At 45.9% G+C, this 133,057-nt stretch overlaps 1 protein-coding gene and 2 pseudogenes across 1 annotated transcript; 1 reads left to right on the top strand and 2 right to left on the bottom strand.

Moving 5' to 3' along the window:
- Positions 1–21,032: 21,032 nt before the first annotated feature.
- Positions 21,033–117,732, bottom strand: FRK (fyn related Src family tyrosine kinase). The gene is made up of 8 exons (XM_025444769.3): positions 117,362–117,732; positions 67,307–67,428; positions 38,608–38,771; positions 36,866–37,034; positions 31,085–31,243; positions 24,633–24,814; positions 23,209–23,374; positions 21,033–22,817 (listed from the first exon to the last, which is right to left on the bottom strand). The coding sequence occupies exons 1-8, from the start codon at positions 117,715–117,717 to the stop codon at positions 22,618–22,620; spliced, it is 1,518 nt and encodes a 505-aa protein (XP_025300554.3). The 5' UTR covers positions 117,718–117,732; the 3' UTR covers positions 21,033–22,617.
- Positions 115,409–115,949, bottom strand: LOC125752283 (ATP synthase subunit d, mitochondrial-like; annotated as a pseudogene).
- An 11,878-nt stretch (positions 117,733–129,610) lies between the features above and the next one.
- Positions 129,611–130,294, top strand: LOC112658480 (spliceosome-associated protein CWC15 homolog; annotated as a pseudogene).
- Positions 130,295–133,057: the final 2,763 nt, after the last annotated feature.

Raw genomic sequence — 133,057 nt, forward strand, 5'->3', positions numbered from 1 at the left:
CCTCCTCTACAGTCCTTTGCTCCTCTTCTCCTTCTGGTCTCATTTTTTTTAAAAAAGCATTTCATTTATTTATTCATGAGAGACACAGAGAGGCAGAGACACAGGCAGAGGGAGAAGCAGGCTCCATGCCGGGAGCCCGATGGGGGACTCGATCCCGGGACCCTGGGGTCACGGCCTGGGCCCAAGGCGGACGCTCCACCGCTGAGCCATGCAGGGGTCCCTTCTGCCTCTTGTTTTAAATACCCGCACACCAAGCAGCTGTAAACAGAGGAAAGTCCGCGCTGGTGCTCCCAGTAACTGAGATAAACGCCCCCCTCGGAAAGCAGGAGGCCACCGCGACGGGAGCTCCAGACAAATAAAATCAGGGGCCAGCTTCCATCCACCACCTGCCAACCTGCAAGGCGCTCAACTTCTCTGAGCAAGGATTACAGCCAGAAAATGAGACTAATTATTTTAATGAGCAAATAACTTATGTCTTAAAGCTCTTTTAAAACTATGTAATGCGATAGCAATTTGACGATTTTTTTTTAAAAAAGAAAGAAATGTCGAGTCAAACAGTGGCTTCCAGATGCACTGCATTTAATCCCTTCGCAGTTGTAGAAGGTTTTTGAGGCTAGCAACGTGAGAAGAGAGAAAACTGAATGTCATCATAATTGCAATCTCAGAAAAAAAAAAAAAAAACTTAGAAGTTCTGGAGAAGTCATATTTTTGAGGCTTGATTTGTAGAAGGAAGATGATAGCAGAGAATTTTAGCTGCGTGATGTGACACCGACGTCGTGGGGTTTGTGTTTGCTTTGTCTTCTCATGTGTTTGAGAGAGAAGTTCAAGGGATGGTGGCCCGGGGGGTCACATCCCTGCGGAATTTGCAAACACGATCGCTCGGGTGCTTAGAGAGGAAATAGCATCCGTAAGAGGAAACCACCCAATAGGGCTTAAATTATGTCCTTGGATGCCCTGGCCTCCGGGTGACCTGTCGCAGGCTCCTGCCGCCTCGGGAAGCCGGCTGTCCCCGCGGGCCGTGCCGCCCGCCTGCCCAGCTCATGGGGCTGCAGGTCACGGGCCTGGGGCCCACGGGGCTCCCCTGGGCGACGCCGCCGAGGCCTGTGCTCAGCTCGCAGGGGAAGCAGCCGCGCGTCCTTCCGGGAGCTGCTGAAGGTAAAGTGTCCGACGGCGGCGGCGGCAGCAGCACAGGGAACGAGGCAGGTCCGGGCGCCCGCAGGCCACCGTGTCCCGGGCCTGAGCAGCCGGTGACCTCGGCCAGTCGCCTGGGACGGGCGCACTGGAAGGTCCAGGGAGCCGCCTGCCCCGTGTGACACGTCGGGGCTCCTCTACGGATCCACGCATTAGGAGGGTTCAGTCCACGTCGCGCCAGGAGCAAGACCCTGTGTCCAGGCCTGGGGAGCAGAGGCCGGAGCCTTCCAGACTCTTCCTGTGGGAGCCACAGGCGGCTGCAGGGCCCCGCGGCCCGTCCTGACAACGGTCCCCCCGATTCCTTTGCTCACCAATACGTCCTCACGGTCTTTCCCGTGAGCACACACGCGGCTTCCTCACCCTTTCCCATTGCGCGTGACCGCCGAGTGGCCCACGACGAGGACGCGTCAGTCCACGGGCCTCAGGCGCTCCGGAGCCGCCCTGTGCCTCCAGACCCATTACAGCAAGTGCGCGGTGGCTTCCGGGCACCCGCTACCCTCCTGGCAGCGTGAACATGTGAGCCTTTTACCAAAAAAATGCTAACCTTTTCCCCCACAAAGCAGCCTTCAGTCATTTCTCCTCCATTCTGTACTTTAAATGATCTACTTTAGTACAAAGGGAAAATCTTGCACTTATCACCCCGAGACGTCAGTGTGTGTGCGTCAGTTCATCACCCCCACGTGCCAGGCAGACCTCGGGGCTCTCAACCCTCTGATCAGTCACATTAGCGGCTCCTCGCAGATCACAAATTCGGCAAGTGTGTTTTCTATTTTTATCCGAATAATTTCTCCATCACTCCAGCACAGGGAACCTCTTCCCCAGAGGACGAGATCTCCCTCCTCTCTCCGCAACTTCCCCTGCTTCCTGGGCCGTTGGCGTCGTGCTTTCCAAGCTCCCTGGTTCCGCATCCCCTGCATCCCCTGCACCCCCTGCACCCCCTGCATCCCCTGCATCCCCTGCATCCCCTGCATCCCCTGCATCCCCGTTCTCTAGAACACCCTCCCCGGCTCCTCTCTGCTCACACGCTCCCATCCGACCCTCAGAACCCTTCCCTCCCCCTTACATCACCCTAAAGAAAATCCACTGGGCCTTGCTGGCATCCTGACTCAGGCTCTTCCCCTCGCTGGCAAGTCTCTCAAATGCACGAGCTGCGCTCCGGCCTCCGGCCCCTCCTCTGCTGTTCCGGCCGCCCCGCGACTGAAGTGCGACCATCAGCCGTACCAGCCCCCTCCGAGCCTGCAGGCTCCCCTGCACTCCACACAGATTTCTGAAATACCAGTCACCACCTGGCCACACGAGGCTCAGAAGCGCCCCTGACCATGCCGGGCCCTTGCCGAGTAGCAGCCACCTGCCCCCGACAGCCTCCTCCCTAAGCCGACCTCGCCTCCTGCTGTCTTCCTCCTAAGCCACGTCACTCGATGGATGAGCTTATGACCCCTGCTTCCCGGAGCAAGACCAAGCTCTAAACAAATGCACCAAATCCCCCGCTGCGGCCCCTTCACGGCAGTCGTGGCGCCAGGTATCCCAGGGATTTACCGATTGCTTCAAATATTTTAGCGGCCTTCCCATGGTGCATGCTTCTATGTATTCTTAGCGCTGATACATCTTTTTTTGTTTTCTTGGAGGGCCTGATGAAATTAATCTCTTAACCAAAATCTATTTGAAAAGGCAAATATTTTAATTTGGTTCATCATGCCTTTGGCCAAAAACAAAGAGGAAGTAAATTAACATTATAGAACATTTTCTCGTGAAATTGTTTCAGAAGGCAATTCTGAAAGAGGAAGAAAAAAATGTTATTTGAAAAATGGCGGGAAGCCCGGGTGGCTCCGCGGTTTAGCACCTGCCTTCGGACCAGGGTGTGACCCCGGGGTCCCGGGATCAAGTCCCACGTCAGGCTCCTGGCTTGGAGCCTGCTTCTCCCCCTGCTTGGGCTTGGGTCTCTGCCTCTCTCTCTCTCTCTCTGTGTCTCTCATGAATAAATAAATAAAATCTTTTTAAAAAGAAAAATGGCATCATCCTTATTAAAATAAGTGTAGTTTTATAAAGAGCCCAGCCTGAAGATCAATAACTTTTTAATGTATATGATTTGGTTTGTTCAAAATAAAGTCTCTTGGAAGATGAACCATGAGAGCCTCCTAACTCTGGGAAACAAGGGGTTGCAGAAGGGGAGGTGGGTGGGAGGGACGGGGTAACTGGGTGATGGGCATTAAGGAGGGCACGTGATGTAATGAGCACTGGATGTTTATACTATATGTTGGCAAATTGAATTTAATAAAAAAAATGAAATTGAAAAAAAATCATAAAATGTGACCAACACATAGGCACAAAATAAAATAAGATAAAATTTAATTTAATTTAACTTAAGAGGGATCCCTGGGTGGCGCAGCCGTTTAGCGCCTGCCTTTGGCCCCGGGGCGCGATCCTGGAGACCCGGGATCGAATCCCACGTTGGGCTCCCGGTGCATGGAGCCTGCTTCTCCCTCTGCCTGTGTCTGCCTCTCTCTCTCTCTCTCTCTCTCTGTGTGTGTGTGTGTGACTATCATAAATTAAAAAAAAAAATAAAAAAAAAGAACTCCTACAACTCAATATCGAAAAATACAAATAAAAAAATTAAAAAAAAACAAAAAACTTAAGAGTCTCTTTACTGACCTAACTGGAATAATGAAACTACCATCCCCAGCTTCCCTAACGCCACCCGTAATGCAGACTTGTGGACTTAATACGACACATGAAGTGATGGCGCTGGCCTTCAGGCATGACACAGAGGACCTCATGCCATTGTGTCGTTTTATTTTGTTTTAAGAAAGAACTGAGAGAGAGGGGAGATGGAGACAGAGAGAGATTAAGAGGGAGAAGGAGGAATTGGCTGCTCCTGCAACTATGGAGACAAGCTGGTGGTCCCCGGGAGCCAATGGAGTAGTCGTAGTCCAAATTGAAAGGCCAGAGAACCAGGAGAGCTGATGGCATGAGCTCCGGTCGGAAAGCCAGCAAGCAGGCTTGAGACCCCGGAGGAGCTCGTTTTTTAGCTTGAATTCTAAAGGGGTGGAGAGATCAATGTCCCAGCTCAACTGGTCAGGCAGGAAGAATTTCCTCTGACTCAGTGTTTTTGTTCTATTCATATTAGGGAGGGAGCTCTGCCTTAGTCTGCTGATCCAAGTGTTCACCTCGTCCAAAAACACCCTCACGGAGCACCCAGAGTAATGTTTGACCAAAGGTCTGGCTGGGCACCCCATGGCCCAGTCAAGTTGACACATAAAATCAACCATCACGATACTGAAGATTCATTTATTTTCATTATAAAAATATGGATTTCTGGCTCCTCAGACATAATGCCAATGGTATGGCAACATGGGAGGCTAGTTCCCAGGTAGTAACAGAAGTGGAGATCCGTAGAGGTTGTCCCCATCTCTCCCTGTGACACTGAGCCCCCACACTCACCTGGTTTTCCTGCCGGGCCTCAGCACACATTTGAATTTGGGACCCCCTAGATTAAGCTGTATTACCTACAAGGACTGGTGCTGGTCTTTGGAGGGGTGTGTGTGTGTCCCTTCAGGTATTATTTTAGACAATGAGAAAAACTAAGGGGTATACACAGCTTACATGAATGGGGAGACCCCAAAAGAGAACAAAGTTGGGGTGTCTATGGCCGTGGCCATGACTTCTAAAGGATCTGAAACACCAAGATCCCCTCTTCCCCTGACCACCCTGAGATGCAGAGAGTGACAAAAGCCACCACAGACTGTCTTGCTAGAATTCCTGGGGCATTATTCTAGGCTGAATTACGTAGATGCAAGAACATGTCATGTCGGGGAAAAGGGACTCCATCTTGAGGCGGGACAATACGTGTCCTAGAGCTTTTGCATTGATTGAAATAGAAGCGATACTGAAAGTGAATGAATAGCCTAGGAAACTGGCTACTATGCACTTTTTAAAAACATTGATTGCTCAATCCTTAATTTCAGGCAAATATTGGCTGTTTCTTAATGCTAAGAGGCATAAGTGGAGATTAAGTGCTGAGCCAGAGAACGGCTTTGGACTAAAGAGAAAGAAACTTGAACTCCATGACAAAGTGGCGAAGCTAAGTGGTCAATCAACAAACGAGCGGTTTCCAGCTACCGAGACGCCTGGGTTCCTCAAACATCTCCTTCTACTGTTCACCAGGAACCCTCCAGATCACCTGGGAGAAGCTTAATTTTGAACTCTAGTGGAGTCTAAGTCCCTTTCGGGGGGAAAGCATATCATATTTTTATATTCCCTTTGACTCTGAAAACAGGATTTTCACATAATAGTGGCTCAATAGATATTAAATGGATGGACTGACTGTCCTTAAATACATTCTTCATGAGTTCTATTTTTTTTTAACAAATAAAAACATTTATTTAAAAAAAAAAAAAAAAACATTATCCAGCATCAGTAGCTCCTGCTTTGGTAGTAAGCATGAAGGGTGGGTTAATGTTTTTTAACTATATGAAATCAGATAAATATATATATTTATATTTATATATACACACTGAAAATGAAAAGTGAGTAGTAAGCTACTATGATAGAGACTTTAAGTAAAGAGAATGTCATTGCACAATGAAAAAGTCTCTTCTTCAGCAAGTACTAGTAAGAGGTTTTACTTACTTGCAGGATTCCCGGAGAGGTTCCTCATGGAACACTGGCCATGGCTATGAGGAGGTGGATGCAGAAGGAAGTGAGCAGACACCAGGAATAGGAAGAGACACGGAGAAGTGACATTCAACTGAGCAAAGGGGCTGCTGTAAAGAAAACGAAATTGTGACAGATAATCACACACATGCACGCGCACACACACCAGTCCCAACACCCTGCATCAGCATGGCGGATGCGGATAGAGGAAGTCGGTTCTCACATTTATAAATACGTTTCGGTCACATGCGCACCGTCTCTTTATAATACAGAGCAACTAAATCTTCTAAATACAGATTCCCGAATTAAGGCGTTTTTACCCCATAACTAACACATTTACCTCATGTATCCTTGAGGGCAATGGTACACATGGAATTCCTGATTCCTCCACGTGCAGAAAATAGGAAAGAAATCGGAAAATCGGGCACAGGACACCCACATTGAAAAAAAAAAAAACAGATGAGGGGTAAAGAGCACGAAGCTAGATTGCAAAGCACTCCAATGCTGTGTCCTTTTCGTTGGAATTATAAGGATGAAAACAGGGTGAATCAGTTTTTTAGGAAGAACGAATCTGGCAGCTTCTTGAGACTCTCTCCTCCCAAGGCAGGGGGACGGTCAGAGGATGCTGCAGCGAGACACTGATCCAGGTAGGAGAAGAGGGATGCATTCGGGATGCATTCCTGAGAATGGAAAGACAGCGACCCACGTAAGGGTGTGTGACTGACAAGGATTCACGCCTGATAAAGGGAATGGGAGACGAGGGGGGAAATCCATGCAGTATCAAAGTTTCTGCCCCATGGGATCGACGTAATGAGAATCCCATTGGTAAAAATAAGCCTGATAGCATTAGAAGTAATAAAATTGGGCCTGAACCTCTCTGCCAAGTCTGGGATGACCCAGAACGTCTCTTCTCTGTGCCACAGCTTCCTCCTCTATAAGGTGGGGAGAATGGCATCTGTTTTTAAGATTCTTAATGAAGATTAAGTGAGATAATATAAAGCCAGAGCCTGGCAAAGGGCTACGGTCCAGTCTTAGTTCAATATATAAAAATAGGGCTGCCTGGGTGGCTCAGCGGTTTAGCGCCTGCCTTCGGTCCAGGGCGTGATCCTGGGGACCCGGGATCGAGTCCCACATCGGGCTCCCTGCATGGAGCCTGCTTCTCCCTCTGCCTGTGTCTCTGCCTCTTTCTCTCTGTGTCGCTCATGAATAAATAAATAAAATCTTTAATATATATAATGGACTGAAGTCCACTGGAGTAAACTGGGAGCTGAAGTAGAGTGGCTTTTCTTTTTTATTTTTTTTACTTTTTTTTTTTAAGATTTTATTTATTTATTCATGAGAGACCCAGGGAGAGAGGCAGAGACAGAGGGAGAGGGAGAAGCAGCCTCCCTGTGGGACTCGATCCTGGACCCCGGGGTCACGCCCTGAGCCCAAGGCGGGTGCTCACCACCAAGCCCCCCCAGGTGCCCCAGAGTGGCTTTTCGTTGGCTGAGTTGCGACTGCCTCTCACTGGCTGGGATGTGGCCCAACACTCTTCCCTCCACCTGCTGAGATATTAAAGTAGTTTCCAGAGCAAGGCCCCTCTCTTCCTGTTGGATCCACAACTACAAGCAGGGGCAGGGGGTGAGAGCTCCCCCGCTGACCTCCGGGCTCCCTTCTAAACCGGGTTTCTTTTTATTGATTTTCACAAAGGAGATGCTTCTCTGTTTGGACATGGAGTAGGCTCCAGCTGAGTCGTGCTGAGGGCTCCTACCCGCGGAGCACGGGTGTTATCCAGGGTACGCACAGCGTTCATTAATTAGCACGTTTGCAGAGGCCTGAGGATGCACAGTCCAAGGTAGGATTGCAGTTTCTTGGCCACGAGAAGGCTCATTTGGCTTTTCCAAGCTCTGGTCTACTGATCAGGTGTTTAAAAGCACACAGGGATTTTGTGGCTGTTGTTGTTGTTGTTACAGCTACAGAAACACTGCAGTTGACGAAACGCAGGGATTTAGCTCTTCACAGCAGAACTGAGTGAAATCTTTGTCCAGACACCAACGGGACATGCACTGCCAGCGTCTCTTTAAAAAGATCTACCATCGCCAACGGTTGTAGCTCCCCTGGTGTGAACTGTGATCATCTAAGCTTGAGCCATGACATTTTTTGCAAAAATACTTAAACATAGGCATTTAGATCACTTCATATAAAGGCTACCTAAAATGTCTCTAGAAATTTTCTAGAAAAAAAAAAAATCCAGGAGTTACCATTTAACGAAGAGATGGGATCGTTAATTCTCTGTTTTCCAGGCATTGGGCAGTTAAGACCGGTTTCAATCATCAAGCCTTTGGAACTTAGTTTGAAAAAGAGCTCAACCACATGGCGGCATAAGTAGACAATCGGAGTCTTCTGCAGCTTTGAGGATTCGCTACATAATTAGAGGCATTTTAGCTCCATTTCATCCCTTATATACCCGTAATACTGCCCCTCTGGTTATGGAAACCGCAGGATTCGGGCAGGAATACTGGGTCAGAATAAGGGTCAGAGTGAAATGAGACTTAGAATATGGGACAGAGACTTGTTCTGTTTGCCCCATTATCCCCAGCGCCCGGAAAATACCTGGCACATATGAAGTCTTTAGGAAATAGTTGCTGGATGAAAATGAATAAATGAATGACCACTTTAACCTGATCTAAAACATCTGTCTCCAGACTGGAGCAAGGCACTAACTGGGACCTTGAATGAAGACGCAGCCTGAGGGTAGCTCGACTAGACCATAATATTAAAATTTGTTGGACCTGCAAATTCCCTTTCTGGCTCACTCAGGGACTCTTCTTGTAGAACCAGCCCACAGAGTGGAAACCCCTCCGCGCAAGATTTGACAAAGCATTTCCTATCCTGCCGTTCAGTTCCCACGAATTATTAAGTCACAAGCCGACAAACTGATATCAACCATAGCGGCCTTCACGTGTACTTCATTTTTGTCCTAGCATGGGTGAGAATTGAGACAACAAAAATTCTCCTTTTATCTGGTTTATTAAGCGAGATGATCCATCTTTATACTGAATTTGGTCTCTATTGTTTCCCACTTCTTTGATTCGACGTGGAGAGAAGAAAACGGAGGTAGAGAATCCCTAAAACTTCAGTCCTGAAGGAAAATAAATTCGATCCATTTGGTTTTGCCTATTCTGGAAGCAGGTGTTCCAACGAATCAGTCGGGACCCCTACCTCGTGCTTCTCTGCGGAGAGCTTTCCGGGAAAGGCTCAGTACCATGTGATTTTTTTTTTTTTTTTTTTTTTTTTTTTTTTTTTGTAGCAACAGCGTTGAAAGGAGACGACTAGTGGAGAACGTCTCTGGACTTGGCTTCGGGCTACAGTCTTCACATTCACCGTATGGCTCCAGCTGCATGAGGTCCTAACGGGAGGCAGACAGCTGCCCCACCCGACCACCGGGCACCAGCTGAGCTGGGTATAAGCAGACCACACAGTCTTCTACCCAGAAGCTGTCATCTTAATCGTGGGGGTTTGGGTTAGCGCATTCTTTTCTTTATTCGTGCACATAATATATTTTGATTGCCTACTATGGACCAGCACGATGCTAACTTTAGGTATCTGCCAGGTAGAAGCCTCTCCCACCCTCTGCCGGGGACTAGGAAATCCTCGTAAACGACGGGGTGAGTCCTGTTCATGAGCATGAACTAGATTTAGCTTAGATTGTTCAGAATATTTTGTGTGCTGGCCATTTCCATATTCATTATTCCATGTGATACCCATATTTTAGGAAGTTTTTTAAATGAGTTAGAGTAATTAATTAGTCAGCTCAAGGTCACAGAGTTAAGGAACAAGCCTCCTCCTCCACATAAAGAGTTCTCTCTCCCAAACCTCATTATGCGCTGCAGTTACTACCCTGGAACCAGCTCTCCTAAATCACTGCTTTCTCTTCTATTATACGTGCCAGGCTTGAAGGGGGAAAAAAGCAAGGCAAATAAACATATTTTATAGGGGCCAAGAAATCCCAAAATTCTTTAAAGAAGGAGATTAAATTTTTTTTTAAATAGGAATAAAAATGCAAAGAATAAGTAGCAATTTGAGAAGTGTGGCTAATGAAGGTAGATAAAAATAGGTTCAACATAAAACTCATTTTTAAAATTTTGATAAGATAAAGAGGTCCCTAAGAACTAAGCCAAATCTCTGATGGATTAAAAGGGTCAAAAGCTAAAGATGGAAAACTAAGTTCTTTCATGTCTTCAGAGAGGGGTCACAGGTTGAAAAAAAAAAAAACCCTAATTAGTGTTTCTTAGACAAAGATCTCCTGAGTTTGAGCCTCAGACTAGAAGCCTCATTATATACCAATATTTTTTTCAGATTCCACTCTAGGTCCTCGGCTTAGCACGCAATTCCCTCCGAAATGTGGGGTTGACATCCCATTCCAACTGGGACCAACCCTCCAGACTGACTTCTTTGTGTCTCCTGAGGCCTCCTAAAGGCCCGTGCAAGTTGGGGTTACCACACCGTGTTACAGTGACTCGTTACTGACCCCCCTGCCCCCTAGATGTCCTGGAGGACAGAGACGGACGCTCACAGACACATGCGCTTGAGCACACAGCCGTGTGCCACACACCGCTCACGTTCCTCTCCTCCCTTAATTTTCAAAACAACTCTGTCACCCAAGTAACATCCCCATTCTGCAGATAAGAAAACGGATAAAGAGAGATCAAATAGCATGCTCCAGGCTGGCAACCAGCAACCCAAATCCAGCCTTCAACTCCAGTAAGCCTACCCCCAACGCCTCGTCACACAAAGACACAAGGTTTCCTCTATTACTTGTGTTTTTATTCCCAAACTCTAACGTGATCCCCAGCACGGAGCAGACGCCCACCAAGTGTTGAAATGAGGACTGAACGGAAACCCAAAGCGGCTCCTCCTCACTACCCACCCCACCTCCTTAGAGCTCAACCTCCACAGCAGATTTACTGTCCAGACTGAAATTAAATCAGATGCTTTCCTTAACTACGCACCAACTAACTTGTAAAAGCAGACAGCTCAGAAATATATTACGTGGCGAGAGGGTATCGGCCCAGGGCTCGGTTCTCCGCACGTCGCCCGTTAAGCGGGATGTGAGTCGGCTGGACGTGGTAGCCATGCTCAGATCCAAATATCTCAAGGATCTTCATGAAATAGTCATGGCTTTATGTTTCTGAAACCCTCCTTGCAATTCATAAATACTAACAATAATATCTTTAAAAGAGCAAAAAAAAGGCAGGGGGGGGGGCCTTCTGGAATTAAGTGATTTGATTTGGCAAAGATCTGTCAGTAAATCTCTGGCCAAGACGGAAACAGACTCTATAAATCTGACCATGTGGTCTCGGAGGGAAGGGCTAGCTTCTCGCCGTCGCTCACCCTCTCGATGCTCACTGCACCATCTCTTCTTTCTAGCTCCCTTTTCTTTTCTCCTTCCCCTCTTATTTCATTTGTACCCTCTGCAGACATCAGGAGTGTGAAGTAGGGAGAAAGAGGACAACCCCTGTGGAAGCACAAAGGAGATGCCTAAATTTCTCAGAGAACATTTACCCTTTTCCTTCCTGCTAGCCTTGCCTTTTCCTGAAACCAGTTAGTATTTTATAAAGGTGGCACTGAAAATGTGCTCTGTAGGCAAACCAAGCGTCTCTCAAATGGTCCCAGAGGCGGATTTTCTCCTAGCGCAGCAGTCCGTCAGAACCACGCTGCGGTGCTCGCATTCTACAGCTTTTTCATTCATCTGACCCCAGAAACAATAAGACTCACAAGATATGAAGTCAACCTTCCGCTGGCATTTTTCCAGCATTAATCAGGTAATGCTCTCCTTTCTTAGAACCTTCTCGTGGTGTCAGAGACTGCCGGAGTCCAACCAAGTGATGTCAGAACGAAAAAGAAAATATAATCGTATCATTTATGCAGCAAAAGTGCACGAGTCTAAGTCTTCTTCACAGCATGAGAAATCTGATTTTCATAACAGAATGAACCTGGAGCACTTCCTTAGTCAACAAATTAACTTAAAATCATAATATTGAGCAGATGCTAAAGTACATATCAACTGGTTTTCAGAGCCACCCAAAAGTATCAGCGTGATTTAGGTAGCCTTAAAAAGGTTAACACGAAATCAATAGTTGACATATTAATATATTTAAATTTTATGCTGAAAGTGCATTAAAGATTTAATGGAAGAAAATAAAATTATTCTAAGGTTCCAAATTAAGTGGAGCTAATGCCACAAACAACATATCATTTTCACTGTTTCCTAAACTAAAAGTTCTAAAGCACAGTGGGGAAAAAATGTGCAATTTTTCCACTGGTATAATAATAATTTTAGCCTCCTATGATTGAAAAAAAATGAACGATGATTAGTTGTCAGTTTTGCACGGCAGTATTGGAAATGTTTTGCTTTTTGTATTAATAACAATCAAAATGCCGGTAATTTTTTAGAATTAATTTCACAGAAGTCTATTCATACCTCTTTGTTATAAGAGTGAATAAGCCAAGAAAGCAAGCAACGCTAGATAAAGAGTATGTCAATGCTTTTGGAATATAATTGGGCATGTGGGAAGATATTCAGGGTACGTGATAAAAATACATGTAAAAATGAGAGCTAAAATATTAAAATCTATATATCACAAAAGGAACATTCATGAGGGCCGTGTGCCATTAAGTCTACTTCGGTGAGCGCTCGAAGTTCCTTGGATAATTAGAGTTTGGGGAGGCGTGACCTCGGCAATTGTGCATTTCTCAAAACTGTGGGGCACTGTGTGGTTATCCATAATCAGTGTCTTCGTTGTGGGTCTGAGCACAGGGACTTAGGACCACTTGGACTTACCTCCACTCTTTTTTTTTTTTACACAAACTAAATATTAGATGAGCATTTTAGGTTATCTTTGAGGTTCTTTCCTTTCCTCCCCTCAGTCCCCAATCACAGCTCTTCAGCAGCGATCTGGGCCCCCATCTGCTGGTCAGCTTGAGAACTTGTGAACTCCATTTATCCTGTTTGCTTTCGTTTCTATTACTTGACGCTGGCACCCATTCCCATTTGCACAACTTTGCACATCTTTCATGCTTTCAAATATTTTTAATGCGCAGCCACAAAATCGAATCTTGAACTTTATCTTTGGTTTTCTCCAAATCAAGTGCCATAAGTGTTCTCTAAGACACGGGAGAAAGATAATTAACTTGAGGCCACCTTATTTATGCCAAGTCTTTTCTTAAAGATTTGCAAATAATTCTGCAAGGGTTTAAAGAGTTTGAAGCAGTTTCATTTGAAGAAAACTCTCTCTCAAAAGACTAAATACCCCTTACTTTTTATTATTTTTGCTTCTGAGTTTTCATTTCAAAAAAAGGAAAAGAACTCCTGTGAGACCAACTAAATGATCTCCAAGGTCCCTACAGTTCTGCAGTTTTATGAAAATAGGTTGATGAAGATAACACCCGAGAAAGATTTTATTGTGAAATCATGTTTATCAGACTCAAGTCCAAAAACCAAGGGTTTGATCTAAGGGTATTTTAAAGCCAAATAAGGACATTTCTGCATTATTCATAAGCTGATTAACAAGATAAATGAAGAAACTTTTCTCCTAAGATTTTGATGATATGTTTTCTTAAAATAGCCTTGCCTTTTTTTGCCTAATTTTCCTTTCATTTTCCCTTTTATTCTTTCTTATGATTATATTCTTTGGGGTGACTCAACTGTCTTCCCCCTGAAATATTAACACTCTAGCTTCTTATCACCTCCTTGACATTATTATAACGTGCTCTTAAATGGATTTCATAATTCATCACAATGAGCCATAGCATTTCCTTTTGAACAATTAGACCAGACATTCATATCCATGGAAAATGAATAGATATTTTACTTGGGATTACTTGAATTTTTTTCCTTTTGTTTTCTGTTTCTCTAACACGGCTAAAACTTATATTTCTAAAGAAAAGCACTGAGGTGGGCACTTGACGGGATGAGCACTGGGTGTTATTCTGTATGTTGGCAAATTGAACACCAATAAAAAATAAATTTATTTAAAAAAAAAAGAAAAGCCATCTATAAAAAAAAAAAGGAAAGAAAAGAAAAGCCATCTATCTACTCCCAGAATATTAGCAAACTAAATCAAGCTTGGGAAACAGGTAAGAAAATTTCACCATGAAATTGTCATTAAAACAGAGTGGGTTCTGGAATAAGAGATGTATCCATTCGAATATGTTTTTAGTATATTCTAGACCTTAGTTCCCTTAGGGCAAAGATATTTAGCTCAACTAAATATCCATATTGTAGAATCCATACAAATTCAGCGAGCAAGGCAGCAGGTATTGTTTCAGATTTATTTTAGTTGCAAACTGTTCCTGTGCTACGTTCTCTACTCCTAAAGCCATCCTAACAGCATTCAAACACCATCTAGTCTCTCTGATTTTTAGAGAAGCACACACCCGCCTCCGAATCCTGCATTCCCCTCTCCTTGCTACCTGTGTCCCATGCGGACACACCGCCCCGTGGACAAACACTGTCCAGGCCGCAAGTGTCCTCCCACATCTCGTGCTTGTGCCTCCGCCCATGACAGTCTCACTTTTGATCCCCCTTCTCCGGTGAACGTGAACTTTCTAAGGACTGCTGGGTCTCTAAAAGCTCATGGAAGCTTTCCCCTTCCTGGTCTTTGACCTCTCATTACGGTTCGGTACGACTGGCTCTCACGCCTTAACCCCGGCCTTCTGTAATAATAACACATTCCATTTCCTACCCGCATCTCTGGCTCCTTTTTCTCCACCCAGATTTCATGCCCCATCTTCTCAGAACTAATTCTCTTTGTTTCTCACTCTCCGCTATCTCTCTGATGGGTTCCCTTCCCTTATGTGGTTCCCTAATACCAAAGTCCTCTTAAGTTTACATTTGGCTTCTTACCTCACTTCTGGGCTCCAGCTACGAGTATTCAACTCTAATTAACATCTCAAGTTGGATGTTAACCCAATCCAGGATGACCTGCTTCTTTTCCACTGTTTCCTACCTAGTTGCTCCTAGAGGACACATGAGGTCATCCTTGATACCTGATTATTCCTTGCCCACATAACCAGTTATCAACAGCTGCTTGTTCTATCTCCAAATGTCTCACAAGTGTTCGGTTTTCTATATCTCCTGCCATCCACACACCTGACCCACTATCATCTTTCTCCCAGACAATCGGACCTCCTAAATTGTCTCTCCATATCCATCCTCCACATGTTAGTGAAATTAATATTTTAAAAATCTAAAATAGGTCTTGTTACCAATTTTAAGATTTCAGTGTCTGCCCATTAGGATTAAGAATAAGATTCCCAGGGACGCCTGGATGGCTCAGTGGTTGAGCGTCTGCCTTTGGCCCAGGGCATGATCCTGGGGTCCTGGGATCGAGTCCCACGTTGGGCTCCCTGCAGGGAGCCTGCTTCTCCCTCTGCCTGGGCCTCTGCCTCTCTCTGGGTCTCTCATGAATAAATAAATAAAATCTTAAAAAAAAAAAAAGAATAAGATTCCCAACTTGGACTACACAGCCCCCATTATTGGGACAGAACTTGCCTGGCCAGCCTTACCTGGTGAACCTTTCCCCCCTCACTCCACACACGCCAGGTGAACTGGATTTCTTCTAGTTCTTCAGTTGTCCCATGTTCTTCATCTTTGCTGTGCCTATCTCTTCCCTGGAGCCGGCTAACACCTTCTCATCCGTCAGACCACAGTAAAACATCATGTGTCCATTTCTCCCAAACACCCCAGACCTAGTCATGGGCACATATATTCACTGGCACAGAACCCCACATGTTCCTTTCATGATACTCAGCACAACCACAGTCAAGTAGTTATTTATGTATTTTTTGTTGAATTTCCATGTGTGGTAGGATACTGTTTTAAGATCTTAATTGATGCTTTTCCCAGGTATTTTCTATTATGCTTTAGTCCTTCCATATGAGGCAACTAGACTGTGAGACACCTATTATCTGAAAAAAAAAAATTACTAAAGTGGAAAACAATAAAACAAGAGACAAATTCTTATCTTTTAAAATCCAAGACTGGGATCCCTGGGTGGCGCAGCGGTTTGGCACCTGCCTTTGGCCCAGGGCGCGATCCTGGAGACGCGGGATCGAATCCCACGTCGGGCTCCCGGTGCATGGAGCCTGCTTCTCCCTCTGCCTGTGTCTCTGCCTCTCTCTCTCTCTCTGTGTGTGACTATCATAAATAAATAAAAATTAAAAAAAAATAAAAAATAAAAAAAAATAAAATCCAAGACTTCTAAAAAAATAAATAAATAAAATAAAATCCAAGACTTCTGAAATGCAATCATCAGCCTTCTGGTCCACCCTCACCCAACCCCACTATCCGAAAAAACTAAAGATTCCAAGGCTAGGGGAAGAATGGAGCCAGAAGGATGCATGTGAGATTTGTGTGGGACATGTGGGACCCTATTCTGATTTTTGAGGAGGACTTTTCAGATGGTTTGGGGAATCTGAGAGCAATATTCCCAAGTAGTAGAGCCTGGAAAGGAGGAAATCATTGGAGTACTTCCTGACACGTGTCCTGGTGAAGGAGAGAACAGCTCCTGGTGATGGGAGCATCAGGACAGATGGGCCAAGAGTTTCTTTTAGACCAAGGAAGAGCATGAAAATAGATAAGAAAGAGCTGAGACCAAGAGGTCACTTCAGATGGGAGAAAAGATATCTCAGAGGATGGCCACCTGGACAGGTGATGACCTGATATCAGCAATAAACAATTACAACTCTTCCCAAACCTTATCGTATTGTGAGCACTCTATACTTGGGGGAAAATCCTAATAACCGAGAACTTATTTTCCAATACCTAGTGGAATGGAGGTTTTAAGTAGATAATGTGCCATTCAGAAATTGGCCGTTTCAATCTCCAGAGAGAGAAATTGGAAAAAAGAGTTGCTTACATAGCATCATGGATTTCTCCCTCTTCTCTCTCTCTCTCTCTCTCTCTCTCTCTCTCTCTCTCTCTCTCTCTCCTATAGTAGAATTTCTGAGGCCAACCATCCAAGGTATTAGCAGCTGCCCTCTTAACAAAAACCCAGCCCCTACTGAGAAGTGACTTCCATCTCTAAGGTTTCTTCATGATCTAAGATGGTTATTGAATTTTAGGCCTAAAATGGTGCAGAAGAGGAAAAGACAAGAAAAAGCCCATGCCAGCTCTCTGTCCCCCTCTTATGGATTCTTCCTGGAAGTCCCTCTGAGCAATTTTCTCTTACGTCTCCTTGGTAACCCCAGGCTGCAGAAAAGGCTGAGAAATGTGATCTTTTAGCTGGACTCCGAGAAAACAGTTTCTTCTATTAAGAAGCAAGAGAGAACAGGTACAGGATAGTAGCTTATAGACAGTAAGTTTATTCCTGGGGAGAAAAATGGGAAGCTGCAGCGGTGCACATAGATTTGTGAGCTGAGAGTCACATACTCCAGTCCATCTCCCCCGATAGACTGTATCCTTTTCTCTCTTGTGCACAGCTTTATTTGAGTGTGTAGCCCAATGTCTGCTACTCATGGGCAATCCATATATGCTCAATGATTGAATACAATGATTAAGGGAAAGAAATGGGTAAGTAAGTATACGTGGCCTTCCAACACTCAGCATCATGTAAAAATTACATGATGTTCTAATGTGCTGTGATAGTGTTTAGTGCTGTTCGCTGAGTAGTTCTGGTGCCCTCTCTCTGGGGACACGGTAGGATTACACATCCAGGGCTCCCTGTGTCTAGGTGAAACCGTGTGGTTATGGTCAATGAGTTAGTTGTGAGCAGAAGCAATGTATGTATCTTCTGGGCCCAAGGATTCAATCGCCAACATGAGACCCACTAGAGCTCGCACCCCCACTGATAGAGCTGGGCTCTCTCCATCAGCCTGGGTCTCTGATAAAGGTGACATGAAGCAGGTGACATGTGGCATAAGCAAGGTCTGTTTCCTGGATTTACTTTCCCCATTATACACATGGAAGCCCTTTTAGCGTGGTCAACCGAGGAAATGTTTTAAATACTACAAAATACATCAAATTTACGTCATGGGCACACAACCAACTTGATCTCTGAAACAGTGAAGTCAACTTTTAAAAGGCAAGTTAAAAATAATCAGTTTGATACAACCAGCATAATGAAAATATCCTGCGTAAATAGAGATAGAACCCTTCGGGTAAAATGTATTTTCAAGAAAAGCCTTTGCCTTAGCATTTTAAAGAACCCAGAAACAGAAATTTTTAAAATATGAGTTACATTTAAACCAAGATAAGTGATAGCGTTATAACAAGTGGTACAATTAAAAGACGTCTTCTCTTTTTCTTTTCTAAGTGGGCCCCACACCCGATGTGGGGCTTGAACTCACGACCCTCAAATAGAGTCTCATGCTCTACCAACTGAGCCAGCCAGGCGCCCCTAAAAGAAGCCGTTTTTATCCTTTTTGATGCATATGTATTAATCACAGGTAAATACATTCACATGTAATTGGACAATATAAGTATTATTAAAGCATATAACATAGAAATACTCATTGTTTTAGATATAAACATCTCATTGTGGCAACTTTAAAGTATAGAATCTGGCTAATCAGCCGTTTCCCACTTTCTGAATCATAATTAAATGCTTATTTTGAAAAATTATTAAGAACTATAATATCCTTTACCCTGAAATTGTGTGGACCCTAAAATATAAATGCTATTTGGTTAATATCAAGCAACCTTATCCATCACATAAGGTACAATCAAACCTCTATTCTAAAATCCCAGAGGATTACTACAACACAATGTTTGGCTTCTTCCAAACCTAGCAATTTTAGTTGCTTTTAACCCATTTTCCCCTAACATACAATTTCAGGGTTATTATGTTATATGACTTGAATCCCCTGCACAGAAATATACATAACTAGATACTTAACGCAGATTTGAGATTTGTTACCCTTTTCTGGAAGAGCTGATTATATTCCACGAGGATGAAAAAGATGTTATATTGAAATCTGTTACTTCCGATGACTAATGGATAAACTACTCAGGCAAGAAGAGTAAATGGAAATAATTGGGTGTTTCTTGCCTTATAACTGAACCTTATAACTCCTAGGTAGATGTGCCATCCAAGTGCAGATCGCAGCTAAACTGGTACAGGCTCCGAAATCCAGGGTTTGCATGCTATTTTTATTCTCTAGTTTATGTCTAAATGTAATAAATAATTTAAGAGATTTACCATCACTTCCCTCATATAAAAAAGGAAAAATCTGAAGGAGTTTAATGATGTAGTGTAGGCAGTAAAAAGATGACACTATGAAAATTAAAATATTACTGGAGCCATGGATTTAAAAGACTTAAAAGTATTCTTTCTCCACCAAACTACCCAGCTTTTTTTTTTTTTTTAATACTACAACATTAAATTTTTGGATCATGTTGGAAACTATAGACCAAAACTTTTCCATAACGACGTCAAGGAAATACCAGAAAACTGAACATTCCAGATGACCTCGTGGGCAACTCCAATACCCAGGTATTCTAACCTCATTTACTTTCTTTTTTTTTTTTTTTTTTTTTTTTTGAGAGAGAGAGAGAGAGAGGGCATTTTCAGTGGGAGAACTCATTCACACAAGGTGAGTCCCCATATCATCACCATTTCAGTTCACATAATGTATCGTCGCAAAAAGTCCTTAAAAGGCACTGAGGGGGGCACTTGATGGGATGAGCACTGGGTGTTATGCTATATGTTGGCAAATCGAACTCCAATTTAAAAAAATACATAAAAAAAGAAGTAAAAAAAAAAAGAAAAAAGTCACACAGACACGCTATCAGACAGGCTTTTTGGTCCAGAAACCATATGCTCAACTAGACTATGGAAACCCTCACTGCAGACGGGGCCTCTGCTGGGCAAAGCCAGGGGCCGCCGGCTGGGCGCTGCATCCTCAGGGAGCTCCAGCTGGGGGACGTATGACATCCTTCCAAGGGCAATGGTTCCCCGTGGGCAGTGGGAGAATCAAGAGAATCAAGAACCCCTTCCGGTTCAGTTGATCCAAGTCGTCACACACGTTGTGAGTGGTGTTGCCAAGGGGCCCCGCCTCATACTTGCCTGCTCTTGCTCTCGAGTGTCCATTAAGAGCCCCCTGTCCCCCCACACATGCCCCACAGCCCCATTTGCAGATGGTTGGTCTCTTCGATTTTACTGTTCTTGATGATACGATATTCATGCTCCACAGCCATTAGGAATCCACTCTGTGCCTCTTTTGACCTTAGGTAATATAAACCTATTTCCTTCCTAACCTTCTTAAAAGAGGCTTAATGGAATTTTGAAGTTTTCCTATTGCAAAAATTCTTAGGTTTTTGTCAAAAGAGATTTGAAATACCACATGAAATGATGTACTCACATCCCTCACCACCTCCTCCAAATAACTGAATTACATAAATAAAACATTACATAGAAAGTGCTTCACTGCAATTTATGGGAGGTAAATCTAACAAGAACTGGCTCATTGTAGGAAAATTCGACTTATCTTTTCCCAATCCTTTTATTCTATACAGGGAAAGAAATTTATGTCAGCGTAAAAAAAAAAATCTATTACTGCTTCTCATAACTGAATCCATTATTTTTCTCCGTGATCCATCAGGCAAAAAACAAGAATAATAGATTGCTTTGACAGAACCTTGAACATAAATGTCTCCAAGAACCAAACATAGTAAGTTGAAGCGGTTTCAGGTGTTATGAAAACCAGAAAGGATCACCTTCTCTATACATTTCAAAATCAGATCCTACTAAGAAATGTATTGTTATTAGCTGCTCCAAAAAGACAGATTACACAGCAGGTGAATTTTCACAGTTAGACTCTGACTTTAAATAAACATGGTTGTCCTACACCCAGTCGACCGGTTTATATGATTAGTGTTGACCTTATCTTACAAATCTTTCCTGTTTTATATTATTAGTGTTGACCTTATCTTATAAGATATATACTATATATATATATAACATATATATATTAGTCAAGGGGCTCGATTATCAATAGGGGCCCATAGGGCCCATCTGGAGCCAGAGAGGTGTGAGTGACACGCCCACGGCGGTGCTCCGAGTGGCACCTGTCCAGCCCCCGCAGGAAGGCAGGCCCCACGCCGGCCTCAGCGCCCAGCCGACCGCAGGCCATGGGCACACGACGTCCCGCTGAGTCGACTGCCCGCCGGAACGTACCCCCTTTGCCTGAAGAGGAAAACAACGACCTTCTCTAAAGATTTATTTATGTATTTATTCGAGAGAAAGAAAGCCCGGGGGAGAGGAGCAGAAGGGGACTCCCCGGGCCAGAGCCCGGTGCGGGGCTCGATCTCCCGACCCCGAGAGCACCACGGGGCTGAACGCAGGAGTCGGGGAGACCTGCCCCACTGCACCGCCCAGGCGCCCCGAGACCGGTGGTGCCCCTGCAAGGAGGACAGGAGAGGCTTCCCACAGTGACAGTGGGGACGGCCTTGGGGGGAGACAGGTGCAGGGCAGTGGCACCGTCCGTGTCGCTCGAGGGCCACCGGCCCGCTGCCCGGAGCCCCGTGTCCCCCAGGCCGCGGGGAGCACAGGGGGGCCTGGGCGTCACCCGCCCGGAGCGTGGCCCCACCACTGTTCCCGTGGGCCCTTCTGCTCCAAAGGTGACGGAACAGACTCCAAAGCCGGTTTCCTGGGGGCCTGTTCAGTGCATGTGGCTCCACAGCGCAGACCTCTGAATAGCACTTGATCAGGACCCGTCCTCGGCGTCTAATGGGGCACAAAGCTCGACACAGTAACATCCTTACAAAGGTCCGTGCCCACTTGAGAGGAGCAAAACCCTCTTGTCCTACCAGACAGAAAACACGGCTCCATAACCAGGGTCGGACTCTATTCCCAGCCTCTGGATCTAAAACTGGGCTTGACCTGGACTGTAATCCATTTAAAGCTCCGTCCCACTCGCCAAAGGTCCATCGTTTTAGGATTACTCAGAAACCTGAGCCACAGCAGTCCTAGTGCTCACCTTTCATTTTTCCCAAACTATCTTATCCTTATTTCTCAGGTTTTGCGGGCTATTCAATGTTTCTCACATATTTCCATAGATAATAACTCATCCGCCTTGCAATTCGATTCTTAACATTAGGAGATTAAAACTAATGTGGATGATTCTCAGATCACACATACTGAGGTATAGAGAACTCCCATCATTTCCTTCTACAAAATGAGAGAAATTTTCATTCTTTTTCGCAACAGCTGTTTCATTTTTTTATGCATAGGGAAAAAAATATGTGCAATTACTCCAAGTACAATCAAGTCATTTAACATGGCTTTACCATCATTGTAGTCACAGGATATTTTAAAAGGGGGAAAAAAAAATCTCAAAGCACAGGTCCTGCTGTGCAGCAGAGCAATCAGATTCCTTCATAATAACAGGCTGATGGGATGCAGCAACCCGAGGAATAATGAATAACCACTTTAATCAGTAAACAGGAAAATGCTACAACAGTCACTGAGTAAAAATTGACTATCATCTGTTGATCCTCTTGATCGGTATTTCAAACAATAAATAGAAATGTAAGTATTTTTTAAAAGGAAAAGAGCTGTGCTGATGTGTTTGATTTTGACGCCATCGGAGACTGTCCTGCGGTGTTGCCCAGTCAATAAAACGCACATAGAATCTTTCTCATAGTACGTGGCCCGGTTGACCCCATCCCTTGCGCGTGTCGAGGTTAGCTCTCCTGGCAGTTGATTAATCAGGTTGCACTTCGGGACTGATTATTGCACTCCTTTGTTACTTCATTATTAAATGTTCTTCTTCGGTGTTCATTTTCCGAAGTTATTTGTAATCCGAAAATGAAACGTCTGTTTCAAAATAGTCTTCAAATTTCCAAAGCAGGGCCTCAAACGTGGGCCGGTTCTTCGGCTCTGCATCCCAGCACTCCCACATGATGTTGTAGAACTGGGACGGACAGTTAGGAGGTTGAGGGAGTCTATAGTTTTGACCCAACATCTGGATTACCTGAGCACCTGTCAGGCCTAAATAATCATAGAATAGGACCAACAAAAAACAAGTTAAAGGTCAGGGCCGTCAACTCATAGATGACTATATTCAAGATTACAAAGCAAACGGATTTCCTTGGTGAAGCTAGGAGGTCGACCATCCCCTTCCCAGGCTGCAGAGATTAAACCAAATCTTGCAGCCAGAGGTGTCTATAAGGCCGCAATTCCAGAGCAAAGGAGTAAGAGGCAATAAACCCCCTCATTAATGCAAATCATCGTCATCAAATTTTATCTCTTAGGCTCCCACAGGCATGTGGTGTGTGGTCAGCCCCATAACTCTGCCCTCCAAGTCTGGGCAAAGCAGTTAAAGTCACACCTAAGTAAGGGACCTGCAGCAGAAAGGCCCACTTCAGAATTAATTACTCACCACTGTAAGGCACTTTGCCATAAGTAATGATTTCATAAAGAAGGATTCCGAATGACCACACATCGGACTTAATGCTGAATTTATTAGTACGAATGGCTTCAGGCGCAGTCCACTTCACTGGCAGCTTTATATCGTGTTTGGATTCATAGATGTCTTCATTATCTACCTGTTAATGCATTAAGGAATCAAGCCAAGTTCAATTGATATATATTTTTTTTTCCTGCCCTCATTCATCTGTAACCTGCTTCACATTAAAATTTAGAGGAAAAGAGGTTCAAAATGAGCTCAGTTCAACAGATAATTACAGTAGCAAAGTCCAAACCTGGCTTCTAAGTCTGAGAAATCTATGAGAAGTCAATAAAATATTATTTAAGGGCCTACTATGTGCTAAAAATACCACTGACAGGTGCACCCTACTACCTAGGGGAGAACTCATGTGTGATGGTCTTTAGCATTTGGTCCTTAGTGAATAAAAAAAAAAAAATGAAAGCAAAGTCTGTCTGATTTCAGACTTACTTCTGGTATTGAAGAGCCACTGCCTTTAATAATGACCGTGTTACCACTTCCTAATACTGAAAAGTAGGATCCAAATGATTTAAATTAATATATCAAGTCACTGGGGTTCTAATTAACTTATTTTAAAAAGAGATGATGACTTCATGAAGATCAAAAGAGAATCATTTATATGCTGTGGTTCACGTTCCACACGCATGTTCGTAGGGCACAGTGTCAAAATGAAAAACTACGTTCAGACCAAAACCCCTACTAGCGTATCTCTTGTATATCTGTCTTTGGCCTGACGTCATGACACGGGGAGAGGGGCAGGATTCAAAAGTCAGCGACCGCTGAAGACTTCTGGCAGCACGGATATTCGTTTGGCATTAAGTGGGCAGAGGCGGATCTAGGGGTAACTTCGCAAAATGCGCTGCTTTTTGTCAGGAACATCGAGGCCCATCAACAGAGCCTACCGGTACTGAAAAGCAGATCATTCACTCAACCTCAAACTTAATCACATACTTTCCCATCGGGTTAGGCATCGTTCTCTCTGTTTCTCTCTCCTTGGTGAAGACATGGAAACAGCAGGGGGCGGGGTACCTGGGTGATGGCAAGAAGGAGGGCACCTGATGCGATGAGCACTGGGCGTTATAGAAGACTGAGGAGTCCCTGACCTCTACCTCTGAAACCGATAACAGATCACGTGCTCATTAATTGAACTTAAATAAAATTTTAAAAAAGAAAACAACAACAATAACAGAAATAGAAACAGGAGATGGCTTATCTATAAGGCCTTGGGCTACTGAAGTGGGACCACAGAACTGGGGATAACACTGTGTTGAAGAATAACAGTAAAACCATGAGTCTGCTGCTGGCACGTTAGGCTTTTGACCCGGGCCAACACCTAATTGAAACAAAACGAAATTCACCTTAAAAACTCTTGCCAGTCCAAAATCTGCCACTTTGTAGATATTGTGCTCCCCAACCAGGACATTCCTGGCAGCCAGGTCCCTGTGAATGTAGTTCTGGGACTCCAGATAAGCCATCCCGCAGGCAACCTGTGTGGCCATGTCTACCTGCTGGTTCAGGTGGATCTTTGCTCCGGCGTCATCTGAGCAATAAGAGAAAGTAAGACATTTATCTTGGGGAACATGTGAATTATTGAAGTCCGTTCTGAGAAGTGCGATGAATGAGCTACCAGGGGGATGAAGCGCCGTAGCACTGATCTGTTGAGTGAAGAAATAGAATGAATACAGACCATCCATTTCCTGGGAAGGTTAATGAGGCAACAATTTTCAGAGTCCAAATACACCCCGAGGCTGTGGCCCTCTCTCCCCGTACACACAGAAAGAAACAATGGTATCCCATGATTCGAACCCAGCTCTCAACATCTGAAAGAGTCCAACTGTGGCCGTTTTCCATAGCACACATGGCTGAGTCCTCGCTTCATGGAAGAGTTTGCGTGGTTGCCTCTAGAGCTCCTTCAAACATCTCATAGTTTGTTTTAGTCTTCGAAGCTATAAAATAATGCTAATTTGCATGGCTGAGCCAATGAAAAGTTCTCATTCTTCCATCATTTTTTTTTCCTATCATATTGTTCTTAAAAACTAGCCCACTAACAAAAATGGTCTATCGGTAGTTATAAAACGCATATATCTGTGCTCCATTAAGCTTGATACACTTTTTTTTTATTTCCCCTTTTAAGCCTGTTATTTTTAGAAATAGTTTGCTCATCTCTCCAGGCATGATCATGCCTTTAATAGACATAGTTTCTACCACTACGCATCCTATATAATTAAGTGTAGGAAAGTCAAGCAGCAGAGTCTGTGTGATCATTAGTAGAGAGGTCAAAGTGCCTCTGCGCTGCTTTGTGCGGTGTCAGGCGTCCCTGGGTACTGTTTAGCTGCTATCCTGTTAGTAGATGTTTTCAGATCTTTGGAGAATTAAAAAGGTCTCATGTAAATCCAAACCATCATCACCCCTGACTCAATAAGGCAAATATTACCAAAAGCGCGTTGAATTTCACGGTCAAGAGTCTCAGACACAATTTCTAACGTGAGAGGCAACAATCGCTCGGGGGTTAGAAAACTGGCTTGAAGCTGGAGCGCCAGGGTCTGGATCTGAGCTTTGCCTCTTCCTGACCTCGGGCAAGGCGCTTGACGCCCTTGTGCCGCAGTGTGTTCACCTGTAGAGTGGCGGCTGTAATTACCGTCTGGTATTAGTTGTTAGAATGAGAAGTGAAATGAGTCAGTACGTGGAAAGCACTTGAAGCAGAGCCTGGCGCCTACAAAGAACTCAGTAGCTCCTACCTGTTTTTATTACCTCTGCTGCTGCCTAAACAGAATTGAACAGCTTAGGAATTGCTAAAGTAGAGATGCATGCGGATCGCCCAGATGGAAACGCCTAAAGGAAGACAGGCACATGGGTCTGGAGCCCAAGAGAGGGCGGGCAGCTAACAACCATAGCTTATGGGTAGGACTCAACCATTAGAGCAGGTGAGACTCTTAGGAAGTGATAGAATCATGAGGAACACGGACATTTAGGGAGGACAGAGGAAGATGAACCTCCAAGAAAACGGAGAAGCCTCAGCCGGAAGAGTAGAAGGAAAACCAGAAGGGAGCATCCCAACAAAGGTCTTGAGAAAGTCACCACCACTGCCAAATTCCACAGCCCAGCAAGACACGGTCGGAAAGGCACCTACCAAATGCTACTGGGGAGGCGTTGGTGACCTTAGAGGCAGGGAGAGCAATGTCACTGGAGATGGGGGATAAAGGCCGAGGGCAGAACAGGAGCTGAGGACACGGAGGCAGCAAGAGGAGAAGCCAACTCCCAAACCCCAGTCAAGAAGGGAAGACGACGGGGCGCTGGGAGAGGAACGTGCAAGTTAAGGGAAAGAAATAACCAGGCCCCTCGGGACGGTGAGGAGCTGCCAAGGAGGTGGCACTCGGGGGTTCTCATTCTTGATTCGTTCAGCGGCTGTGCTGCTGTCGACTCGCTCACTTTTAATTAATGCTCAATTATACCACATAATGTGTGCTTTTTATGGATGCCATTTTTTTTTTCAGTAAAAGATGATCCCTCAGCTTCTTCCACCATGAGATGAAAATGATGGTGACCATAAGTATTCTCACTTCACCAGGTTGCCAGAAGAATGAACTTGGTTAATACTTGTACGACACTCGTACAAAGGCCTGGCAGGGGCACCTGGGGGGTTAAGCAGGCAATCGACCTTAGTCAGTGATGATCTCAGGGTCGTGGGATCGAGGCCCACCTCTGGCTCTGCACTCAGCGCGGAGTCCGCTTCTCCCCCTCCTCACTCCCTCCCTCTCTCCTGTTCCTCTCCCCCCACCCCTGCCACTCATGCGCACTCTCTCTCTCAAATCAATAATAAATAAACAAACAACCAAATCTTTAAAAGGAAAGAAAAATGCCTGACACATGGTAAATACTATACAGTGGGTTTTTTTTTTTTTAAAGAAAAAAATTGAATATACAAGCACTTCTCCTACCACTATCCCACATGGTTGATTTTCACTACATCGCCTCATGTTATACTCAGAACTATATGAAGTAAGTATTGTTATTTTTTGCCCCTATCATAGGAGTTTCTGCCTCTCAGAAGAATGGGGAGGAAGGTGTGGAGCGGAGATTCAAGTTCAGACATGTTTGAGATTGAAATCTCATGCTCTTAAAAACATTTCTATACTCCTCCCTAAAACTTGCCTCCCACATGATTGCTGAGCACCTGAGTGTTGGGGCTACGGTTTGAGTTGGCTAAAGAGCATCTCGATGAAAACACTCCCGGCCTACTTCAGTCCACTTAGGTGTGAACTTATGACCAATCATGTCCAAGCTCATGGACAATGATGAACAACATGCTGACTTTCGTTTTTAAAAATATGTATGAATGCACAAAAAAAGGCAGATATTTATTCTCTTTAAATTTCAGTAAGAAATACCTGACATCCATTACCCTCAATACTAAAGTTTTTGACAAGCCTCTTCCATTTTGGAGAAATTTATTACAAAAAATATATATATATATATATTTAGCCAAGCTTAGGGACTACAAAGATGGTTCTATAGAAAAATACCTATGTCATCTCAACTATCAAATACGACATCTAATCCTATTACAGTGGATATAAAAAGTTTTCACTGACAGGCACAATAGAGAAGAAAATTGAGTAATAACACATTTTCTACCCTGAAAGAATGCAGTGGCCTAGGAACTGGCTAAGTAAACCTCAGAACACGCTTCTGATACAACAGCCAGTCGTCAAAACTGATATAAAGGTTCACCGGCCTGTGACAACTTACATCTGCAACAAGAAAATATTTTCAATTATGTTCCGCTACTCAAGAGTCTTTCACCGTACAACAGTTAACGCGATGGGCTGCTTAAGAGTGGCAGATTCACCTTTAGATCACTCAATTGAATGTAAGCCCTCTTGATTGGGAAGGGATCGTCCGTAATGAGCATCTCTTCATTATTCCTCGTGGCTACTAAGTTTCTTGGCAAATGAAGGCCTTGGTAAACTTGACCCTGAAAGGCCCAACCCAGAATAGGACAAGATATGTGCTCACCCATGAATAATACATCAACAGACCTCAAAAATCGTCAATGCCAAAGGAGTCCATAATTCCTAAGTGGATCCTATCAAGCTGACCCAAGAGTCTCAGAACAGGCTCAAACCCTGAATCCTGATCATTTTAGGTTCAGAATAGCCTCACTCAATTTCCCTTTTAGTTTTTTCATTCATTCAGTCAACACATAATTAATTAGTGCACACCTCCTATGTGCCTGACACTGCACAATCATGAAAGCAAAGAAAAATCTCTGTCTTCAAAGAGTTGTATTTTAGAAGATACTTACAATAAGGCCACATAACAAAGTCCCACATTATAAGATGATCAACAGCTAAGAAAACACAAAAGCAAGAAAGAAGGCTACAAAGAGGTAGAAGGAGGAGGTTAAATTTTAGAATTCAGAGGGTGACCAGTGAAGGACTCACCATAATAGGAAGCTCTGAGGAAAGACTTTTCAGGGAAGTGAGGAAGTGAGCTCATGGCTATTAAGGGAAGGAAGGTTCAGAGGGAGGGAGGAGCAAGTGCCAAGGGCGTGAAGCAAAGCACACGTGGAAGACAGGAAGAGCGGGAAAGGGAGGGACACACAGTGAACACAGGAGACGCTGGGGGAGATGTGGTCGGAGAGCAATGGAGAGCCGGCCATGCAGCACCTGAGACCTTGTACGGAGAGAACCAGCGTCACTCAGGCTTTGGGCTGAGGTGGGCCACGGTCTGATTTACATTTTAGCAGGATCTCTCCAACTCCCGTGTTGAGGAGACACTGGGAGGAGCAAGCACCAAGGGAGGGAGACCACTTAGGAGGCTGCGGCACCTGCAGGAGAGAGCTCATGACGGCTTGGACCAGCGTGGGCGTGCTGAGAGGTGGCAACGTCCTTGGCATATTTTGAAAGAAGTCAGTTGGATTTGCTGATTGGTTAGATGGAAGCTGCGAGAAGTAGAGACGATCCAAGACATTAGGCTGAGTGTTGACATCGTCAAAGAAGGAAAGACCACAGGGGTAGCAGGTTACTGGGGATAATAGAAGATCAGTTCGGGGCACGTGGTTTTGAGATTTTCAACGGACACATGTAGTAGAAATTCTGGCTCTTCACAAACCTTTTTTTTTTTTTTTCTCCTCTTCAACTATGTTAGAGGATTCTACTTCCTTATTCCCCCTGACTTGATTTGACCAAATGAAAAAGGGCACAGAAGTCATCTCTCATCTCCTGGTTTGGAGCTCTAAGAGCCAGAACGAGATTGGTCCCATCCCATTCCTCCACCGAGGTGATCAAAACACCTGAACCACCAACCCATCCATTTTGCACATGCACCATGAGCGAGGAATAAGTGCCTCTGGGATTTGGGGGAAGGGGGTGTTGCTGCATCACACCTGTGCTGTCCGGAGAAGCATTCAAGTAGAGTGGTCAAGAAGGGAGCTGGACTTATGATTCTGAAGTAATGGAGGGATGTAATTTGAGAAATCTTTGATACATAAATGTTGTTTGGCCCTGAGACCGAGGTTCGGAAGGGAAGGAGTGATGTTGCAAAATTCCAAGGTATTGGGAGGTCCGAGAGATGAGAGAAATTACACAGATAGGAGAAGAACCAACAAAGAGGACGGGAGGAAAAGCCATTGAGTGAAGTGGCCTGGAGGCCAAATGAAGGAAGGGTTTCCATTTACTTCAAGTCCATTGAAATAAATGCTGCAAATAGGTCTGAGGACCGAGAACTGACGTTTAGATTTACCACCGTGAGTGGCACAAGTGACCTTGACCAAGCATGTTTGTCAAAGATGACTCAAGATGACCACCGTACTCAAGATGTCCCTGGGAACTGGCAAAAGGGGTCCGATGGCTGAGGTTAGTCTTTCTCTGGTCGCTGACACATTCTGACACTGTTAAATTCGAGACCTTTATGCAAAGGAGCTAGGCATATTTTTTAAACAGCACTTAACAGGCCCATGTTCTTTGTTCTTCTCCAGTTTTGCAATTTAATACCACCAGCTTCATAAGTCACCCTGAAATCAGAGAATACTCTTATCCTTCTAATATCTTTGTTCTATTATTCTCACCTCCCTTTACCTATACACTTTCTATCAATCCCACTCTGACATTTCGGGAAAGCATAGGAAAAAGTCTCTTTTTTAAGCATGAATTATTCTCTCAGTACTTGATCTCCACTACTTTGAACATCTCATTTTAATACTCATTATATTTTTGCGTATTAAATTATTCATTTGTAATAAACATCAAAATTTCACAGTGCCCTTAAGTCTTCTCTGACTACAGGAAGCAGATGCAGAAATAAAGCAATAGGATATTTCTGCTCTTCGGTCTGAAAATTCTAATGTTGCCTAGCAGTGGAAGTATTTTAAACCCCAACCAGTACGAGGTTGCCAAACACCGGCGACGGGAAAAGAATGAGGGTACCTCTCTTTTCCCCAAAAGTATTCCACGTCCCCTAATTCTGGGCCATAGAATAAACAGGTTCATGACTGATGTTCCATTAGTTATTGTAGGAAACAAAGCATCATGTAAAAAACATCCATTCTTCAGGGTCGTGCTCCATCCAATATGCCTACTGTGAACAATTTGTTCTTCACTACATGAATATTTTCCCTCTTTTTGGTACACGGTGTGTATCCTATTAAAATGTCGTTGAGCCACTCAATGCTAAGCCATTCATTCTCATAGATACACACACAGCAAATATCCTTCGGGTTATAGAAGGCTTGCTAAATTGACATTTATAGGACTAGCTAAACTAAATTCCTCTTTTTTTTTTTTTTCCTTTTATTAAGTCTTTAGCTTACTTTGGAGATATTCTTGCAGACTTCCATGTCTCATCAACTCCGTAATAATATAAATTGGATCTTCTAAAGTGCAAACAGCATAAAGCTGGATAAGCTTTGGATGTCTTAGGTTCTTCATTATCTGTGCCTCCCTCAGGAAGTCATTTGGATCCATTGAACCTGAAACAAGAAAAGGAGGAAATCACTTTATGTTATCGAGGCATTCCTATCCTCACAGCAGTCTGGTGGGAATCACCAAGATTGCTTCCTGCTTCTCAGTAAAGGAAGAGCATTGGTGTCACAAATCTTCAGATTTATCAAAGAAGAGACTCGGTCCAGCCCGGGCAACCTAATAACCGATGTTGGGTGCATCAAGGGTGTGTAATTTATGTGTTATGACCCGCAGGTGAAGAGGGGTTGTTTCAGGTCCATATGAAAAATGAGGGGAAAAGAAGTGAACTGACAGTCTAATTGATAAAACAAGGCCAGCAAATTGAGAACACAACGAGAAGACATTCTCTTGCCATGAAGGCTGGAGGACACTGAATGTTTAATTACTGCGGCCAGAGCTTTCCGGCCCAGGATCCAGGGAACTGATCGCTGCCCTGTCCTTGGTCCCCACTGTGGGGACAGCTGGATAACCATCCTCAAGCCGTGACTGTCTGCCATATTTATGTCCTTACTTCTACAGGGATAGATGGTATGGACCACGTAGAAAACATTCGAGGGCTACCCAAAACTCAGTGTTTTTCCCCCCAGCCTTATATGTCTAACTTGAAATGGATCTTCAACTTTTTCTCCTATATTAATGCATCTGTGATCAGACTCTTAGTAGCTTAACAAAATGATAAGGGAGACAGTCCTGGGACCTATTTTGAAGGCTCACTTACAATTAAATTCTATTTTAATGGCTCAGCTCTTACCATGCAAAGCGTCAAGTAGTTAACAACAAATAAAATCTGAGAGGAGGAAGGATAGCTGGAGTTTACATTTCATCAGTAATTTTTTAAAATCTTTCATTATTTTTTAGGATATGATGTTTCCGAGACATTCCTGTAATTGAAGGAACGCTGTCATTTCGCATCTCAGCTTTTGCTGTGGAAAGTGCAAATAGCATTTCCCCTGATGCTCAAAGAGACTGTTCCATTCACCTGTTTCTCATGAAATACCTTCATGATTGACATTTGAACCCAGGCATGGAAAAGCTTTGACATTCTGAGATAACGCTCCAACTTGTTCATTAATATGAAGTCAGGAAGAGTCACATGTGACTTGCAGATCATCGCACATGAAGCGTCTGGGCAGTCTATCCTTTGGTATTCCCTTGAGAGCGTCGACCTCCAGAACACAGCCTTCGTCAAATTCCAGATTCTGATCAAATCCTAGCTCGCTGTGTGACCTTCGGCAAGTCACCAAGGGTCTCTGAACTTCCATTTCTTCGTCTGCAAAACGTGGCCAGTAACTCTACCGATATTGCAATATCGTCACCAGGAAACAGCAATACTGGGCATGTATATATTCAATGACTATTGGCCGTTATTTGTATTATTATTAATATGCAAACTCTAGGAAAAACCAAAAGGATCAATTATAAGTATTTTCTCAGACTGCGGAGGGGAGGGGCAAGGACTCAAAGAGGGAGAGTAGAGAAAAAAAATGACCTAGTCTCATTTCCATCATGATTTTCCGTGCTTCCTCACTTCCATCCCTATCGTGGGTTTGCTCCACATAATCAAATAGGATTAAAGTTTTGAATCACAGTGGCAAAAGGGGGCTGAGAATAAAGGAGGCGCCTAAAACATAATAAAGGACTTTCTTCTTATTTCAATTAGTTTGGCCTATGGCCGACTACGGTTATCATGGGAGTCTCCCCACCCCGCCCTCAAAATAATCTGACTCATGAAGCTTCCAGCGGTCACAGCAATTGTGATCACCACTCAGGCAATGTGTAGATACCGAATGTTTCTACCCTAATGCTTCGGTGGCCATCAGATTCATGAAATGCAGGACACTCGAATCACTGCCAAATCAGACCATGCACAAGAGCCAGGCCCCGGGACACCAGAAGCCTCTGCGGGTGACGGCTGCTCCGAGCACTCCCTGGCCATGCTGGTTACGGCTGACCAGCCGCACAGCAGAGACCCAATTTCAACCCAGCTAGTAATGCAACATTAAATATTAATTTTTGCCTGTCAAAGCTACTGTGGGAGTTGATTTCAGGCTCGTCTTTATTGCGTGGTAGTCTGCTAAGCAATAAATAGCTGCTAAGATTGATTAATGGCCCCAGTGAAGTGAAGACATTTAACCAATCACCAAAGCTGTTTGCTGCTATTGCACTGTAAATCAATAATAATTATTCCTGTTGGAGAGAAAACTATCGTGGCTTTTTTTTTTTTAATATAAGAAATGTGATGTTTTGTTGTTGTTGTTGTTCTCTTTTGACCTCCAGAAAGCCTTCCCTAGAGAACAATGTTAGGATGGATAGCTAGCTGCTTCGTTTTTGGAAAAGAAGGATTGGATTGGGAAATGAAACTTAGGCTCAATTGTGAACAAGATTAGGATTCAAAATACTATGTATGCAGTGATCGAGAAGATCCCAGGTGCTGGAATAGGTCGTCCTCGCCTGGAGGGCTTCACGTGACATCTGGTCACTCAAAAGTGCTTCTCCGTCACTTTACAAGGCAGGTGTGAATGCTGAGACGGAACTCCTGCACCAGCGAACCCGCCCTCCAGAGGACCGTCGGCATCCCCGCTGAGGCGAACGTGTTGAGAACTCACATTGAAGCAAATGGGGGTATTTGTCGTTTCCAATGGCTGAGGAATATTCCACTGTATACAGAGACCACAGCTTCTTGATCCATCATCCTTCGATGGACACCGAGGCTCCTTCCACAGTGTGGCTACTGTGGACATTGCTGCTGTGAACATCAGGGTGCAGGTGTCCCGGCGTTTCACTGCCTCTGTATCTTTGGGGTAAATCTCCAGCAGTGCAGTTGCTGGGTCATAGGGCAGGTCTATTTTTACCTCCACACAGTTTCCCAGAGTGGCTGCCCCAGCTCACATTCCCACCCACAGTGCAGGAGGGTTCCCCTTCCTCCACATCCTCTCCAACATTTGTGGTTTCCTGCCTTGTTAATGTTCCCCATTCTCACTGGGGTGAGGTGGGATCTCCTTGTGGTTTTGATCTGTATTTCCCTTATGGCCAGTGATGCAGAGCATTTTCTCATGTGCGTGTTGGCCATGTCTATGTCTTCCTCTGTGAGATTTCTCTTCATGTCTTTTGCCCATTTCATGATTGGATTGTTTGTTACTTTGCTGTTGAGTTTAATAAGTTCTTTATAGATCTTGGAAACTAGCCCTTTATCTGAGAGGTCATTTGCAAATATCTTCTCCCATTCTGTAGGTTGTCTTTGACGTGGATGGACCTGGAGGGTATGATGCTGAGTGAAATAAGTCAGTCGGAGAAGGACAAACATTATATGGTCTCACTCATTTGGGGAATATAAAAAAAAAATAGTGAAAGGGAATAAAGGGGAAAGGAGAAAAAATGAGTGAGAAATATCAGAAAGGGAGATAGAACAAGAAAGACTCCTAACTCTGGGAAACGAACTAGGGGGGATGTAAGGGGAGGAGGGCGGGGGGTGGGGGTGAATGGGTGACGGGCACTGAGGGGGGCACTTGACGGGATGAGCACTGGGGGTTATGCTATATGTTGGCAAATTGAACACCAATAAAAAATAAATTTACAATGAAAGAAAAGAACTCACATTGACTCAATTTGTCCTCACAGAACCCTGTGAAGTAGGAACTACTATAATTCCCACTTCCAGATGACAAGATTCGAAAGATTAATAGATTGTCCAATGTCACAGAGGCCAGAGCCACGGCTGAACTCAGGTCTATCTTATGCCAGACCCTCAGCTCCTACTATGACACCACAGGGGCCCAGACCTTCTCACTTCAGGGCCCCTTCGCGGTCTCAGTAACTTTCTCCATGATGCCCCTAAGCCAACATCTAACAGCCCTATTGATTCCTTGGTTAAACCAAAGCTACTTTAACTTAACTTGTGTCCTAACAACTTAATATCCATTTTAAAAGTAATCTAGATAAATCAAGAGAAAAAATAATAAAATAAATAATAAATAATAAATAATAATAATAATTTTTAATTTTTATTTCATCCTTAACCGCAATTACTAAGAGATACATGCATCTACGGGGCCCAGGACAATCTCTCAAGTCTTGGAAACAGATAGAACGTTGCCACCCTCATCTCCTGTTCCAGGCTGGTTTTTTGCGTGGGTCTTGGCGTGTGATCCCAGTCAGCACCCAAAACCCATTTTCGCGAAGATAGGACATCAGGAAAAGGAATGTAACATGATCTAATACCGAACTGTGTGGTATTCAAGCTGTTGACCCCAAAACTTTTAAATATACTGAGGCATCCTCGTAAATTCCCTGTGCGGCCCCAACGTGCCTCGGCACACAGTTTGGGAACCATGGTGTTACCCCAGCCGCTACCCGGCGATACCCGGACGCTCGCTTCCTGCCACTGGGAGAATTTCTAAACCTTAGGAATTCCGGGTTAGGGAAAGCGTGAAGGTCCCCGAGAGAACTATATTCTAGCCTCTGGGTATTACTCCGGCCTGCGTTATTAGACGTAGATGTGAGGCCACTACGGTAGTGTCGCACTTTCATAAAACGTCACTTCCCTGGGGTGATGCCACAGGGCTGGATGGGAGTTCAAATGCCGGCTCTGCCACCGACCGACCTTACGACAATAATAACAGCAATAAGAATAATTAAAATAAGAACAGTTTTTCCTGGTCCCTTACTATGAACCAGACGTTATTCAAAGCATTTGCACTAATGACCTGATTTAATCTTCATAATAATCCTGTTAGGTTGGCCTTGTTTCTAGCCTCTTTTTTGCAAATGATAAAACTGAGGCATAGAGTAGTTTAAAACTTTGTTCCAAAAAAAAAAAAAAAAACTTTGTTCCAGCTCATATTACTAGTAAGTCTTAGGAAAGTTACTTGATTTCTTTCTAAATTTTCTTATCCTGCTTTTAAATTAGAAGGGCTAATGACGAGCTGAATAAATATGATTTTAGCGTCTTTTTAATTTCCACGATAGGAAAAAAGGAAGATGGAAGAAAAAAATCGTTCCTACATTTCCAAACATGAGGGCTTTTAGGTGGACCATTTTACCTTTCAGCCATAAACAGTTAGTACTTAACAAAATTGTTTTTCCCTGAAGATCTCCAAGGTTCCATTGATTTAAGTATTTTCAGTAAAGTCAGTATTTTTAACAAAGGCTAGGAAAAAATGGGAAGAGGGATAATTCTAACTCTAGAGAAGTGATGCTTGGTGGGAATCTTGCACTGGGGATATTTCAAGCCTTCGCTGATGGCAGGCTCATGCTCTTGCCCTTACGATCTAGAGCATGTTATGGGGACGCCTGCGTGGCTCGGTGGTTGAGTATCGGCCTTTGGCTCAGGTCATCATCCCATGGTCCTCGATTCGAGTCCCGCATCGGGCTCCTCGCAGGGAGCCTGCTTCTCCCTCTGCCTGTGTCTCTGCCTCTCTCTGTGTCTCTCATGAATAAATAAATAAAATCTTTAAAAAATAAATAAATAAAGCATATTATGCTTTATTGTCTCCTGGCCCAGAGAAAGTGACCGCAACATCTGCTTGGCGCGGCATTGACTGTCCTGCGACCCTTTGGACATTTACCGTGGCAAGGGGAGCTTCTAAATATCAACATCTGACATTTAGCCCTTGACATCCTCATCCTCATACCTGGTTTTAATGTTTTTACTGCTACTGAAGTGGTGTTGTTCCACAGGCCTTCCCACACTTCACCAAACTGGCCAGATCCCAACCGCTTCAGGAGCTGCACGGAGCTGCGGTCTATCTCCCACTGGTCCGCGGTTTTATACGACAAATCAAAAGTCACTGGCACTTGTATCTGTTTCACAGAATAATTAGAATAATTATTAAAAAAAAAGATTTGACAATTTTTTTTTTGGTTGAAAATAATAGTCTGGGCACTTTTTAAAAAGATGCCATTTTTAAAAACCAAAACCTTGTACATTCTATTCTAATTGCTTTAAAATGGGAAGCAATGATGTCCATCTGGCCCACCCTACACCCAATGCCACCCTCCCACGGGCCTGGCACGATTTTCCTGTCTTTCTGCCTAGCAAAATCCTCCCCGTTTTAAGGCCCATTTGAAGTTCCACCTCCTTCACAATGACTTCCCAAATCCTTTGGCCTACAGCATTTACCATATGTAGCATATATTTTTGCACATTTAAAATTTTCATCTTGTTTCAAATTCATTTATTCACTTGTCCATTCATTCGTGTACTTGTTCATTTAGTGAGTACATGTTTTTCAAACACCAGCAAGATGCCATTCTGTAAACAAAACGAGACCCCGGCCCTCCTAGAGTTCATAGTCTAGTTCACTATCTACCATCAGAGATTATCTTAGCTCCTCCGCCAAATCATCAGCAGGTTGAGTACACAGAGGGTGAATGCTTCTTTGTGAACACTTTGCCCCCCCACCAGAATTCAACAATATTGGCTAAACTGAGTATTTTTTAAGCCACATCTTTGCATCAGGTAAGCTATTCTTAGCATGAGCTTACATATTCTTGTGGGGTCATGCCCATACCACCCAACACGCACATACTCATACCAAAACTGCAGGCTCACTCGGCAAGATTTAAGTCAGTGAAATTCCCTACATACTGGACAAAATTCTTCAGCTTCTACTTGTCCATAAAATTTTGGTCGGACGTTACCAGGAGCCCTTCGCTGATCATCCAGACATAAAGCACAGGGTACGGGAGGCCCGAACCCTGATGAGGAGCTGAGGTTTTGCCCCACGACAGTGTAAGGCCACCACCTAACTTTAAATAAGTCTGGGTAAAACAAGCAACAACTGAATAATGATAGATGTGGATAAATCCTATAAATGTTTTTTGACCTGGTCAAACGATTAGAACAGGTAGTTAAGTGGTACCTCTATGCATACAACTCAACCAGGTAGAGTCTAATAATTTCACATTAATATTCTTGAATACAGATCTACATGAGAATTATCTGTGGGCACTTTTTTCTCCCTCCACCCGTCTCAGTTACTGCTCCAGGGGCAGGATACCAGACTAACCCTGTCTCTAGCGAGTGCCTTGGGGCAAAGGTTGGCAAATTGTTTCTGAAAAGAATGAGATAGTAAATATTTCCGTTTCTTCGTGGGCCATGAGGTCTCTGATGCAACTGTGAAACTCTGCTTGTACAGAGAAAAATCAAAGACAATTTGTAAATGAACGAGCATTAAGCTTATGTTCCAATAAATAAAATTAAAATTAAAAAATTAAGTGTGGGGCCGTATCGGCTCGTAGGCCACAGTTTGCCTATCTGTGCCTCAGGTGATCGAATGACCTTTTTTTTTCCCTGAACAGAAAGATCTCATGACTCCAGTATCTGAAGGAAAGAAGTTAACTTCAAAAGGAACACAGCTTGGAAGCATTTCACCTTTAAACATGGCTTTCCCAGCTGGACACACAGGCCGTCGCTTGTCTTGGTGTAGTGGCTCACAAACTCATTCAGCGTTGGAAACGTTCTTTTCTGGCTAAGGAAAAACTCCCCTTCGTCCATTCTTCTGATTCTGTAGTGCTTCACAACCCTTTCGTCTAAAACTGGAACCCAAAAGAAGTCCTGTTAATAATACACTTCTTGCCAAAGCCAAGCAGATTTACTTATTTTGTGGTCATGGTTTTAATGCATGGAACGAAATTTTCCTAAGTTCTACTTATTTCGCAAATTGGTTTCAGAGAAGACTTCAGGAAGTTTAAATAGCAGAATCAAAAGGGAAAGGAATTGGGAAATCACATTTTATTTTTTATTTAGTTTTTAATTTTTTCTATTTATTCATGAGAGACACAGAGAGAGAGAGAGGCAGAGACGCAGGCAGAGGGAGAAGCAGGCTCCATGCAGGGAGCCCGACGTGGGACTCGATCCCTGGTCTCCAGGATCACACCGTGGGCTGAAGGCGGCGCTACACCGCTGAGCCCCCCGGGGCTGCCCTGGGAAATCACATTTTAAAGGAAATATAAAAATAAAGGAGTGAGGTCATCACTAAAAAAAAAAGCTAGGCTTGGAGGCCTATTGGACTTGATTAAAACAAGCCATTAAACTGACTCTCCCTCTAGGGGCGCCTGGTTGGCTCGGGCGACTCTTGATCTTAGGGTTGTGAGTTCCAGCCCCACAGTGGGCACTGAGCTCACTTTAAAAAAAAAAAAAAATTGACCCATCCCACTAGCAATGCAAAGAAGGAAACATTATCCGTTTCAGAAACACCGTAGGATAAGATGGCAAAGGTTGTCTAGAAACGGTTCAGCTGTACCTGGGACAGAGACCACGGAGAACAGTCTCCCAGGAGATCCCACAGCGTGGACGCGGAGACGGGCAGGACAGGGCCCGCAGGACTCCCGGCAACACTCAGTGCCTCTGGGCCAACAGAGGCCAAGCGCAACGCCAGCAGCGAGCCCCAGGGCCCCGCACACCGCAGCCACCACACTACTTTCTGCGCCGGGCCTCGTCCAGGCCACGGGCTGCCACGGCTAAAGGCACAGACGCACACGGGCTTCAGACCCTCTGACGCAGAGTGGACGCTCCGCCGCCTTGCCCGCCACCGACTTCCCCTTCCTCTGGCTGCAGCACCCAACGCTGCTCCTGCTCCGAGATCCCGCCCCGCTGAGAGCCTGTGGCCCAGAGGCGCGGGGCCAGCCCTGAGCCAAGCCACGTCGGCCCAGAGCCACGAGGACTCCACGCCGGGGCTCGTGCCGGGAGGCTCTGGGAGGGCAGGAAGGTGCCTGTGGTTACGGCGGCCGTTGGGTCTCCGGGTCTGCTACGGCTGGGAGCTGGGGCCACCGGCCGGACCTCGCGGCCTGGCAGGGAGACGCTTTGCCGAGCGGCCCTTTCCCTGGTGTGGAAAGTGAAGCTGAGCCCCGGAGCCCCGAGCTCGCTTCTCGGCTAGAAGAATCAACGAGTCACCTTTTTCACTTAAGCTAGTGTGAGGGGCTGGGAGGTGATGTTAAAAGCACTTGCAGGGATCCCTGGGGGGCTCGGCGGTGTGGCGCCCGCCTTCGGCCCAGGTCGTGACCCCGGGGTCCCGGGATCGAGTCCCGCGTCGGGCTCCCCGCGTGGAGCCTGCTTCTCCCTCTGCCTGCGTCTCTGCCTTTCTCTCTCTCTCTCTCTCTCTCTCTGTGTGTCTCTCATGAATGAATAAATAAATAAAATCTTAAAAAGAAGAAAAGCACTTGCAGTTGAATACTGACTAATGCACTTCATAAGCTGCTCTTTCATTTAGCAAAGTTACTGGTAAGAACTGAGCGGCCTCTACCAGGCGTACAGGTTATTCTGAATTCCTTGCTAACTACAGAAACTTGGGCTTCAATAACCCAGCAACCTGGAGCGCTGTTCTCATGAAAGGAAAGAAGACTGAGTAGAAGACAGCTCAGCCCCGGCCTGGAGGTCTACTGAGGGCGCGCTGATGGCTGGGACAAGGTTTTCCTTACAAAATAATCCGCGCGTGTCACGACAGCTAAAGTAAAAAAAAAAAAAAAAAAAAAAACAGACGATACCAAGTGTTGCCAGGGAAGCAGAGTAACTGGAACCCTCATACACAGACGACGAAGTGTGATTTTCACCGTCGTTTTAGAAAACTGTCATGATCGAAAGTTGAACATAATCATTCCTATAGCACAGCAATTCCACTCCAGTGCATATAACCAACAAAATGTGTGACATGTGCACCAAAACACATGGACAAGAACGCTTTTAGCAGCATCGTCTGTAAGGGTCTAAATCGGGGAACGATCCAAATGTCCATCAACTTGTAGGAGAGACTAAGAAACTGGTGTATGTTTGTCCAGGGAATACCATACAGGCTTGTAAATAAACTATAAATGCATCGACATGAATGAATCTCACAAACATTACTTAAGCCATTATTGAAAAACTAGCAGAACGACTGATATTCGGAGTCAGACTGGCGGGTCAGTAGGATTCTTTTTCCTGACTGGATGCTGGTTTACGTGGGTATATTCACCTTCTGAATGTTCATCAAACCAAACCCTTACAAATCGTGTACTTTTATTACATATGTCACACATCAGTTTAAAAGAATTTTTTTAGGGGCTCCTGGGGGGCTCAGTAGGTTAGGCACCTACCTTCAGCTCAGGTCATGACCCTGGGATCAAGCCCCACATTGGGCTCCCTGCTCAGCGGGGAGCCTGCTTCTCCATCTCCGGGTGACCCTCCCCCTGTTTGTGCTCTCTCTTTCTCTCAAATAAATAAATAAAATATTTTTTAAGAAAACAGAGAACTTCATGAGAGACTCCTAACTCTGAGAAACGAACAAGGGGTGGTGTGGAAAGGGAGGTGGGCAGGGGGTGGGGGTGCCTGGGTGACGGGCACTGAGGGGGCCACTTGGCAGGATGAGCACTGGGTGTTTTGCTCTATGTTGCAAATTGAACTTCAATAATAAATAAATAGATAAATAAATAAATAAATAATAAATAAATAACAGAGAACTTCAAAAAAAACTTTAATGTTCTCTAAATGACAAAAAAGGTAAATATGTGAGGTGATGAATATGTTAATTAACTCAGTGGGAGTAATCCTTTCACAAAGTATACGTATATCAAATCGTCACATTGTACCCTTTAAATATCTTATAATGCTCTCGTTGTTTCCTCAATAAAACTGAAAAAAAGATGGGGGATCCCTGGGTGGCGCAGCGGTTTGGCGCCTGCCTTTGGCCCAGGGCGCGATCCTGGAGACCCGGGATCGAATCCCACATCGGGCTCCCGGTGCATGGAGCCTGCTTCTCCCTCTGCCTGTGTCTCTGCCTCTCTCTCTCTCTGTGACTATCATAAATAAATAAAAAATTAAAAAAAAAAAACCTGAAAAAAAGAGTCACATCATCTGCATACAGAAAAATATTTTAGTTTTTTATAGGGCGGAGGGTGGGAGTACATTTGGATTCTCCAAAAGCCATATAAGCTTCTTTTAAAAAAAAATTTTGTTTTTATTTATTCATGAGAGACACAGAGAGAGAGGTAGAGACCCAGGCAGAGGGAGAATCAGGCTCCATGCAGGGAGCCCGATGCAGGACTCGATCCCAGGACTCTGGCGTCACAACCTGAGCCCAAGGCAGGCACTCCACCCCTAAGCCACCCAGGCGTCCCACCATATAAGTTACCTAAATTACAATTTTTGAAGTATCTGCAACACATTCTTGGACTCGCTGGTCTGTCAAGTTACCATTCCCACTGTCCTTGACTCCTGGAACAATGTTAGTTGCCCTGTATAATCATCACCAAATGGAAGGTTTTACCAACTCCTATATATGGATTAAAAGTCTAGCAAAAAAGATCAAGGAGGATTGTCAACAATATTAGCCCAATTCATTTCTCCACAAAGTAATAAAAATATTAGAAGTAGAACGGTAGCTAAATAGAACGTATACCTGCAATTTACATATATGATTGGCCTGGGAATTCAAGCTTTGCCATTTATCAAACAGAAAAGTGCGTAGGTTATAGCTGAGCTGTCTAGCAAGCCAATAGGGTCATAATTACAAATGACTGGAAGCAATAAAAAAAAAATCCCCCTCTTTGAAACAAGATGGACGATACCTGGTTTCAACCTGAAGTGGACTGTGTGGAAATTAGACATAAGCAGGAATTCCTTTTTTGATGTGCCACGAAAGATCTAAGGATTTCCAAGCTAGAGACTAAAATCAATAAACGACTGAAGGGTTAAAGTACTCCCTGTGATTTTCTTAATAAGGGATGCAAATCACAATGATTGATATGGCTTTGGCAATTGTTATTGATTATACAGAAAGCCTAAATAAATGTTTGCCAACTCTGGCAAGGTTTCAAGTCTCAACTGTAAAAACCAATACTTTGCAATACATTTAGAGTTCTCAAGCACAATAAAAGTAATTCTGTTTAATAGAAAAAGCAATAGATCGGGACCCCTGGGTGGCTCAGCAATAGAGCGTCTGCCTTTGGCCCAGGGCGTGACCCTGGGGTCCCGGAATCGAGTCCCACGTCGGGCTCCCTGCAGGGAGCCTGCTTCTTCCTCTGCCTGTGTCTCTGCCTCTCTCTCTCTCTCTCTCTGGGTCTCTCATGAATAAATAAATAAAATCTTTAAAAAAAGAAAAAGCAATAGATCAGGAAATGCAAGACCCAGGTTACAATTTAACTCGTATATGACCAAAAACACATCAATCTCACCTGGCCTCAGTTTCCCCATCCTTAAAATAAAAGAGCAGGCTTTGAGAAATCTGCAAATTTCCAATCGTTTCCACCTTAGTAATCAACCATTTCTGATGGCTGTTGCTTTCTCTCCCTGAATTCCCTTTACTCGTTGCAGTCCTTTCAAAAACTGAATTCTCACCTCAGAACCTTGAACGCACCACTTGGATGCTCTTCCTACAAATCTCGTCGCCCTAGCCAGGCCCCTTCCTTTGGGTCTCAGTTTAAATTCTCAGAACCACCCTTCTCCACCCACCCTATGGAACGCACCTCTCCCCACCCAGCTCCCTCCTATCACCCCATTTAATTGTGAAAGTAGGGCAGCCCCAGGGGCCCAGCGGTTTAGTGCCACCTTCAGCCTGGGGTGTGATCCTGGAGACCCGGGATCGAGTCCCACGTCGGGCTCCCTGCATGGAGCCTGCTTCTCCCTCTGCCTGTGTCTCTGCCTCTCTCTCTCTCTCTGTCATGAATAAATAAAATCTTAAAATAATAATAATAATAATAATAATAATAATAATAATAATAATAGTGAATGTAGTGATCTCAGTAGAGGTAGCTCCCTGATGGCAGGGGCTCTGCCGTTTTGAGCCAATATCTAATCGGAGCTTGGCACAGAGTTAACAAATAACATCAGTATTTGCTAAATGCATGGATGACGATTCACCAGCTCTTGAATTTGAAGTGAAATATAAGCTTCTGATGTCTGCTGCACAATTAAATAGGTAATTATGCAAATATTTCAAGATACACTTCCCTGAAATTTTACTTTTAAAGGGAAAATTTACTTTTAAAGGGAAAATTCTTCGCCCCAGAATATAAATACTATTAGAGGAACAGTCATTCAAATTTATATCTATTTTTTATATTTCTGCAGCATACATAACCCAGAAATAACTATTCCATCTCTGACAGCCCAGATATTTATCTGACTGGAAGACTGTACGTATGTATCCATCCATCCATCCATCCATCCATCCATCTATAACCTACAAATTAGACCACAGAAGCTACATCGAGGAAATTCAATACCTTTTAATCAGGGTGAAGGCACTTTTAATATTATATCCTCGAGTAATCAAGTCCAAAATACATGATTGTCTTTTAAAAGTGGTTTTAATCCGTTAGTAGTGAGTCCAGACATTTGCGAGTGGTCATTCCTGATAAAGATTGAAATCCGGGGGTCTCAGAATTAGGGAGAGATGAATTTTTTTCTATTCCTTTTCTGGCTCACTGTGATCTTTGTGATTGAGCCAAACCTATTGCAAATTCTACGGACTATCGGTGAATGATCATGTTCGTGCCATTCTCACCGCCAGTGACGGAGCTCAGACTAGTTACGCATTCTAGTAGCTCATCTGCAAAAACCATAAGGCTAACTATAAAATATAATGGAACCATTCATCAACAAAGTCAGGAGCATCATGATTGAATGGATTTAGCTAGAAGGCCAGGCATCCTGAGCTTACATCTTGACTCTCATTTATGCCGTTTGACCTGGGGGAAAATGTTTCACCTGTCAACAGATTAATCTACCAGAACATGTCCAAGAATTAGGATATATTGCAGAGGTGTAGGTAAGCATGAAGGAGGAGGACGATGTGGGTTTGTTGAACGTTGGAAGAATTCAACTACGTCTTCTCACGAACTTCTGTGAGGGCCGAGGCACAGGGCGCGTGGTGACGCGGCCACCTTCACACCCAGGGCGACTAATTCGGGGGGAATCTGTGCGATAGGGATGGCATCTCCCATTTGCAGCCCTCTTTGCCAGGCTCCAGTGCTTCCCTAAGTGGTTGATGGCAGATAGAGAAGTCCAGCTTTCTGACTCAGCTTTCTCCTGACTTTATATTCTCCTCACCTGGGATTGTCCCTGACGGTAGGAAAGGGTGTGTCTGACGCTACACAAAGCAGTGCTGTGAGTTTTCCCCTAAAAGCGCTTCCAAGGAGCTCTGTCCCCCTTGCACCACACCACTAACGTCTTACTCAGTTACCTGCTAAATAAATCAGTACGAACTCCCAAGATATTCCAAAATTAGATCTGTAAAAGACAGAACCTCCAGAAATGGACTTCCGAATACAACAAGAACATTAAAGCTCCAGACTGTGTCTGCAAGTCACGGAGACAAGCTAGTGGCTCCAGTGAAAAATGTCGGCGAAATGAGCAGTCTGGCGTTTTATAGATAAACAAATGGTTGATTGAGCGGATTTTCATTTTTCAGCTCATCTTCTGGCATCATCTGGGCAGAGCCTCATTCCTCCTGACTGATAATAATCTGTTCCCGTCCTGAGTAAAACACTAAGGCTTAGATGATCGAACAATGGGTTGAAAAGCAAGAACTCGCTGCCCTAATCTTATTCCACCAGTGATTTGTTCTTTGACCTTAGGCAAGGAATTTCATTTCAGTTTCCTTATCTAGAAAATGAGAATAATGATCTTATCTCTATACCCCCACAGGGATAGTTTGAGTGTCATTATTCACAAAGGATGATAGATACATCTAAATGTGCAATGTCTGAGTGCTGTATTAGAACATCAGCATTATCGAATAGCTTTGTCAACCAAAAGGAGCCACTTTCAGTAAAATTTCCCACTCTTTGCACAACAATGGCCACCAAGGGCACTAAGTGACGAAACTGCTATTAATTCGGTGCGAGAGAGCTCTTGTGCTTGGAAACTCCCGTTTATTAGTAGTTTTCAAAACTATTACAAAGACAGCCGCGGCCATCAGAAATCATGCTACGGCTGGTCTATACCAATAAGCAAATAACACTTCATTGAGCTATTATATTGTATCTCCACTAAAACAGAATTCAAGGGGATCCCGGGGTGGCTCAGCGGCTTAGCACCTGCCCTTGGCCCAGGGCGTGATCCTGGAGTCCCGGGATCGAGTCCCACGTCGGGCTCCCTGCATGGAGCCTGCCTCTCCCTCTGCCTGTGTCTCTGCCTCTCTCTCTCTATGTCTATCATGAATAAATAAATAAAATCTTTAAAAATAGATATATGTAGAATAAAACAGAACTCAAGACACACACTCACTTTACACTCTATGTTGTTCTACAGCAGATAGAGTAGGATCCCAACATGAATAGTTTGGAAAGGAGAAAGTACATCTGTCTTAAAATATTAAAGCAGTATCGTGGGGAAGAGCTGTTACCTCCTTATCTGGGGAAAAAAAACGCACACAACACAACCAAAGGGAACGAGCAACTATTTTTATGCATCCATCTCAACTAGCAGATCCTTAAGGACATACGCCTTCCAGCCAGGCTTAGCTGAGGGTGCTGTAGACGTTGGTCAGCACCTCTATTAAACTGATAGGCTAAGTTAAGTGAAGAGCAATTAAGAGAGAATGTTCTCATTCGTTGACGTAAGAAAACTTACTAAAAATACTGTTTGAGGACATGTGCGATCACTAGAGACCTTTATAAGTTAAAGATGGCACCATCAGTCACCCTGACACACAAAAATCGACGGTCTCTTCCGTACCACGTAGCCCAGAAATCATGAGCCTGAACCATATACGAAGTACTTACGACGTTTTTGAGAACCACGTTGGTCTTACCCTCAAGACCCCTACGGTCTGACTCTTTCCAAAAGTAAGCGACGCTCCTTCAAAGCTGGCTCTTATAGTCTCAGAACAATTGTATTGTTTATACGTAAGTTAAATCTTAAGAAGATGAATATCTCAGGGCACCTGGCTGGCTCAGTCGGTGGAACATGTGACTCTTGATCTCAGGGCGGTGAGTTCGAGCCCCTCACTGGGTGTAGAGCCCACACTCACACACATACACACACACGAACTAAAAAGAAAAGAAAATGAGCATCTCTTTAATTAATAATGCGTAATTGTCACACTGAATATTTTTCCAGATAACTGGGAAGTGTCTCCCGCAGTTTCCCATGAAAACGGCATTTGCATCATCTAATATTGCAGAGAAAGTCTCCAGGAAACAAGCTGACTCTTTATTCCTCTCGGGACTCTAACATCTCACTCAGTATTATATCTGCAATAAATCACCAGGAATTTACATGCTTGGATTATATTATCTCAGTTTCCTACAGAAAATCTTTCACTGGGCTGAGATTTAATGTGACATGAGAGTCAGTGCTTCCACTTTTCAGAAGTTACCCTAAGGAAATAACCCAAATACTGACATGCATTTATTTCGCTACGTGCATGCTTTGTTCCAGAAAGACTCAAAGGCTTGCATAAATTATCAAAATAGAAGAAAATCTAGAGTAAGTGACTAAAGGAAGGAGGACAAAAGGATGCTACTCCAGGAACAAGGCCGGCAGGCTTTGCATTCGGATCCAGGGTTGCTGGTTGCTCGCGGAAGACGGGGCCTCTCTGCATTCCTGGCAGCTCGGGCCTTGAGGGAAATCCAGCCGTCACCTGATTCCCTGAAGAATCGGAGCATCAGCTGTGACTCAAAACCAAAACCAGACAAAAAAAAAAAACAAAAAAAAAAACAAAAAACCACTATTCCTGGAATTGAAATGAGAGAGAAATTTCTCCCATACATAGGTCCTCGTCCAGAAAACACAGAACATGGAAAAAAGAAAGAAAACACAGAAAACGTAACGGGTGCCACAGCAGCAGCCTTCTGAACACAAACTCACCGACACATCGCGAAAGGCCGGCTCTCATCGCGTCCACTACCGGAGGCCCCTTCCCAACCTGACGGTCAGTGAGAGCGTTTACGTGGGAAACGCAACGCAGCTCATCATCCAAAATAGGAAAAGCAAGACGCAAAAAGGACGTTCACCGCAGCGTGTTTATGGCGCCAAATGACTGCTAAATCGCAGTACATCCGAAAATGGAGAGTTAGAATATAATCGTAAAAATCATGGAGCAATGAGAAAAGACATCATGTGTGAAGGAAATGAGAGGGACACAAAATTAAGAGAACAGTGTAACTGGGGTCACGAGGCTGCGCCGGGAGGTCCCGCACCCCGGGGCCCGGGGCCGCGCGGGGAGCCCAGCTGAGCTTCCCCTGGAAAACCGCGCTGGCACAGGGGCGAAGAGGACCCCCTCGGCCGACGCGAAGAGATCGAAGAGATCGGCTGGTCTGTGGGCATTTTCCTCCCTCTGTTTTCCAGCCCCAATAAAGGTAGAGGGACTTGAAATAAAGGTAGAGGGCAATAAAGGTAGAGGGACTTGAAGCAAGAACAAATACGTAATGTTCAGGCTTTTTTAGAGAAGCAGTGCTCGCGTGGGGTCCACACGTTCAGCACAAGGCTGTCTATGCTGATACTTGGTATTATTCTTTTTTTAACTATTTTTTAATTTATTTATTCCTGAGAGCCAGAGAGAGAGGCAGAGACGCAGGCAGAGGGCGAAGCAGGCTCCATGCAGGGAGCCCGACGCGGGACTCGATCCCGGGACCCTGGGGTCACGCCCTGGGCCGAAGGCAGGAGCTCAACCGCTGAGCCCCCCGGCAGGGGGGGGGGCTGCCCCCATACTTGGCATTTTCTTTGTACAAAGACCCCCAGGAACTCTTTCTTTCTGAACTTGATGCTTAAAATCAGAACAGAACGCATCTCCCCCACGTGAGCCAGTGACAGGCCGCACGTGCTTCCCTGCTTGCCTTATCTGCCCGGGAATCCGCGGCGAAACAGATTTCTAAACTGTGGTAATTATCTCCCATTAGAAGCTCAGCAAAATCTATTCCTCTGTTCTTTTTCATTGATTTTTGTCCTTCTTTATGTCCCGCCGTAGTTTACATCGTGTCTCAGCGCCGTAAGCCAACCTAAAACCTCCTGAGTGAGCAAACGCATGCACACGTGGGACGATGAGGAAAAGGTGCACCCGCTGCCCGTCGGGGCCCTGGGGATGAGCTGCCCATCGACGGGAGAGGCTGGCGCGGGGGGTCTGGCCGTGGGGGGGCTGACGCTGCTTTCAGACTGTAGAAGACGCCTCGGAAAGAACAGCACGAGAGCAGACAGTCCGCACGCGCTCCTCGTCTTAGCAGCAAAAAGAGGCGGCGATGTGTGAACAAGAAGAAATTTTAAGGGTGACTTCGTCTCAATCCCTCCCCTTTACTGGTGGGGGGATAAATACCCCAAACCCCGAGTTCTGAAGCCGTGAGCCGTCTGCAGGGCTGGGAGCCAAGGGTAGCCACCTGCGGGGAGAGCGAACGACGGCGGGAACCGCATCTTATTTCCCGATTCCTGGTCTGTGTGTTTTAACCAAGTAGTAATTTACTGATTTCTCAGGAGAATGTTTTAGATCTCGAAGCTTTGCGAACGGCATCTTTCTTTTCCCTCCTTGCAAAAAAAAAAAAAAAAAAAAAAACATGAACTCCGTCGAAAGTGTCAGGAAGCTTTCCGCGTGCTGGGGGCTCCGGACCCGGCTCCTCGCCGTCCCCACCCGGGGACCAGCGGACGCGTTACACGGAGCCAGCTCGGAAGTCGCTGCCGAGTGTAATGAATGAGAATTAAAATGCCTTGAAATGAATCTTTATCTTCTTGCGAAAATACAAAGGAGCTTCTGGCGTCTTAGCAAATTTGTTTTCATCGCAGGCTATCGTGTCCTTCCACTTGTTCCCTTGTTCTTACACACGCGTGACGACGATTGCTGATTTGCTCACGATTCACGCACATTTCCAAGAGGCGGTAGCTCTCGTTCCTGGAACCTTCTTCGAGGTGAATGAGGACGCGTGCCAGGAGCCACGTCCTGCTGTTTGTTTCAGAGAAGCGCTTGCTGACAACCACCGAGGCTCTGGGGCTGGCACGTCGCCCGCCGCTGCTCAGCGCACACCTCGCCGAAGACACGGGCCGCACCCGGGAGGCGGCCCAGCACCCTCCTGAGGGCTCACCGGCTCCGGGGCGCAGAGGTGAACCGCGTGAGCACTCAGCGTCATCCGTCCCCCCCCCCAGAAAAAGTTCAAAGCTCGTGCTCCAATGCGAGGTGGCCCAACACCTCCGACCTTCTGTGCAAAAGGCCACCGTCCCCGAGCGCGACAGCAGCACACGGCCAGACCCTCCCGAGCACCTCCGTGGGCTGCGCCCTCAGTGCTTCTCCAGGTAACGGGTCCTTTAATCCCGCCAGCACGCCGGGTACAGATGCCTCCTCCGGACGTCATGGGGGAGAAACCCAAGTGTACGGGGAGATCAAGTAACTGGGCCGTGGGGCAAAGCAGGGAAACCCGTGCGGCGATTGGAACGCAGGTGACGACACCCGGAAGGGCTCGCTCTTGTGCCAAGTGGCCCCCACGCCAGCTGTCCCCGCGGGCCAGCCGGGAAGCGTCCAGGCCGCCGGAGAAGGCGCTCACAGCCCTGGAAGCAGACGAACCTGTGCACTCTGGCGACGAGGACGGTGCCGGCGAGCCGGGAAGGGTCCCCCGCGGGCAGCTCGGGCCCGGCCTCCTGGAAACGCCTCCTCAGTCCCCCTGCGACCCGCTGCTCCCGGGCCGCCGTGACCCGGGCCATCGCCCCACCGTCACGACCGCCGTGAGCCCGGCCCTCTGCGGCGCTGCACCCGCTCTTGCCTTCCAGGCCCCCGGGCCCTCGATGGGCCAAGGCCAATCTCAACCCACATCGGGCCGGGGGACTGTACCTCGGGGACCGGCACTGCCGTCCTGAAGCCCCGGCCCGCTGGACCAGAGGTTGGCTGGGGTCCCCGGCTTCCTCCCCCTCGGGCTGGGCAGCAGGCCCGCCCCGTGTCCTCACCCGCCGCCGCCGCCTGGGAGGAGCCCCTGGCTGCTGTCTCCTGGCCCCGTCGCGGCCCCCGTGCCGGTCACCCGAGGCCTCTCGCCAACCTAGATCTGCACCAGCTTTCTCCTTCTGAGAGCTCCCCGGTGTCCCCTTGCCTCGGTTCAGAAGCCTCGAGGCCGTTCTCCGCTGCCCCTACCCGCGAGGCTTAGGCGCTCAGGTGTAGGGCCCCGCACGCACTCGCTGCTTCCCGTCCTGCGGGCACACCTGGCAGCCCCACCGCCACGCCCTTCCACTTACCTGTTAGGGACAAGCTCATCCCCAAGGCCCGGCCCAGGCACCTCCTCCCCGTGCCCACCCCCTCAGAGGCCCTTCTAGCTGGACCAAGAATCCAACTGACATGAGACACATTAACAGGAGAAAAATCAACGTGAACGGAGCACCCGTGCGGGGAATTCACAGGGACGTGGGAACTCCAAAGGCAGCCAAGCTACGTGAGGTCTCTATGTCGTCCCCGACTACAGAGAAGCGGGGTCGGGGGGCGGGGGGGGGGGGTCTGGGATTTCAGGGGAAGGAAATGTACGTCACGGGGTGATGGGAAGAGCAGGTGTTTAGAACTTAGGCGTTTGCCCTGCCGTACAGGTGGGTCACTCCGATAGAAAGCATCTTGCTAACGCCTCGTATTCTGGAAAAGCCCTAATTTAGATTCTTCTTTGGGCTTAAGAGTTTCTCCTGAGCCCCCAAGGTCTCAAGTGCCTCCAGCTCAAAGTAATCCATACGCCAACGTGGCACACGGTCGGGGGCGGGGGGGGGGGGGGGAGCCTGTCCCGAACCCTTTCAATATTCACTATGTGCCTCCTGCACTGGATTTTGAACCCTCTGATTGTCTTTGTTTATATAAGGCGCGTCAATAAATCATTCTTCCTTGGTCTTTGCTGTGGCTTCCAATAGGTGTAACACCCTTGCCCACCTCACTGACTCGGGATGTGGCTGGGGGGGGTGAGTGGGGGCAATCACAGCCTATGGCACCTCCCAGCGGAAGCTTTGAGCCGTCTGAACGGCTCGCCCTCCTCTTCTGGCTGCACCCCCACCCCGCTCTCCACCCCGAGAGCGCCTTACCCTGACAGCCACTGCGGCTCCCTCGGCCCCAAGCCTGGAGGGGAAGAGACAAGGAGCTAGGCCCAGGCTGGGCCGCACAGACAGAGCCTCGCCAAGCACCACCCACCAACACCCTCGTGCGGAGGACTAAACAACTCAATTTTAGGGGCAAAAACTGACTACCAGAGGGCATGTTAAAGAAAGCAGTGTGATTTCTGAGTAATATTTAAAAGATGTCAAAAGACCCAATTCAGACGGTAGCTGCCCCTTGCTCACAGCTCCGTGTGCCACCCTGGATGAGTGACTCACCCCACGGGACCTCCAGTCCCCTCCGTCGTAAAATGAGTGTTGTGGCCAGATGACCCGAAAGTCCTTTTCAGTTCAAATTCTTTAATTCCACTATGCTAGCCAGGAGCCGTGCGGAAATAAATGCAGTCGTCGCAACGTTTGAATGCGGCGGAGAAAAACTATGATTTCCACTTTCGGAGAGAGCAAACTGAGAGGCAACCTCAACAGATGAAACCTGAAGACTCTGGGGGATCCGGGGAGCCACGGCGGGTCGTACCCGTTTGCACGCGATGATGATACGTGGGCTTGAGAGCTGAGAGTCTGCTCTGGGCTCTGGGGCTCCCTCCCACCCCGACGGCAACTCCATCACGGGACCTCACCCTTGGTTTTTACCACCTGAAGTACCAAAGCTAACAAAACAAAATGCCAAAAATACACCACAAATTTCCCAGAGAAAAGAACAAAACCAGTAGTGTCTTAGGTCCATCCCACACGGCAAAGAGCACGTTCCACGGCCCCCCGTCAGGCCACGACCGCAAGCTGCCACGATGGGCCCAATGGTCTGAAGGCTCATTACTGCTCGGGTTTGATGCTAATGACAACAAATATATCAAATATCACTTGCTTTTTGCCAGGCAATGCCCTAAGTCCCTTCTCTGTATTATAGAAACTCATTTAATCCAAAGATCACCACTAAGAGGTGGACACTGTATATATTTTTTTTAGGATTTCATTTATTTATTTATTTGAGAAAGAGAGAGAGAGCATGGAGGAGGGGTGGAAGGAGAAGCAGGCTCCCCGCTGGGCAGGGGGCCCAATGCGGGACTCGAACCCAGGACCTCAGTATCACAGCCCGAGCCAAAGGCCGATGCTTCACTGACCGAGCCACCTGGGGGCATTTTTTTTAAAGATTTATTTATTTATTCATGATAGAGAAAGAGAGAGAGAGAGGCAGAGACACAGGCAGAGGGAGAAGCAGGCTCCATGCAGGGAGCCCGACGCGGGACTCGATCCCAGGACTCCAGGATCATGCCCTGGGCCAAAGGCAGGTGCCAAACCGCTGAGCCACCCAGGGATCCCCTATACCATTTTTAATTTTCATTTTGCTGAAGAGGGAACCGAGGCACAGAGAGGCTGAGTGATTTGCCCCAAGCCACACCATGAAAGGGGAAGAATCCAAACCCAATCAGGCTGCAAGGCTCACAGTCATAGACCATGGCACCTGCAAGGTGAGAGTCCAGCCGGAGCACGGAGGCCCTCGCCCTCCCAGCCTAGGTATTTGTAGCATTAAATTCAGCTCCCAGACTTCTTTCAAATTGCCGGCATAAGAAAGAAATTCTCATTTCTACTCCAACCCATCGTTACCCTGCATAGTCCAGCGACGTGTTTTCCTTGATTTCAGCTATTTGCTTACTCTCGTAGAAACCAGAGTAACAGGGTAAATATATGGATGTCTTTCCTGTAGGAGTGTCTTTACACAGAAGAGATACACCGAAAATGATGTTTTACTAAAATCATACAAAAATAGGAATATGATGTCTGTTTTTCTCCTTTTATGCTTTCCGCGTCCTCCATAGTTTACTTCTGGCAAAACATTTGTAAAGGCTTCTGAAGGTGACAAGGGGCTAGCCCTGCAAAGAGAAGGGATTTAAAGAAAGTTCCTGTCCTGCTAACACAGATAGGAAAATAAATTTAGTGCCTGCCGTGCACGGGCTCTGAAGACAACAGAGTACTTTCTCAGATCGCAGCTCCTGCGCCGAGGTTTCTAATGACTTAATGCAAAGCATGTTTCTAAAATGCATTAGGAATGACTTCGTGATGGATGTGAAGCCGATAAAGAGTCACAAAGCAGCTAATATGCATGTATCATTTTAAAGACACAGTTTAAAATCAGAGCTACTAATTTATTACATTGGACTGTATTTATTCCGCTCGCTCCTCACACCATGAACACACTCTGTGTAGCTCCCACCACATAGTACGTAGATACCTGAATCATTAAAAAAATTTAAAGATTTTTTTTAATGTATTTACTTGACAAAGGAGAGAGAGAGATAGAGAGCATCAGCGGGGGGTGGGGGGGAGGAGGAAGGAGGGAGAGAAGCAGATCCCCCTGAGCAGGGAGCCCGACGTGGGGCTCGAACCCGGGACCCCGGGGTCACGACCTGAGACCAAGGCAGACGCTTCACCGACCGAGTCCCCCGGGCGCCCCAAGAAAATCTGTACCTCCGTGAATTCTTTGACATTAATAAAGTAAAATTTCTGCCAGTCGGATGTGTTTTCATTTACAGCACAGGCGCTCTCTTAAGGTTGAAACGTGCTTTCACCTAAAACCCGATGTTCTATGTTCTTCCCCTTCCTGTAAGTTACTGGGTCGTGACCCCTAGAAACAGAAACTCCCTGGATTGTCGCCGTCATGGCTTGTTGTTTCCTGTGGCGAGAGGGAGCAAAGCCCCGGAGCGAGGGCCCTTTACCTGCACCTGCACCTGTACCTGCACCTGCAACCTGCCGCGGCTGCGGGAGCCCGGCTAGGGGAGCCAGCAGAGCCTCAGGCCTAAAATAAGGCAGACCTGACATCTGGCATCGCAGATGACGTCGCTGTGTATAAACACCACGTGGACTCTGCTGAAAGCCTTAATTCTACGGGGTTTTTTCAATTTTTTTCAATTTTTTTCGATTTTTTGTCAATTTTTTTTTTTTGCCATTCAAAAGTAACTAAAAGAAATTGAGGGACCCCCTAGGTGGCTCAGGGGTTGAGCATCTACCTTCGGCCCAGGGCGTGACCCCGGGGTCCCAGGATTGAGTCCCACATCCTGCATGGAGCCTGCATCTCCCTCTGCCTGGGTCTCTGCCTCTCTCTCTCTCTCTCTCTCTCTGTCTCTCATGAATAAATAAATAAAATCTTTTTTAAAAAGAAATTGATTAGATGCTTAAGACTCAGGCAGCCTTGAAATGCAAACATCTAATTAGTCATTATTTCCCTGAAGTATAAACTGGACGAGAATGCCCAAGACCAGTGGAAAAGAGGAAGAATTAGAAGGCCTGTGGGTCACTGACTCATTTCCAGAGCCAAGATTAATTTCCTATTCGATCCATGCCTTCTCGAATGTTCTTCCCTTTTGCCTCCTCTGTCTTCCACTGCTCAATTTTCTTTTAATCTTTCTCCTTTTTCCCAGTTTGAGATAATTAAGTTTATATGTTACCTGGGCTCAAGGTCTAGAGAGACCCGAGTTCAAATCTCAGCTCTGGCACTGTCCTGCTATTCAAAAATAAAACTCATGTTGGATTTCTCATGATCACATTAATCATACCTAGTACTGCCTTGATAGCCATTCAAGCACCGGTAGTAATGGATGAATAATTTACAGATCTCTACTTTGTCCAAGTATTCAAAATATTCCCATTTTTTTAAAGATTTTATTTATTTGAGAGGGAGAGTGCAAGTGGGTGGAGGAACAGAGGGAGATGGAGAAGCAGACTCCCCGTTGAGCATGGAGCCTGATGCAAGACTCAATCCAGGACCCCGAACTGACTGAGTCCCCACGTGCCCCATAATTCCAATTTTTTAAAACATATTTTATTTATTTATTCATGAGAGATACAGAGAGAGAGAGAGAGAGAGAGAGGCAGAGACACAGGCAGAGGGAGGAGCAGGCTCCATGCAGGGAGCCCGACGTGGGACTGGATCCTAAGACTCAAGGATCACACCCTGAGCCGAAGGCAGACGCTAAACCACTGAGCCACCCAGATGTCCCCATAATTCCCATTTTAATCTAAGGAGCATCATCTGATTTTTGTCAAAGTAAGAAAGGTTCTTAACAATGGCCATTATCTGAACAAAAACAAATTAATTTTGTGCCCACTATTTTCCATTTACTTCCACTCACTATTAGGTAGTGTTGACTGTTGTCTCATTTCCCTGTAATGTCCTCCCTTATTAATCCAGGAAATAATTGTTCTCTTCTGGGGATCCCTGGGTGGCTCAGCGGTGGAGCATCTGCCTTCGGTCCAGGTTGTGACCCCGGGGTCCTGGGATCAAGGATGTAGCCACTGGGCAGGGAGGCTGCTCGTCCTCCCTCTCCCCCTGCCCCCCTCCTCCTTTCACTCTCTCTCTCTCCATTAAGTAAATAAATCTTTATGGGAAAAAAGAAGAAAAGCGAGTCAAGAAAAAAAATCGGTAGCAAACTACTAAAACAATCCAACTGCAAAAAAAAATAAAAATAAATAAAACAATTCAACCCTTAGTAGACAGATATTTATCAAAAAAATTTTTTCTACTTGCAAGACACTGTGCTAAGTCCTAAGTACCTTGCTCACAGAAAGGAAGAAAAAAGGGTTAGGAAGACGGGGGCAGTACAAGGCATGGGCACGCAGTAGCTGGGGTCGTCCGGCCGGAAGCACAGTAGGAGAGAATAGCAAGGACTAGGCTGGGAGGCGGCCTTGCGCGGTCCTCTGAAGGGCTGAAGGTCAAGGCCGAGAGGACTTTATGGGGTATGCAAAGGACATCCTCAAAGGCTTTGACTCTTCCGGATAAAAGAGACTAATGAGGTTCAATAACCAAATGCAATGCATAATCCTTTATGGCATCAAAACACAAATAAAGAAACAAGGGGCCAGCAAGGACACTCGGAGGGACTGGAGTCCCCTCGCCATAATAGCCACACTGTTCTACGGGTGTGAAATTTCCTGAGATTGATACTGGTGTTGTGATAACGTGAAAGTGGGTCCTTACCCCCGGGGACACACATACTAACATCAAAGTGTTTAAAGGTGAAGTAACATGGTATCTGTGACCTCTGTGTCAACGTCTACGTGATCAATATATGAATGTCGGAGAGAAAATAAACATCACAAAGTATTAAAACTGGTGAATCCAGGTGAAAGTACACAGTTACCTTTTAAACTTTATCAATAAGATCGGGGGAGAAGAAAGACTATCTTGTGGGTTCTTTAGGTCTTTCTCGTTTTTGTTTTTTGTTTTTTGTTTTTTGTTTTTTTTTTGTCTTTCATCACTGGTGAATTTTTCCTTCATTTTTTTTTAATGTTTATACTGAATTTGGGTATGAGGGGAAAGGGGTATGGAAAAGAGCCCGGGTGGCTCAGCAGTTGATCTGCCTTCAGCTCAGGTCATGATCCCGGGATCCTAGGATCAAGTCCCGCATCAGGCTCCCTGCATGGAGCCTGCTTCTCCCTCTGCCTGTGTCTCTGCCTCTCTCTCTCTCTGTGTCTCTCATGGATAAATAAATAAAATATTTTTTAAAAAATTCTGAAGCCAACTTAATTTTCATTCTTTTGAAATCATTTTTTCCCTGGATGCTCACAGAATTCTTTGTTCACCCTGACAGCAAATTATTTTGGAAAAGACATACCAGGTATGGATCTTTTTGCGAACAACAATGTGAGTGCTCTTAATCCACAAGCACAGATTTGTTTTTTAACTCAGAAGAGTTTTATTAACACATATTTAATTGTCGCTTGCATTTAATTATTCTTACAAATTTCAAGAAATGTCTCCTGTTTGCGTATTATCTGCCCTCACAAACTTTCACGTTTTTCTTCTCTCTCCAAGAGCATCTCAAGTCTCTCTCTTTTCAGCCCTCAAGTGACAGTTTTGCTGTTTAATATCTCCCATCTTTGCCTTTCTTGTGCTGCTTTTTACGCTTAATTTCTTAGGATTTGTATTTTCTCAAATTTTATAATTGCAAATCAAATGCTTTCAAAAATTTTCTTCTGTTCCTTTTAGGGAATATGCCTCCAAAGGAGAGTTTTCTCTACACCTTCAGATGATGATTTTTCATCTCTTATACTATAATTTTTTTCCCAGACCACATTTTATAGAAAAATAAATGGTTCTCTAATCAAGCGGTTTGGGAAACTGGGTTGAAAAGTTAAGTTTTGGGATCCCTGGGTGGCACAGTGGTTTGGCGCCTGCCTTTGGCCCAGGGCGCGATCCTGGAGACCCGGGATCGAATCCCACGTCGGGCTCCCGGTGCATGGAGCCTGCTTCTCCCTCTGCCTATGTCTCTGCCTCTCTCTCTCTCTCTATCATAAATTTAAAAATTTAATTAAAAAAAAAGAAAAGTTAAGTTTCTTTGCTGTAGGACTTCTAAGACTTTTTAGTTTGCTGAGTCAGGGCAGAGGGAATGTAACTAACACGAGGTCTTCTTCAAATGCATTTAAACCCCCAAACCTGTTCTATGGGCCACTTTCGGCTCATCAAAGACTTCATGTTCTGGAACATTATGTTGGGAAAGTTAATACGTATACAGAATCTCATCACTTCTATTTTTTTTTTCCCATTATACTCAATGAAAAGAAACTTGGCTTTTGGGGGAAACAAAGCAAACCCTGCACCAGTCCTCCTCTCCATCCGGTTGAATGAGTGCACACGTAGCAGGGCCGCTAATGCTCCAAGGCTCTGGACCTGTGACCAACGTCTAGTGACTGTTCAGCCCTCACCCCTTCGCTGCAAGGAGAGTGGATCGCCCCCTCCTCCCCCGGCATGCCTGCGGGCCACGAGGCACGGAACTCAGCCCTTGCTCTGGGCTGATGCTGGTCTGCCCCTCAAATTCATATGCTGAAGCCCTAATCCCCGGGGTGACGGTATTAGGAAGTGGGCCTCTGGGAGGTGCGTAGGTACAGATGAGGCCATGAAGGTGGAATCTGCAGGAAGGAAAGGGCCCCATAAGCAGAGGAAGAGAGCAGGGCTCACATGCGGGGCTGGATCCCGGGACCCTGAGATCACGACCTGAGCCAAAGTCGGCTGCCTCACTGACTGAGCCCCCCACGCGCCCCTTTTATGTATGTTCTCAAGTAGAGAACAGGGGGATGCTAACTCAAATAATTCCTAGCTGGCCACCGTCTCCATGTAGAAGTACCAAACGGGACAAAATATAAAGAATCCGCTTAGGGCAGCCTGGGGGGCTCAGCGGTTGAGGGTCTGCCTTCGGCCCAGGGCATGACCCTGGGGTCCTGGGATCAAGTCCCGCGTCGGGGTCCCTGCATGGAGCCTGCTCCTCCCTCTGCCTGTGTCTCTGCCTCTCTCTCTCTCTCTGCATCTCTCATGAATGGATAGACAAAATCTTAAAAAAAAAAAAAAAAAGAATCAGATTAATTTGGCAACTAACAGAATGAAAAAAATAACAGAATGGGCTGCATCATGAATTACAAACGAGTTAGCAAGTTCACCGACCTCCACATGACTTTTCAACTTCCCACTTATTTATTTAATATCTGGAACTTATTATTGAAATGTCCTATTCAAAAATGAACAATAATAATATGCATCATTTTTTTTATGTTTTCCTCCAAATAGCTCAAAATCTTCATACAGAAAGATTTTTTTTTTAATAAATAAAACAAGGTAAACAAAACCAGAAACGAAAATTGAGGTGATTTGGTATGCGGTGCTCAGAGACAAGTGAACGAAGAAGGAGAAAAATAGAATGCAAGCCCCCTAAAGAATCCTGTGGCTTCTAGAAATGCTAGTTGTACATTTTCAGGAAGACAGAAGAGTTTTCCATGAGCCAGAGCCCTAGAGAAAAGGTTCACTGCCGTGCATCTCTGTGTGCATGTGTATGTACGGACATAAACACAGATATTCGCACTACATAATAAAATGTTAATTTAACTTTATAGAGTATTTAAAAACATTTGAAATATAATTTATCAGCAGTAATGGTAAGAAAAGGAAATGTTAAGAAATGCCATAACTCACAGAAAAGCCACTTGCTATTACGGGCAATGATATTTGCAATTAAGCTGAATACAACTAAATTACGACTTTAATTAAAAGGCATTTCCTAAGATGGCACCAACATGTTTAAAATTTAATACATTTTATACACGATACTGGAGTTATTAACATAAAAATTTCTTTCTGCAGCATGTGCACTTTTTGAAGAGCAAAACATCTTTAACCAATATCAAAAAGCTCCCAGAGGGGGGATCCCCGGGTGGCGCAGCGGTTTGGCGCCTGCCTTTGGCCCAAGGCGCGATCCTGGGGTCCCGGGATCGAGTCCCACGTCAGGCTCCCGGCATGGAGCCTGCTTCTCCCTCTGCCTGGGTCTCTGCCTCTCCCTCTCTGTGTCTCTCATGAATAAATAAGTAAAATCTTTAAAAAAAAAAAAAAAAAAAAAAACCCTCCCAGAATCCGTGGAAGTGTCCTGGCATAATAAATTCAGGAAGCAATTTTTCCCGACCCTTTCCACTGGCTCCTACGTGGGACCTACAGCTGTTTCCGTCCGTGGTTCACAGTAACAGAACCGTGGGTGCGCCCTGGGGGCCCCATGTCCACGTGCATCTTAAACGAAGAGCGAATGGACGGCTCGGGGGTCCCGCAAGCACGGCCTGGGCCGGGGAGGGTCAGGGCCGGGGGGGGGCGGTGCTGCACCTGTGCCAGCCAGCGGGGCGGCAGCCGCAGCCCAGGCGACATCCTTCGCCCATCCTGTCCCGTCTACAAAAGCTCAGTCCCTGGAGACAACCGGCGGCCACGGCGGAATCGCTGGGTCGAATAAGCCAGCAGCGCAGCAGGCGGGGTCGCTGCCAGGTTGCCAGGTCCGGGCTGGGGGTAAGAACGGGGGGCCGGCCTCGCGGCCCTCTGCTCCGGGGGCGGCGGGGAGAGCAGGGGTCGAGCACCTGCCGCCCCGAGTGCTCCGGCGGCCGCGGCTGCAGGGCAACGGCCCAGAAGCAAAGAGCACCGCGGTCTCCCGCTCAAGACACCAGTGCGTGACCCAGGCGCCCCTACAGGGCACTTTACCTACAGTGAAATAGGGGCTCACCAAGGAACCCCGGAACAGAGGGTTCAGGAGGAAGGACAGACGCAAGGCACCCAGCCCCGGGCCTCCCCGCCTGGCCGACGGCCCCACTGGAGACGCTGGGGCCCGTGAGCACAGCCTCGCCAGGCTCTCCGCGATCTGAAGGGCGAAGGCTTGATCCGGCTCCAGGCACCTCGGGGTAGTCACTTCGAAGCTGGGGGCTCGGTGGGTCCCGAGTCTGCGTCCCGCCAGGTCACGACCCCGGGGCCCGGGTCAGCCTGGGGGGGCCTCCTCAGCGGGGGGCCCGCCTCGCCCGCACCCTGCCCGCGGCCCCTGTGCTCTCTCATCCATACCAAGTAAATAAAATCTTTTTAAATAAATTAAAGTCTGTGGCTACAGAGGCCTGTCCCACCGCCTTAGGGCGGGGTTCACAGCGGGCCCAGAACACCCTGAAAGTCGCGCTCGCCCCCGGGACCCAGGTCCTTGGCGGCCGGAGTCTCCCATGGGAAGTGCTCCGCTCCGAGGCCGCAAACAGGCCCCACAGGAGGCAACGGCGGCCCCGGGGCCCCGACGGCCAGCAGCGCTTGTCCTCCTCTCCCTGCAAGCCGCCCTCGGGGCCCAGCTCGACGACCGCACACGGCGGCCCCATCGCCCAGCCAGGGGTCTGAGGTCACCCTAGACCTGACTGTACCCACCTCGACCGGCCGTCACCACCTGTCGTCCCCCCACCCCCAGGTCCTCACCCCCTCTCCTCCTGCCGGATCCCGGGACCCCTCAGGCTGGCATGGGTGAGGCGGGCAGGGCTCCGGGGGGCTGGTCCTAGATTCGGCGCCCAGCACAGGGGCTGCACCTGCCGTCCGCCTCCAGCAGGCCCGGCCTTAGGGCGCCGGAGTTGCCGCACATCCCACGCCCGGAGCCCGCAGGTGCCGAGCCCAGCGGCCCCGCGGAAGGGGAGCACCAGAGGGGCCTCCTGGGGGGCCGGTCCCGGGCAGAGCCCGCCTTGGGCCGCCGCCTCTGAGGGGATGCTGAGCTGCTGCGCCCGGGACTTCTCGCAGCCGCCCACCCCGCGGTTGCTGAACCCTCGGCCGCCGGCCCAGGCCCAGCTCCTCACGGGCACCCCGGGTCCGCAGATCGTGGCTGCAGCTTCCCTTCCAGGCCCACCCATGCTCCGTCCCCCCTGGACATACGCACGCACACCTGTGCCCTTGCCTCCCGCCGTCCCACCACATAAACCGGCCCAGAACACCTGCTTCCTCCTCCAGGAAGCCCTCCAGGTCCCCCCACTGTATTGTCCGCTCCCCGAAGGAAGGTGGTCTCCCGGGGCTGCACCTGCCCCCGCTGCCATCCTGCAGCAAAGGCCCCGGGCGGGATGCGGGGTGCAGGTGTGGGTGGGCCGAGGAGGGGAGCCAGCACAGGAAGCCCCGGGGTGCAGGTGGGCCGATGAGGGGAGCCAGCACAGGAAGCCCTGGGGTGCAGGTGGGCCAAGGAGGGGAGCCAGCACAGGAAGCCCCAAGCAGGCTCCCCGGATGCGGCCCTGGGCTCGTCCGCCGGGCCTTGCAAGGCCCTTCTGGCTGCGGGGGCCTCAGGGACCTCTGCAGTGGCCGTCCCTGAGGCAGGCTGCAGTGGCCCCAGTGCTCTGGAGGTCTCCACACGACTTGCCCCCGCGCCGGGGAGCCCGGGACAACCTCCTCTGCAGCCCCCGCCGCCTGCTTCCAATGCCCCCTCCCTGGACCCCCTCAAGCGGGCTGTAAACACCGACGGAAGCACCTAAACCCCCGACACCGACCTGACATGAAGGGTAGTAATCCTAATAGCTGCCCTCAAAGGCCTTGATCGAAGCCAAAAAGTAGCCAAGCAAGTCGATGTGCCATCGAAATTCTATATTTTTCAACAGAAAAACTACTGGCTGTCAAGGACCAGCGCGGGAGGGCCCTCAAGCCTCCTGCCGCGCACCTGACCCCCTCCCGTGCACCTGACTACCTCCCCGCGCATCAGACCACCTGCACCTGACCACCTGCAATGCACCTGACCACCTGCCGCGCACCTGACCACCTCCCGCCACCTCCCGCACATCAAACCACCTGCTGCCTGAAGCCGCAGCAGATGGGTCCTGCGGTCCTGGGAAGCACCACCACCCTGGGTGTCCGTCCAGGCCCCGCGGAGCCCTGGAGCCACGGCCACCGGGGACCACGGCCAGCCCCCCGCAGCCTCCCCGACCCGGGCCGAGGCCCCGCCGCCCACACCAGCAAATCACACACTCGGGACGCGCCCTGGGACACCTGCAGGCCGCCGCGCCCGAGGAACAAAGACCATATGTCGAAGGAAAACTCGCGTGGGACGGACAGAGATAGAAAAGGAGTGGTTATTTGCCTTCCTCCGGCAGCACAGCCGCCAGCGAAATCAGAGACCATCAATTCCGACCGATTAAGGGGACCACCGCCCCCGAAACGCATCCGTGGGGCGAGCCTGGGGATCCAGGGCGGTAACCAGCACTCCGCACTTGGGTGTGTGTTTGTTTAGCTGTTTGCTCTAATGTGCACATACTGAAGACCTTTTTCCTTCCCTTTGTCTCTTGGGCAGCCCTCCTCCTGGCTAATAGGAAAATGTTCCTTTCAGTAGCATCGAATGGTCTGCATTGACTTTGTCCCCCAGTGAATACACGGCAATCAGATAATTTGTTTGAAAGACTCTAAATTGTTTGACTTCGTTCAAAAAGAATCTATAATCACGTGCTGGTTTCCAAGCAAGGCCTACAAAGCTTCCTCAATCCATAAGCAAGCGCGAGGGTATTCTCGGCACATAAAAGCCAATATCCTTGTAATTTTGTTCTAAGCCTGTCAAAGCTGTTTTGTTCCATAATATTCTACTTAGAAAGTGTTCAGAATCGTCGCTGCAGCCCGGGCGTTATTCAAAGATATGACTCAAGCAATTCTTTTCATTTGTTTTCCTCATGGAGATATTCTTCTTCTATACGTTTAATGCTGATCTAAAGCATTTAATCTAGCTTCTAGCTAAATAATGATTACCTAATTTTACATATAGATACTGGGAAAGCCAAATAGACAAACATGGGTGCATTTAAATAAGGAATTCTCTTCTTTCTCTTATCATTAAGCATAGAGATTTCCAAGAGACTCGTTTTTCTTCCTCTGAGCGTAATATTCTCATGGAAATCTTCATTTATCTATAAGGATGCTCACAGCATCACACTTTAGAGCAGCAAAACAGCTAAAAATAATGAAAGCACACAAAACAGGAAATGGGTGGAATGATGAAATACCCACGCAATGGATATTTCTAAAAATATTATACCCACGCAAATTTTTAAAAATAAAAATAAAAAACTTAAAAATATTTATTAAAAGTAAATACCCACGCAATGGATATTTCTAAAAATATTTCTAAAAATGTTAATGGGAAGAATACGAAAGGACACTCAAAGTTGTTCACGGAATATTGAGATGGAATAAGAAAGATGAAGCCCAGACCTGTTACGCGTGTGCACACACAAGTGTGTGCACAAGTAGTGCACACACATCTATATTTTTTTTCTTTTTAAGATAATCTCAATTTATTTTCTGAATATGAGTGTGTTTATTTAAATAAATATACTTAGGAAATTGAACACCAATAAAAAATTTATTAAAATAAATAAATAAATAAATATACATACTTAGGGGTTTAGCACAGAAAAAAAGCTTGTCAGGAGAAGTATTTTGATATTAAATCAAAATATTTAATATCAAATTTTTAATTGATTTTTTTATATTTTTTATTCTTTGAGCTTCTCTGTTTATATAAAAATGTTGATATTGCTTTCATAGTAAGGAAAACGTTATATCTAATAAAATACATATGTCACCTGGGTGTATACAGGTGTGCACTGGCATGAAGCCACAGGCGGACGGGGCATTAATTCTAAGTGGCTAATGCTCATCCTGTATCAGTCGTTGTATTTTTTTTATTTATTATCACCGTGGGCATAAGCAAGATTAGAAAGGTCGGTGGCACGTCATACTTGAGCACATTTCAAAAATGCTAATCAGAACAGCATCCTCTAACTAGGCAGGGGCGGAGCCGAGGCCGAGCAAGTGGAGAACACCATACTAACTTTGTGCCCAGAGGCCGGGGCGAAGGATGGAGCCTCTGAAAACAACCGCCTCGGCACCCCTGCCCTGAGTCCCTTCCAGCTCCAGTCCATCCGCCCTGATAGTTGGGACGGCCTTGGTGTGAGTAAGGAAAGTGGGCACCGGACACACACAGCCTGGCCTGAGTCGGGGCCAGTCAGAGCTCCCAGGACACGCGAGCTGCGGGGCTGCCTCACTGGTGCCCCATGAAAGCTGTCCTGCCTTCCAGCGCAGTGACCCAGGCGGGCACCGGGACCTCGGGCCTCGCGGTTAACACTTAGGGCAGGGCCGCAGGGATAAAGGACGGCAAAATGCCTCCCCTCAAAAGGTTGCCATCTAGACAGAGAACATGCTTTAAAGGGGGCCGTAACACATGACGGGCCTGGGCAATACAGAGGTCAGAGCAGAGCAAGGACAGAAAGTCTCTCGTGACAGATGGTCTGGGGACCTCTGGGGGGTTCTGTGGTTGACCCTCCCTTTGGCTCAGGTTGTGACCCCGGGGTCCCAGGATCGAGTCCCACATTGGGCTCCCCATAGGGAGCCTGCTTCTCCCTCTGCCTGGGTCTCTGCCTCTCTCTGTGTCTCTCATGAGCAAGTAAATAAAATCAAAAGAAAGAAAGAAAAGAAAGAAAAGAAAAGAAAAGGAAAAGAAAGAAAAGAAAAGAAAAGAAAAAAGAAAGAAGAGAAGAAAAGAAAGAAAAGAACATTCTGTATCCTTGCAACATAAACCAAGAAACAGATTTTTTAAATTTTATTTATTTATTTTAGAGAAAAAGAGAAAGTTCATGTGAGTGGGGGGAGGAGCAGAGGGAGAGAAAGAGAATCTCACGCAGAGGCGGCCCGGAGCGTGGAGCCTGACGGGGGAGGACGGGGTGGGGCTCCACCTCATGACCCCGAGGTCGTGACCCGAGCCGAAACCAAGAGTCTGACGCTTAACCCACTGGGCCACGCAGGCGCCCCGAGGGTAGGGGCAGGCATGGAAGCACCTGTAACTATTTAAGGCCATTCTCAGGTCTTCCTTCCTACTACAATGTAAACATGTAGTTGACTCCTAGTTGGAAAACCACATTTGGCTGAATTTTGCATGTCATGGGGTTAACTAAATGCAACTGCACTAAGCATTTCAATTCATTTTCTTTCTTTTTTTTAAATAAGTTTTATTTATTTATTTGACAGAGAGAGTGAGCAAGCAAGCAGGGGAGGAGGTGGGCAGGGAGGGAGAGAGAAGCAGGCTCCCTGCAGGAGGGGCTCCCCCCGATGTGGGGCTCCATCCCAGGGTCATGTCCTGAGCCAAAGGCAGACGCCCAAGCCCTGAGCCACCCAGCTGCCCCTTCAACTGACTTCCTAGTAGCCCGGCAAAGACGAATGAAACGCAGCAACTGAAAGTGTACGGTGGAAAGATCCATTCTGACAACATGTGTAGCTTGTGCTTTCGGCTTCTCAGTTCCCTGGAAGGATAGACCCCTCCACGATGCAAACGTGAGAAAACGCAGCCAGACCCACGACTGCCATGTCATAGCCAGAGTGCGCGCGCTTACTTGCAGAGACGCCTGCTCATGGACAGAAACCGTCTGCTAATTTCTGTGTTGCTCTTGGGAAGTTCAGCTTCAACCTGGTGCTTATTATGGAAGTAAGAAACACGGCCGGGATCCCTGGGTGGCGCAGCGGTTTGGCGCCTGCCTTTGGCCCAGGGCACGATCCTGGAGACCCGGGATCCAATCCCACGTCGGGCTCCCGGTGCATGGAGCCTGCTTCTCCCTCTGCCTGTGTCGCTGCCTCTGCCTCTCTCTCTCTCTCTCTCTCTCTCTCTCTCTCTCTCTCTCTCTCTCTGTGACTATCATAAATAAATAAAAAATTTAAAAAAAAAAAAAAAAAAAAAGAAACACGGCCAACTTCAAATAACCCTCCGTGCTCACTCACACACGGGCTCATTACTACAGACTCTCAAACCCATGCTCACATCACGTAAAACCATGCCCGTACCTGAAAGGGCGAAATCTCCTTTCTGGCTTTCACTCTCTCTGATTAGAAAGGCACCGGTCTGATTTCCTGAATATAACAGCTGTTTTTCCGCTTCTGTTCTCTTGATCGCGCCAAAGAACCACCTAAAAAGAATCAGATGTAAACTCTCATTAACCAGACAACAGTCACTCTTTAAGGAGCAGGAGGTCTGTGAGAAGGTTTTCTAACATCGGAAATGTTGGCTCTTCTTGAGTGAAACTATTACAGGGAGAAACGGCAGCTCTCGACAGTTGCGGCGATTTCTGGGGACGTCTGTGACCCTCCCCAGGAGTCTTTAAGGACCAGACAACAGGAATTTGGCTGATGCCGCTAGCACGTCCCTTCTCACACCTGCGTCCTGTTCTGTCTGGAGGTGATGCGTCCTCCTCCGGGCAGACTCCAAGCCCCCGGGGTGGGCCCGCCGTGTTAGGCTGCTGGGCTCCGTGCTCCATGATTGCGCATCATCAGCCCCACACTGTCCGCTGCCCCACTGACGCCTTCTAGGTGTTAGGAGGCCAACATTCCAATCCAAGGATTCATACGCTTCCCATTAAAGTGTCAACGATTAAAACTGTCGTGCTCTGGGCATGAATTCCACACACCCCCCCCATCCAATACTGCCCAATGCCGCCATAACATGAGATGACTTTGCGTCGTTTAGAGGAACTTATCAAACAGAAGGGAAATTTTTCTTGGGACGCCCGGGTGGCCCAGCGGTGGGGTGTCCGCCTGCCTTCAGGGCATGATCCCGGGGTCCTGGGCTCGACTCCTGCATCGGGACTTATCTTGAGAACATGAAGACTCCTAACTCTGGGAAACGAACTAGCGGGGGTGGAAAGGGAGGAGGGCGGGGGTGGGGGTGACTGGGTGACGGGCACTGAGGGGGGCACTTGATGGGATGAGCACTGGGTGTTATTCTGTATGTTGGCAAATTGAACACCAATAAAAAATAAATTTATTATTAAAAAAATAATTAAGAAAAAAAAAAGGACTTATCTTGACCCTCCTACCCTGAACATTCCAGAAATATAAAAGTCAGACACCGAACACACAAGCTTGTGAATGTGATCAACCCCAACAGAGAATTATGGCTTTTGCCGTGAGAGCCAGTCTAAGACGTGTATCAGGTCAACGGACATTAATGCGATAATAAGAGGAGGCTGCGACAACCTGCTTTGCACTGATGACCCCCCTCTCTAGAGTCACGCGGTTGATCCTCATCATTTCAGATTTTGGGTAAAAACATTTATCTTTGCAGGCATCATCGTTAAAAGTGTAGATAAAGAGAGGACGCGTAGGCTGGAGGGAAGACAGGCTGTGTGAGGAGCGGAGGGCTGGGGGAGGACTTACGGGCCATCAAAACTGGCTCCCGCTGGCGAGACAACTGGAAGGAAGCGGGGAAAGGAAGCGAAAAGAGAGACATTAAAATATAATCATCACCTTCTAACAAGAGCAAGGCGTTCGTGCGCCATCGTGCCCACCCTCAGGCTGCCAACTTCACGGCAACTCGAGCACTTGGGACGCGCCAAGGGGCATCCGCGTGATGCACGATGCTGAAGGCCCCGAGGTTTAAGACAACAAGGATTCGTTTTTCACTCGACCGCGTGTCCACCAAAGCTCACGCGGGGCTTGGTCCACGTCTGCCCCTGAGTCTAGCGGGGCTTGGCCGCCCCATGCTGCCGCGACCGCTGGGGCAGGAGTGCAACGGGGCACGGCACAGGCCGCTCCCCGACCACCGCAAACGAGTCGCTCGCTGGCTCGAGCCCGAATGCAAAGGGAGCAGGAAGCGCCATCCCGCCTGTCCCCAGGAGGCAGAGGCCTGGAACGCGCCAGCGACCACCCACGGACTCCACACCAGGGACACGCACGTCCGCAGACTCCTGCTTATCTCGCTGAAGTCACGGCAGGCCCGGAAGCGTTCCAGGGGCTGTGAAGTGGACTCACGGGAAAAGGGAAATGCGTGTTTGCCACAACGACAGGAATAAGTCAATACAGTAATGGAACAAGAATTAAGAAAACCCTCAAACGGACCCCCCCCACACACACACACACACACAAGTTAGAGATGAAGGTACAGACTATTCAACGACCAAAGCTACCACCGCGAAGGATCCACACGGAAAAGGCAGTGGATGCTACTTACAACACGCGGCACAGTTCTACGTGGATGAAAGGCCTGATGTAAAAGGCAAACTTTCAGACTTGCTGAGGTGCCAAACTAGAGAGGGTTTCTGAGATAAAAGGGAAGGGGGGGGGACATAAAAACCTGAGAGAAAAAGACCAAAAATATTTCTTACACCATAATCTCAAATCTCTGCAACAGCAAGATTACCGTGAAATAAAATTAAAATACAAGCCACCGACCTGGAGAAAATATTTGCAAAGTAGGTGGCCAAGAATAGGCATAGTGTTCAGATTACTCGGAGACCTTTAATCTATTTAAAAAAGAGAGACGGGGGGGATCCCTGGGTGGCTCAGTGGTTTAGCACCACCTTCGGCCCAGGGTGTGATCCTGGGGCCCCGGGATCGAGTCTCACGTCGGGCTCCCTGCATGGAGCCTGCTTCTCCCTCTGCCTGTGCCTCTGCCTCTCTCTGTCTATCATAAATAAATAAATAAATCTTAAAAGAAAACTATCCTCTCTCAAAAATATTTTTATAATTAATTAATTAATTAATTAATTAAAAATAAATAAAAAAGAGAAACGGGGCACCTGGGTGGCTCGGTTAGGCGCCCGACTTGTGATTTCGACTCGGGTCACGGTCTTGGGTCTTGGGCTCTGCGCTCAGGGGCAAGGCTGTGCTTGGGACCCTATCCCTCTCTCTCTCTTTACTCCTCCTCCACCCTGGAGCTCACGCTCTCTCTTGCTCTCTAAAAATAAACAAATCTTTAAAAAGAAAAGATAGAATTTTTTTTTTTTAAAGAAACAACACGGCCGAAAAATTGGCCTAGCATGTAAGTGTAAAATGAAAGACGAATAACTAATGAAATAAGAAGCACAGTATCTGCACCAGCATTATTATCTATACCAGTAAATATTAAAACCATGAAATTTCACACTTCAGGCTAGACAAATTTTAAGACGTTCACATTCAAATATTAGGGAAAATGTGAAACAAGAGCCTTTGTACAAAAGTAGAGGCAGCCTCACATGGCACAGCTATTTCAGAGAGCGATTTGGCAACATCTAATAAGGCTGCATATGTGTCTGCCATTCAATTTCACTTCTAGATTATAGACCATATGTGTTCAAGAGCGTTCACTGAAGAACTCTAGCAACGGAAAACTGGAAACTATCTAAATGCCAACTAAATGTAAGGGAAGAGATAAACTTCGTGATAGATGTAGATCGAATACTACACAGCAGTTAAGACGGATAAATTGAGGGACAGAAGGGAGCTGAACAACGATGCGCACGATTATAAAGCCATTGACGTGAAGTTCAAGTGAACACATAAAAAATACTATATATTTTTACGGGTAGTCGCACGCTTACTGAAAGCCTATAGTTAACAGCTAATGACATTCTTTTGCTCCATTTCCAGAAGTGGCAAAATTTCTTTGCACAAATATTTCAAGCGCGTTAGCAACCTGGATCAAATATACTGATCGAGCCCATGCGTTTTCTTGATTCCGAGGGTATTGATTGTGCATCAACATTAAAAAAAAGTGTCTGCTCAAAATGTGAATATTTAAGCCTTTACAAGAATTACAATTCATCTAGCAGATCAAACTCTTAGAAGTATGAATATACCTCATACACCTCATCATTCTCAACAATAAACTCCATTCTGTGTTTCATATACATACATTTGTATTTTGTATAATCCAGGCCGTAAATGACTATTTTCTCTGCCCAATATACGTACAAGCAGGCAGTTTTTGTAAATCAAAGATGCGGTGATTCTACTACATTTGTAGACAGGAACTCTATGGCAATCTGTTTTTAAGTCCTTATTTGTCTCACCAATTTTAGATTCTTGGACAACAGTTTCCTGCACTCACTTTTACAAGGGGAATCGCACCAGTACCGACTCGGCCGTAACAATGAAATGGATATAGATACCTGGCTGGATGCATCAGCTCACTTAATACCTGGAATGTCACCTGGCCGAGCTAGCACCAGGAAGTGAATATAAATGCATCTTGGTTTCTGCAAGTCGAGGCATTCCATGCCACCTTTCAGACTCCAGGATGAGGCAACCGCTGGAGGTCGGAGCACGTGCCGCACGGTGGGAGCATGAGCCCCGGAGAGGCCACCCGGAGAGCGACAGTCCCTTCCAGCCTCTGCTCGCACCAGAGGGTTCCAGGCCCGCGGCCCGCCAAGGCCTCTCTCCACGCTCTCCATGGGCTCTACTCCTTGTGGGCACCAACAGCGGGGGCCGGGAAGCGAGCCCGCGGCGGGTCCACGGAGAGTCTTACTGACCGGTGCCCCTGAGGGTGCGGCCCCTGGACCAGAAGCACTGGCGCCACGTGCAGACGTGTTGGAAAAGGACGTTTTCAGCCACTCCCCACACCTACCGAGCCCGAGACTGTGCGCCGGTGCCCAACAACCTGGGTCGCAAGGAGCCCCCAGGTGCATCTGACGCACAGTAAAACTTGAGAACTACTGAGTTATAAAAATAGTAAAACATGATAAATAAATAAAAATTTATATGAGACAGCTGAGAATAATAAGTTAGAGTCTGGTGCTTACATGTGAAAATTATCCAATAAAATGACGCTACACTCACACACACACATTTTAATTGAACTTTTTTTGAAAAAGATTTTATTTATTTATTCATGAGAGAGGCAGAGACACGGGCAGAGGGAGAAGCAGGCTCCATGCAGGGAGCCCGACGTGGGACTCGATCCCGGGACCCCAGGGTCAGGCCCTGGGCCGAAGGCAGGTGCTCCACCACTGAGCCCCCGGGTGCCCCATTTTAACTGATCTTTGATGAAACTAATCTTTATTGCTATGAAAGAGATACTTGCCATGAAAGAGATCTTGATGAAGAATAATCAAAAAGGAGAGCAGACCCATAATAACCTAGGAGGAGGAAATGCTTCAAATAGATAAAAATGGAGCAAAAAAAAAAAAGCATAATGTCTGGTTTTGGACAAAAGGAGTATGTGATTGAAGTCTAAGGTTTATTTTGCAAACATTTATCCGGCGTCTACTGTGTGTAAATTCTGTAGCTCTGACGCAGAAAGATCTGCAGGATGTAGAACTGAGTGAAAAAGAGTCAACTGCAGGGTCGTCAAAACATTAGTTCCATTTACATTTTTAAAACCAACAAACCAAAATGCCTATTTGCTTACTTCTCTGGAGACTGAGTGAGAGACACAAAAGCAGCGGCCAAAACACTTTTCACTCTGTGCTCCTCCCCACGGTGGGGTATCTATAGGAAGATGCAGTTTTATGTTACTTTGCAATTTACTTAAATCTAAGGAAATTCATCAGAAATATGGCATAAAGGGGCCCCCCGGGGGCTCAGCCGTGGAGCATCTGCCTTCGGCCCAGGGCGTGACCCCGGGGTCCTGAGATCGAATCCTGCATTGGGCTCCCTGCATGGAGCCTGCTTCTCCCTCTTCCTGTGTCTCTGCCTCTCTCTGCCTCTCTCTCTCTCTCTCTCATGAATAAATTTTTTAAAAAAAAGAAAGAAAGAAAGAAAGAAAAATGATGGACATACAGTGCTTGACGCCGGCTGCGTTCGTGCTCAGTAAATGGCACCTGTTTTCAGAAAGCTCGCTTAAGGGAAAGGGCATATATTTGGTGTTAGACACGGAAGGTTTGAGGCCATAGGAAATGCGCACACGTCGTGGATGTGACCCCCCTTCCCTGGACGCGGTTGTATTGAAACTTCCCTCCTCCCGAGTGACTTTTCGGTTCTGCCCGCGCTGTGCGGCCTGGGACATGCTGCCACCAGGTGGCGGCAGGCGCTTTCACTAATTGTAAAGGCTAAGGCTGTAAGGTGGTAACTGGAGCTTCCTCGGGGGACAAAAGGGACCACATCAGTCCCTAAAAAGAACCAGGCTGTATGCATCGTTGCTGAACATCAACATCAGCATCTCAGTAATACAGGGACCAAAGCTCAGGGAAATCGGTGTAAAGAGACGCGGGGGGTTGTAAAGCCGCCCCCAGGGGATGCCCGCGTCTCCCCCACTGCGAGGGCCGGGGCGGGCGGGGGGCGCTGCCTGGGGCGCAGGGCGAGGGCAGGGCGAGGGCGAGGGCACCTGCCATGGGGGGGCGGGGGGCTCCGGGCGTGACCCGGGTCCGGCTCCAGCCCCAGCCCGCATCGGCCTCCCGGAGCCCGCCTCTCCCCTGCGCGCCCCTGCCTCTGGGTCTCTCACCGACCCACGCGGACCATCTCTAACCGCCCCCCGCCCCCCCCCCCCGCCAGCTCGCACCTGCAGGGGTGAGGCGCCCCCCCCACCCCGCCTCACTCCCCCCCAACCCCCCGGCGCCGGCCCCGCATCACCTGAGCCCGCGTCCCCAGGATGCCCAGGCCTTGGCGACCACTATTCTGGGCTCGCGCCCCGCAGGCAAAAGTCACGGCTGCCTCCCCCTCCCCCTCCTCCTCCTGCTCCTCCTCCCCTCCTCCTCCCTCCTGCTCTTCCTCCTCCTCCTGCTCCTCCTCCCCCTCCTCCCTCCCGCTCTTCCTCCTCCTGCTCCTTCTCCTCCTCCTCCTCTCCCTCCCCCCTCCTCCTCCTGCTCCTCCTCCCCCTCCTCCTGCTCCTCCTCCCCCTCCTCCCTCCTCCTCCTCCCCCTCCTCCCACTCCTCCTCCGCCCCTCCTCCTCCCCCTCCTCCTGCTCCTCCTCCCCCTCCTCCTGCTCCTCCTGCTCCTCCTCCCCCTCCTCCTCCCGCTCCTCCTCCCCCTCCTCCTCCTGCTCCTTCTCCTCCTCCTCCCCCTCCTCCTCCCTCCCACTCCTCCTCCTCTCCCTCCTCCCCTCCTCCTCCTGCTCCTCCTCCCCCTCCTCCCACTCCTCCTCCTCTCCTCCTCTTCCTGCTTCTCCTCCTCCTGCTCCTCCTCCCCCTCCTCCTCCTGCTCCTGCTCCTCCTCCTCTTCCTTCTCCACCTCCTGCCTCTGCTCCTCCTCCTCCTTATTATCATCATCATCATCATCATCATTCTGCATCCACCTGCAGCTACACAAAGCCTCACTGCATACACCCTCCACACGCCGTCCGGGGCACCTAAAGCACTACCTGTTGATGACCGGACATGTAGTACCTGGCCATGGGCACATCTGCACTGGGCTAGGGCGACTGTCGCCCTGCATGAAGCCAGTGCCCCGAGCAAGCCTGGACCCGCCAGCCTGAGCGTGCCAGGTGAGACACCTTACCTGCCGGGCCGCCCAGCTGTGACACGGATTGGCAGGTTGTGGGCCCGACAGCAGGTACCAAGGTGAGCGCGGCCTTCTCCCGGAGAGCACAGCTGCCTGTGGCCAGGAAGACCGGGAAGGACGCTCACTTCGCTGTCCTCCCAAACACACGCGTCAGGGCCACACATGCATGAAGACCGTGTGATAAAGCGACAGTGTGGCCTCGGCATCTCAGGTGTGACTTGCCGTCACAAAGAAACCAGGGAGCTCCTTGGTAAAGCTTGGTTGGCATTGGCGGTCACCTGTCGAGTCATCATAAAAGGGGAACTTCAAAGGAGCCTCTCTCGAGAGGACATCAGATGACCCTCCTGGGTCCCCAGCCACTGGGCAGCTGTGGCCTCTGTGCCGCTGGCGACATGGTTATAACCCCGACCCCAGGGCCAGTGTCTAGAAATGCAGAGCTTCCCATCCCTCACAAAAGCTTGGTGAAGAGCCCGGCACAGCTCAGATGGGGAATCGACCTCAGGGTGCTGCTCTGGGCTCACCCTGCCTTGTATTTGTGGAAAAGGAAATGGAAGCTACTACTGATTTCTCTTCTAAAATCAAAAACGGGGGCACCTGGCTCTTGATCTCAGGGCTGTGAGTTCAAGCCCCAGAGTGGGCCTGGACCCTACTTAAAATACATAAATAAATGAAAATAGAACCCAAAGTGTGAGCATATATGATGGCATTTCCAGTCATCAAGCCAGAGATACTAGCGTAGATTTTAATCTGTCTGCTTTGTTTTTGTACATTTGTGAAAATGTTTGTCCTAGAAACGAGAGAAATACAGATCAGAGTTGGAAACATTAGTCATTGAGGAGTTTCCATCTTTGTCACTTCCAAAGAAAGTAAATGCAATTAATTCCATAACGTTTGGGAATATGCCTTACTTCACAAAACACTACACGTGTTCACTCCAGTTCTTTATCTGAATACGCCTTTGGGTACTATTATGACTTTTTAATAGTTATAGGGAGGACTGATTTCAGAGGTGACAGCCCCACTAAGTTCCTACCAAACAAACAAACAAACAAAAAAAAAAAAAAAACCCACAATAGTTATCTCCTCTTATGAATCATTTCCGTTCTCACTTCCAAAAAAGGAAAATGAGAGAAACTTTTTAATTCACTTAGTTTTAAAGAATTTTAATTCCTGGTGTCATGAGTGATATCATCTCATCCCACTTTATTTAAAGCATTGAGTATTCTTGAAAGATCTACAAAATACGGGGCACGTGGCCGGCTCAGTTGGTAGAGCATGTGACTCTTGATCACCGGGCAGTGAGTTCAAGCCCCAGGCTGGGCATAGAGTTTACTTTGAAAATTTTTAAAAATAAAGATCTACAAATCAACTTGTTCTTTGGGAATGTTCACAGAATAAACAAGACCAAGTGTTGAGTCTAGCAGGAGTAGTCCGTGTGTATACCCTCTTCAAGGTGGGCTAACAATGTGATACTGTAAGTCATCATTGACTTTCATTAAATCCTTTATCCCAAATAAGACAGGACACACCTTGAAGGTACCTTAACCTTCCTATTACCTTACAAGGTCACATCGATGTAGTTTTCGACTGGCTTCATTAGCTAAAATGTATCAGTAGCATTCATTTCCTACTAACTATATGGAACACGATGAAGAGACCTAAGAGCAGAAGAAGGGCATATTTCTTTCCCTTCGAGAATTTTAGAGTATCAAGGGAGGAATAAGAGATCATTTTAACTGAATAATAAGTTTAAAAAAAAAGAAGTGACAAAAACAAAATAAGTATCTAATTGCCAAGGGAACTGCAATCCGGGAAATAAACACCCAACAGTGCGTCAACAACGGGAGGGATCTTAAAGACCAGACACTTGGAGTAAGGATTTGGAAGAGATGAGAAATCCAAAGAAATGCAGGACAGGTGAAGAATCAGCGGCCCGCCTGTGAGCGGGCTGGTTTGGGGGGCAGTGGCGGGGGAAGAGCGTCGATGAAAGGAAGAAGAAACAAAACCAGCTCTTTGATGCTCACAGAACCCCATGTGGGAGCCACGAGCTCCACGGCACAAGTAGATCGTTGGCAAATATTCAAAGACTACATTAGGACCATGATGAGATGTCCCGTGTAAGATTTAACACAGTAAAGACTTTTGAGGTCTGGGCACCTGCAAAAATGACAGGGCAATTTGACTTGTCTTTTAAAACTCATTTAGTGAACAAACTTAAGAGGCGGACGCGTGGAAGGCAAGAGCGATGAAGAGTTACTCTGTGGGAGGAGCACAGCGGGGGTGATCAGAATTTTAGAACTAGAAAGAAATGTTTATGGGGGTTCATGGGTGAACCTTTTAAGCTTATTGTAAATGTGTTTTAATGAGTACACATCCTCCGGGAAGAGAGTCCAGCGTTTCATTAAACTCTCGCCGACGCCCGGGACAGAACCACCCATCTCCACGTTGGCGCAAGAGCTGAGGAAGCTGTAAGCACAGGCTGCGGCCGTAAGATCCCTTCACTCGTTCATTCGTCGTTCAGCAGGTATTCGCTGAGCGCGTGCTGCGCGTCAGGCACGGTTCCGGGGGTAGCAGTGCAGCAGCGGGGGGACCATACAAAGAGCCCTGGCTGTACGGGGCTCCCAAGCTCCCACGCTAATGGGAAAGACAGGCGACAAATAAAATAATTGAATAATTACACAGACTGTGCAAAGGTGGTGAGTGCCAAGGAGAAAAAAAAAAATGAAGCCAAGGAAGAAGGAGAGAGAGTAGCGGGGGTGGAAGGGGAGGAGGGCGGGGGGTGGGGGTGACTGGGTGACGGGCACTGAGGGGGGCACTCGAAGGGATGAGCACGGGGTGTTATTCTGTATGTTGGCAAATTGAACACCAATAAAAAATTTATTTTTTTAAAAAAAGAAATAATAGTTCTGATTATAAAGGAGTAGTTGAGGTAGGATTTCTTTAAAATCCACATAAAACTCAAAATGTTTGAATGAAATTGTCATTCACGTTTGGCAAACATATAAGAAAAAACAAAATCTCCGTTGTCTTGACCCACGCGCGGCACAGAGAGCCACGCGTACCTGCGGACGTGGCTGTGGCCGTGCTGGGGGGCGGCGTGCGCGCGTGCCCGTGGGTGCCCACGCTACCATCACACGCGGGCACTAGTGTCGCCGGCTCTTCACGGGTTTACGTGAAGCAGGTGTCCCGAGGCAGACAGGAGGGCGACAAAGGCCACAAAGGTCAGATGGGCCCGTACATTCTTTTTCTTTTCTTTTTCATAATTTGACCCTGGGGCACCTGTGGGGCCCAGGGCGTGACCCCGGGGTCCTGGGATCGAGTCCGGCATCGGGCTCGCTGCAGGGAGCCTGCTTCTCCCTCTGCCTGGGTCTCTGTCTCGTGTATGTCTCATGAATAAATAAAATATTTAAAAAATAATAATCTGATCCTGGCACCCAGCTACCACCACTAATCAATCATCAATAGCGCCGGTATTAATGACCAAGTGCCTCTAAGCCATGGCAGTGGCGCCACCGACTCTGCAGGGCAGGGGCTGAGCGGGGTGGGGAGAGCAGGCTCCGGTGGTGAGGAGGCCAGGGCCGCGGGGACCCCTGGTGCTTCAGGGCCAACACCCTGACACCAGCCCCCCGCTTGCTTCTGCCCATCGTCGGAGGGGAGGGCTGCACGGGGACTGCAGTGTCACCGGGGGAGGCCGGGCACCTGCTGGCACACAGTGACACCCTCCACCCGCTGCTCCGGGCCTCGGACACACGCCCGGGGGTGCTCGGAGGCCTGGGAGGGGGTACACAGGCCACCAGCGGTGAGGACAGAGCCCGGGGGGGGTACACAGGCCGCCAGCAGTGAGGATGGAGCCCGGGAGGTGGTACATGGGCCACCAACAGTGAGGACGGAGCTGGGAGGCAGTACGTGGGCTGCCAGCAGAGAGGATGGAGCCCGGGAAGGGGTACATGGGCCGCCAGCAGTGATGACAGAGCCCAGGAGGGGGGCACACGGGCCTCCAGCAGTGAGGACGGGGCCAGGAGGGGGGCACACAGGCCGCCATGAGGTGCGGCTCCAGGTCCCACAGGCTCCCCGCAAGTGGCCCCGAGAACCTGAGGCTGGGACTCGGGGCTGAGCCCTGAGAAGCACAGCTGTTCCCTGCGGGCAAAGGCAAAGGCCACCCCCACCCAACCCCCGCTCTCCGGTCTCTTGCCCCACCTGGAGCCCCCCCCTTATTTTCACGCCAACCTCACCATGATAAATTCCGCCAAAACTCTGCGTAAAATTTGTGGGGAGCAAAGTACCATCCAGTGTAGAAAACAAGCTCAAAGATGCAGTGTCTGGTGCTCAGAGGGGCTTTCCCACCCCCCTGGCTCCGTCCACAGTGCGGGCTCCCTGCAGGTGGCCCAGGCCCCTGCCCCCTTCCCTCCCTCCGGCTCAGGCTTTCCGTCCACCTGGTTTCACGTGGAAACCAAGGCAGTTCTTTACCCCCGGCCCCCCCCCCCCCCCCACAGCATTCCAGGCCTACTTCCACCTTCTCCAACGCACGTCAAATTGCTTCGCTCCATCAAGGCCCGTCCACTCCAGGTCTTGATTCTCAATAGCACAAAGAACCAGAGCTTGGAAAATAGACTTTTAGGGGCCCCCGGATGGCTCAGCAGTGGAGCATCTGCCTTTGGCCCAAGGCGGGACCCCGGGGTCCCGGGATCGAGTCCCGCGTCGGGCTCCCTGCATGGAGCCTGCTTCTCCCTCTGCCTGGGTCTCTGCCTCTGTGTGTCTCAGGAATAAATACTAAAAAGCTTTTTTTTTAAAAAAAAAAAAAAAAAAAGAAGAGACAACAGACTTTTCTTAGCATGTTAAGCCCTTAGGCAGAGCACCGCCCCCACCAGTCTCCGCAGCAGGGGGTGGCGAGAGGCTCACGCGTGCTCTTGTCAAAAGCAAGTCCACGACTGAGGATAAAGGAGAAGGCGCGGTTTGTTGGGTTTCTTTCCCAGTTACACTGATGTTTTCAGGAACGCGGTTATATTAAAATCATGAATTTCTTGACCTAGGTTAGGGTATCTGCTCTCTCAGTGTCTCCCGAGGAGGATAAGCCCTAATGACACACAGAGTAAATAATCATTTGTAAACAACACGTGAAGTCTTTAGTGTGCAAGTTTGTGTTCAGAAACCCTGAAGCCCGCCCGCCCCCGGGGCCGCCTCCTCTTAGCAACCTGCCGGTTAATAAGGTCTCGTCCACGACTTCAGGGATACAAAGGATCATGCAGGCGCGAACTCGCCCGCTGCCCTCTTCGTCCGGGATGAAGGGAAGAAAGAACTGGGTGAAGCACAGAGAGTGGGGTCAGCCCTGACTTGTCAAGCTGCGGCCCGGAGCAGACGCTCAGGAGACCCTCGATCTGAAAGGGGAGCACGCCCTACAGCCTCGGAATGGGGACCCCAAGTAAGACTGAGAAGCAGGTTTCCTAAGACTGAGGGAGGGAGGACGAGGCCTCACACGCCGGAGCTTCCCTGCCCTTCGCTCCTCAAACTTCGGGTCATCAGCAGAGCGGGTAAGACGAAGCCCCGGTCCCCCTCCTTCACGCCCCTGGCCTTGGGTTTCTCCTTTTGGTATTATCCGACCCCCTCCCGCCTCCCCTCGACGCTCCTAAGCCCCAGTGCTTTCTGCTCATTACTGCAATTCGTGGGAGATCGCGGGGCCCCCAGAGCAGGTGCCCCAAGGGCCCCTCTTTGTGGGGTTAGAAAGCGAGCTGAGGGAAGAGAGTAAGGGGTGCCCGTGTGCGGGTGGATGTGCCAGGCCGTCCACGGGACCTCTCAACACTCGTGCCCGACGTGCAGGGGACGTGCGGCCGCGTCCTCTCATCATCGTCCCCCTCACACAGTGGGGCAGAAGTATAAAGGACCCGGGGCAGAAAGAGGAGCTCCAGGCTGCAAACAGGGTAAGTAGGCATCAAAATAGTTTCACCCAAATTCATAGAAAACGACCCTATGATGTGACTGTAATAAAAAAAAAAATAGGATTGGGGGGGACACCCCATTCACTGTGAGTGGATAAGCTGCCTCTTACGGTATCTCCCAGATGGAAGATTGAACAGAGTCAACCACGGGTTTGCACTAGTGTGACAAGGCCTACATTTTCATTTCACATTTTTATTTTTTCAATATTTTATTTATTTATTTGACACACAGAGAGAGAACAAGCAGGGGTAGCAGCAGAGGGAGAGGGAGAAGCAGACTCCCCACTGAGCAGGGAGCCTGATGCGGGGCTTGATCCCAGGACCTGGGGTCATGACCTGCGCTGAAGGCAGACGCTTAACTGACTGAGCCACCCAGGCATCCCTCATTTCTCATTTTTATTTTTCCCCCTCATTTCTCATTTTTAAATCTTTCTTCAACTTCACTGATTTTCCAGAAAAAAAAGGATAATCATGAGAAGATTTACCCTTTATCCTCCTTAACATTTTGCCTGAAAAAAAATTACGTACAATACAGAGGATGGATCACTTTCAATACGTGGTAAGAGCCAAATTTGCTTCTAAAAATGTTCCCAGGGACTCCCGGGTGGCTCAGGGGTTGAGTGTCCATCTTCCACTCAGGGCATGACCTCGGGGTCCCGGGATCGAGTCCCACATCGGGCTCCTGCATGGAGCCTGCTTCTCCCTCTACCTGGATCTCTGCCTCTGTATGTCTCTCATGAATAAATCTTTAAAAATAAAAATGTTCCCACAGAATAACATAAGAATATATTTTTATGAAGTTAAACACTAATCTGTTATTTAGAGGTGGGCTTGGTTGCATAAGGATCAAAATTCAAAAATGGAAAGCAAATTAAGATTCAAATAAATATTTAAATAAGTAAAAAAATTCCACAATTATAGATGATATTGCAAATAATGAATTATGAAGCTTAAGATTTTTTCTGAACTGTCAAAAACAATGTGACCAAACATTTCAAAAGTTCAAATTATCATTTACTCTTTCTATAGAAAATGGTATTACAAAATCTTGTCATATCAAGAGTCGGTCAAAGAAAATGAGTCAAAAATATAGGGGAAAAACTAAATAGGAGGCCGTTCATTCATATTTCACTATGGTTATGTTTATTATTTGTCAGCATCTACAAATAATTTGTATTGATTTCTTCTTCTCTTCTAAATATTCCCTTTCTTACCAAGTTCTGTTCACATAGTTTCATTCTCATTTTCTCAGACAGAACCTTCCCCTCTGTACCATATTAGCTGTAGGCCCGTGAAACCAAGATCCATCCATGTTTGGAAATACTTTCTTAGACAAGAAATCTCAACGACAAGACACAATTTTCCCATCTCTTTGAGTTTCCATACGTGCATTCCTAATAGACATTTTTAGACTTTCCACTCATATTCCTAAGTGGAGAGAACAGTATAATGACCCACTTTTATTCAACACCCAACTTCAGTAATTATCAACATTTTTCTGATCTTATGTCTTAACTACATATTTAATTGATCTTCATTCACATGGTTTCCAAATCCTAGTTGGAAAATTGGAGTAAAAAAAAAGGACTGGTTTCATGTTCATCTTTTAATATGATATTTTATGCCCAGTTAACTTTTAAAATCAGATTCTCATTCTTCAGAAACTAAAAGGACAATTTTTTAATGTTTCAAATGCCAAGAAACATTGCATCTAAAAGGAAAAACACACACAAAAATAAATAAATAAATAAATAAAAGGAAAAACACTACAATAAACATTTATTGAAGTCTAGGATAAGCTATAGGGATAATAAAAAAAAAAGACAATATGCTTGCTTATAGGTTTACATTATGAGTGGAAAAACACACATGTAGACCAGTATAAAAAGAAAACTTTTATAAAAGTCAAAAAATATAAGCTATCTAACCATACCATACATCATTTTGATGTCAGAAAATTGAAGAAATATATTTTAAAAGAAATGTATTGTGAGGAAATGTTTCATAATTGACATGTATGTGATCAATATGTCAATGGTGCAGACAAAATTTCACATATAATGACTGATAAGGCAGAGATAATGAAAAAAAGACGTATTCAGTGTAATTGCCTGAAAAATATAACTATAATTCCATCTCCACATTAAAGTGCTATTTTTAGGAGTTTGGTTTGACAAGGATTTTCTGCCTCATGATTTCTCTATGCACCTCAGTCTTCACACCCTTCGTATGTAATTGATTGAGATTAAATTTACAACAGTCATTTAATTTTTTTAATTCCCTTGATAACAAAAATAAGATTGCAAAATTTGTTCAACATAGGTTTTCTAAGTATACACTAATGCAAATCTCCCTATTGCTTTTTCGAAACCATATCAGATATTTCCTTTAAATGGACCAAAAAAAAAAAAAAAAAACAGAAGAACAAATTGAACCTAAAAGACATAGAAGAAAAGAAACAATATATATTTAAAAAAAAAAAAAAAAAGGCAGTGGAAATTGGTCAAAGAAAAAATAGAAAAAATCCACAAGGACAAAAACTGATTTTTTGAAAAAAATTAATAAGAGGTATAAGCCTCTAGCAACAGTATTCAAGGAAAAAAATCAAAAATTATCAGTATCTGCAGTTAAAGAGGAGACCATCATAGATTCCCAGATATTAAAATAACAATAAAAGAATATTGTTAACAACTACATGCCAATAATTTTGACAACTTGGATGAAATAAACATGTCCCTTGATAAACACATCTTACACAAACTACCACAAGGAGAAACAGAAAATCTTAATAACCTTAAAGAATGTTTGTTGAGGAAATTGTATTCAGGGGCGCCCAGGTGGCTCAGTGGTTGAGCATCTGCCTTCGCCTGCTTCTCCCTCTGCCTGTGTCTCTGCCTCTCTCTGTATCTCTCATGAATAAATAAATAAAATCTTTTTTAAAAATTGTATTCATAATTTAAAACCTTCCAACAAAGAAAACCCCATGTCTCTAGTGCTTCACAGGTGAATTCTACTAAAATTTAAGGAAGAAATAATATCAATCTTATATCCAGGCTGTCTCAGAAAATTCAAGAAAAAAAAAATATATATATATATTCCAATTTATTTTATGAGGCCAGAATTACCCTGATATCAAAATCAAAGACATTTCAAAAAAATCACAGATAAATATCTCTTATGAACACAGTTGCAAAAATCCTTAAAATACAATTAGCAAATCAAATCCAAGAATCTATAAAATAAAAAATACGTTGCAGCCAAATGGGGTTTGTTCCAGGAAGAAGTTGATTTATATTTAAAAATCAATGTAACTGACCACGTTAATAGACTAAAAATTAAAACTGCAGAGTCCAATCAATAGACTCAAAATAGTTTTGAAAAATTCAACATCTATTCTTGATTAAAAGCGAAAACACTTAGCAATATTACAATAGAAAAAAGTCTCCTCAATCTGAAAAAGGGCAACAATGAAAAAACCTTCACCTAAAAAAAAAAACAAAAAAAAAAAAAAACCACCTTCACCTAATGTCAGGCTTAAAAGCAAAATAAAAACAGAACAAAGATACTAGGAGCAGTTATAGCTTAAAGGAGACGAGGTTTGCACTTAGATCCCAGGCTATTATCTACTAAAGTACCTACAAAAACCAGAAAGCCAGTAATTCTCAGAAGAATGTGAGAGAATCTGGGGTAGCTACAACAATGTCCTGCACGCAACCAGAATTAAGCAGTATTGCAAAGAAGCAGGGACGTGTGATCCATACCCAGGGAATCAATGCAGTCAATAGAAAGTAACTCCAAGTAGGCCCAGAAGTTGGATTTTTAAAATGGGCAAAAGACCTAAGCAAACACTTCACCAGAGGAAACAGGACTGGCCAGTGTCCACAGGAATGGGTGCTGCTTATCATTAGTCATTACGGAAATGCAAATTAAAATAAGACCATTATCAGAGAGGGAGATAAACCATAAGAGTCTCTTAACTCTAGGAAACAAACAGGGTTGCTGGCGGGGGGTGGGGGACGGGGCAACCGCGGGATGGGCGGGAAGGAGGGCCCGGGATGTAACAGCACTGGGCCCTACATGCAACCGATGAATCACTGACCTCTACTTCTGAAACCAATGATGCACTATGTGCTAACTAACTGACTTCAAATTAAACTAAATAATAAAAGCCACAGCGAGATAGATCATCCCTGGAAGAAGGGCTAAAGCGAAAAAGACTGAGAGTATCAGGCCCCGGCGAGCTCTGAGGCTTCTCACGTGTGTTGTTGCAGGAGTGTAAAGCGGCACGAGCCCTTTGTGGCCGTGTTCGTACAGTTCACACACACTAGCCCTCTGGCACAGCAGTTCCACCCTGGGGCATTCGCTTAAGAAAGACGAAGACACACGTCCACAAATAGACCAGCACAAAGATACTTTGATGGCAGCTTGACTCGTGATGGGCAAAAGCGGGAAACAGCCCAAATGTCTATCAAGGGGATGAGAGAACAAGCTGCGGTGCAGTCCTCGAATAAGCTCGGACTCGGCACTGAAGGCCAAACAGGGACACAGCAGCACGGCTGGGTCCCGAAACCACCGCGACGGGCACAAGCGTCAGACTCCGAGAAGCGGCTGTGGGATGGCGTTTAGAAGAAGCGCCTCCGTGGCACAATTATGGCCCATCCGGGGGCGGGGGACGGGGGTGTCCGGAAAGGACCACGGGGAAATCTCCGAGGCCGTGCGACGTGCTCCACCTTAATCGTGTTCTTCACCAGGATGTAAGCGTGAGATCTGTGCATTTTACTGTACGCAAACTGAGCCTCCTAAAATTAATTTTTTGAAAAACTATATACAATGTGGCTTTTAAAAACCCCACTATTTCCTCGGTTAGACTTGGAAGTGCCTAGGTTGGTTTTGCAAAAGAAGATTCAGTTGGAAGGTCTGACCTCAGAAACCTCCCTCTCATAAAGTTTGCGCCTGTGCTGCGATGGGCCCCCGAGAAGGCCCCCCCACTCCCTCCTTACTAGCCGCCTCGTTTGAATACAACTGTCTGGTTCCTGCTTCCTGAGGGTGCTACTGTCCCTTAGGGGTGGGTGCAGAAATGTGAGTCACTTGAGGATATTAGTATCTACTTCCTTGGTAAGATATTTGCCTCTTTATTTTTTTTAAAGATTTATTTATGTATTTATTCATGAGAGACCCCGAGAGAGAGGCAGAGACCCCGGCAGAGGGAGAAGCAGGCTCCATGCAGGGAGCCCGACGCGGGACTCGATCCCGGGACCCCGGGGTCACACCCTGGGCCAATGCCCAACCCCCGAGCCACCCAGGTGTCCAGATATTTCCATCTTTAAAAAAGATCTTCTGGAGAGAGGCCTTTAACTGGAAGGATGGCAAGAAGTTTTAGGCTCCGTGAACAGGAGACGTTGGGATTAGCGGAGCCCTGCAACACCTGTCAAATGACCCCACACAGACTGCCAGCGCCTCTTCTTCCTTCTGCGGGTATAGACTGGCACCGTTTTCAGCGGACCAGCTAAGGCTCAAAGGCTGGAGCAAAGAAAGTAAATATCTAATCTGCAATATGTTATGCAAACTTATGCTCCTGATGACGAGTTTCTTGAGAGAGGAAATATGAAGCCTGGAAGATAAAAGTGTGTTGTTTTGTGTTTTATTAGAGAAAAATGACTATCGACTTCACCTTAAAAATCTGTATACAGAACCTTTGCTGTATTTAACTCCGAAATGTTATTTTAAATTTCAGGGTGGTTCTTTTTTAGGATTTTATTTACTTTAGAGAGGAAAAAAAGAGAGCACGAGCAGAGGGAAGCAGCAGAGGGAGAGGAAGAGAGAGAATGTCGCGCAGACTTCTTGCTGGGCGCAGAGCCTGACACGGCGCTCCGTCTTGTGACCCTGAGATCGTGACCTGGGCCAAAATCAAGAATCAGACGTTTACCCGACGGAGCCACTCAGGTGCCCCTAAATTTCATTTCTAAAAAGAAACTCCTGTCACCACTTGTCAAGTCACCATGAACTTAGTCTCAGAGTAGCAAACCCTTTCTAGAAATAATAAAGTTTGAAGCCACCACCTTGTAATTCTGACCTCTATTTATTTTTAATTTTGACCCTTTAGAAGACTAGGCTAATTAGAAGACCCAAATACCCAAAGTATATGGTTATAGCTCTCTTAGTTATTGTCTATTTCTCAACAATATCCCTACCTCTTACTCACCTTTTGTGGGTTATAATCCTTTGTTAATCGTATGAGTCAGCCACCATTGGTTCCGTGATCCAGGAGGGTAAACAGTCTTAGGTGAGCAAGCCACAGCTCTGTTTGTACTTGAATTCAAGGCATGCCATTTATTCACCACAAACGAATGTTTTCACATGTTGCATGACCTCTGGCCTCAGTTTCCTCCTTGACATTTCTATAGGATGCCCCTCATTCTGGGAATCTGCCAATGACTCTATAAGGACACAGAACGGGAGTCCTCTGTTTCCATGCTCTACCTTCTTTCATGACAGTTCCTACAGAAGAGGCACTTTGTGGTTCTTTATAACAGGGCCATCAGAGATACTTTTTAAAGATCCCGGCTCTCTCTGCTATGGCTAATTCATCCATGTGTTCATTTATATAGTTTTAAACTTTGGACCTAAGACTATTGATTTCAGTTGAGAAGAGAGCAGCAAGCAATTTTCTAAGTAAAAGGCACTGTTGTTAAAAAAAATAAAAAATGAGCAAATCTTCAGGGTCTAGAACTAGGCAAAGAGATCCAAACTTCTCACCAAAAGTATGATTCATAAAAGGAAAGCATGATAAATTGAACATTGGCGCAATTAAAAACCTGTGATCTGTGAAAGATCCTATTAAGAGGGTAAAAAAACAATCCACAGACTGAGAGAGAAAAAATGTAAAGTATCTGGAAACCACATATATAGGACTGTGTCTAGAATAAATAAAGAACTCTCCAGACTTGACAGTACAAAAACAAATCCATTGCACCCTTGGACACTCATCCCAGAGAAATGAAAACTTATGTTGAGACAAAAACCTGTGTAATAACGTTCACAGAAGATTTATTTGTAATAACCAAAAACAGGGAAACAACTCAGATGCCCTTCGATGGGTAAATGGCTAAACAGTTGTGTACTCCACACCATGGAATACTATTCTATGCGATAACTAAATAGCGTAGCAATACAAAGGAACATACTGATACACACACAACCTGTATGAATTGCCAGGGAATTATAATGAGTGGGGGGGAAAGCCAGTCTCAAAATGTCTGATTCCATTTATATAACAGTCTTGAAAAACTATGAAAGAAATGGAGATCAGTAGTTGTCAGAGGTCAGGGCCAGGACTGGAGGGTCAGGGTGGTGGGGTGGTAAGAAGGAGGGTGGTGGTGGTTGATTGTAAGAGTTAGAAGTAAAAAGAGAGAATCTCGTGGTGATTCAACTACCTGTATCTTGACTATCAATATCCTGGTTCTGATATTGCAGTCTAGTGTTAAAAGATGTTATCATTAGGTAAAAGGGGGTAAAGGGCATACCAAGTCTTTCTGTATTATTTCTATCAAAATGCGTGTGACTCTACCATTACCTCATAATTAAAAGTTTGATTTTTAAAAGGGCACTAATGTCTACAAATCACTCACTCTTCTAAAATTCAGGGTGGGGATCCCTGGATGGCGCAGAGGTTTGGCGCCTGCCTTTGGCCCAGGGCGCGATCCTGGAGACCTGGGATCGAATCCCACATCGGGCTCCCGGTGCATGGAGCCTGCTTCTCCCTCTGCCTGTGTCTCTGCCTCTCTCTCTCTCTCTCTCTCTGTGTGACTATCATAAAAAAAAAAAAAAAAAAAAAAAAATTAAAAATTTAAAAAAAATAAATAAATAAAAAAATAAAATTCAGGGTGGAATCAGTTCTCCCACTTGATTATGTTTCAATGTGCTTGCTTGTCTGAGAAATAAAAGAGCTAGAGAAGAAATCAGGTTTATTTTATCTATGCTGCAGGCGTTAATGGTTGTAGCAATTACAAATTACCATGGCACCAGATGTCAAAATGTCAATTGTGACATATTTAAAACTAATCAAATTATTAGTTGTAACCGAGTTCCTACTAAACGCAAGGACAGAATTTGAATAGCAAGCAAAAATAACATATATTGGCAAAGTAAAAAAAAGAAAAAAAAAAAACAGAGAGGAGAGATATATCCACTTCCAGAAAGACAGCAGAGAAAAAGTCACAGGGTACCAACCCCTGTGCCCCAGTTTTCCAGTAAAGGGTTTGGGATTCAATGAGCTGATGAACAAGACATACTGATTATAAGAAAACTCCAAGTGACTAAAGAAGAAATAAGCCTAGAGTAATTCTTGAATCATAGTGCCCAGAAATTTGTTGTTATTGTTACTGTTTTTAAATAGTCCTATATCCATGGCCAAAGCATAATGGGAACAATTAGAAGGGCCAACGTAGATCAAACATCAGCAACTAAAAGAATGTGACAGGTAGGTAGGTAGGTAGGTAGGTAGACAGACAGACAGACAGACAGATAGGGTAGACTGACTATTAGATTTGTTTTTATTGAAGAAAAAGTATCGGGAATGTGACTCAAATGTCCTTCAAGAAGCTAAGTTCTTTGGGATTCAAGCTAGAGAGAGTTGGCTATTCTTCCCACAACAGTAATCAGGAAAGAAAAGGGGTTTTTTGTGTGTTTTTTTAAATAAGGTCTTATTTATTTATTCATGAGAGACACAGAGAGAGGCAGAGACATAGGCAGAGGGAGAAGCAGACTCCACGTGGGGAGCCCGATGTGGGACTCGATCCCAGGACCCCGGGGTCACCCCGAAGGCAGACGCTCAATCACTGAGCCCCCCAGGTGTCCCAGAAAAGGTTTTGAGAAGCCAGAAGATGAGTTATTAGGTAATTGTCACAAATGATTTACCAGAAGGAAGGAAATTCTGCATAAAAGTGAATGACGATGCCATGACTTGGGACCCGGAGAAATAGTGAAAAATGTGTCAACATGGGGCAAAAAGTAGGGTATGGAGTAGGAGACAGATGATGAGGAGTTCATAATAAATGGCAGGAAGTCCTGCACACTGGCCGTGGTGTTTGCATTCTGCAGGATGATGTGCTCCCCACAGGGATGGAATCGGGCCTTGAAGAGTTAGTTAACCATGGACCATCCAAACTGTTAAAGGTGTTGAAGGTAATTACCAAGTACTTCGCATGGTGATTGCAAGGACCAAAAAGAACATTATTTAAATCATCGAGCGGTGTTTAAACACACTCAGTCTTTAAGATGAAAAAATATCCTTCCGTAATACTAGCAGAGTGAAAAACAAAAAGTCACAAATAAAGACCCTCAACAGAAAAGAGACAGGGGCATATAATCTTTACCATGTCAAATAGGATGATAGATAATAATACTTAAATATTATATAAGCGAATGACTATTATATTATGACTGTAAGCGGCCTAAATGGCCCATCAAGTCATAAAATTTAAGACTGATTAAAAAAAAACAAATCTAACTGCCTGTTTATTATTTGAGGCACCAAAGGCAGAAAGATACAGAAATGAAAACAGTAAAATGTTAGGTAAAAACTTATCAATTTAATTTATTTTAATCCATGAAATAAATAACATTAATTAGAAAAGACAAAAAAAGGTCATTATAATTAAGAAGTTATAATTAAGCATTAAAATGTTAATATATAAAAATAGGATAAATCAGAATAACATAAAGAAAGAATATTGAAATATTTAAATAGAATAATTAAAATATTTAAAATTAGAAGGGAAAATGGGAGATTAATCTTAATCTTTTGGGGGCATCTGGATGACTCAGCAGTTTAGCGCCACCTTCAGCCCAGGGCGTGATCCTGGGGTCCCAGGATCAAGTCCCACGTCAGGTTCCCTGCATGGAGCCTGTTTCTCCCTCGGCCTGTGTCTCTGCCTCTCTCTCTCTGTCTCTGTGTGTCTCTCGTGAATAAATAAATAAAATAAAATCTTTTTTTTTAAATATTAAGATTAGAGATATTAGGAGAAAACTTCAGGATGGAGCTAGAATTTTGAAGGTTTTTAAAATGCTAATGTACAGAAGTGGGGCAGGATTGTTAAAAACACTGGCCACAAGGGCTGTCGAGAGATAGGATCCGGGCTCAGGGGAGGAGCCAGCCAGCACGGAGGAGGAAGAGTGAAAGTCATGATGATATTCATACAAGCGTGTGTCAAAGGCAGGAACTGTGCAACATTATGTCCCGAGAAGATGGTCAACTAAGGAACAGAGCCATTCCAGCCACAAGTCACTTGAACGAAAATGAATGACAGGCGTGATGAATGAACAGAATCCGCAGGCAGCCCACCTGAGCAGGTCGGCCGTCCCAGGGTGGCCAGGCTTACCACACCAAAAGAGGCAGCATTTCCTGGGACCCTTGAGGGATCATTCGCTCTTCCATCCGCCCTTCCCCAACTTGGCCCTTAAGAGAAACTCTCTGAGAGGGGCTGTGCCTTGGAGCACCTGGCTCTCTGTACTACACTAGGCAGGGAGAACCAACCCGATACCACACACACCTGGATTAGACCTTCTTAGGGAGGGCGTGTGGCTCACAAATAAACACAGATCACGGGGGATCCCTGGGTGGCGCAGCGGTTTGGCGCCTGCCTTTGGCCCAGGGCACGATCCTGGAGACCCGGGATCGAATCCCACATCAGGCTCCCGGTGCATGGAGCCTGCTTCTCCCTCTGCCTATGTCTCTGCCTCTCTCTCTCTCTCTCTGTGTGACTATCATAAATAAATAAAAAAAAAATTAAAAAAAAACACAGATCACGGTAGGCTGCTAAGAAATCCAATAAATCTAAGAGGAGGAATTTACACACTACTTTTTGAGATGGTCAGAAATTAAGACCTGGAATTAATAAATTAAACTAAAAAAAAAAAAACAACAACGAAAATTTAAAATAACTGGAAAATAAAGTTTCCTAAGAAAAGTCACAATAAAGAGGACATTAAGAATATAATGGCAGAGTATTTGTACTCCGAGGAGAACCATGCCAAACAGAAGAATCCTCAGAGAGTGAAAGGGATGACTAACATATCTAGATTTGCATTCCAGCCCTTAGACTTGCTACTTCTCAGCTTGTCTACAAATTGAAGATAATGGTGCCTCCCTTATACAGTTGTTCTGGAGAATTAATGGATGATTAATGTAAATAACTCATACACTGCCTCGTTCTTCTCTACTGCAATAAAACTACTGGGTGCTTTCTCAGATCCATAAAAGCAATACTCAGAGGTAAACTCATGACTTAGGAGAATTCTTCTTAAGGGAAAGAGAAAATTAAAACAAACAAACAATTGTACTAGGCATTGGTCATGACTATACATGTACTACCTAAATAGGTGCTCAATAAATATTTATAAAATAAAGAAATAGTGAACTTAAAACCTTAACTATGATAATATCACTTTAATTAGTGCTCCAAAAAATGAAATACCTAGGTATTAATCTAACAAAATATGTATAAGACCTACATGAAGAAAACTACAAAACTCTGAGGAATGAAATCAAAGAAGAAGTAAATAAGTGGAGAAATATTCCATGTTCGTGGAAAGACCTGCCACTGTCAAGATGTCAGTTCTTCCCAACTTCATCTATAGATGCAACGTGATCCCAATTAGAGTCACAGAAAATTGGTTTTTCGATAGCAGCCACTGCATTCTAAAGTTCATGTAGAGAGGCAAAAGAGTGGGAGGAGCTAACACAATAGTGGAGAAGAACAAAGTTGTGGGCCTGACACGACCCAACCTCAAGGCTGACTACAGAGCTATGGTGTAGTATTGGACAAAGTACAGACAAATAGATCAATGGAACAGAAATAAACCCTCACGAATAAAAGAAAGTCAAGTCACCTTTGGCAAAGGAGCAAAACAGTCCAATGAAGCAAAGATAGTTTTTTCAACAAGTCGTCCTGGAACAACCTGACATTCACATTCACAAAAATGAATATACACACAGACCTTCTACCATTTGCAAAAATAACTCAAAACTGATCAGACTTAAGTGTAAAACACAAAATTGTAAGACTCCTAGAAGATAACATAGGGGAGAAACTCTATATGACTTTGGGTATGGTGATGACTTTTTAGATGTAATGCCAAATACGTGATCCACGGAAAAAGCAAGAACTGGGGGCAGCTCAGGTGGCTCAGCAGTTTGGCGCTGCCTTCAGCCCAGGGCCTGATCCTGGAGACCCGGGATCGAGTCCCACGTCGGGCTCCTGGCATGGAGCCTGCTTCTCCCTCTGCCTGTGTCTCTGCCTCTCTCTCTCTCTCTCTCTCTCTCTCTCTGTCTGTCTTTCATGAATAAATAAATAAAATATTTAAAACTTTATCAAAAAAAAGAAGAACTGATAAACTGAACTTCATTAAAACAAAAAATTTCCCTGTGAAAGACAACCAAGTCAAGAGAATAAGAAGATAAACCACAGATTGCGAGAGAACATTTGCACAGGAAACATATGCTAAAGGACTGTTATCTAAAATATATATATATATGAAAAAAAACTCTTGAAACTTAAAAAATAAGAAAACAAACAATTGAAAAGTGGTCCCAAGACCTTAACAGACACCTCACCAAAGATTGTGTACAGATGGCAAATAAGCATATGAAAAGAATTCTTCCTATCAAATGTCACCAGGGAAAAGCAATTTAAGTTACGAGAAGCCACGACACACCTATTAGAATGGCCCAAACGCTGCAGCCACTTTGGGAAACAGCTTGGCAGTGTCTTACAAAACTAAACTACTCTTATTATACAGTCCAGCAACCACACAATTTGGGATTGAAAACATAAGCTTTCCACACAAAAACCTGCCTATGAATGTTTATGGCAGCTTTGTTCATAATGGTCAAAACTTGTAAGCAACCAAGATATCCTTCAGGAGTCGGATAAACAGTGGTAAATCCAGACAATGGAATATTACTCAGCACTAAAAAAGAAATAAGAGAAGAAAGAAGAAAGAAAGAAAGAAAGAAAGAAAGAAAGAAAGAAAGAAAGAAAGAAAGAAAGAAAGAAGAAAAGAAAAGAAAGAAAAGAAAAGAAGAAAAGAAAAGAAAAGAAAGAAAAGAAAAGAAAAAGAAGAAAAGAAAAGAAAGAAAAGAAAGAAAAGAAAAGAAAAGAAAAGAAAAGAAAAGAAAAGAAAAGAAAAGAAAAGAAAAGAAGGAAAGATGCTATTAACCTGTAAAAAGAATTGGGGAAAACTTAAATGCATATTACTTTGTGAAACAAGCCAGTTTGAGAAGGCATGATGCTCTATGGTTCCAATTCTATGACATTCTGGAAAAGGAAAAATACAGAGACAATAAAATGATCAGTGGTTGACGGGGCAGGGAGGTGGGGAGAGGGATAAATGGGCAAAGAACAGAGGATTATTAGGACGATGAGAACACTCTACATACCATAGTGATGAGTACGTGTCATTCTACACTTATCCATGCCCATAGCGTGTGCAACACAAGAAGCAAACATTAATGTGAACTATGGACTTTGAGTGATTATGATGTCGATAGAGGTTCATCAGTTCTAACGAATGTACCACTCTGGTGGGGAATATTATCGGGTCGATGACAGAGGAGACTATGCTATGGGTATCTCTGTACCTACCCCTTAATTTTGCTATGAAGCTAAAACTACTCTAAAAAAATGAAGTCTTAATAACAATAACAAAGTCTCAATAACAATAACTCATTAAATAATCAAACCTTAACATTGCAGGGTCTCGTAGCACCTAATCCACTGGATCACGATTCTCTCTTCATCCACTCATTACGCATTGACTGAGTGTGGCCTTCGGGATACGGTAGTGGGTAAGACAGACCAGAGCCCCTGTCTTTAAGCCATTTGTATTCCAGTGCAAGGGCAAACAGTAAGCAAAATAAAGAACCAAACTGTAGACTATGATCTTAGAAGGTGATGAGAAATTTTTAGAAGGTAAAGGCGGGAAAGAGAAATAGGTCGTGCGAGACGCGTGGGGTCACCACTTCAGACAGGAGCATCAGAGAAGGCCCCCCAGAGCTGGTGACCTCTGAGCAGAGAACGGAAGGCAGGAAGCAGGCCCCACAGGCATCCCGTGGAACAATAATCCAGGCAGAGGGGAAAGAAAGTGCAAGGTTCCCGAGGCAGGCACGTGCCCACCGCGCCCCGAAACACGGAAGAGGCTAGTGTCGCTGAGGCGGTGGGTGGAAGGGAGTGCTGGGTCCACCCTGACCCCCCAGCCCCTCCAGGGCAGGGGCTCTCGCTCACACCTACTTCCGATGATCGGCACGAGGGAACCTTCCACAAACGCTCCTGCCGAAATCATCAACGAATACATCGATGAGGGAGCTGCTGAATGTTACGAGTCGGATCCCGTCCCCCTCGGCTCCGTAGGTGGAGGTCCTCACTGCCTGTACCTCAGAATGTGACCTTACCTGCAAATGGGGTCATTTCAGATGGAGTTAGCTAAGATGAGGTCACCTGGGGCAGGGTGGGCCCTAATCCAGTTGACTACTGTCTGTGTCAAAAGTGAAAATTTGGAGACTCGGACACACACACACACGCCGTGTGAGCGTAAAGGTGGCGTGGGGGTGAGGATGGTGAAACCAGAGGCCGCCACAGGCCACCGGGAGCCGGGCGAGGGCCAGGAACTCTCGGAGGGAAGCGGCCTGCCCGCACCTTGGTCTCAGGCGTCCAGCCTCGACAGCCGTGAGACAACACGTCTGCCCCCCAAGCCAGCTCCTCGGAGGCATTCGTCACAGCTGCCCTGGAGAACGAATCTAGCGACGGGGCCCACACACGAGGTCAAGGAAAACTAGAAAGATTCGACTTTTAAATGGTCAACGGACTGAAAATTCGTGAGGAAAATATAATTAATGGAAGAACATACGGAAAAAACTCAGATGTCTTAGTGTAGAAAAAAAAAGTATTTAAATCGTGATTTCCCGTCACTAGAGAAAATGATGGAACTGTGTAGTGACTGTGGTTTTAGGAGACTGTAAGCGTTCCTCCCTGCGCCAGCGGGAGCCTTTGGAACGACGTTAGGCGGTACCCAGTAAGGGCCCCGAGCTGCTCGTTACCCTGGGCTCCGTCCTTAGATTCTGGGGATCTATCCTAAAGAAATTATACAAAATACAGAAAAACCTTTACGTAGAAAGATATTCGTTTCTGTGCTATTCAAAACATGATAAATACTAAAAATGGAAGAACACCTAAGTGCTGGCTATTAAGAGAAGGGTTAAATAAATCACGGCGCATTCACGGACAAGTATATTACGGAAATTTGAAAATATCCTGTGATGACTGCCTCGTGCCCTAAAATGCATAGCAGTAGACCAGCAGAATCTATACACGGATCACATGTATCAGAAGCCATGTGCATACAAACTTAGAAGATATTTTGATATTTTGCTGTTTGTTACATACGTCTATCACGTGGAAAATGTTTTTAATATTCAAGATCAGCAGCATAAGGCAAAAGGATTAAGCACCAAAAGTACCCAGGAGAACTCCGGAGAGCAGGGAAACGGCGTCTAGCTGCTTAAAGGGAGGCCCAAAGCTGCGGGTGGCTTTGCCCAGAGATGGACGGATACACAGACAGGGACAGGGGGAGGAGGGAAGCCAGAGAGAATTCCTCCGAGACGGATACGAAACAAGGGAAGAATTTCTAAAAGACGGTATACATCAAAAATGTGGATGGGCGCCTGGGGGGCGCAGTCAGCTGAGCGTCTGCCTTGGGCTCAGGTCCCGACCCCGGGGTCCTGGGATCGAGGCCCGGGCCGGGCTCCCTGCTCCACGGGGCGCCTGCTTCTCCCTCTGCCTCTGCCCCTGCTTGGGCTCGCTCGCTCTCTCCCTCTCTCTCTGTCTCTCTGTCTCTCAAATAAATAAAGTCAATCAATCAATAAAATCTTTTTTAAAAAATGCGGACAGTTACTACCTCTGGACGTTCCGAGGACAGGAAATTTCCTTCCCACTTTCCAGTGCTGTCCGGAACACTTTACGGTGAGCCCTTACTAAGCTCACACAATCGGGAAAACGCAAACTTAGGCCCGTTTTGGAAAAACAACAACAACAACAAACTCACGTGAGCGAATCAAAGCCAGACGACGCTCTCCGTCCCCCAGAACCACACCTCCAGCCTCCACGCCCCCCCCCCCCGCCCCGCCCCGGGGCAGCACCTGTCTCCGTTCTGCTGACGCGGGCCTGGAGCCCGTCCTTCTCGCCATCATGACTTAAGGAAGGAGTAACGTCCACAGAATGAATAGAGGAGGAAACTCAAAATTCATGGTGGGAGGCACAATAAACCTGTTTAATAGTGTGGCCTTCAGAAAGAAATCTTTAATAGGCACGAGGTATATTGATGAATATGCCTCATCTACTGAGCACTGGTATTACGTTCCATGTTTAAGCACGTTACACTGTTAACTAATGTTGGTTAATATTAGAAATTCTGTTAATTACAACTAAAACGTCCAATAGCCTTACAGCAAACACGTAGTCCTTTATATCTCATGTCTGTGTTTAATTTCTTAGGGGAGGGAGAAACCTATTTGAGGTGCAGAGAGTAATTCTACATGATGACAACACAGAACGAGCTCATAATTTTTTGTGTGCTTAGAACTATTTTTAGATGTGCACTGACTGCATTGAATTCATCGAGAGAAACTCTTCGTTAAAGACATAAACAGGAGAAAGCTAAATTCAATGTCAAGGATTTTGAAATGCCTAGAACCGAAATCTAGATGCCTGTCTATCAATACTACAGACTTTTGTTGATTTTATTAGAAGTACAAGACACTATTTTGTTCAACCCCCAGATTTTCCCTTCTTGCACTCAACATCCTTGAGCAAGAAAGACCATGCAGTGGGACACAGGCTACCATTTATTAGTGAAAATGAGTCTGAAATGCCAAACACAGGGTCACCTGGGTGGCTCAGCAGTTGAGCGTCTGCCTTCAGCTCAGGGCATGATCCCAAGGTCCCGGGATCGAGTCCCACATCGGGCTCTTTGCATGAGCCTGCTTCTCCCTCTGCCTGTGTCTCTGCCTCTCTCTCTGGGTCTCTCATGAGTAGATAAATAAAATCTTTTCTAAAAAATGTCAAAAAGATGAAACATCAGCACAAGCTAATTAAAAGGCTACTTTTCCATTCCAAAGTCTAAGTGAAAATACTAAAAAAGTCCTATGGCAGAACCAGATGAAGCCAAGGAAAGATAAGGGGAGGACTGGAGTCGGAAAGGTACTACTGGAAATAGGGGATCCCGCTCAGTGATATAGGAAGCAGGCTGGAGAATTCCAGCAGAGAGGTAATTTTAATATTTTGTCATTTAAACAGGGTCACTCTGTCCTGCTGGGTTGTTGAGTAAAGACTGTATTCAGGCCAACAGTCAAATCAGAAAGGACAGTTAGAAGACCATCCCACTAAAGCCAGGTTGAAAGATGAGGGTGGGTTGGACTAGACGGTGGCAAGGCCTGGTGAGAGACGGCGGATTCGTGGATGTATGTTGAGAACTAGAGGCAGAATGATGTGCTAATCGACCGCACGTGACATACGAAGGAAAATTGGGAGTCACAGTGAGCCCAAGATATCTGGTCCCGGGCAAATGAGGGCAGAGTTGCCATTGACAGAGCAGCACAAGGCCTCACGGGGCAGGTGCATCAAAGGAATGCAGGGGCTCACTCTCGGAAGAGTTAGAAATGGCAGGAGTGGGCAGCCCGGGGGCTCAGCGGTTTAGCACCACCTTCGGCTCAGGGCGTGATCCTGGAGACCCGGGATCAAGTCCCACATCGGGCTCCCTGCATGGAGCCTGCTTCTCCCTTTGCCTGTGTCTCTGCCTCTTTCTCTCTCTCTCTCTCTCTCTCTCTGTGTCTCTCATGAATAAATAAATAAAATCTTTAATAAAATCTTTTGAAAAAGAAAGAAATGGCTGGAGTTTGGAGAGTTTCAGGTAGATATAGAGATGTCAAGGTCATTGATTCATGTCATGATTCAAGGTCATTGAATACATGTGTCTCAAATTGAAGACATGACCAAGAAAGCGAGGGCAGGCAGGGAAGAGGAGTAAAATGGAAAGGATTGGGCACTTGACATGGAGTGGACGGACGGAAGACAAGGAGCCAAGCAAAGATGTCTCAATTGGTGTTACAGGAAGAAACCAGATGAGAGGTTCTCCTGGGAGAGGCCAGTGGCGTTATCAAGAGTGTTAAATAGTGTTAATAAGACAATTAAAGAGAAGACTAAGAACTGACCGATGGATTTTATAATATGGAGTTTTCTTGATGACCTTTGGTAAGAGCAGCTTCCTGGAGTGGGAAGAGTAAAAGTCAACGTACGGTCAGTTCAAGAGATAATCAGCCAGAAAAATTCAGATTGTGGGGAATTCTACAGGAAGAGGAAATAAATTTCAAGGAAATAAACACAGAGGAAGGATCCATGTTAAAGGAGATTAAATGAGACAAATCAACCATTGGTAATATAGGGATATTATCTGGATTCACAAACAAGCCATAAAACAAATCCACCAAGATTTACATTTGAACAAAGTACCAAAAAGTTTATAAGACTATGAGAAGTTTCCCAGTGACTGAATATTTAATGATATTAGGAATTTGGTTTTTTAGGAGCGATCATCATAATGATGTTTGTTTAGAGTATTTCATGATGTTTATAGACACCTACAAAAAGAATTTACAGAAAGAATTATATGATGTCTAGGATTTGCTTCAAAACAACCCAGTGTGGGGGGTGTGAGTAAGGGTAGGAAGAAGGAATAACAGGATGAGATAAATTGTCATGTGTTGGTAATTGGTTTTTTGTTTTGTTTTGTTTTGTTTTGTTTTTTTGTTTGTTTTTATTTTTTTTTGGCTTATTATATATGAGAAGAAAGGTTTCTCATTTGTCATTTCTTTTCTTTATGAAGTAAATGTAATGCAGGAAATTCTCTTTGGAGAGTAGAAGAATGAACTTAGAGCTATTTTATTTATTTATTTTTTTAATTTATTTTTTATTGGTGTTCAATTTACTATTTTAACATAGATGCTACTCACAGGTGACAAAAAATTAAGTTCACTGTAATAAGGTCTTGCTATATTACATAAATATGCATCAAGGAAATATATTCCCCTATAGGTTTTTTTATATATAAATTTATTTTTTATTGGTGTTCAATTTGCCAACATATAGAATAATTGTTAAGCAGAGTGACGAGACACGGGGCGGAGCACATACCGTTTTCTATACTTCTGTAAAAAAAAAAAAAAAAAAAAAAAAAAGTAAAAATGAGAGAGAGAGAAAAGAAGGAAAGAGACCCAAGTATAGGCAACTTTTGTAAAGGTTTGCTCCACAGGAGAGGAGATTAACGTGCAATAGCCATCAGGGAAGAGTTAAGAGTCGTTTGTAAAAGTGAAGAATGTTGATCTTGTTGGCTGCTACATAGCTTTCCAAGAAGAAATTAGGTCTGAAAAGCCATTTAATTCTTTACTAACTAGAATTTAAATGGCAGTGGTGAATTTAAGAGAGGTCAATAATTTTTATAAGGAATCAACACCTATCATTCAATTTCAGTTGAACCCACAGCACGCTTGAGAATCAGGCACATTCTAAACCTGCTAAAGTTTTTAATCTTCTCCAATATGACCCAGTCATCACTCATTCCTACACATCTATCAAAAACATACTTTCAGAAACCTTCTACCAAATATTAGTGACTGAAAAGCCTGCTTCAAAGTTAAAATCTAGCAACTTGTTTGATTAGCAAACTATTGTGCATGATAGTTAATAAATTTGGATTAAAAGTACCAAACACCTGAATCAAAAAAAAAGGGGGGGGGAGAAATAAGGAGAATCATCATGTAATTCACGTAGCTCGAAGTACAACTATCGTTCAACGTCCTCCTTCACTCTCCACCGTACGGTTTCCAGTATCGGCGGCCAAGCTAGCAAGTTCTGAGTTTTTGTGTTGCTACAACTGTTCGTGAGTAAATAGTGAGCAGGTGAATGTCTGTTTCTATGGTTTCTATTTACAGTAGGAAGGAACGTTCAGGGTGATCTTTGGCACTTGTTCCTGGTCTTTGTAATAGAAATGTAAGGACTGTTTTCCACCCCCTCGTGCCGAGCCTTAGTCTCCGTGATCTTGTCTTCCTTTCGACTGTTTTTCTTTCCTCTTTCCAGGCTCTCTTTCTCAAGGATCATGACCTCCCTGTGTCAGTAAACATGATTCCATTTCAGTTTTCCATTCTCCGAAAAGCGTCTGGATAGAAAAGGGACAAGCAGTAGAGCTATGTGGCCTTTTCTAATAAGTTTGTCAGAACAAATACTTGGTTTCTGAAAACAGATCAGCAATTTAAGAAGAAATAACCAAGTTTCCTTCCTTCTTCGCTCGGACAAAGCCTCTTTCCATGACAAATCCTGGAGTCGTGGGGATAGTCTCCCCCGTCAGCAGCAGCAGCTGAGATCCCATTAGATAAGGTAAGCCCCAGGAATGCGGCGAATCTTGCCAATTCCTTGGGTTGCCCTCAGCAAATAGGCTTACTTTCTCCCGGACCATCCTAAACCATTCATTACGTACACTCCTGTTTCTACAATGGCACAAAATCATAGCAACCAAAAAGTTGCTGGAATATGTTCAAATGGATAAAAACATAGGTTTGAAAAACGAGTTGGGATCATTTTCCCCAAAATACCTACTATACTAAACTAAATCGCTCGGTGTGCTCAATGAGCTCCGTCAGGTATGACAACGCAGTAAGAATGTTAGTCCAAATACGTGTTGACGTGGCTGGCGTTCCCAGAACCACTCAGCCAAAATTCCTGGGAGATATTCCCTCTTTATGTTTGAAGAAGATTAACTTCTGTTAAACTACTTTCAAAAATCAAACTGAAAAATATTCCTTCGAAAGAGATTTTTTTTTTAAATTGCATTTTGTCCATTTAATGGATGCAATCGCTTTACACGATAAGTACCCGTCCACTTAACTTTAAATGTAAATGTATAGTAAGGTGAGTAAAATCAGTGAACTGTGTCCCAGGAAGAATCACCAGAACCGTGGAGAAGCTTGTGGAAGCCTTCCTCTGTGTACGTTCACCTGTTTGTCCTTCTAACTCCCCCAAAAGCAATTTCGTATTCTGCGTGGGAACATGTCATCAGAAAAAAAAAAAAAGTTATTGTTATTAATAGCCTTTTCTTCAACTCTTAAGTCAACGAATGACAAAACCCTCAGGCTTCCCGAAGGGAAAATGGAGCACACCCAAGTGTGTCGGTACTTTGTTTGCGAGACTTTCTTAATCACTGGGACCAAGCAAAGCGATTAGCTTCCTCTAATTCCCTCAAAGCCTTTAGTTCCACCGCCCTGCCCGTGCAGTCAGCTTTCCAGTGACTAACGTGAAAGGCTTCCCACACTATCACCGAGGTTGCTCCACGCGATTTGCACACAGCGTAGGAGGTCGAGTCATCCTCAGGCCCCGCGAGTCACTTACTGGGTCTCACTTCCCGAACAGTGGACGCGTGTTTGTGGGTGGTCTTCTGTGCACTCTGTGAAAGATCACCAACGCCGAAGCGTGGTATGTCCCTGGATGGCAAAAAGGAGGTAGACACAAGACGAAAAGGGTGTAGTTCACCTTCTTCGACAACAATCAGCATCTGATTTTCCACGCTGCGGACCCGAAAGCAACGCGGGAGCTGGAAAACCGCATCTTGTCATGGTCTCCTTAGTATGAATGTGTATGTAACGCAAACGTAAAAGCCCAGGGATAGTTTCTTAAAATAACATAAGCCTGGAATCATGAGTTGCCCCCCCCACCCCGCCCATACCTGTCCGACTTATTTCGGTTCGTAGCAAGGCACCCTCATCAGTCCCCCCTCAGCCGCACACCGAGCCCAGCTCTTATCTGGCTCCTCACCCATCTCCTTTCTTATCCTGCTTTCTCCCAGCCTCACTTCCTTTAAGTTCCTCCAACACCAGCATTGTATTCTTTCATTTTTGCTTATGGGATCTTCTGTTTGTTCCTCATATCTTCTTTTCTGACGTTTATTAAAAATTCACCTGCCCTTTCTTTTTATTAAGAGATTTTATTTATTGACCCACGAGAGACACAGAGAGAGGCAGAGACATGGGCAGAGGGAGAAGCAGGCTCCCTGCGGGAAGCCCGATGCGGGACTCGATCCTGGGACCCCAGGGTCACGCCCTGAGCCCAAGGCAGATGCTCAACCAACCGCTGAGCCCCCAGGCGCCCCCATCTGCCCCCTTTAACCCACACTTTGAACCACTGACTCCCCCCCTTCCCTTTGTTTCAATCCTTGTCTTCGTTCCTTTGTGCGTTTCTCCTCAAACTGCACGTGGGTCTGACACGGGGCTGAAGCCCCTACCGAGGATCCTCTCCTGCCCCACTGCAGATCATGAGATGACCACAATGAATACGCACACTGCCCGCAATCCCAGGGACCAGGAGCAAGGCCAGGGAGGTTGTGTCAAAATCTCCAGCAAACAGTAACGTCAGGCCCGACTGAAACTGAGCAGGGCCACAAACCAGGTAAGGGGCAGGGGACAGCACCAGCCAGGGTTAGAACCAGGGAAAGAAAAAAAAAAAAGAACCAGGGAAAGAAACTGGGGGCCCAGTAAAGGAGGCCGGGTAGGGTCTTTGCCAACAACCACTGATTGTATTCTATCCAACAACTTGTCATCTTTGCCTTAGAATTAGTCCCTCAATCAAGCTCAGAAAGACAGTTTAAAAATGTATTCTTCAATATATAAAGATATAAAATCACTTTTTTCTTTCTAATTTGAGATTTTAAAATGTGAAACATGCCTAGAATTATAATTATTATGCATGTATTAAAGTAGGTTATAATAACAGACTCATAAAATTCAGCATTGATTCTATAAAATAAGAACAAAAAAAGGATTCAAAAAAAAAGAGAGAGAGAGAGAGAGAAGGAAAAAAATAAGCCAGACTTAAGGTCAAAACTGGTTATTGTAAACAAGCATTTAACTGAACTCTGAGCTTCACAGTACCTAACAATTAAAAGAAATGTGATGTATAATAAAATTCTTATTATCTGCTATAAGGAAGTAAATAATTTTTCAAGAGAAACAACCTTTGCCTATGCTAATTTTGTAACACAGGTTCCTACACATTTTTTACATGGTTCCTTTTAGAATATCATAAAGCCTATAACCCCTTATCCTAAAAAAAAAAATGCACAAATCTACTTCGCATAAACTTTACATGTAGTTTCAGAAGATTCGCAGACTGTCTCAAGTCTGTCTCTTGAAGGTTAAGGATTACTGTCATTGAAATTTGGGGGACGGGCATCTTAAAAGTCATAGTGGATAATGACAATAGAAATTGCAAAAGTTGTATGTTTTCCTATCTTATGTATGCTGTTAGGAGGGTAATATTAAAGGATAATCCGATGAAAGTAGTTTTATGAGGAAGGTAACATCATGAACTGTCTATGTTCAATCGCAATATTTGTACGTGACCTTTTGGCCAGCATTTCTGCTACCCTTAGTTTCTCATGACACAAGTGACTTCTAATCATTTAAGTGCCCTACAGGAGTATAGAATTTATGGTCCTTAGATGAGTAAATCAGATAGCTACTGCTTATCATTCCCCTACTTTGTTTGATAGTTTACTAACATGTGTGCCTACTCAAACAATATATTATTTGGTTTCCCTTATTTGTAGACTTTATAAAATAGAATCATATTATATGCAATCTCTTGAAATCTTCTTTTCACTCGACATTATGCTTCCACAATCCATCCCTGCTGTTGTATGCCACTCAATTCATCATTTTCGCTATCGTATAGTATTCCATGGAGTAATAAACCACAAATTATCCCTTCCTAGTAATAGGCACTTGGAGCGATTCTAATCTTTTGCTATTAGACTCAGAAACTGAGTTGCGATCAACATTTCCCAGGAAAAAAGGTTTTACTCCGGGGATGGCGCAGGGGAGGAACTCATAGGGCCGTTAGTAGTAGTAGCCTCAGTCATGGGCTAGCTGGTTATATGGATTCCAAATATCAATGGTTCATTGATCATTATGCTTTATGATTTACCTTCAACTTGCACATATTATTTGTAGTTATGAAACATGTTTTTTAAAAGAATAAGGTTTTTAAAGCCATTAATAAGCTAGAATATTTTATAATATTAAATTTTTTGGAAAATGGGCAATTATGCTTTAAAAGGTATCAGGAGTTTCATCAAGCACCAAAATGATCATAAGTGAAAAACCACCTGTCGGGATTCTTTGATCTTCCCTAATTATTATGAAACTATTTTGCTTTCTACCACTTTACCAGGACTAACGAAATCAATACCATGACTTTCTATTTTGTTAAACGACTGCTTCCTGAAGCTAGGCTTTTGATAAGAGCACAGAGTTCAAAGTGATTCAGCAACAAAACCAGTATCTGCGTGACTTCCAATAAACTGTTGCATAATACAGATACAAGATATTGAGTCACTTCTGTATTGCTTTTATCTGAAATATCACTGTACTCGCCGTATTAGAACAGCCTAAAGCTACAAGAGAAGAATATCCTTTTAACTATAGGAAAATGCAAAGAGGACCATGTATTGCATTTTGGAATAGATGGATCTGAGTGCATTCTTTTTATTTTGCAAAACAGTACCACTACTCTGCCGCAGAAAACAAGTACTAAAAGTGTAGATGCAAAAAGAATCTAAAATTAAATAAAAATGTAGATGCAAGGTATATAATTAAGTATTGAAGTATTTTTAAGCAGCTGTTCGAGTGACTGAGTTCAATCTTCCTACACGACCCCAAAACTTGGGAGTATAGTACCAAAGAGAAAAACTCGTTAATTTTTCCAACAATTTTGGGACGACCAAACTGACTTTGCTAAAGATGAACCCTCAACCTATTCCTGCTCTAGCCCAAACTCCAAATGTCAGATATCCCAACCCACCCAACTGCCTCTTTTGATTTTGTTTTCCTTTAGCTGAGTGTCAGGACGGCCCCAATCCCAAGTCTAGAGCCCTGTCATACAATACTGTTTCCTATGGCTCAGCCCAGTCCAACCTTCCCAAGGCAGAGCCCTAGATGAAACATGAAGCTCCTCGTTAAACTCTCTTTACCTCATGACATCGTCCATAATCACTTCATGAAACTGCTTTTTAGTGGCATCAGTAATCTCCAGGAAATTCTAATATTTTTTTACCTCTTTTTCATTACTCTGGTCTTTCTTTAGCATTTGACCCAAAAATCTCCTTGACATTCTACCTTCTTATTTTGAAAAATATGCTCTTTGTTTTTGTTCTACTTTCATGAATTCTTCACTGTTTTCTTGCAGTGGCTCTTCTTCTTCCTTGTATTTGTTGGGTTTTGCTTCAAAACACTATCCAATTAACTCACAAATCTGAAGGTGAATGATCTGGGATGAGCCCTGTTGATCTTAGCCGGGCTTGACCATGACTCTCCGGTCAACGGGAGAGTCGGTTGGGATAAGGAATACCTCTCTTCACACAGTCTCTCATCGTCCAGGGGGTCTGCTCAGGTTTTTTCTCATGGTACTTGCAGAAAAGTCCCAACACACAAGCATTTTCAATATCTGTTTTTGTCACATTTACCATTGTTCCATTGGCCAAAACAAGTCAGTTGGCCAAACTGAGAGTTTGGGTGGGAGGAGACCTCCAAAGTGCGTGGACACAAGGAGGTGTGAACAAACAGGGCCATTACTGTGATCTGCACACTGCGCTTGCTCACCTGAAATATGGGCATTTCTAAAGAGCTGATCTTTGGCCCCTTCTCCTATTTCTTAGACTCACGCTGTATGGTTCTTATAATCCTCGTGAAGTCTATGATATTCTGCAATTCTTATTCCTGTAACATCTAATAACACCTCTGTGTGAATGCCTTCAAAATTGAAAATTCCATCTTTTTTTCAGAAAATTCCATCTTTATATCCATCATCTTATTAACAAGAAATACAAAATCATATGAAAAACAAATTATGAATTCTTCCAATGACGGTTAGAAAAACCTTCTTAGAAAAGGGTGGGCCTTATGAGCTGAACCCTGAAAGAAACGTATGATTTTTCCCAAACCAGGACTGATCTATGTATTTGTTTCTTCATTGAATCATTAAGTAATAATTTTTTAAGTGCATGCCACATGACGGTTTGCGCTACTCTTACGGCATTTATCAGCACCTATCTTACGCTAGCTGAGAAAAACAGCCCCTGACATCCAAGAGCTGGCCGTGCACTATGACTAGGTCTTGCTGTTCTCCTGTTGAACATAAACAACCTCAAAGAACACCAACACCAGATGAGGCCACTCTGCGACCATGATGGAGCAAGTCGAAAACAAGATCAGACTTTTAATCTTTTAATCATACCTGAATACCCACAAAAATGTGGACACTATCCAACCACAAAAATGACCAAACATCCACTTATCTTGGCTACCATGAGCAAATGTGGTTTCCCTACCAAATACAGCCTTAATCTTGAACTAGTCTTCCCTCCTTCTCATCAAAATTTATTAAAATACCCAATTGTACAGTTATCCCCCCTTTCTGACAGCAGTCAATCCAGGGTGAAGCCATGCTTCTTTAAATCCTCCCCAAGGGACACCTGGGTGGCTCAGCGGTTCAGCATCTGCCTTCAGCCCAGGGCATGATCCCGGGGTCCTGGGATTGAGTCCTACATCTGGCTCCTTGCAGGGAGCCTGCTTCTCCCTCTGCCTGTGTCTCTGCCTCTCTCTGTGTGTCTCTCATGAATAAATAAATACAATAATTAAAAATAATAAAAATAAAAAATAAGTCCTCCCCAAAATTACACCCCCAAATTCTATGATGCATCCTTTCTAACATGCTCTTACTAAGATGTCCACTGTTGTTCCTGCTGTGTTCTCCTTCCCCACAATGAGCAGTGTATCAGCACAGGTGTATTCCTGGTGGTCTTTGGCTGGCGGGCACTGACATACATTCTTGATTTATTTGTCTTACCTCCAGAGATTGTTGAAAATCTCTGGAGAAGAAGCACTGTCCGATTCATTTTGATGTGTCCCACTATATAAAAGTCAATGACTAGAAATGCTGAGAAGATTCTGGAGAAAGTATCCTGAGTCATCCATCATAGATATAACACAGGCATCCTCCAGAGATGACTTCCTAGAAGTGACTTTTCAAGCAGCACAATTCTGGGGCTTGCAGGGATATGTCCCTCCTATATTTAAGTTTATTTATTTATTTATTTATTTATTATTTTTAGTAATCTTCACACCTAATGTTGAGCTCAAATTCACAACCCCAAGGTCAAGGGTTGTGTGCTTTTCTGACTGAGACAGCCTAGCCCCCCCCAGATAAGTCCCTCCTATAATGAGAATCTTGGTATGTCAAAATTGATCAATATTCAGAAATAGAAAAAAAGATGTATGTGAGATTGGAATAGCATCAGAGTGACTTTATTTTTTTTTAAGAATTTATTTATCCATTCATGAGAGACACAGAGAGTGAGGCAGAGACACAGGCAGAGGGAGAAGCAGGCTCCCTGCGGGGAGCCCGATGCGGGATTCGATCCCAGGACCCCGGGGTCACGCCCTGAACCGAGGGCAGACGCTCAACCTCTGAGCCACCCGGGTGCTCCCATCAGAGTGACTTTAAATCTACCAACAATACTGGCCTTTCATAGGAGCCATATGGGATTCTTCTGAATCATCTAAATCATGCTGCCAATGTGGTATGCAACATTTGTGTTAATGGAAATATTTATTTTGATGTAAGATTCTAAATGTCTTTCAAAATAGATACCTAATATAAATTTTAAAAGTTCTTAGTGATAGAAGTTCTTGAATTACAAAAGTTCTTAGCTTTAGCACTTCTTGAATTGCATTCTCATTTTACCCTTCAAAAGGCACAGAATTCATGAAAAAAATCCCTAATTGAGAAATTTAGTCTGAATTTAAAGGCATTACAAAATATGCATATGAATAAAAAAGAAGACAAATAAAAACTTAAAGAATGTAACGCTAAAACTAACTCAATTTTTAAGAGAAAAGCTAATCGAAAAAGTTTGTAGAAAAAAATGACATGACAAAAAGATCATACACAAGGCACAGTCTATATGGCATCTGAAATTAGTCAAATAAGCATGAAGGCATATACTACAGATCACATGATCTACATTTGCATCTATATAGCTTAAAATTCTTATTACGTTAATCTTCAAAATAATCCACATAAACTAATACTAAAGTTGCAGCCGTCAGGAAAACAGCCATAAGGAGATCTAAAATACCAGCCAAGCTACCATCCATCTATATAACGACCTTCCCCCAGAAAAATTGGCCAATCTTTCCAGTGCTAACAAGCGTGAAGAACCCCCATTAAAAATGGGAGTCAGAAAATGCTGCAGAGAAATTAGCAGCTAATTAGTAAGAAAACTAGTAAAAAGAACATACAATTATTGTGTTTGGTAATGTTTTAGAATGTGACAGTGAAAATCTATTAATATTCAGTAAAAGCATCAAACTTTCAGCGTGCACAATCTGAAAAATATTTCACATACATAATAGTTTTGAAATTATGTATGTTAAGCATAAAAACTGAAATTATAAGTCTGGCCCATGACATTAATTTTGTAAATTGGGTTTTGGTTTTCTGTCCATTTAAAAGCCCAAGCCAATAATTCTTTACTCTAAATATAACCATAATATAGTTTAATGCGTATGTATGTGATTTTTAAATACCATTTCAATAAGATTCACAATCTGTTTCCAGCTTGATATTCATTCTACATTATGGATAATATTCACAGCAATCTGTGAACCCTAAGCATTTTTTTTCCCAGTAGTGGATTAGAGCCACTAATTTCTGGGACCTGGAAATTATGCTATTATGACTATGAGTTTAATCAAAAATTAAGACATGAACAATTCATTGAGAAAATAATGCGAAATGCCCTTTGCCTTTAGAAACTCATTAGATATTTCTGGTAGGTAAAAAAACAATTCAGAGAGGAACTGTTTAAAAAAAAAAAAAGGTTGGCTTTGTCAGCTACTCTTGAAAACATCTGAGATTTGCAGATAAGCAAACATTTATTGAATTACTCGTTTGCCCAAGCAACAGGTAGGAGTGATCCTCATGCACAGGCGCTGCGCTAAGCTCAGGGCCCAGGGCAATGGCTTCTCTACCCACTACCCCCAACGGCTTATGGTCTTACAGAAAATACATAAGCAATGACCATAAAGGATGTTAAAAGTTCTAAACAGGAACACCGAACCTAGTCCAGAAAGTCGAGAAAGGCTTCAGAGAGAGAGGAACACACAGGGTGAGCCTGAAGATGAGGGACAGTTGGCGGGAAAAGAGGAGGGAGAGGACTGCAGGCCGCACAGCGCGCCCACACGAAGCCTCAGGCCGCGGGAGGGAGAGCAAAAGACTCTAGCGTGTGAAACCCCCTTCCAGGGAAAGAAATCTTCTGAGCTGAGGCCTCAGCCGGGATGCACAAAGTATGATCTATTTAGATAGAAGTAAATGGGGAGCCACACGACTCAATAATAGGTACCATTCATGAAGCCCTCCCTACGCGTCAGATTCTCTGTGGTGCGCGCTTTTCCCACAAATAATCTCATTTATGTCACATAATGACCCACAAGATAGGCGTCACTTTTATTCCTCTTTTACATACGAGAAACTGAGGCAGAGGGGTCAAATAATTTGCTCAGGTTCACACGGCTAAGCCATGACAGAGCCAGATGCAAATCTAGATCATCTGGTCCCATGGCCTGTGTTCATGAGCACAGAAAAAGGGTAAGTAGCATCATATCTCAATTAAAATTCTATGCCACCAACATTTTGACCTACTTAAAATATCCAGCAGAAGAACCCAAAGATTGCTCTGATTTTGATTTGCAGCAGAGCGGTATCGCACTGCAGCACGGAGAGCTGGAGACTCCAAAGGGAATTTTCTGAGCTGATAATCAGGCGGTTAATTGGGGCAAAACCTTGTTTGTTTTTCTCTTGGGAGCCTCCAGACCCAGGAGACAGCTCATAAGAGTTGCTTAACAAGAGTCAGTCCCACTTTATTGCATAGAAGGCTGCGCCTGTCCCATGTAGGATGACTCGCCTGTAGGTGATTTTCTAGTGACTTAAACTACTCGAAGTGGACACGTCAGATTGGTTTGTGAATATACCGATGCCTTTGGTACAGCCGCTGTGGAAAGTAGAGTGGAAGTTCCTCAAAAAAACAATTTTTTATTAGTTCCTCAAAAAATTTAAAAATAGAAATATTATATGATCAAAACATTCCACTCATGGGTATTTACCCAAATAAAATGAAAACCCTCATTTGAAAAGACATATGCACCCTGTGTTTAGGGCGGCATTATCTCACAACAACCAAGACACGGAGGCAACCTAAGTGTCCATCAGTAGACGAACAGATAAGGAAGATGTGGGGTGTCTGTGTGTGTGTGTGTGTGTGTGAATATTACACAGTCATAAAAAAAAAAAAGGTGAGATCATGCCATCTGAGACACGGATGGACCTAAAGGGTAATAGGCTAAGTGAAATAAGTCAGGCTAAGAAAGACAAATACTATATGATTCCACTCATAAGTGAAATCTAAACAAACAAAGAAACAAATTAGTAGACAAAAAGCAGAATCAGACCTATACAGAGAACAAACTGAGGGAGGAGGATGGGTTTGGGCAAAATGGATGGAAGGGAGGCGGAGATACAGGCTTCCAGTTGTGGAATGAATACGTTACAGCGATAAAGGGCGCAGCGTGGGAAATATGGTCAATGGTATTTTGATAGCGACACCGGGGCCGGATGGTAGCCGCACCTGCGGTCAACAGCGTGACGTACACTCGTGAATCACTATGTTGCACACCCGCATCTAACGTCACATTGTATATCAGTCGTACTCAACTAAAATATATATATATATTCTGATGCTTTTATTTATGCGTTAATAATAGTTTTAATTTTTAAGCTACATTGTTCACTAATAAGATTCAAAAGGTGGCTTCACTTCCCGCCTGGGAAAGAAGTCTACTGACCCCAAGTGTGAAGGTCACTAGGAACACTCTGTCCACCTCGTATTGGGTAGTTCTTAAATTCAGCAGTATTCACCAAATCCTGAAGCTCTGATCCTATTTTTAAATGGTGGGGGTGAAAGAATTCCCGTCCTGAAAATATACCACTTTATTTCTCAATGCTACTTTCCTCCAGCCAGACAATGGCGATGACCTTAGGTCAGATAAGATTTTGACAGAACCCTAGTTTGACATATTAAAGAGGAGCACGATTAGGAAACTATGCCCTAAACAGATGGGGAGAAATTCCATTACCTTTATACGTCATAAAATTCTAACACTTTTATTTCATAGCATAAACTACCAACAAAATTACAAGGTGCAAATATTTTTAATGCAGTTTATAAAATGGTGAATAGGAGAGGACTTGGAAATAATCTGCCTTTATGCGGTGATGGGAAGAGGAGAAAAAGCTTCCCACTGAATGCGTTCCTAGTTTAATGTGGTATAAAGTATGTGAGCACCACCTAAAGCACACTTAGACAGTTAGGCACAGAACTTTTTAAACGCTTTGTAGATAAATGATTTGCTACGTGCAAACTGTACAATTGCTGATCAGTTTGCTTTTCATCGGTACGTTGCATTAGTTAAATCTTTTTTTTACAGTAAAAACATGGAATTTAAAGCTGTTGTTCTTGCCTCCACGATTTATATGTAATTTCCATACCATTATTTTCTGGGTGAACTTTGTCTCTAAAAACGCTGGGCATAGGGCAGCCCCAGTGGTGCAGGGGTTTGGTGCCGCCTGCGGCCCAGGGTGTGATCCTGGAGACCCGGGATCGAGTCCCGCGTCGGGCTCCCTGCATGGAGCCGGCTCCTCCCTCTGCCTGTGTCTCTGCCTCTCTCTCTCTCTCTGTCTCTCATAAATAAATAAATAAATAAATAAATAAATAAATAAATAAATAAATAAATAAATCCATCCATCCATCCATCCATCCATCCATCCATCCATCCGCTGGCCATAAAAAACGTAAAAGGAGTTCTGAGTAACCAGACTCTGAGAGCAAGGGTTCTGAGAAATTTCATGTTGAAGATGTTGAAGACTCGCACTCATCTATGAAAGGATCTAGGAATTCAAATCAAAGTTAAGGCAAACACAATAATTTTTCTTAGAGAGAAAATAAGTCATTAAGAATGGTTTTAGGGCAGCCGGGGTAGCTCAGCCGTTTAGTGCTGCCTTCAGCCCAGGGTGTGGTCCTGGAGACCCAAGATCGAGTCCCGCGTCGGGCTCCCTGCATGGGGCCTGTTTCTCCCTCTGCCTGTGTCTCTGCCTCTCTCTCTCTCTCTCTCTGTCTCTCATGAATAAATAAATAAAATAAAAAAAGAATGGTTTTATTACATCACTTAATGCAAGATATTTAGAAAAGATAAAGCATTTCAAGGTGGAATAACAATCAAGTACTAAATTGCTTTATCTTTTCACAATAGTATAGTTCTTTTTTTTTTTTAACATCTCTACTTCTTGTATTAAAAAACAAACAAAAAAAATGCTGAAACCTTCAACCGATTTGCCCTGACACTGATAACTCCAGAAGTATCTGCACTGTTTTCTCATTCGGACAAGTCAAGAATAAAAACACAAACAGATAAATACTAACATGCGCTGCATTAAACTAGTCTGATTAGGAGTTAGACGAACTCAATTTTCACCGGTTTCCCATTACCTCTCATCCCACGCATGTAAATATAAACAATCGCCTTTACTCGACACTGTACACAGAGCTCACTGTAAAATAAACCACGTTAACTTCCACAGTATTTGAAAAACTATGAAATGCAACTTTGAAAAACTCAATGAAGAAAGACATTAAAAAGCCATCTTTGGGTAGCTCCCCGGCTACGAAGGCTGTGTGTGGGCCACGTGGATACCCTTCACTCAGGAGACTTACCCACTAAGTTTAAATCACTACCACTTGAAATGGCCTGGAATTATAGAGGCTGCAGCTACCTGCACTGGAAGTATTGAAGAATTTAGCCATTTGGTGGCAAGAACCCTCTTTGAGAACCTAGGTTCATAGATGACGGCCATCGTGTACACTTAAATGCAAAGAAATAACCCAGGCTGACCAACATCTTCTGGGCATCGAGCTTTTATGCCAGTGGATGTGAAGATCCCAAGGGGAGCCCGCTGTAGAGATACAGGTTGGTAGTGACACACGGAAATACTGCTGAGGACCAATTCCAAGAGGAAACAAGGAAGGCAGTAATCTCTCGGACATTGGTCCTCACAACATTTTTCTAGCTCTGTCTCCTGAAGCAAGAAATAAAAGCAAAACCAACCTATTGGGACTACATCAAAATAAATAGTTTCAGCACAGGGAAAGAAACAATCAACACAACTAAAATGCAACCCATGAATGGGAGAAGATGTTTGAAAATAATATCTAATAAAGGGTTGGTATAAAAAATATATATAATGAACTGATACAACTTAATACCCAAAAAACAAATAACCCAATTTAAAAAATGGGCAGAAGATATAAACAGACATTTCTACAAAGACCTTCCAGAGCCAAGAGACTCATGAAAAGATGCTCCATATCCCTCATCATCAGGGAAACGCAAATCACAACTATAATGAGCTATCACCTCGCACCTTGAGAATGGCTAAAACCAAAAACACAAGAAACAACAAGTGGGGGCTAGGATGTGGAGAAAAAGGAACACTTGTGCACTGTCAGTGGGGATGCAAACTGGTGCAGCCACAGAGGAAAACAGTACGGAGCTTCCTCAAACAAAAATAAAACCATCCTGTAATCCAGTAATCACACTACTGCATATTTACTAAAAAAAATGCCAAAACACTAATCCAAAGGGATACATGCAACTGTATGTTTATTGGAGGATTATTCACAATAGCCCAACTATGGAAGCTGCCCAAGTGTCCATTGGTAGATGAATGGATAGAGATCTGATACAGATAGACGAGAGAGAGAGGGAGAGAGAGAGAGAGAGAGATCTACCCAGATAGCAAGATAGGCAGATGATGGATGGTTGGATGGATGGATGGATGGATGGATAGATAGATAGATAGATAGATAGATAGATAGATAGATAGATAGATAGATAGATAGATAATGGAATATGATACAGTCGTAAAAGAATGAAATCTTGCCATTTGCAACATGGATAGAGCCAGAGAGTATAAAGGGAAGAGAAATCAGTAAGTCAAAGACAGACACCATATGATCTCATATGTGAAATTCAAGAAACAAATGAACAAAGGGAAAGAGAGAGAGTAAAACCAGCAAACAGATTCTTAACTAGAGCGCCAACACGGCTACCAGGGGGGATGTGTGTGGGGGGATGCGGGAAATCGGGGGTGAGGATTAAAGAGTGCCCGAGTCATGATGAATGAAAGACGGAATGATAAGAATATGGGTAGATTACGAGTTCAAGACTCTCCCGTGATGTTCTGGTATTCCTTTGTGTAGAATGCACAGGGGCTGCCGAACATCGAGCGTACCTAACGCCGGACCTACTGCACCCTGAACATGGAGGAGTAAGAACATAAAGTAAGCGTTCAGGGAATAGGTATTTCCTGGGGCCCCTGGGAGGCTGAGCAGTTGAGCGTCTGGCTTCGGCTCAGGGTGTGACCCCGGGGTCCCGGGATCGAGTCCCACATCGGGCTCCCTGCATGGAGCTTGTTTCTCCCTCCACCTGGGTCTCTGCCTCTCTCTGTGTCTCTGTCTCTCATGAATAAATAAAATCTTTTCTTTTTTTACACCGTATCATTATTTTTAATGTCCAATGTTTATAATATGAGGGCCGGGGCTTTCTCCCCAACTCAAGTTTATAAATTTTCAATTGGCTTGTGAGGCCAATAGGGATACTTCTTGTCTAATCTGGTTTCTGGGAAGACTTCATTCAGGTCCTCAATGGTCATCTGATCAGATGGAATTATGTTCTCGTCTTCTCCAGCTCTTTTTCATATTCTTCAATCCTGGCCTTTGAGAGGGACAAAAACTCAGCACAGCTTTTCACATCTTCTTTTTCCCCAACATCCACCTGGACAGTGTATTTATCCTCTGGCACAGGAACCTTGAGGGCATTAAACTTCTTCTCAAAGTCATCTACCAAGCCAGCCTCTGCCACACTGGCCTTGTAGTAAGCCCAGTCGACAGCAGGTGGTTTCTCAGGAAGAGGAGCCAACCTGGAGGCAAGCATCTCATTCCAGGATTTCAGGGAGTTGGCAATGGCCTTCTGGTTTCGGGGTATGATCTCCCCAAAAGCTACCCAGTCAATGGTTTTTAGAGCAAGTTTTCACCCAGCCATCTTGAGATCCTTCCCCGACCCCCAATAAAATCTTTAAAAAAAAAAAAAAAAAGAATAAGGTATTTCCTATAGATTGTCCCAGAAAACAAATGTTTACACATATGATCGTGGCATTTGAGAACAACTCCATTCACCGGGAGTCTAGATTTCAATTCATTTCCACTTAGGTACAAAAGAAGGCCTGGGGTTGGAAGGAATCTCCGCGGTTACCCGACTCGCTCGGATTCGTAGTTGGGTCTGGAAAGCGGCAGTGCTGCCCCAAAGGCACCTCCTTGCTGTTTTACTCCTGGGCAAGGAGCGGGTGGCGCGGCCCTCCTAGAAAGGGGAGCCCTGTGAGAAGCCCCGGGCCCCCCGGGGCGTCTTTCCTCTACTGAGGGTCCATCTGTAAAATGGGTCGAGCGCCCTTCCCGGCCTTGGGTCTCGCTGGAACCGGCAGGAGCAGGGTCGGGGCCAGTCGGTCCCCACTTGCTCCTGGTCCTGCTGAACCTCGTGTCCCGCGGCCGGGCTGCACCTCCCTCACGTCCACCTGCCAGGAGCGCAGCCCCCGGCTCCCGCTCGCAGGACCACACAGCCAGGCCCCGCACCGGCCCGATGGCGAGGGGACAAGGGCGTCCAGCCTTCCTCTGCGCGGCCACCACGGTTCTCAGGGATTTCTTCACCAGCCCTTGGGGGACGCGGCCGTCATATCGTCCTTCTTGGTGGAACCTCCCAAGTACCTGGCGCCGCCAGCCTGTGACCCTGATGACCTCGAGCGCATCACCAGTGGGGGCGCGAGTCCCCACCTGCGCTCCCAGGACGAGGTCTGGGCGCGGTCGCACTGGGAAAGGGCAGTGAAAGCTTAGCACCCTGGGTGCTCGCGGGCCCTGTGGGTGCCCAGGTGGGCAGGGGCTGGCGCTTCAGAGGTCTCCAGACCCAGAGAGCTGGACTTGGCTTTGACAGTGTGACTTGAGGGAGGCCTGTGGCGCCCCTGCGAGGGCCAGGCCGTCATCCCGACTGGCCCCGACCCTGCTCCTGCCCGCGTACTCACTGCTCACCTGCCGGCAGGTGCGCTCCCCCCTCCCCCTGCCCGCGTACTCACGGCCCGGCCTACGGGCAGGTGCGCCCCCTCCCCCCCTCCCCTCCCGCGTCCATGTACTCACGGCTCCGCCTGCGGGCAGGTGCGCCCCCTCCCCTTTCCCCCTCCCCCTGCCCGCGTACTCACGGCCCGGCCTGCGGGCAGGTGCGCCCCCTCCCCTTTCCCCCTCCCCGCGTCCGTGTACTCACGGCTCCGCCTGCGGGCAGGTGCGCCCCCTCCCCTCCCCTCCCCTTCCCCGTCCGTGTACTCACGGCTCGGCCTGCGGGCAGGTGCGCCCCCTCCCCTCCCCCCTCCCCTCCCCTCCCCTCCCCGCCCCCCCGCCCGCCCGCGTACTCACGGCTCCGCCTGCAGGCTCCGGTCCTCCGCCAGGTAGTTGGAGGGCACGTAGCCCTGCGGCCGCCCCTCGCCGCGCCCGTCCAGCCGCCGGGCCAGCCACCAGCCCTCCAGGGACGCGTCCAGCACCTGCAGCCGCTCGCCCGCGCGGAAGCTCAGGTCCTCCGCCGTGCGCGCCCGGTAGTCGAACAGCGCCACGAAGTAGCGGCCGCCGCCGGGCTGCGGACCCCGCGTCGGGGCGGCGTCGGGGCGGGCGCGGGCCCCCGGGTTCGCGATCACCAGCGGCTTCTCGGGCTCCCGGCCCGCGCAGGGCAGCCAGCGCCGCAGGTGCGCGCACAGCCGCACGCAGGTGCCGCCCATGGCTGCTCCTCGGCCCCGCGGAGCCCTCGCAGGCGCCGCAGAGCCCGGGTCGGTCCGCGGGCGCACCTGCCGCCGCCCGGGGCGAGGCTGCTCGCGGCAAACCTGGCACCGGGCGGCCCCTGCGGACGGACGGACGGACGGACGGAGGAGCCCCTCGCCTGCCGCCCTGCCGTCCGGTCCGCGGGCGCAACAGGTGGCCCCGCCCTCCGCCCGCCCCGCCCGCAGCGCGTCCCTAAGCCCGTCCCTAACCGCCCGCCCCGCCGCGTCCCTAGGCCCGTCCCTAGGCCCGTCCCTAACCTCCCGCCCGCAGCGCGTCCCTAGGCCCGTCCCTAACCGTCCGCCCCGCAGCACGTGCCTAAGCCCGTCCCTAACCTCCCGCCAGCTGTGCCCTGCAGCGCGTCCTTAAGCCCGTCCGTAACCGCCCGCCCCGCAGCACGTGCCTAAGCCCGTCCCTAACCTCCCGCCAGCTGCGCCCCACGGCCCGCGAGCCCCCCCCCGCACTTCCTGGTCCCCCCCCCGTCGGGGATCCGCAGGGGGCCCCCCACCTGCCCACCCCAGGGACACTCGCGCCCCCGCAAGGAGCCAGCCCCCCAGGCAGCTGCGAGCCCCCACCGCTGCACAGGCTGGCTCCCCGGGGACCCTGCTCGCCCCACCTGCCCAGCACAGATTTCCTCTGTGGAGTGGGGTCATTTTGCCCCCACTAGGGGCAGTTAGCAGGGGACCTAAAGTGGCCGGATATCTGCTCCTGGACCAACAGCACCTGGGGAAGAACCACCGGGCTCCTACCTTTTTTCATCACTACGCATGATTTTTTTTTAATGGCTTCAAAATATATTTACAGTCTGGAGAAATACGAGAGCAGCTGATGAAAATGCTGAGAACCTGAAATACTGCTTTTTCCCAGAGACATTTCGTTTCCCATCTCTCCCGGACTATTCCTGAGGTGCACACAGGCACACAGACCAGGGGACCGTGCAGAGGACAGGAAGGGCTCCTTGGCTCCCTCTGGCCTCCAGGTCTAGGGGATGCTCATGACCCCACCCTAGGACCTCAGGAGCTTGGCTCTCCTCGCCCCGCTTGCCACCGCTGTGTCCCACAAATGTGCACTCTGGACCCCAAGAGCCACCAGGCCCAGGTTTGGACAGACCCACAGGCTGCCGCTTTCCCTCGTAGAGACGGCTCCCGGCCCATGTACGAGGTGTCACTTGTTTCTGTAGAAGACATTTATTATTACGAATCCCCCTCCTAAAAGCCGACCTCTGTGTGTTGGTGGAGGCACGAACCCGGCTAACCAAGCCCCAGCACAACATCCAAATTCCAGTTCTCTGACAAACAGTAAGGCCTTTTTAGCGGTCAGAATAATCAAACTGAAGGAAAGGGGGCAAAAACCCCCAGAGAACCGTGGGTTTAGCCCCATCCGCTCCCTCCTACCTTGTACTAAAATCAGTTATTTACAGCGGACAGATGACTTGGCTGGAACAAGATCTCATGCCAAATTCCCAGGTTTTTCGACTGTCTTCGGAGTTAGAGCAGAAGTACCAATTTAGCAGGAAAAGAAAAGCCAAAAGCCGAGCCAGTTTTGGACGTCTGTTTGTCTGTGACATGGGACCTAAAATAGAATTCTCTACATAAGAGATAAATGGCAATTATATAATATTGAGAAGCCATACGAATATTTTGTTTCAGACACAGTATTAATTGTAAAATTGTGGGATTCTATTAACACCCCTGCACAGACATATAGGATGCTAGTCTTTCCAGAAACAGCTACAGGATATAAAAATGAAAGGAAATTTGGGAGCAACTAGAGAGATGGATTCAAGGCCAATTTGTCAGGGCACCCGAGTGGCTCAGGAGGTGAGTTCCAGGTGTGACCCCGGGGTCCTGGGATCGAGTCCCGCGTTGGGCTCCCTGCATAGAGCCTGCTTCTCCCCCTGCCTGGGTCTCTGCCTCTCTCTCTCTCTCTCTCTCTCTCTCTCTCTCTCTCTCTCTGTGTGTGTGTCTCATGAATAAATAAATACAATCTTTAAAAAACAAAAAGACCCATTTGTAAGTGGAGCTTTGGACTTCAAGAATTCAAAGTCTTTAAATTCGAATACGCCTCCGTTATGGTTACGACAGGCATTCCAGAAAAAGACAGTGGCCGACGTGCCCAGCACATCACCAAGCTAGTGAGTGACACTGAGGGAGCGGGGGACTGTGTCGGTCTGAGAGCTGAGCCACGGACGGGAGGGAAAGGGCTTCTCTGTGTCATCAGCCCCAGAACTGCGCAGCCACCCAAGCTTGAAGGCTTGAACATGTCTTTTACTCTCCCCCTGCTTCCTCTGAGCTAATCAATCACTAAATGCTGCTCACTCTTCCTTTTCATTTATTCCACAAACATTTTTTTTATTCCTTCTGAATGACAGCTGGGCACTGGGCCAAAAAAAATTAAAATAGAATATCCTTCCCTAGATTATTCCAGAGGCGTCCTGAGCAGTCTCCCTTCCTCCAGCTTACCCCCCCACCCCCACCCAAAGCCACTTTCACAATAGTAATAACGATGCGCCTGCTGGTAAAGAGTAGCCATCAGGCGTGGAGGGCTTTCTCTGTGCCGGGCCCCGTTAACATTAAGAATGTCACAGATGGTATTCATTTAATTCTCAGAAAATAAAAACAGTAATACCTATGAGGAAGGTAAGGTTTTTGTTTTCAATTTCAAAGAAGAAACCAAGGCTTAGGGAGATTGAGTAACTTGTCACACAGCCAAGTGGCTGAGCCGTGAGTAACACCCTGGTCTCATTCCAGCTCCAGAGCCCGAGATGGTTGACTTCTTAGCTTTGAGGACTCTCAAAAGAAGCTGATGTCATTTTTCTGGGCGATACCCTTCAGGACCATCCAAAGTATTTGGAATCAAATTAAATTCTTTATCAGGACACTAAGGCCCTGCTCACCTCTGAGCACAAGGCCCTTCCCTGTTGTACACACGGCCTTGATGCAGCTTCCCCAAGCAATAGAAGCAAAGCAAAGAAGCCCCCCTCCTGCCCATTTGCTTCCTCCCACCCCACCCTATGACTTCCTTGTGATTTTTCCAGGCTGAGTTCAATTGATACTTTCTCTGTCATAGTAGATCAGAGGCCCCTGCTCTGGGTGTCCTAAAACCTAACACACACTTCCACTCGGTCACCTGTTGAATGGTACTTTGTTCTCTTACTTGTTTCCTTTCCCCACAAGAATCAAATTTCCTCCTCTGAATCTTCTGTGCTTTGTACAACACCCAGTAGGTAAGCGGTAACACTCCACAAGTATGGAGGAAGGGAGGAAGGGAGGGAAGGGAGGGAGGGAAGAACGAAGGAAGGAAGGGAGGAAAGAAGGAAGGAAGGAAGGAAGGAAGGAAGGAAGGAAGGAAGGAAGGAAGAGGGGGGCAGGGAGGGAGGGAGGCAGGGAGGGAAGGAAAGGAAGGAAGAAAGGATGGAAGGAAAGAAGGAGAGAAGAGAGAAAAGAGAAAAGGAAAGAGAAAGGAAAAGAGGGGGGCCCGGGTGGCTCAGGTGGTTAAGTGTCCCACTCTTGATTTCAACTCAGGTCATGATCCCAGGGTTGAGAGGTAGAGCCCCTCGTCAGGCTCCATGGCCGGAAGCCTGCTGGACAGTCTCTCTTTTTCTCTCTGCCCCTCCCCATCTTGTGTGCTCCCCCTTCCCCCCACCCGAGGGAGGAAGGGAGGAGGAAGGAAGGAAGGAAGGAAGGAAGGAAGGAAGGAAGGAAGGAAGGAGGGAGGGAGGGAGGGAGGGAGGGAGGGAGGGAAGGAGGGAGCCTCCGGGGTGAGAGCACTGTACTCACACTCGAGAGCAGGGGTTGTGCAGGGCAGAAGCAGGGCTTTGTGGCTCGGGCCCTGCCCTCTGGCCCGTCCCTGCGTTTCCTGAGCCTGGGACCCGCCAGCCTCCCTCCTGGAGCAGCTGCCCCGCCGGCACTAGCCCACCGTCCCTCTCCCGGAGCCGGCTGCGCTCCCACGGGAGCCATCAGATCCCCGCTGCCTGGAGGACCCGAGGCTGGAGAACTCGTGCCCTGAGGACCTTCTTCAGATGGGTCCTTCCAGGACGGCCGGGAGCCCCGGCTCAGCGAGCCCGATTGCTTTCCCGAGCCTCTGACGTGCTTTGTCCGCCCCCACCTCGGCCCCGAGGCCTCGTCGTCCCTCTGCCTCACAGCCCCTCCTCTCCCTACAGACCCCTGCTCGCATTCTGAGCCCTGAATACACCCCACACCCCCGAGGCCTTCCTTGTCCATCTCTGCCGAAGCAGTTCCCCCTCCGTTGAGTATGTCTAGCCCATGTACCCCCACACCCCGCACATACACCCCACAGTCCGTACCCTATTTGCTGAAGCTGCAGCAGAAAATCCCACAGCTATTCAGTTTTATATCAAGACAAATTAATGATCTCCTACTCCGGCTAGGCCTTAGCCCTGCCCAACATTCCTTCATATGCCAGTCCGGGAGGCTGCTGCTCTCGTCGTTTCCTCGTGACACTACAGCAGATTGTCCACTAGTCTCCTCAGCGTCCCAGGGGAGACCTCTCCCGCCAGTGATGACCCTGCTGCAGACCTTCACAGAAATTCCCAATCTATGCAACATCAACCAATTCAATTTCCTTTTCTTGCATCAAAAAGATGTATCCATATCTGTACATCCTTGTACTTTCTTTCCTTTTGGGACAAACACTTCTGCTTCTCTACCTGACACACAGTTTCTTCTTCCTGACTAACAGAACCTTGCTTTTAGGGAAGCAAAATCTAGAGACTACGTTTCTCAGTCCTCCTTACCGCTAGACGTGGCCAGTTATAAAAGTAAGCAGAAGTCGTTAGGTGGGGTTTCAGGAACAGTGCCTTAAAGCAGCTGGACTTAGCTGGGAGGTCAATTCTTTTTTTTTTTTGTTTTTTTCCTTTCCTCTTCTCTTTCTGCTTCCCTGGAACTTGGTTGAGACGGCTGGACCTCCAACAGACACCTTGAGCCATAAGGTGACTTTAAAAATGTAAAGAGCAAAAGATGAAAAGGAACTTGTGTCTCAGGAGTGCCTACCTTCAGACTTGTTTGCAATATGGGAGAAAAATTATCTGCTATCTATGTAAGGTATTATTATTTTGACTTTTCGTTATAGGTACCTAAGACTAATTCTAACAGACATGCTTTCAATGACAAAAAAAAAAAAAAAAAAAGCGGTTAAATCTCATGTCTTGTGCTTTTGGTATTTTGGTATTAATTCCTTTGTCGGATCTGATCTCATGAATTAGCTCTCTTCTTGCCTTTCTTGGTGAGTACCTTCCTCAAAGCCTATAATCAAGTTAAATGTCTCAAGCATTAAAAAGAAAAGAAAAAAAAAGGAGAAAAAAAGAAAACATTATTAAATCCTTTATCCCACTGGAGGGACCATCCTGCCTCTCTTCTTCCTTTAGCCACATCTCTCAGAGAAATAGTGAATGTTCCCTCTTTCCCATTTTTCTCTTCCTTTCCCACTCATAGACTGCGGTCTGGCTTCACCTCGTGCCACATCAATGAACTTGGTCCACTTGACATCACCGATATCTTGCCGTGTGTCAAATCAAATCACTCCTTTTCCATCCTCTTCGCTGACAAAGACTGTTGTTTTAAGCATCTTACAAGCTTGTCTTCTTGATTTTCTCCTTTATTTAACAATTCTTTCTAGTAACTTGCTGGTTGCTCTTCTCCGCCTAGCCCTTGGACTGAATGTTAACTGGGCACCTGGGCTAGAACCCTTCGCTGGGTGTACACACTATTGGGTGGCCCTGCCCTCTGCATCGATGGCATCAGTTACTGATAACTCTCAAACCTCCACCTCCATCCCAACCTGATCTGTTGAGATACCAAACTATATAGTCATCGTCTGTATAGAATGTTCCAAAGGCACCTCAATTTTAAATTCAACAGATCCAAAATTACCATTCATTATGATTTTCTTAAAACCTTTCATTTTTATATATTCTCTGCCTCAGTCAAAATCATGTCAAATCAGAACCTGAAGAAGCACCCTAAATTCCTCTTTTTTCCTTATCCCCCTAGCTGATCAGTGAACAAATTCTGGAAATTCAAACTGTTTAACATCTGCTCTCACTATCGACTTCCTTTCCACCCCGCTGATACTGCCTTAACTCAAGACCTCCTTGGCTCTTTCTGACTCTCTAACAATCTTCCTCTTTCCAATCCCACGCTCCCCCAGCCATCCTCCACTCTGTAAGCAGTGATCTTACTAGAGTATAAACCTGCTCATATTGTACCCTTTTAAAAATGCTTTGATGGAAAGAAGAATAAAGTAGGAGTAATCGGTCTACCTGATATTCAACATATTACATAACTACAGTAATCAAGACTGTAAAGAAGATGTGGTCTATGTATACAATGGGATATTCCTCAGCCATTAGAAATGACAAATACGGGGATCCCTGGGTGGCTCAGCGGTTTCGCGCCTGCCTTTGGCCCAGGGTGCGATCCTGGAGTCCGGGGATCGAGTCCCGCGTCGGGCTCCCGGCATGGAGCCTGCTTCTCCCTCTCCTCTGCCTGTGTCTCTGCCTCTCTTTCTCTCTATGTCTATCATAAATAAATAAAAAATAAATTTAAAAAAAAGAAATGTCAAATACCCACCATTTGCTTCGACGTGGAGGGACCCGGAGGGTATGATGCTGAGTGAGATAAGTCAGTCGGAGAAGGACAAACATTATATGGTCTCATTCATTTGGGGAATATAAAAAATAGTGAAAGGGAATAAAGGGGAAAGGAGAAAAAATGAGTGGGAAATATCAGAAAGGGAGACAGAACATGAGAGACTCCCAACTCTGGGAAACGAACTAGGGGTGGTGGAAGGGGAGGAGGGCGGGGGGTGGGGGTGACAGGGTGACGGGTACTGAGGGAGGCACTTGACGGGATGAGCACTGGGTGTTATGCTATATGTTGGCAAATTGAACTCCAAGTAAAAAAAAATATATATATATATATATATGTAAAAAAATAAAAAATTGAAGTGAAAAAAAAAGACTGTGGAATCGTCAGAAGAACAGACACATAGATAAGTGAAACAGAATACAGAACCCAGAAAGAGACCCCCACAAATACGCACAACAGATTTTGGACAAAGAAAGAAAGAAAAGAAAGAAAGAAGGAAGGAAGGAAGGAAGGAAGGAAGGAAGGAAGAAGAAAGAAAGAAAGAAAGAAAGAAAGAAAGAAAGAAAGAAAGAAAGAAAGAAAGAAAGAAGAAAGAGAAAGAGAAAAGTAAAGTAATTCAATTGAGGAAAGACAGCTTTTCCAACAAATGGTGCTGGACCAATTGGACATGCCCAGACCAAAACAAGAAAAAAAAAGTGAACTTTGACCTAAGTGTTATATCTGACACAAAAATTAATGTAAAGGATCATAAACATGAATGTAAAATGTGCAGCTATCAAACGTACAGAAAAAAATATCAGAGAAAATCTTGAGGATAAATAAAACTTTATTTATCAGAAATAAAGTTTGTAGACTTAACCTCCAAAGTACTGTCCATAAAAGGAAAACTCATAAACTAGATTTTATCAAAAGTAAAATTTTTGTTCTCAAAGGACCCTGTTCTTAACAGGAGGAAAATGTATGCTATAGACTGAGAAAAGATAAAGTATTTGCAGATCACATATCAGACGGAGGACTAACCTCTAGAATATATAAAAGGAACATTTCAAATTTAACAGTAATAAAACAAACAATCCAATCTAAAAATGGGTACAAGATATGAAGTAGACAGCTAACCAAAGAAAACATGCAGATGGAAAGTGAGCACAGAGAGAGATGTTCAACATCGTTTGCCATCAGGAAAGGCCAATCCAAACCAGGTGAGACCAGCACACACCGACCACAATAGCTAAAATAAAAAATAAGGCGACACCGAGTGAGCATGGCGAGGATGGGGAGAAGCAGCTCGCTCCTACGTGGCCGGTGGGGGTGCAAAAAGCCACCGTCCCTCTGCGTAACCGCCGGGCAGTTTCTCGTAAAGCCAATCCTGCAACTGCCAGACGTTTCCTCCTGAGAAATGAAAACTCGTGTTCATACAAAAACCTGTACGCAGATGTTTTTAGCAGCTTTATTCCTAGCAGTTCCAAACTGGCACGGCTGAACACACGCGGCTCCACGCCCCGCGGGACACCACTCGGCAGTCAAGAGGCCGAAGGGCCTGCATGCGCAGCACCTGCGGGGAATTACGTTCCGGAGACAAAGCCCGTCTGCAGAGATGACCTGTCGTACGATGCCCCTTATGGAGCGACGAAAGACATCTTGAAAGAAAAAAATTTGCAAATCTACAATTATGTCGAAACCAAAAACTTAATTTAAAAAAGAAGGGCTCTTGCGTGGCTACTCGCGGCCTTGAGGATACAGGCGGTGCCTCAGAGGGCGCAGGCCGCACCCGGCCTCCCTCCGGCCTGCCTCAGTCTACCCGGCTCTATCTCACTCGGAGCCCTTAGGCCAAGGAGGGAGCAGCTCTGGGGCAACGTCTGCTGAGAGGACTTACTGAAATGGTGCCAGTTGGTCTTCAGAGTCAGCAGTGAGTCAGGGCGGAGAGTAAGGCCTGGGAAAGCCAGCGACGGCCGGCGGTGTGGCCTGGCCCAGGGCTGCACAGGAGCAGTCGGGGGCGACGAGCGCCGCAGGGGCGTCGGGCCTGCCTCGGCTCCAGCTCTGCACCACAGCACCGGGTCCGAGATGACACTGTCCCCCCCGCAGCCCCCACCCCAACCCCAGCTGTCAGGCTTCGGGGGGAGCTTTCGCAACGGAAGATAGGCCGTGGCCTCCCCAGCTCCATGGTGCCGGAGAGTCCCCCCACGGAGGAGAACAAGACATCGAGCCATGCAAAACAGGAAGGAAAACCCGACCCCCCAAAAAATAAAAAAATAAAAATAAAAATAAAAGCCAACCCCCGCCAGCTCCCTTCCAAGCTCTCGGCCTCGTGTAAGCCCCAGCCGTGCCTGCTGCCTCACACAGGCTGACCTAGGCCCGAGGCCCCTTGCGCCCCATGCCTTCCCCGTGCCTCTCCGCCGCGTAGCCCGCGCACCCCAGCTGCCCCAGGTGAGCCCGGGGAGGGGCAGCGGGAGAGGGAGAGAGAGAGAATCCCAAGCAGGCTCCACCTCAGCACGGAGCCCAGTGCGGGGCTTGATCCCATGATCCCGAGATCATGACCTGAGCTGAAACCAAGAGTCGGACACTCAACTGACGGAGCCACCACGACGCCCCCAAAATAATCTTTAAAAGTGTAAGTCGGGGGCGCCTGGGAGGTCCAGTCGGAAGAGCGTGCAGCTCTTGATCTCAGGGTTGCATCTGAGCCCCACGTTGGGCATAGAGATCACTGAAGTTCTTTAAACTTTCAAAAAATAAAAAATATAAACATAAGTCGGATCTGTGCTTGTCAACAGCTTTGGAAATAAATTCCAAAGGCCGTATCTTTAGGGACAATGCCCCGCTGGCCTATGAGCAGCCCCGTCCCCTCCCACCTCCCAGCACCATCTCCCCTTTCTCCTCCTGGGACCCCTGCGCTCCAGCCACCGCGGCCACATTTCTGAGGCAACAGCCGAGGCCCTTTCCTGACAAGCGACCTTTCAGTCCCCTTTGTCCCCGTCGGGAGCGCTCTTGCTCTCGCTCACACCCTCCGCACAGATGGAGTCTGTAGTCCTCGGCCTGGCCCCTCAAGAAGGTCGCCCTCATCTCTGAACGGGGCTTCTCTCTTGCAGGGGCCGTGCTGTTGCTTGAGTGCGTCCCTCCAGATGCATAATGCTGAAGGGCCGCCGCCCAGCCCGCCAGAAGACGGCCTTCTTTTTTTTTTTTTTTTAAGATTTTATTTATTTATTCATGAGACACACAGAGAGAGAGAGAGAGAGAGGCAGAGACCCAGGCAGAGGGAGAAGCAGGCTCCATGCAGGGAGCCCGACGCGGGACTCGATCCCGGGTCTCCAGGATCACGCCCCGGGCTGCAGGTGGTGCTAACCCACTAGGCCACCGGGGCTGCCCAGAAGATGACCTTCTTTGGCAAAATTCAGGCTCCTCCTTTGGCTCCAGTACAGCCTGGTACCCCAGGGCCTTTGATGGCTTCCATCGGCCGTCATTCAGCCAGCTTCGGGGGACCAGACACAGGCCTGACACGGGGCAAAATGACCAGAGTCCCTTAGAAGCAAGTGCGCACCGTGACCTCTGTTACGGAGAGCTCACGCTAGCCAGGAAGACGAGGAGGAGGAGGAGGAGGAGGAGGAGGAGGGGGAGGAGGAGGAGGAAGAGGAGAAAGGGCAGCATTAACACATGAAGCACAGCAACACCTTCATGCTAAATCTCCGCTTTCTCAGCCAAGGAGTACAACGGTCATCTCAGACCAGAGGCAGAGAATCTCCCACTTTGGCCTGAGACTTGAAATTTAAGACAAAGTTGTGATGATTGGAAGCCAAAATGGACTAAAAAAAAAAAAAAAAAAAAAAAAAAAAAGATGCCAAATTAACCTCTATTTCTTCCTTCGTATAGAACTGCGATGACAAAGGGGGAACGTTTCACTCGCAGCAGCACTTAGGAGACATCAAAGCAAACCTGAGGTTTTATTTCATTTCACCGCAACCGAGTGTCACCAGCTGACCCGTTGAGGGACAGTAAGGAGCCCGGCACCCCGATCCCCACTGCCCGTCCCCGAAGCGTCTCTCCAGCCGGTGACAGCGGACCCTGTGGGCGGCAGCCGGCACTGCGCACTGGCCTCATTCCGTCCCTGCTTCAGGGCGCGTTTTCAGCATTAAAGAGCAGGACCAGGACACCCCACTCCCCACAGTTCAGGAACCGTGACTTTTCCCTTCAGTGAACCCCTCCGTGGACTCCTTTCCTGACACGAGTTCCCCTGCTTGCGAGAAGATGAATTCAGCTTTGGAAAAGAACAACAACAAAAACCTCTTTAAAGCTCTTTGTTTCATTCTTTGGCGTATAAGAGACATGAAACGGGCATAGCACTTCGAGATTTCAGCAAAATTCTGAAAAAATAATCTAAAGAGATCTGTAAGGGGGGCTAGATAGAGAACTTGCTTTCCAAACGAGCCGAGCGTTCTTGCATATACTGTCCCCGAGCAGCAGCCGATGTGCCTTTTCTAACATGCAAGTAGTCCCCCGTGGTGCACCCCGTGGCCTGTGCCTGCCTGTGACACCGAGACTTCATGAATCAAGGTTCTCATCTACTCAGCAGCCAAGTGCTCTCAGGATGGGCCCAGCTCGACGATATTGCAGGTTCAGTTCCAGACCACTGCCACCATGCAGCGCCGCAATAAAGCAAGCCAAATTATTTGTTTGATTTCCCAGTGCATATAAAAGTTATGTTTACACGATGCTGCACTCCGTTACGTTTGCAAGAGCATTATCTCTTAAAAAAAAAAAAAAGCAAAGCCAAAACCTGGATTTAGAAACACTTCATTGCTAAAAAATGCTAACCACCATCTGAGCCTTCAACGAGTCATAATCACTGATCACAGATCACCGTAACGAATGTAATAATAATGAAAAAGTCTGAAATGTCACAAGAATTATCAAAATGTGATACAGAGACACAAAGTGAGCAAATGCTGTTGGACAAACGGTGCCGACCGACTTGCTTGAGACAAGGGTGTCACAAACCTTCAATTAAAAGTAAAGTCGGGGGGATCCCCGGGTGGCGCAGCGGTTTGGCTCCTGCCTTTGGCCCAGGGCGTGATCCTGGAGACCCGGGATCGAATCCCACGTCGGGCTCCCGGTGCATGGAGCCTGCTTCTCCCTCTGCCTGTGTCTCTGCCTCTCTCTCTCTCTCCTCTCTCTCTCTCTCTGACTATCATAAATAAATAAAAAAATAAAAATAAAAAAAGTCGGGTCCTGGGCGCGGAGGCTTCTGGGAGCATAAAAGATGACAACAGCAGCTAGGCCAACTTTTGAACCTGCGAGAGGAAAAGGAGGAGGTGATTTGAGCCAACTCTCACAGCAGTATTGAAGTAGAGACCAACCTTCTCATACAAAGATAAAATATAGACCAACTACTCAGGATGCCCCTGAAGAGGTTCGCAACCGTCACTTCAGGAGGGAGCTGGAAGAGAGAGAACGAGCTGCTGCAAGAGAAAAAAATAGAGACCGTCCAACAAGGGAACATACAACCTCCTCGTCGGTGTCAAAGAAGCCTCGGTTAGACCAGATTCCTGCTGCCAACCTTGATGCAGATGATCCTCTAACAGATGAGGAAGGCGAGGATGAAGATTTTGAAGAGGAGAGTGATGATGATGACACTGCGGCTCTTCTTGCAGAACTAGAAAAAATTAAAAAAGAAAGAGCTGAAGAGCAGGCCAGGAAGGAACAAGAACAGAAAGCTGAAGAAGAAAGAATACGTATGGAAAACATTTTGAGTGGAAACCCTCTCCTTAAATTCACTGGTCCATCCCAGCCTCAGGCCAACTTCAAAGTTAAAAGAAGGTGGGACGATGATGTTTTCAAGAACTGTGCAAAAGGTGTCGATGATCAGAAGAAAGACAAAAGATTTGTAAATGATACGTTGCGATCTGAATTTCACAAAACGTTCATGGAGAAATATATTAAATAGTGCAGTTTTAGGTGCTTAATTAAAGACTGTAAGGTGTAAAAAAATAAATAAAATAAATAAAAGTAAAAATAAAGTCGTATCTGCAACCACAATAACGCGAAGCACAGTGAAACGAGGTCTGCCTATAGCTGCAAAATCCCAATAGCGTTAACAAAATCCTAACCCAGGGTCAACTGGGTTGACCTAACCTATCGTCAACTGTCTAATCAGTATTTTCCAATTAAAAGAGATGCACAAGAGGTTTATTTCTGTTATCCAAGCTGTAAAAATTTTAGTCATTACCAATAACGATAAATGTACTGGCTCCAACTTATACATACATGATTTTATACAGAAACAAAAAAAATCCTTATAATAAACTTCCCAGATTTAGAATTTTCCAATGTTCATGCCAAGTAATTGGGCAGAAATTCAAGAATTTCCTGTTCATCTAGGCCTTTTTTTATTTTATTTATTTATTTTTTTTGTGGTCTCTTGATAAATAAGCAGTACACTTGGTATTCTTTTTTTATTTTTTTGACTTCGGACTATCACTAAGAAACCACATTAGGGTTTCTACTGTCCACACTAATGATTAAAATTCAATTGTCCTCATGTTTTTAAGCATTTTTTTTTCATTTGTTTCTTAACCCAAAAAAGAAAAAAAAACTACTGGCCTCATAAATTCCTACTATTTTGTTTTTGTTTTTGTTTTTTTGTATTCATGAGAGACAGAGAGAGAGAGAGGCAGAGACCCAGGCAGAGGGAGAAGCAGGCTCCATGCAGGGAGCCCGATGTGGGACTCGATCCCGGGTCTCCAGGATCAGGCCCTGGGCTGAAGGTGGTGCTAAAACCACTGAGCCACCCAGGCTGCCCATAAATTCCTACTATTAATTAGTTAATATATTTATTTATTTTTAAAGTTTTTATTTATTTATTTGAGAGACAGAGAGAGCTGAGAGCATGAGCATGACGGGGAGGGAGCTGAGGAAGATGGAAAAGCAGACTCCCCGCTGAGCAGGTGGGACTGGATCCCAGGACTCCAGGATCCTAACCTGAGGTCAAGGCAGGTGTTCAACCAACTGAGCCACCCTGGTGTCCCAAATTCCTACTATTTAAAGTCAAGTTTAAAGAAACACTTTAGTTAACTTCCAATGAAAACCTCCAATAATTTTTCAAAAATAATGGAAGACTTTTAGGAAAGTTAGATTTTCTTTTTTCAAGTGTTTGGCACTTCAACAACTAAGTTCATAATAATTGTGTTGTAGCAACGTTTATATTGAAAATCTCCTTTAAAACATTTATATGTATAATTGTATATGGCATGGCAATTTACAGACTTGTGATTGGTGTAATTGGTGTCTGGGTCCTTAAAATATAATTTTGGGAATTTAAGCAAGTCTCAGAGGCTTAATGTTACTCGGAGAATCATCAGAGTAAATGTATTTATACAATTAAAGCCTATTAGAAAGTGGCTCTCTGGGACTCTTGGGTGGCTCAGCGGTCGAGCGCCTCCCTTTGGCCCAGGGCGTGATCCTGAAGACCTGGGATCAAGTCCCACGTCGGGCTCCCTGCATGGAGCCTGCTTCTCCCTCTGCCTGTGTCTCTGCCTCTCTCTCTGTGTCTCTCATGAATAAATAAATAAAATCGTTTAAAAAGTGGCTTTCTTTTCCTCAGTTGAAGTTCAACCATGAGTCATACCTTGTTCCCTGTATTTACAGGATGACACAGTTACAGGAACCATATATGTATATTTGGTTCACTTTAACACCAAAAGCCTATGATCTGTATGCTATGCTCATCTTTAGAAAGGAGCATTACAGTATGGCTAATTGTACATATTTTTACATCTTCTCAACCGATCCTCAACCTCCTTAAGCAACGGAAATTTCAGAATACCAACCTAAACGAGTATATATGAAGTAAGTTACAATTCCATTCTATAAGCCTAGCCCCAAATATGTAGAATGTGAGACAAACTACCCTCTTATTCTCTACGTGGGCCTCCAGCAGAGGATCTGTCTTCATCTCCTGGAGGTCATCTGCTGAATCTCTGCTAATCAGTCCATGTCAAAGGCAATCAGAATTTTGTCCAATTACAAAAACACTCATCCTCTAATCTATCAAAAGCAACTGTGTATAACACTCATGCTCTAGAAGATTAAATCACATGCTATTAATGGGCCATCTGAGGGAAGCATACTTTAGTGACTTATAAAACAGTAGCCTATCAAGTTATTTATTTCACTAGTCCTTGGAGCTTCTCTCTTTTGCATCCCTGAATCAACAAGTACTTACTGAGCTCCTACCATGTGTCAGGCACTGGGTTAGTGCTTGGGGATATAAAATTAAACAAAACAAGCGTAGTCTTTCCTGTGTAAGGACATTATTGCAACCAAAAACTGTGACCACATTAATATAGTCGAGGTAGAAGGAGGTAGAGATCTAAGTAAGATATAAATTCTTTTGGAAAGAATGTCTCCCTCCTTGAACACCAATAAAAAATAAATTTATTATTAAAAAAAAAAAAAAAAAACAGGGGATCCCTGGGTGGCGCAGCGGTTTAGCGCCTGCCTTTGGCCCAGGGCGAGATCCTGGAGACCCGGGATCGAATCCCACGTCGGGCTCCCGGTGCATGGAGCCCGCTTCTCCCTCTGCCTGTGTCTCTGCCTCTCTCTCTCTCTCTCTCTGTGACTATCATAAATAAATAAAAATTTAAAAAAAAAACAGAACATAAAGACTCCTAACTCTAGGAAATGAACTAGGGGTGGTGGAAGGGGAGGA

The sequence above is a fragment of the Canis lupus genome, chromosome 12 (genome assembly GCF_003254725.2).
Source record: "Canis lupus dingo isolate Sandy chromosome 12, ASM325472v2, whole genome shotgun sequence".
NCBI lineage: Eukaryota > Metazoa > Chordata > Mammalia > Carnivora > Canidae > Canis > Canis lupus.

What these genes read in the sequence shown, in the direction of transcription:
- FRK (XM_025444769.3), bottom strand. Translation starts at nt 117,717, where the DNA reads ATGGGCGGCACCTGCGTGCGGCTGTGCGCGCACCTGCGGCGCTGGCTG. An exon ending in GACTGGCAAGAGTTTTTAAG is followed by an intron (nt 23,375 to 24,632) that starts GTGAATTTCGTT and finishes ATGCATTAACAG; the next exon opens with GTAGATAATGAAGACATCTA. An exon ending in TGGCAAAGTGCCTTACAGTG is followed by an intron (nt 22,818 to 23,208) that starts GTGAGTAATTAA and finishes ATGATTATTTAG; the next exon opens with GCCTGACAGGTGCTCAGGTA.